This window comes from Oculina patagonica, chromosome 4 (genome assembly GCF_052425735.1).
Source record: "Oculina patagonica isolate OP01 chromosome 4, crgOcupat, whole genome shotgun sequence".
Classification (NCBI taxonomy): domain Eukaryota; kingdom Metazoa; phylum Cnidaria; class Anthozoa; order Scleractinia; family Oculinidae; genus Oculina; species Oculina patagonica.
In genome coordinates, this window is record NC_135761.1 from 21,434,084 (window position 1) to 21,577,839 (window position 143,756).

At 39.5% G+C, this 143,756-nt stretch overlaps 9 protein-coding genes, 1 long non-coding RNA gene and 2 pseudogenes across 13 annotated transcripts in view; 4 read left to right on the forward strand and 8 right to left on the reverse strand.

Annotated features, from left to right (window-relative positions):
• Positions 1-1,204: 1,204 nt before the first annotated feature.
• On the reverse strand, positions 1,205-2,179 carry LOC144651575 (cannabinoid receptor 2-like). The gene has a single exon (XM_078511527.1). The coding sequence runs from the start codon at positions 2,177-2,179 to the stop codon at positions 1,205-1,207; it is 975 nt and encodes a 324-aa protein (XP_078367653.1).
• Positions 2,180-6,747: 4,568 nt separating this feature from the next.
• On the forward strand, positions 6,748-7,722 carry LOC144651403 (cannabinoid receptor 2-like). The gene has a single exon (XM_078511332.1). It carries the CDS (start codon positions 6,748-6,750, stop codon positions 7,720-7,722), a length of 975 nt encoding a protein of 324 aa, XP_078367458.1.
• A 1,381-nt stretch (positions 7,723-9,103) lies between these two features.
• Positions 9,104-13,181, reverse strand: LOC144649836 (selenocysteine lyase-like). Its single transcript, XM_078509434.1, has 4 exons — positions 12,603-13,181; positions 11,428-11,611; positions 10,498-10,676; positions 9,104-9,788 (listed from the first exon to the last, which is right to left on the reverse strand). Exons 1-4 carry the CDS (start codon positions 13,146-13,148, stop codon positions 9,432-9,434), a joined length of 1,266 nt encoding a protein of 421 aa, XP_078365560.1. The 5' UTR covers positions 13,149-13,181; the 3' UTR covers positions 9,104-9,431.
• A 261-nt stretch (positions 13,182-13,442) lies between these two features.
• Positions 13,443-22,039, forward strand: LOC144652461 (DENN domain-containing protein 11-like). Its single transcript, XM_078512462.1, has 9 exons — positions 13,443-13,674; positions 14,708-14,807; positions 15,759-15,920; positions 16,881-17,022; positions 17,631-17,769; positions 18,116-18,241; positions 18,900-19,047; positions 20,873-20,929; positions 21,673-22,039. The coding sequence occupies exons 1-9, from the start codon at positions 13,455-13,457 to the stop codon at positions 21,875-21,877; spliced, it is 1,299 nt and encodes a 432-aa protein (XP_078368588.1). The 5' UTR covers positions 13,443-13,454; the 3' UTR covers positions 21,878-22,039.
• Positions 22,040-24,364: 2,325 nt separating this feature from the next.
• On the forward strand, positions 24,365-26,539 carry LOC144652462 (uncharacterized). The gene is made up of 2 exons (XM_078512463.1): positions 24,365-24,732; positions 25,397-26,539. The coding sequence occupies exons 1-2, from the start codon at positions 24,550-24,552 to the stop codon at positions 25,691-25,693; spliced, it is 480 nt and encodes a 159-aa protein (XP_078368589.1). The 5' UTR covers positions 24,365-24,549; the 3' UTR covers positions 25,694-26,539.
• Positions 26,540-28,946: 2,407 nt separating this feature from the next.
• On the forward strand, positions 28,947-46,331 carry LOC144651764 (uncharacterized). The gene is made up of 12 exons (XM_078511741.1): positions 28,947-29,136; positions 36,473-36,583; positions 36,786-36,871; positions 37,193-37,256; positions 38,221-38,359; positions 39,134-39,269; positions 39,592-39,705; positions 40,886-40,956; positions 42,551-42,633; positions 44,082-44,150; positions 44,861-44,953; positions 45,290-46,331. Exons 1-12 carry the CDS (start codon positions 29,065-29,067, stop codon positions 45,410-45,412), a joined length of 1,161 nt encoding a protein of 386 aa, XP_078367867.1. The 5' UTR covers positions 28,947-29,064; the 3' UTR covers positions 45,413-46,331.
• Positions 46,332-46,776: 445 nt separating this feature from the next.
• On the reverse strand, positions 46,777-58,167 carry LOC144651647 (uncharacterized; annotated as a pseudogene). Its single transcript, XR_013570355.1, has 2 exons — positions 57,211-58,167; positions 46,777-51,312 (listed from the first exon to the last, which is right to left on the reverse strand). The product of XR_013570355.1 is annotated as an uncharacterized LOC144651647 (transcript).
• Positions 53,712-54,456, reverse strand: LOC144652025 (uncharacterized). Its single transcript, XR_013570434.1, has 2 exons — positions 54,284-54,456; positions 53,712-54,187 (listed from the first exon to the last, which is right to left on the reverse strand). It is a non-coding gene; the product is annotated as an uncharacterized LOC144652025 (long non-coding RNA).
• Positions 58,168-67,633: 9,466 nt separating the features above from the next.
• LOC144651645 (uncharacterized) lies at positions 67,634-79,050 on the reverse strand. 2 transcript variants are annotated; one of them, XM_078511591.1, is made up of 3 exons: positions 78,995-79,050; positions 73,216-74,270; positions 67,634-72,127 (listed from the first exon to the last, which is right to left on the reverse strand). In XM_078511591.1, exons 2-3 carry the CDS (start codon positions 74,162-74,164, stop codon positions 68,847-68,849), a joined length of 4,230 nt encoding a protein of 1,409 aa, XP_078367717.1. In that variant the 5' UTR covers positions 74,165-74,270; positions 78,995-79,050; the 3' UTR covers positions 67,634-68,846. The 2 variants fall into 2 exon arrangements, with proteins under 2 accessions (XP_078367717.1, XP_078367716.1); XM_078511590.1 differs by having other exon boundaries at positions 67,634-72,136.
• A 3,549-nt stretch (positions 79,051-82,599) lies between these two features.
• On the reverse strand, positions 82,600-95,330 carry LOC144651644 (uncharacterized). The gene is made up of 3 exons (XM_078511589.1): positions 95,277-95,330; positions 87,098-88,272; positions 82,600-86,005 (listed from the first exon to the last, which is right to left on the reverse strand). Exons 2-3 carry the CDS (start codon positions 88,164-88,166, stop codon positions 82,734-82,736), a joined length of 4,341 nt encoding a protein of 1,446 aa, XP_078367715.1. The 5' UTR covers positions 88,167-88,272; positions 95,277-95,330; the 3' UTR covers positions 82,600-82,733.
• Positions 95,331-105,636: 10,306 nt separating this feature from the next.
• LOC144651643 (uncharacterized) lies at positions 105,637-120,011 on the reverse strand (annotated as a pseudogene).
• A 7,821-nt stretch (positions 120,012-127,832) lies between these two features.
• LOC144651641 (uncharacterized) overlaps positions 127,833-143,756 on the reverse strand; it is a 16,143-nt gene continuing 219 nt past the window's right edge. Inside the window, exons 2-3 of one of the 2 annotated variants that reach the window (XM_078511586.1) lie at positions 133,214-134,541; positions 127,833-132,225 (exon numbers count right to left, since the gene is read on the reverse strand). In XM_078511586.1, the coding sequence (XP_078367712.1) occupies positions 128,948-132,225; positions 133,214-134,435 (4,500 nt within the window). In that variant the 5' untranslated portion in view covers positions 134,436-134,541 and the 3' untranslated portion in view covers positions 127,833-128,947. Of the gene's footprint in view, positions 132,235-133,213; positions 134,542-143,756 lie in introns of both variants that reach the window. The other variant, XM_078511585.1, reaches the window with a different exon arrangement.

Here is a 143,756-nt window from a genome sequence, read left to right on the forward strand (position 1 = left end):
TTTATTTAAGACATCATCAACGTTGAAGGAAGTTATGCCATTCGGGGTTAAATAGATATGAGGCGTTTATAAGAGAGAGGCGTTTATTTCACTTTTACTCTAAAAACGTCAATAAAACAAATAGGATGCGTAGTTTGCTAGCGGAGTAAGATACAAAAAGAGTTGGTAAGTAGGAAACTAATCTAATCTGCTCTAATGCAAAGCCTAGAAATGCCGTTCATATTTGGATATCGACGTTTTCTTAATCATTTTTTTAGTCGTTTTCTTAGCCTCTTCGATGTCCGCGTCAAGCAAGAAAATAAATAAATTGCGTGATTTTACTCCATGGAGCATTTCCCTGTTTTTTTTTAGGTGATTTTTGGAGGGGGCCTCTTTCGTGTTTCGTACGGGATGGTAAATGGGGAGAGGAACGGGGAGAGGTGTAAAGTAAGCGCGCGGAGCCTGGAGAGAATCGAAACGAAAGCGCGCGGGGTAAGCCCGTCGTCCCCCGCGCTCTCCCTATTTTAATTTTTCGTGTTTTCGCCTTCCTCCCCCCGTGTTTTTCGCCTTCCCCCACTAAAGGAGCCTCTGCGGAGGAGAGAGGGAGGGGCGTTTATAAGATACGGGGCGTTTATTAGAGAGGGGCGTCTAATACAAACTTTACACTTCAGGGGAAGAGTTTATTTGAAAATGTTAGCATTATTCCTTTTAGTTAATTTTATATACTGATTTTACAATATTGTTGTTGATTTTGGGATGAGACAATTTTTCTCAAAGAATTGGTAAAATTTAGAGAAATAAGAAATATTGGAGATTTTATGTGATTTTAAAATTAGAATTTAAAGTTCAAAATTGCCTTGTAGACGGACACCAGACAGTCCCTGACAACCTGGAGTGCTCTTGCGTGGGGGTCAACTGTCTGGTGGTGTTTCAAAAACAATTTTCTTTCTCGTTTCACTCAAATGCACATTTACCCCCGCGTTAAGTAATAAAACTCACTTTGCAGTTCAACCCGGTATAGCGGGGTTTTGTTTGTCTGCAACGCAGGCTTTTTCAGTTATGAATTAAGTTTCAAAGTAAGCAAATGGAAAGCTGAAAAACATCCTATTCTTCAACAGGTTCGAGTTCACTGAGCGGACGCAACGTTGAACAGTCAGCTGTCATGAAGTACCTACTTGAACGAGCACTTAAACAGGGGTAACTGCCATCACTCGACATCTCGCATTCACTGCCATTTCACAAGTTTAGTGATTCCGTCCCTAATCTGGGCATTTCCTCTGTAATACAACACAGGGTTTATACCAGAGCAAAGAGTGGTGGTAGGATAGAATAAGGGCCTTACAAATAAATTGATTTTTGTACCAAGGATCTGCGATAAACCGATTAGAAACGTCAGGGGAATTATCAACAAAACAAGTAAACAGACAACATGGCGAGTAGTCGCTGCTAGCTGGCGCTCAATTGCGTTATTAGCGGTAGCAGGATTTACCCGAGCGCTTTCCTCCATTACCTGTGCGACTGCATTGTTATGCTTACGAAGGGTCACAAGAGTTAATATCTGGACAGCTACAACCAGACAAGAGAAGAGGATTATGAACCACGCTTGAAAGATCTCGAGCGCTTTGGGAGGAGGCACCTTAACATGCCGTAATATCACCATTGAAACTGATGACAGCCACACTCCGCTGCAAGCAAAAATAGCATGCTGCATCTTGACGGTCGTTTTGTACCACATTGGTTTAGCGACTGCTAAGTAGCGATCCACGCTTATCACTCCAAGATTACCCAGCGTAGAAAACAAACATAAAAAGAAAAATGAAGGCATAAGAGACGAGTCCCAATCGCTAGGAATGGTACACGCCTTACCAGAAAGCAACTCCTCGACACTGTGTCTAACATACATGGGCGTCACCAGCCCTCCCAACACGACATCAGTCAGAGTCAAACTACACAGCAACAGAAACCCTGGCCTGATTCGAAGGCCACCCCTGAGAATGGCAATCAGGACTAACCCGTTTGACAGGAAACACCACAGACCTAACAAAGAGGTGACCGGAACGAGAAAAACGCTGGAGTAATAAAAGAATTGAAGCTGGAAAGTTTGTGAGATTCCTGTGAAAAAACACGGTCGCTTCGCTTGCTCCATTTCCAGGTCTTCTAAAGCAATCTGCGTGCCATTTGTAGTCAAGTTCAGCTTCATGTTCACGCTGTGAAAAGAGATGAATAAGTTTTGTTTTACACAAACACAATAGGGCTCAGGCTTAGAATTTGGAGTCTTCTCACTGATTCAATACATTTTCTTTCATGCTTTCTTCTAGTGATAGATTAATACCACATCCCTCCCTGCTACTAGATTGGAATTGTGTTTGGTCATCCCGAATTCAACTTCTCCACTATGTGTAAATAACTAGCTGGTCAGCCTTCTGCCAGTTGGGGCTTCTAACAAGTTCATGTTTGATTTTCATTATTTATTTGTTTATTTTTTTATTTACAGTGTCCTCAATTAGCACAGCAGTGCTAAATAAATCGACGCTTATATAAAGTGATTTATTATTTATTATTTTGTTTATTTATCGACAACATTGAGAGGCTTTGCAAGAATATTCATATTTCATTTTTTTTTTTTGTTGCTATGCTTTTTTTCAGTTTTGGACTTGAGTCACATCAAGATAATCTGTTATCTTCGCTTAGCTCACATCCTTCCTCGGTAGAGAATTAAGTTACGAGACTCGCTTATATCATGTCGCACAGATGAATATAGGCTTTCTGTGCTCCAAGGCTTCTTATGTCTTCTTATTGCGCATCTGAATTCTACACTGGTTCGTTCGTACGTTCATTGGACAACTTTAGCAACTTACCTTTTACATATGTGAGCGCTAACGACAAAGAGGCTTTCCAAAAACGTTTACTTCGCTCCACTGCAAAATTCTTCGGTGATGCGGTCGAGCTTCAATACCTGATGAACATAAAGATTTAGACGATTTGTTTGACGTTTTTTTAAAAACCCATCTTTATATCAATTTTATGGAACATATTACGCTTAAATTTGCGTTGGGTTTTAAAGGAAGTTTCACATCACGGACCCCTCTTACAAGACAAGACCATGCCGCTATCGACCAAAAAGATTTAAATTTTTCAAGGCAGTTTGAACGCGCAAATTATCTATTTTTACCGCATTAAAAATCAATTCAACTTTTTTTCGCATTTTCAATATGAAAAAGACCAAATTCAAAATGTCTAAACCTTACCGGCTAAGCTGAAGTGTAATCACAATGATGAGACGAAATATTGGTTAACAATCTTTCAGAATCACACGAACGGACAGCCTGAGATTCCTCGCAGGATATCTTTATACGTAGGGCTCAGTTGCAGCTAAACGAATATTCTCAATTTCTCAAATAAAATCTGATTAAAGTTTTAGGATTGAAGGATTTGTCAATTTCGTGGCGGCATGGAGCAAATGTGTCATTTTCAACGGTTTGTTTTTGAAGATATCTTAAGGTTACTATTGTTAGCGGCTGCTAATTTTAGCGATTTTAGCGAGTTAGACGAAAATCGTTAAATTAATTATCGCTAAAATTTGTATCGGTCAACTTTAATACTCGTTAAAGATAATTTACACGCTAAGATTTAATGGACTAATATTATGAACGAAAACGCAACCTGCAAGAGTATTGACGCAAACAAATTATACCTCCAAAAGTACTGCAACTGAAAACAAACTTACTAATCTATTTTACCGACCATTTATTCCTCACGTTTTGTTAAAAACGTTTTGCTTATAAAACATTTACTTGCAATGCGTGCGCTAAAAAAAGGCTAATTTACACGCTCCTGTTTGTCGACTACGGTAGATCGGTTAATGTGCAGTGCAAACACTGCATATGTTTTCACAATATCATGTGTTGTGTTAGTCAAAGCCTTTTTTATAAAACGTTTCGAAAACTAAAATGGTGGGTTGCAGATGGCGTTTTTGTTTATCATATGAGGCCCGACACGCGAAAATTAATGAAGTGGTCACAGATTTTTATAGCCTGCGAGCAGGCTCTCTATTCGGGGGCAACGTGAATATTGAACTCTTCGAGCGCCGAAGGCGCGATCTCGTGCACGTTGCCCCCGAATAGAGAGCCTGCTCGCAGGCTAAGATTTTTAAAAATCGGCCGACTTGTCGGATAAGTGTCGCGCGATGCCGGAAGGCGCCTAAGGAGAAGACAGCGCCATTGCTCGTGTACGCGTTAACCCCAACCAACGAGGGATAACGACAAAAGCGCCAGGTACGAAGGCAGACCCAGGTTACATTTAAACGAGCTAGTCTGTGAACAGGTTCCCAAAGGCAACGCTCGGCTCGCTTCGCTCGCTAATTTCTTTCTTTTTTTCGCCCCGATTTATCCTGGCCGACAAATCGTAGCGTGCAAATTAGCCTTATTAACTGAGAAAGAAAATCCGGCGCAGAAACTTCTTACCATACACCGAACAATGGGGTTACGCTTGTGTGGTAATACACACTTGTTTGATTCAGAATTAATGGAACAAATTGCATTGGTCATTAACCTTACCAAGTAAAATTTGGGGCGTAATATTTTTTTTATTATTATTATGATAAAAAAGTCGATTTAAAGACTGCTTATAAAGTAAACCTTTTAGTGATCTTACAAATGTGTATTAAAAAATTTCATTTTATTTTATTTCCGTGTTGGCCAGGAATTAACAACTGCACGATCTAAATTTCGGTACAATTAAAATAGCTATAAAAATTAATAAATTTACTGATCGATGGTACACTTCTAGATACATGGATATAACCCAAAGTGTTTCCTTGAAATATTAGAAAACATCCTAAATATTTTGAACAAATTTTGGTCGTGCATGCGCGCCTTTTTCAATGTTTAATTCAGAAATTCATGTTTTACTAGATCTTCTAATTTCCTAACCAAAGACTCGTGGGGAATTTTATTTAAAGTCTCGTATGTTCAAGATTATGTAAAAAGGCCACATTAAAATCAAAATCAAAATACTACTTTTAGAATATTGCATTGTCTTCAAAAACAATCCGTTAAATTTACCGATCGATGGTATACCTCTAGCTACATGGATATAACCCAAAGAGTTTCCGTGAAATATTAGTAAACTTCCAAAATATTTTGAACAAATTTTGGTCGTGCATGCGCGCCTTTTTAATGTTTAATTCAGAAATTCATGTTTTACCAGATCTTCTACTTTTTTTGCCAAAGACTCGTGGGGAATTTTATTAAAAGTTTCTTCTGTTCAAGATTATGTAAAAAGGCCACATTAAAATCAAAATCAAAATATTACTTTTAGAATATTGCATTGTCTTCAAAAACAAACCGTTAAATTTACCGATCGATGGTATACCCCTAGCTACATGGATATAACCCAAAGAGTTTCCTTGAAATATTAGTAAACTTCCAAAATATTTTGAACAAATTTTGGTCGTGCATGCGCGCCTTTTTAATGTTTAATTCAGAAATTCATGTTTTACCAGATCTTCTACTTTTTTTGCCAAAGACTCGCGGGGAATTTTATTTAAAGTTTCTTCTGTTCAGGATTATGTAAGAAGGCCAGATTAAAAGCAAAAAATTACTTTTAGAATAAACCGTTGAAATGAACATGACACATTTGCTCCATGCCGCCACGAAATTGACAAATCTTTCAATCCTCAAACTTTAATCAGATTTTATTTGAGAAATTGAGAATATTCGTTTAGCTGCAGCTTAGCCCTACGTATAAAGATATCCAGCGAGGACTCCGAGGCTGTTCATTCGTGTGATTAATTGTGAAAGATTGTTAACCGATTTTTCGTCTCATCATTGTGATTACACTTCAGCTTAGCCGGTAAGGTTTAGACATTTTGAATTTAGTCTGTTTCATGTTGAAAATGCGAAAGAAAGTTGAATTGATTTTTGTTGTGGTGCATATAGAATATTTGCGCGTTCAAACTGTCTTGAAAAATTTAAATGACTTAAATCTTTTTGGTCGATAGCGGCATTTTCTTGTCTTGTAAGAATGTCCGTGATGTGAAACTTCTTTCAAAACCCAACGCAAATTTAAGCGTAATATGTCCCATAAAATTGATAGACATAGGTCAAACAAATAGTCTTAATCTTCATGTTCATCAGGTGTTGCAGCTCGACTGCATCACTGAAGAATTTTGCAGTGGAGCGAAGTAAACGTTTTTGGAAACCCTCGTTAGTGCTCACATAACCATTAATCATGTAAAAGGTAAGTTGCCGAAGTTGTCCAAAAACGTAAAAACGAACCAGTGTAGAATTGAGATGCGCAATAAGAAGACCTAAGAAGCCTTGGAGCACAGAAAGCCTATATTCATCTGTGCGACATGATATAAGCGAGTCTCGTAACTTTCTTCTCTGCTGAGGAAGGATGTGAGCTAAGCAGATTATATTGATGCGACTCAAATCCAAAGCAGAAAAGCATAGCAACAAAAATGAAATGTGAAAAAATAAAAAAAATAAATAAACAATGAAAATCAAACATGAACTTGTTAAAAGCCCCAACTGGCAGAAGGCTGACCAGCTAGCTATTTACACAGCGTGGAGGAGTTGAATTCGGGACGGCCAAACTCAGGACACAAATCCAATCTAGTAGCAGGGAGGGACGTGATATTAATCTATCACTAGAAAAAAGCATGAAATGAAATATATGGAATGCATTGATGTGACTCCAAATTCTAAGCCTGAGCCCTAGTGTGTTTGTGTAACAAAACTTTTTCACTCTTTTCACAGCGTGAACATGAAGCTGAACTTGACTACAAATGACACGCAGATTGCTTTCCCAGACCTGGCAACGGAGCAAGCGAAGCGACCGTGTTTTTCCTCTGGAATCTCACATACTCCCCAGCTTCACTTTCTTTATTACTCCAACTTTTTTCTCGTACCGGTCACCACATTGTTAGGTCTGTGGTGTTTCCTGTCAAACGGGTTAGTCCTGATTGCCATTCTCAGGGGTGGCCTTCGAATCAGGCCAGGGTTTCTGTTGCTGTGTAGTTTGACTCTGACTGATGTCGTGTGGGGAGGACTGGTGACGCCCATGTTTGTCAGAAACAGGGTCAATGACTTGCTTTCTGGTAAGGCGTGTACCAATCCTAGCGATTGGAAGTCGTCTTTTATGCCTGTTTTTTTCAATTTATGTTTGTTTTCTACGCTGGGTAATCTTGGAGTGATAAGCGTGGATCGCTACTTAGCAGTCGCTAAACCAATGTGGTACAAAGCGACCGTCACGATGCAGCATGCTATTTTTGCTTGCAGCGGAGTGTGGCTGGCATCCGTTTTAATGGTGATATTACGGAAAATGGAGGTGCTTCCTCCCATAGCGCTCGAGATCTTTCAAACGAGTCTAATCATCCTCTTCTCTTGTCTGGTTGTAGCTGTCCAGATATTAACTCTTGTGACCCTTCGTAAGCATAACAATGCAGTCGCACAGGTAATGGAGGAAAGTGCTCGGGTAAATCCTGCTACCGCTAATAACGCAATTGAGCGCCAGCTAGCAGCGACTACTCGCCATGTTGTCTGTTTACTTGTTTTGTTAATAATTCCCCTGGCGTTTGCAATGGGTTTATCGATGATTCTTGGTGTGAAAATCAGTCTATTTGTAAGGCCCATGTTCTATGTTTTCGCCACTCTTTGCTCTGGTATAAACCCCGTGTTGTATTACAGAGGAAATGCTCAGATTAGGGACGGAATCACTAAACTTGTGAAATGGCAGTGAACGCGAGATGTCGAGTGATGGCAGTTACTCCTGTTTATGGTCGTTCAAGTAGATACTTCATAACAAATGACTGATTTTTGCGTTCCTGAGTTACGCTGAACTCGAACCTTTTTAAGACTGCCTTATTAAAGGAAATTGCTTAAGTCGCGTTAATTTTTGTTAACGTTTTATTTTCGCGCCGTTAATTTCGTGTAGCGTTTACTTATAAATTGGTTGTCATTCATTTCTTTTGTTTGGTTAAGTTTCTGAAAATGCTGATTTGAAAATATATGAAATAAAATACTAAACGAGAAGTTTCAGTGTTTTTGGTTAGACGGCTGCAGATTTGTGACTCATTAAATGTTAAGAGATTTGTATGGGAAAAAAACACCCTGGCCTGCCTAGCCTCGTTTTCATGTTTTTGGTCATATAAATGTCCCTGTAACTTACCATTAGATAAAACTATAGCCTTGAAACTTCATTCATTGATTTACCTTGACTTGAACTTTAAGTTAAAGTGATTTCATTTTTTTACAAATGTTTCTTCTGGGAGCCGAAAATTAACGGCAGCCATATTTGAATTGGGTCTATTGATATAAACTGTGATGAACGCTCGAAGCGGTTATATTTCTTGTGTTAATAACCCTCTACGTTTTGGATTATTAGCTTAGTGTTGAAATAAACTTATCAGTTCCTGTTATCTTAACAAGCTTTTTCGTTGTGTACGTCGCGTTAATTTAATTCACTTTCTATTTTTACCCTCTCTTTCGCGTTGATTTTCTTGATTCAGTTGGAAAGTAATTTTTCCTTCAAATTCCATTTAAGACGCGTTAATTTCAAATGCCTTAACTAACACATACGTTAAAGGGACACTGTCACCAGCTTCACTTCATAACTCAAGAGCCTAACGACATTTATACCATAACCGAGAGAATTCTCGCGCGCTGATTGGTCCAAAGTTATGGTCGATGAGAGTATAGACCATGAAAGTGACGTCAGAGCACGCCACGCACACGCGCGGGCTAGAAATGTGTAAGTTTGGTCTCTATGAATGAAAGCGAATTTCATCTTGTTTTGTTTGAATCAAGGACGCATTTGCTTTTGGAATTCAGGATTGGAATTCTACTCAGGTGAAAAAAAGGAAGGCAAACCAAAGAAAAGGAATCGAAAAGCAAGGAAAGGAAAGGGAAAGGAGTGATGTAAAGAAACGGAGAAACGGAAAAAGAAACGGAAAGGGAAAGAATGAAACAGAAAAGAATAAAAAGGGAAAAAAATAAAATAAATAAAAAATAAAATAAATGGAAGAAAAGAAAAGGATAGGATAGGAAAGAAAAGGGATGGAGAGGCTTCCGGTAACTCATATATGCTGAAAACAATGTTAAGATCACTATATATTTTCAATTAAATTAGTGACACTCAACAATTTTCAGACCATGAAAGTAAAACAAAAAACAAAACAGAGAAGAAAGAACCACATTTCCGCTTATATGAAGTCTTTTTTCCAAAACACTAACTACCCTCTTAAAAGTTAGGCCACAAATGGATTTATTCTTTATTCTTATTTATTTCATTTGCAACTTCATTTAGAACCGTTGATTGAATTAAGATAATTTCTTCGCATACTGCACTTCATTTGTATTCCGAAAATTTTTGGATACTGAATGACATACATTTTCATAATAAAAAACTGGTTTTAATTTTTAGTATCTTGTTAAGTAACATCTGATCATTTATTCATGGCTAAGTGATTTTACAGCAGCCCAAAGATCTTCCACTACCAGATCAATGTCCTCTTTAGAAGTGTGCCGTCCCACACTAAGCCGCAGAGCATTCATTGCAATGTCGTGAGGAACACCAATGGCAGTTAAGATAGGTGAAGGGCGTGAAACGACATCTGAGTGGCATGCAGCTCCTACACTAGCTTGGAACTTTTTAACAGTTGCCAGGATTTTGCGTCCTTCTAATCCTGAGCCAATAAAGGACACATTGCAAGTATTGGGTATTCGGTCACTACTCTCAAATTTCCCATTGAATTGTATTTTGTCTTGAAAGGTCTCCTTCAATTTGAACTCCAGATGGTCCCTCGCCTAAAATGAAAAAGGAAAAATGTAAGATACCGGTATCTCCACTTGTTTAAATCTTTCATCATTAAATTCCACTAAATAAACTACATACACCTGACACATCAGAAAATGTCTTAACCACTGAAATGCATGCAGTCCAATAATAGTCTCTTTCCAGACTAATTCAACAGCAACTAAGGTCCTTTAGGTTAAGTGGATGGCCATGTTTATTGAGCAAAAAATCATAAGGTTTTAAGTTCCTTGTTTTCCTGAAATTCACATCCTTGGTCACACATGCATTTGCAGCTAGGGTTCTTAACATTAATTATCAGCTGCTTATTATTGATAATTGAGTTTCTCTAAATTATGCCAAATTATTTTTAAAAATAAAGGTTATTTCAACCTTTAAAAAAGTTCTCTATTGCCTGGGTCAGAGGTGGGGACTCCCATATGAAAAAGTTGTGGATGCTCACCTAGTGTTTTAAATTAAACACCTACAGAAGGCTAATCTAGGCATGGCACAAGTTTGTTGTATACCAATTTCTTCATGCGCAACCCTAGATAAGAGCATGATGGCTAAAAGAAATTTGTTTGTTTTGCTTATTTTGAACACCACTTTATAAGTGAAAACCAAAATCTGAAATTTACATCCATAAGCAAGATGACAAGCATCATTATCTGTTTAAGTACAGGAGTCCTTCTCCCCCCATTCCAAGACTCTAATGTTACTAACCATTTTCATGTTTTCACTATATTGTTCCAAGTTGTCCACCACTAACTGGGAGGCCTGTCCTAATCCAGCTATCATACCAGTGTTTTCTGTTCCTGGTCTGAAGTTTCTCTCTTGACCTCCTCCAAAAAACATGGGGTGAAGGGGAGTATCTGCTCTTGGATTTCTTACATACAGGGCTCCTGTTATGCAAAATATTCAGTAAAAATACTGTTAAAAGATTATTGAATGAATAGATGTTAAAATATTGTGGACGGGAGAGATCTAGAGGTATACTCTAATGGGGATATACACTCTTATGCCAGTGGAATAGATGGGGTATTTATTTGTCTTATTTGGACAACCCTCCAAGTTTATTTTTTTCCTTAGTGGCCATATGGCCACCGACTGCTCTTGTTTGGTCGCCAGTGAAAAATTTTAGTCGCTAAATTAAGCTCATGCTTTCAATCCTTCTTCTCAATTTTAGTCGCCAGGCTGGCGACTTTGGTTCCAATTTAGTCGCCAGCTCCAAAATTTTAGTCGCCATGGCGACTAAAATGGTCTTAACTTGGAGGGTTGTTGGAAATCCTAATTTTTTTTTTTTTTTTTTAATCTTAATATACAGGTAGGCCAGACGGTCTCATCCGTCTGAGGAGGAGATTTTCTGTAGTATGGCACGACCAGCACCCATTTATACAACTGATGACATTTTAATTAGGTTCTAATTTTTAATCTAAATTAACTTGATGCATAGGTATTTTAATTTTTTTAATTTTCCTTTTTAAATTATATACATACTTTGTTATATATTTTTAAGGTGTTTTACAACCCCCCCTACCCCCTGCATTTTATTTTTTATTTAACGTCTTGCAGTGATGGGAGCATGCCTCCCTTTCCAAGACATCCCAGGATGTAGATGTAGATTTTTCCATAGGTATCCCTCTGTTATCATACCAATTCGGGGTCCATAAAACTTGTGACCAACAACCGTGAGGTAATCCACTCCCAGCTCGTCCACGTCAACCTCGATTTTACCAATAGCTTGTGCTGCATCTGTATGGACAAGAATCCTGGGGAATTTCTGAGATGAGCGACTCTTGTTTAGGCTTCTTATGGCTTTAGCAATGTCTTCAATTGGCTGATTAAAAACCGAAAAACAGATTACAATTGATACATACACCGGAAATCAGATTTCTCGAACCCAGCAGGAAAATGAAAACTGATTTAAGAAAGCGAGGAATTAGAGAAATGTTTTTATACTGGGAGAAGTGAAATGATGTTTGGTTTGAGTTCTCAGGAGGTTCAATAAACTAAAGGGAATTATAAAATTGGAGTTCCATCTGTCCCAGGATCATGTTCCCATTTTGCAGCGTGGAATTTTGCTCTCGGGGCTAAATAATACCATGACATTGTTGGTACACACTGAGGAGCTTTGCTCCAGCAGTATGCCCCCAGGAACAAAACCCTTTCTGTGTATGGGCCCCAATAAGGGGTGGTGAATGGTCCTTCAAAAAATATGTCTCTTAAAATTTTAGCCAAATTTCAGAAGTCTTTTCATCTCCAATTTTTATTTGAGGCCTTCTCGGAGTCTTTATTTCTTTTGCGAGGCTAAAAAGGTCTTGGGCTTGCAGAAAGACATCAGTCTCGTCATCTCACAAAGTCACACATTTACCATTCGACATGCTTCTAATACCCCCGGGGGGGGGGGGTACTCCCATAAATTTCGGATAGGGGTGTGCCGCCAAGGTTCTTAAACCCTGACCCTATTTAAGGATAAAGAAAGCGAAAATTGATACCCTTTTAAGGCCCAAAACCGAAAAATGACACCCTATTCAAGGGGAGGAGAAGCATTCCATGACGACCCAAATAACGGTTAACCGCGCATGGCAAGACACAAATCTTTATAAAATAGATTTTTTTCTGGATTTTTTTTTAGCTGGGCGTTTATTTTAGCTAATAGAATTTAGGTACCCTATCTAAGGATCACACCGGGAACACATTGCCCCGGGCTAATACCGGTACCTAATAGAGGGTTGGGAAAGGTTATAAAAAAGAGCTTACTGGAGGTGGCTTAAACAAGTGGGGTGGGGTAGGGGGCTTGGGGGAATAGGGGAAAAACCTTCAGTTACCTGAATTACCCCTGTTTCATTGTTGGCCATCATGACGGTGACCAGACATGTACTGGGTCTAACTTCCTGCAATATTGCTTCTGCTGTTACTGCGCCAGAGTCCTGCGAGGCAGCAACAAATGTCACCTCAATCTTGCCTAGCTTTTCAAGGTTTAGGAGTGGAAGCTGAATAGAGTCATGTTCAAGATTTGATGTGATCACATGAGGTTTTAGATCAACATTACAACTTCCTCTTTCCTTGTGAAATTCACCGAAATATTCCAAAGCTGAATGAATGACCATGTTGTTTGCCTCAGTACCACCTGACGTGAAGATGATATCACTGTCCAATGCACCAATCATGTTAGCCACTGAGCTGCGAGCTTGCTTAATCACGTGACTTGCTTTCTTGCCCGCAGTGTAAGAACTACTGGGATTTCCCCAGGCATCGCGCAAAGCATCATGTATTGCTGTCAGTACTGATGGTTCTAGTGGAGTCGTGGCATTGTAGTCTAAATAAATTTTAGACTCATTTTCTTTTTTTTCATCTTCAAACTTTGGATCCATCGATCACAACATCAAAATTTAAATTTCTCAAATAAAGAGCAACGTTTTTAACAGTATCAAAAGTCAAGGTATTAGTCAAACTATGCACTTATTGGTTAGAAAGAAAAGAAATATTCGTCAGATCAATAGAATTTAGAATAAAAAGGTTTAAAGAAGATTAAAAAAAACAAAGAACGAAAAGATAGAAGTATTAGAAGCGAAATATTAGCCTGCCTCGCCCCAGGCTCTCGGACGGTAAGTCAAAGTGGCGAGTCATCGCTCCTCACCCTACCCTACCAAGGAACTTTTAGTCATGATCAGGAAGGAATGGCGGACGATTCATGTCTTGTCGATTTTGAAGAAATTCCTGATACATCGTACGATCCAAGACAAGGTCTTCCATCCCTACCACTAACAGATGACCATATTACGTCCGGTGAAAATTTTTCGTTTCTTCAGGACACCAGAGGGAACTCGTCTGAACAGGAAAGAGCTGTTCCTGATCTCATAATCGCTGTTTTTGTCGTGCAATTCGATACTAGGAGAGGTAAGACTTTTTAAGGTAACATATGATAGTTTTAATGAATCTCTGTTGTACCTAATTCTACATGGTCTTCAGTGGATTCAGTTCACAGTGATTGCAAGGGTCTTTATCTTCAATATGGGCAATTCTTCAGCTGCTTCGGTTATTCCCTTATCTTAATCTAACCTATATATTTTCTCCCTTTTGCTCAAAAGTTCAAACCTCAGATTACTTGGAAAACCCTTTTTTGGCTAAAATAAATTAATCAAACCCTTCTGAAAAGTTCGTGGAATTCTCACACTGATCTGAGTTTCAGACCTGAAACTTTTATACAAATATATGACCTACATGTATGTTAAATAAAGACCTGTTTTATTAAGAGGGCAGTGTTTTATTTGTTGTACACTTAATTAGTCATACAATGCCTTTGTGTGACCAGCCATAAAATTTCCCAGTAAAAGTGAACAACAGCTTCCAGAATAACCTGTCAGTCTACTTTTGGCCAGCTGTCGACAGACAGCCGGCCCACGTAAAACAGCCAACAGTCTGATGACAAATGGTCAATAGTCAGATGACAATCAGCCAACTGTCAGCTGATTGTCAGAATTTGCACCTATGAATGTAAACATGACATTGTTGGCCGACTGTCGGCCAACAGTTGGTAATATGTTGGCGATCTTTCAGTAGCTTGTGGGTTAGCTATTAATAAAATTTATCGTAAAGGAATGCATATTCAAAGTTTTTAGCAACTTGAATCAAAGCAAAATTTTGTTATGAAGGATACTTTTTCTCAGAACTATCTCTGGGTATACTTTGGTTTGTGAAACATCATTTCTCTGCATTTTCTCAACAATGATAGTGTTCAGCAAATAGTCCACCATTTGATTTTTGAGTTAGGTTCCAGCCCCCTGTCTAAGACCCTATTTCATCCAAACAACTTTTTTTTAAGCCAGGACGATCACTTAATGTCATGAGGCGGTTGGCCGAATCTGTACTTCTGTTGTGCTTGATCGACCGATTAATAGAACTGAATGTTGTTGTTGTTTTTTAATTAAAGGAAATGAAATAGAATGGAAGCATCCAAGATCTGTGGATTTGACTGGTGTGGAATTCAAAGCCTTGGCCAGTGGCTCACATACTATCACAAAAGACTTCATGTAAGTTTAAACTGTTCTTTACTCCTTTGTGGTATCTTTAAAATCTATAACGCTTTTGGTTTAGCCCATAAATTTACATTATAACTGTTTGACACTGGGTGGACTAGCATCCCATCCAGGGGGGAGAAGAAATACTCTTACATGTCAGGCGCGTAGGAGGGGGGGTTCGAAGGGTTCGAACGAACCCCCTTTGGAGGTCAATAACGGAGGGCTGAAAACACAAACTGTTGATTTTCAGCTTCTAGCAAATAGTGGGGGAATGGAAAACAAACTTTGCGTGTTGCAGCCTTTAAAAAAAGTATCGGGAAAGTATTAAATTGTTAGGAGAATGGATCCTTGTGACCTAGTATTATATGCAGTCAAAATAATCCCATCGTTGAAAAAATATTTCCTTAACAGGCGTTCGGGATTTGATAAATGGAGTATGAATAGACGAAAGGCGGGGATTACAATTTAGGGGGACCCAGGTGATACGTGTATTTAGTGCATATTGACGCTTTGACGCCGCTTTTAGTACATTGACGGTGGAGCCGGGGGGTGGGGGCTTAACCTTTTACCCTGAGATGCTTTTGCAGCACATGTCAAGATTTTGTAAAACGTTTCATGTACTAAGCCGCTATGTATGTATGAATGTATCAAGTTAACAAAACGCCAGAAATGTTGTTGTTATGACTAAAAAAACCTGTTATTTAACACTACATCGAGTTTGAAATATTGACGTAGACAATGCTGAAAATAGCATTTTCGGGCCTCTAGATTTCAAAATATTCTGGGGGGACATGCCCCCAGATCCCCCCCCCCCAAAGGCTGCCAATACGAACACCCTTCCAAAAACCTCAGCTACGCGCCTGCATGTACCTGCTTCATGCTACTGAAAACGGGATAAGCTCTAGCCTGATAGGCCACTTGGCTTGAATGCAGACTTGACCTAATCTTTTTTACCACTTTTAGATACTTCAAAACCAGAGATGGTCTCTATGGACTAAGTTGTTATGAAAGAATAGCTGTTGATAATGTGGCAGAGAGAGGTGCCAGAATGAAGTCTGTGGGGATTCTTTGTGCAAAGTACACATCTCTGCATGAACACATGTCATTTCTTGAAGAGGAAGTCAGGTAAGGTCACCCTTAAATTATAAATAAATTATTATATTTAGAGAGGAAGCCACAACAGCTCTTGTTGGTTTTCATGTGGGTCCTCCATACAGGTTGAATTGGAATTTGGAAATGTTGGGTTTTTAGGAGGGAGGAAAAGTGGAGAACCCAGAGAATTACCCTTTGAGCGAGGATGAGAACCAACAACAAACTCAACACACATGTGATGCTTACACAACCTGTATTTAGAGTCTGGGTGGCAGGAGAAAATGACAAAAGGCCCTCCAATTAAAGAAAGAGGTCTGTTTATTCTGGCTACAATGGAGGTCAAAAAGACTTGGGACACTTGTGAAAAGGTGCATTGAATAACGAAAGAGATACAGAAAAGGATTAAATTCCTGGAATCTGTAGGCTCCCAAGTCCCAAGTTCCCCTTTCCCAAGCCCCCCTCCCCCAAGCAATGTTGACAAACATATATGCTGTGATCTTGATTTGTGGTATGGTCAATTGTCAACATTGCTTGGGGAGAGGGGGAGGGCTAGCAGTCATTTCGCGCGCAATTTTGCCGAATGGCCCAACATTTTTGTCCTGCATTGTAGCTAAGTTTTCAATTTATTTAGGATAAACTTATTTCTTAGATCTGTGTATATGCAGCAATCAGATTGCTTATCAATCTTTTGGTAACATTAATAATAAAATTATTATAATGTGTGGTTCCAGAAAATATCCAGACTCCCCCCACAGAAAGGATTGGAAATTCCGGGGAGGAGGGGCTGGGGGGGTCACAAAGACCCAAAACTTTAAAGCAATGTATGAAGCTAAATTGGAATTTCCAGAGGGGTGGGGGGGGGGGGTCATAGGTCAAATCCCTTCCATGGGGGGTATGGACATTTTCTGGGACCACACAATTTGTGACACATCTACATGTACATGTAACTGAAACATTTTAAATGTTATTATAAGCACCTGTGTTTATTTCTAGGAGGCAGCTTGAAAACCCTGGACATTATGAGGACCTAGAAAATTATTACCACAGTTATAAAAACTGTGTTCTCAGAAATAATTATATTCCTTCACCAACTGACGAGAAGGCTCCAGGATTGGAGGAGATACCAGTGTTGAAGGTAAATATTACAATATGGACCCATTTGAACGGTAGCCGGTTACATCGCTCCATTGTTTGATCACTCCCAGTCTGATTGCTCCCAGCCGAAGTCAGATGGCTCCCAACCATAGTCAGATTGCTCCATCGAAAAAGTCAGATTGCTTCCAACAAAAGTCAGATCGCTCCATGTTAATAATAGTGTTAAGGTTAACGAATTTCAGTTTAACAGTGTTAAACAGATCGATCAAGATGATGGAGTTCTCAACTTCGCTTGTAACTTTCGATTATAGTGTATACTTACCGGTAACTTAGGTAACTACAGATCGATCAGATAATCGAGTACACATACTGGTCTGTATTGTGTTGTTGCGATGGAGCGATATGACTTTGCTTGGGAGCGATCTGACTTCGGTTGGGAGCGATATGACTGGCAGCGATCTAACCATGGAGGGATGTGAACGCAATTCATTTGAACAGCAGAAAGTATTGCAATTGAGTAACAAAATGATGTTTTGTTCTTGCACTTGACATGCTTCATTTTCACCTATACACATAAAAGCATAGAAAATTGGTATTTGTTTATTTATTTATTTATTTATTTATTTACAATGTATAATTTGTCAACAGATCACACATCCAGCTGGTTGTTTTCCTCAGTTTATCAAGTTCTTTGGAGAACACATCTTTGTTCTTTGGAAATTTGTGCTGTTACAAAAACGAATTTTATTCTTTTCTCCGCCTCCTGTGGGAGTGGCTTGTTATAGAGGTATGGCGATGGAAAATATATCTTTGACTTACTGGTAGTCAAAATAATTTTTGTATAAAATGTAGCAGGCTTCAGCATAATCGTTTCTTGCAAAATCCTTGAACCGCCTGTCAGGGTCTGTCTCTTGATTTTCCTTTGCATTTGGTCACTGTACATATACATTGTAAGCTGTGACTACATAACTTACTGTGAACTACTAACACTGAACACAAACATGAATTCCAAATGTGACACTCGTAACAATATTATAACAAACCTTACACATATGTACAACGACCTTGTAACATTATTTTATATTACAGCCACGCGTTAGCATTCAACTTAAGCAAGTTTTTTCCTTTTGCAGTTTACTGTGCTTGTTTGTTGGCAAGTCATGGAATTCCATTTGGTTTTGAAACTGGTAGCAACCCTTTGTTTTTTACCAATGTTTGTGATTTAAGTGCACTGCAAGAGGAACACAAGTATATTGCATGTAAGTTGTTATCATTTGAAGTCATGCTAGTGTTCAACCTACATTCCTTGATATGGTTCTATCTGGGTCTTCACAAAGTGCGAGGCAACAAGGCATGCAACCCATTCCGGTTAGCCTAAATAGCACTTTGCATGGTTAGCCTAAATGGCACTCTCAGGTTAGCATAAATAGAACTCCAGTTAGCCTACTGTTAGCTTATAGGTAGCTTGCAGGTAGCCTTTTCATTTGGCTGAGTAGGGATTTTTGCCTAGCATGCCTCGCTGCCTTGCCTCGCGTGTCTTGCTCAGCTGCCTCGCACATTTGTAAGACTCACACTATCTCCACACTATCAGCATAGTCATGTATTTCATTACCTAACATTAACAATGTGTCGTTAGAAGCTTTGAGTTTATCACAGTATTGTTACACTAAGTATAGTTGAATCCTGACTTCTCTATCCTCCAAATTGGGGGTAAAAAAATCCAGGTTAAAATAAATTATTTTAACCTGGATTTTTAACCTTAGTAAAGCAAATCAACGAGAAAAAAACTTTGATTAAGGAGAAATTAGGACTCCACTGAATTGTGTTTTGTTACCGTTGCAGCAATCACAGTTTAGTGGTGGTAGACTACACAAATTTTTTGTAAAATCAGTGTAAAAACTTTGCATTACTCTTTAGGTACCACAGAAAAGATATTTGAAAGCAAACTGGAAGTGTATGATGTTTATGTTGATAATCAGAATATCAAATGCAAACAACACTTGAGTTGGATAGCACATTTTAATAATGCTGACAGAGATCGGCTTGAGGACTTGGACACCTTCAGGTGAGAAAGGAACATTAAAATCAATATATAAAAAGCCAGTGCTACACTTCTTCTCTCCATTTGAAATGCAATCTACAGTACTAAGACTGCAAAACAGTCGTTTTTTCAATAAAAGTGTTAGAAAAAGTGCTTATCTAAGGCGCGAAGCACCGAACGTTGAGGCTTCCTGGTCTCACTCACAGTTTTGACATTGGCTCCAGACCTCTCGCTTTCATTCGAAGACCGAGTGTGTTCATAAAAGATACAACTTTTTTGCAGTCTACAATCTACTGAGTTGGGCGTGGTCTTTGCCAGACTCTTCAGTGGTCGTAATTTAGAAACAGGATGTGGAAGAGGACTTTTATTCTAAAGTGGAAATTGCCATTTAAGGCATTTCATTCTCATTGATGGAGTTGGAACGCAGTACTTAGCTTATTGGGACATTGGACTCCATTAGGGCCTTAAGTAAATTGTTGGAAGTTAAACCTGACAAAATGGTGGGGGCGGGGATGGGGAAAACTATTCCATTCCATTTCATTGTTCCATTCTATTCTATTCTCCTAGTTGCTTCAAGCGACAAAAGCCTAGGAAAAGCGTATTTAATTGTTTAGTTATCAGTACTGAGATAAACTTAAAAGTAAATAATGTTGTACATAGTAAGTAAGTCTTCTTATAGTTGAAGAAATTATTTCAGCCAAACTAAGCAAATAGTAGTCTGTAGTGCACACCACTTTAGCGGATTAACACTTGAACATTGAGGATCAAAGTCTGCTGTTTGCATTATTAGCAATGAAACTTTGGCTTTCAGCTAATAATACAAACATTGACTTTGGTTATTCTCACTATTGTGTTCAACCTTGCCAATTTTCCATGCTTATTACTAGTTTAAGAAAGGAAGGCATTGGAGGGATTTCTTAGTAAAAAAAAAAAATCCGTTTAGGAAACGGACCAAGTCACTGGAAGATCAGAAATAATTGGCTCCAATTGTCGGAAGAGTATATATATAATATATATAATCCTCTTCGCGCCTAGGAGGCACATTAGGCTGAGACCAGAGATTTCCATTGCTCCCTTTCCATGGCTGCCTTCTCAAGTTCTTTCCACGTCTTCCCTGCTGTTTTCATTTCTGCCTCGATCGTCCTCTTCCAAGTCTCCCGTGGACATCCTTTCTTCCTTCTTCCACTATCCGGTGTCCATCTTAATGCAGTTCGTGTTATGCTATCTCGACCTTTCCTGATAACATGCCCTAGCCACCTCCATCTTTGCTTTATTACCATGGCGATGTCCCGTTGTCCTGTCCTTTGATAGAGTTTCTTGTTTGTGATCTTCTGGGGCCAGTATATCCTGCATATCTTGAAAGAGTGGATCACCTTATTTGACAGATACCTTTCCTAAGAATGTCTGTCTGACCCGGAGGAGGGCGGGTGGTCAAAAAAGTTTTATAAAATACAGAGAGCTGTGATTTTCTCCGTATAACTACACTGTACATTGCCATAATGTCTTATTCCCTTGTATTCTTATTCCTATATTTTATTGCAGTTTTTTTAAACATAACGTTGTAATTTTCTCTGTCATTTCTTAAAGTAAAGGAATATCATTTGAAATAGAACAATTTTCACTTGAGTGTCGAAAGTAATCGGTGTTACTATATGATTACTGATTGGTTTAAAAAAACACGCGCCAATTTCCCAACCAATCGTGACTTGCACACACACACGTTTTCCTTGGCTTCGAACCGACAACTTCCTTTGTAATTGGCCAGAGCTACTACTTTGGTTTTGGTTTTACAACACTTAATCAAAAGTCTCTCTAATACAAATATGATTTTCACTCTTGTATTTTCAAGGAGAGAGCAACTTTACACAGGCGGTGAAGTAACAGATGATGAAAAGATGTACACCAAGTGAGTGCAAGCTAACGAAGAAATGCAATTATGTAATCTTACTTTGGCAGATAAAATGATTCCTTGTAAGCAGAATAACCAAAGGGCACTGGAAATTCTTTAGTTAAGCTTCTCGTTAGTTGACTTACACCTTTCTGAAATATTTTTGTCCAGTCATAAAAATATGCTTTTTCCATATTAGCTCATATTGTCCTCAGCTGTCCTTTAACTATAGAGAAAAATTAAACCTGTACGTCAAATGTTAACGTAGGGCAGAAAGACTAACATGCGAGAAAACCTTTCAGTTTAGTTTGTTGGCGAGCGTAACTTTTTCAGCGTATAATTTATATTGAAACTAAATTGTATTCAAATAGAATTTACGTCAAGATCAAGGAAACAAGTTACAAAAAGATTGGAGATAAAAAGCTATTCAGTGTTCAGCCAATAGCGAAGCGCGCAAGGTCTAAAAATAGAATGCAAATGAATATAACCTCCACGAGGCTCAGAAAAAAACAGCGTGTTCTGAGAGAAATAGAAGGAATCTAGGCGAAGTTTTCGTTTTATGGAAGTGTTTTAAGAACATCGGCTCTTTTAGAGAGTGTTTTAAGAAAATCGTCCGCCATTTCGGTTTGTTTGTCTGAGTCTAGTCTGAGTCGTGACGTCACTCGCACGCTTCGCTATAGGCCGGAGTACCTTTCCCCCCAGTGGTGCGATTTTCACTGCAATTGCTGATACCTTTTTTGTCTGCCTCTTTCGATTTATAGGTTCTTTGTGAATTTAAACAACACACTTTTCCAGATGCTCTTTGAAGTAGCTTCTACTGAAGACAGAATATTAACACCGGAAATGATACGAAGTATAGGACTTGATCCAAAGGGAGATTTGCATTTCCTATCAGACTTGGTGGATCTTTATGGCATTAACGTTCTTATTCCAGAACCGCAATGTTGTCCGTTTTACACTTCTTGAATACAGTCTTTTCCCAGATTTATCACTCCTTTGATAAGTTTGGCAAGAGAATATTAGAGTAGTCACCACCACGCGACGTCAAATTTGGCACTTGGACGAGAACGGATATATTTACTTTAAATGTGCTATAATTGCTCACAGTTTGCTGCATATTTGACAGTATCAAAATAATTTTATATGTATTAATTCAGTATCATTACAAACGTTTTGGAAACAAATGTACTGAACAAAGATGCTAGCTTCAATTTTAGTGGTCAAGCAGGGTGCTCTCCGAGGCTTAGGGGGATAAATCATCGATCTCGATGTGATATCTTTTGTTTTATTTCCCCAAACCTCGGAGCCAATGTAAAAGGAAAATTAAGAATTAAGATTTATTTACTTTTTCACAGAAGAATAACCTTAAAATGCTTCGTATGAATTTAACGTGTTGCAAGCCGCGATTGTCAGAGTTATAATAAGGGCGCGCAGAGCACGGTGGTTTAAGGTCACTGCACTCAAAGTTGACAACGTTGAAAGCGATTGAATTGAAAAAGACTTTGACTAGTGTATAGACTTATTGAAACCGCCAACGAGGGAAAAAGGACATATTTATGATTATGTACAGATAAAGATGCAAATAGATCTTTATAGAGAAGTTAAAATTAAGATAAGAAAGGTTTATATAAGTAATCTTGTCGTAGATAGCTAAAGAAAACTGTAAAGAGTGTCCATACACTGTGAAATTTAAGGTTAAATTTATTTTTGAAATGCTAGATCTGCGCCATATGAGTGAAAGCATTATTGGGGTTCAATACTTTAATAGGAGAAACCGATCCAACACAATACAGAAACTCAATCTAGGCTTCAGCCTTAATCTAATGGATACTGTAAGTTTACACGATAGAGCATCTAGTAAACTGCAACCTTGTACCCATGGCCATTGCCGCTTTCAAGATGGCGGGCAGAATGGAGAAGCCAATCAGAGATCGTGTTAGTTCACCATTAGCCAGGGTCTTCTCCGCCCGCCATCTTGAAAGCGGAGATAGCCCTGGGGATAATGTTGAGGAAACTGTACACTGTAGATTACAGCTAATTTCAGTCCATAGAAGTCAATAGTGGGGTAAGGGGCTGGGGGGAGAGAGAGAGAGGGAAAAGTTCAGAAAAGAAATCAAAGTTCAACTAAGGCTTTTCACGTTTATCGAACAGGGCCGTTAACTGGTTGTTTGTTATGTTTCTTGTAAATAGATGGAAAATGGAAATTAAAAAAGAAAATAATGACGAAGACCGTTGACGGCGTGTGTGGAGAAAATCAGTGGTAAATGACACTTCTAACGTGTTCATTTAACCCCGGGCCGGGAAAGGGAGGGTATAAACAGTAAATACATCAATTAATGCATTATATAAATAAAAAAAAATAGAGAACCAATTGCATGAAAAATAAACCGTAAACCGACAGATGAGGAGAAATTTTTTGCTTTCGAACCGGCAAAATGCTGTATTGGGATTGTCAGCTTTACGAAATAACAGAAGACAAATCACAGTATGCAATATTTTGAACGTCATTTGAATGATATTGATTGGTGTGAGTCACCAGTCTCGTATCTCCTGTGGTTGTTCTTCATTGGGTACCAGCCGGCGAGCCAAAATTAACGGCTCCTGCTTCTTCAGAAATAGCTTGAAAAAGGAACCCCGCAAAATCTGCCAATTTCATGACTTAGTCGGCTTTGTTTCCTTAAGTTGAAGGGCTAAACTAACCAAATAAATTTGGAGGTTTTGCTCGTTAACAAAAGAATTTTCTGAGGATCTAAAGAATCAAAGAAGTTGGACCGTGTTTCCTTTTTCCCGGTGAAAAACCTGTGGCACTTTTAACTAAAAAATAGGAAACGCGCGGGTATTTATTCCCGGTATTTACAAATGTTGTGCTAAAAGGTTTCATGTTGGCCACCCTTAAAACTGAATTTCAGGATTGTCAGTAGTAAAGTTAAAGCGATAATATACTCACTACGAAACTTAATGTTTGCCAAGAAAGTACTTCTATGGATTTAATCTTCAAAACCATAGCTTTTATGGTACAACCAAATCTGTCTCCCGGGCGTTATAATTTAAAGTTACAAGCAAACGAGATAAACTTTGAAGCCTGCATGCTCAGCCTAACAGTATTTCAAAAACCCATATCGCCATCCGTTTCAATCTTCTTCACTTTTGGCCATCCGTTCCTCAGTTTTGTATTTGCTGTGTTATTGAAATGTTTCTTTTATTTTCATATTTCACCGAACAGGCCTATGACTAAATTTGGCTAAAATCTGTGACACAGTTCTTTAAAGCGATCGGAACATGTTACCTTTATATTGTTTTTAGTTCATGTCCTGTTCGCTTCAGGCAATCAAGTCACCAGTAAAACCACCAGAACTCGTTGTTATAGCAACTGTAGCAGATCGGGAAACTATTTCAAAACGTACAGGTTGATGTCATAAACTATTTATACACACTCCAATTGACCAGTGACAAAACCGATCCGCTCGTTTTATTTTTCTACAAGAAAACTTCAGGAAAATTATAGTTGAATCGGATTTAGGCGGTGCTGAGCCGATGGCAGAGCCTTGAGCTTTTCTCCAGAAAAGCGAGTCTCAGTGAGATGGTAGCTTTACACGAAGTAAAGAACTCGATAGATCGACAGATCACTGTGATTATTCATGGCGCTCGTGGCTCCTGTGTTAACTCTTGGACTGTTCGTGGTGGGATTTTCGTTTGGCTCGTGCAGAGTTTGCGACGCTGATAGAAATACGAACGGCTGCAGTACCCCGATGGGAATGAACGCTCCGTTCAAGAGACAGTTTACAATGGCTTGCGATAAACACGACATATGCTATGGATGTGTAAGTATTGTACCACCGTATAGTGTTTCTAGTCGCCCGCGTGGGTGTCGAAGTTCGTTACGGTTTTATCGCGTTGCGTTATAATTAGCGCGAAATACGTTGCGCTCTACTAAATACGCTGTACTGGCGCACTGAAAGGGAGGATTAGCCTTTATTCTCTTTTGCGCACTGTTATTTGTCTTAAATACTAACTTGATGTTTTTACTGTAACTAAAATAATTATTGATTACTGCCACAATAATAATCCTAGATGGACCAACGGAAAATGCGTATCCTCTTTAAAAGTGCGGTTAATATATTTCTAGTCTGGCTCGTTTTATCAGAAGGAGATATTTTTCCTATTCATGTCCATTTGGTATTACTTATCAAGAGATTACACTTTTCTAAAGCCATGTTTCCTGGCTTAAAAACGGGAATTTCAAAACAACTGTCATTCTCTCTGCTACTGAAATTAGAAAAATAAATCAGTCAAATAATCAGCCTGATTTTATTTTAAACTGAGGTATTTGATTTCTTTAATGCCAGTTCAGGACATGTATTTTACTATATGTATATGATTTTCCGATTCGCCTTATGTGAAAGTAATTTTCTTAGCCTATGCTTTTCTTTTTTTAGCACTTCTCCTTTTTAAATACCTCAGTAACAAATCCTTCTTGTTCCTTAGGGTACTCATTACAACTGGACGCGCGAGGATTGCGACAAGTCATTGCTTCGCGACATGCTACGGTCCTGCCATACACATGCGCACAGCAGAAGACGACGTGGCATTATGGATGCGTTGTTGGACATTTGGTATTTTTTTCAAGGACTCACCAAGGAGGAAAGAAGATGCAAAATAGCTGCAGAAGCTTACTACAAGATTGTGCGCACTTTTGGAGGTTCACATTTTGAGACACGAGACCACCTTTACTGCATAAGTACATGTGCGGATGAACACGGCAGCCCGTTTGTAGACCTTTAGCAATTGCAAGTCTTTGTTCCGTTTCGATCCGTTTTACAGTTCACTATGCCATAAGGAAGACCAAACCACAAAAGACTTTTGAGCTGAGGTCATATCTGCCAGCAGAATTTTGTTTGTGCGTTACATAGTGCAGATTTCTGTGTAGCGTTTTCCGCAAGCCTTGGCTCATGTAGCCTTAAGTTTCCAGTTTACTCATTGTTTGGGGGATAAAAACTAAGTGCGGGGTTATTATCACTTTACCACGTGATAAGGTGCGTCAAGATGCTATTCTGCCGAAAAGCAACCAAGAAGTATCATTACGCAGCTCGATAAACCGCTGTATCGGGTAGACTACTGCAGAAAGAGTATTTCTCTTGCAGTTTGCGCAGCTAACTAGCTCATAGTTACAGTCTTACGTTGAGAACTATTAAAGAAAGGCTCAACAATGACAAACTAAACAGTTGTCTCTGCGCTTCGCTTGCAATAACCAACAAAAGTCGGTTAACGCGGTTTCTTAGATACACTTTCAGCCGAACTGTGATTGTCTTATGCTTATGATTAGGTCTACACAAGTGTTAATATGACATGTAAAGATAGAAAACGTTAAACCTTTCCTTACTATGAAATGCTAGCCTTATGCTATTGTTGCGCAAAAACTATTGGATAACATCAGTACAACCCTGTCAAAATTGTCACTGCCTCGCATCTTTAATTTGTGTACTATGTACGTACAATTATGTTAAACCCGAAAGGTAACTGAGTAAAAATATGGTGTTGCGTGATACGACTGATCGGTTATTCAGCTATCACTTTGAATAAGACTCGAACCATATTAGTACCTGGTACTTTCCATCCCTTCCCAAAGTCGATTTCTACTAAGCAGGGTCTCAAAGGGGTTAAGGGCTCCAGGGCTCCGGGCTAAAAAATGCAGGGCTCCAGAGCTCCATGTCATCTGCTTTCGGGCTCCGGGCTCCACTATGCATGCACTAAAAATTATTTTGCAACACAAAATTGAGTCCGCAAATTAAAACGTCCGCAATTCCGACCAGTTTTCATGAGTTTTTTTAAACCCAAGAAGCTGTTCTGCTTGATGCAACCGTCTGTTTATATAAACTAGGGGCAGACAAGGCCTGCCATTGTTGGAGTGTAATTTTAAAACGTGAGCGAACGGCTACATCAATCGCGGAATTCAAGAAGTATCTGACCTTAAATCATGGTTTCCAAAAGGTGGCTACAAGTTTTGGCGTAATGAAATTTAGTACTACGGTCGCAATTCATAGACACACAAAGGGACCACAGTTTCAGAATGGGGGAATCTTCTTGTGTAATACGCAGGACGAATGGCTCATTTACAAACAAACAAAATGCAAGAAACGCAATCTGGGATCGCGAATGATCAAATTTCAAAACGCTGGGCTCTGGGATCCGCAGAAAATTTCTTTGGGTTCCGGGCTCCACAGCCAAAAAAGGATCAGGGCTCCAGTCAGTAAAATGAGCGGGCTCCGGGCTCCAAAGCAGAAATTTCAGGGCTCCAGGGCTCCAGGGACCCCCCCTTTGAGACCCTGACTAAGAGAATAAAACTATTAGCTTATTCTTGCGCCAGCAAGTAAGTAAAGCATTCATTTAATTAACAACTGGAAGCTGAAAAGGTAGCCGAGCTGTCGTGGTTCGAAATTTAGGGGTTAACCCTTCGTTGCAGCGACAAAGGGTTATTGCTCGAAAAAATGGCTTGTCGAATTTTCCCAGCCGCTAACTGTTACTTCCGTGGCCACAGGTTGATAATTTTATAAAAAAAAACTAATTCACTCTCTTTACCGGCTTAAAACTTTATTCGGCTTCCATAACATGAGAAAACTTTCTGTGAAGAATGTGAACTTTTTTGTTGTACAATCATCACTTCTTTCACAAAATTTTTCTGTGCATAGCTTAAACTGGGGAAAAATAAATAGGAAACGAGAACCAATTATATTGCAGAACGAAAACAAGGCATTTCTAATTTCAGTTATTTTAGTGTGTTATTGTAAAGTACAATAGCTCACAATGCACTGAATAACACGAAATTATTCATCAATTGCAATGTCTCATGTCTGCTTAAAGTAGCGCTGCTCCTCAACTGGCTTTAAGTGAGGTTGAATAAATTAAATAAAATGTCTTATGCAGAGGAAAAAAAGGTTATTTTTTGTTTGAAAAACGACGTTTTATGTCTAAGGCGACCACCTGCTTCTATTTACTTAAATAAAGGAACTATTTGATATTTTATTACAACAATTAAATTACACCAGTACACTGTATATACTGTATATATTTTCATTCTGTCATTCATTTGCGGCAAGGACCCTCCACGCGTACTATATGACAATAACTAACACAAAATGGTACGTATTAAATTATTATATTGATATTCCTTCTCTGAAACCACGACAAACGTTTTTCTTCAATATACAACGAGAGGTTAATCTTTTCTCAGGCGATAACTTTTATTTTATAGTTTGAGAAATATTAATTGCGATAACAGACGGGCCCGCATGTCGATTTTAGAGGCTAAAAATTTGTTCAAGAAATTGAACTTCCTTTAAATTTAATTTCTGTTTAAATTTTGATGACTATTAACTGCAGACAGACCCTAATGTCTATTCTAGGACCGACAAAATGTGTCTCATAGACGGAAATTTCTCATATACTGAGTTCTTAGCGATTGCCTTTAATTTGTGTATTTCTGGATGATCTAATTAGTTATTTTATGTTTAAAACGAACTCATATAGGAATTTTTTTTTAAATTAAATATATTTCTTGATGTTACACTGCTAAAACTACCAAAACTGCTGAAGGCTTGTTTGTGGGTGCAAAGACTGAAAAAGGCGTCTAGCCCTTAATAAAATTATCCCAGCAGAATTATTAAAAAAGCAATCGATTTAAGGAGAAATCGCCTCGAGATTGACGTTTATATAAGGAAAATTCGAAATCTTTCGCGTTTATTTTTGTTTCATATCCTTCAGTCAAAATAAAAGTAAGAATCCGTGCGGAAAGAAAGGATGAAAATTTCCTCTTACGATTTGTGTATATGAAGGAAATAAGTAACAATGGAGAAGTAAGGTAATAAATTTGACGAGTGTTTACTTCAATATCAGGTATTGTAATCGTTGAAAACATAAAATTTGCATAAAGAAGAAATAATTTTGGCCATTTTGCTAGGCAATTTCCGGGGTAATTTACGAGTTGTTTGCTCGCCAACGCTCGCGCTCGTTTCCAAAGAAACTGGGTACCAATCGTCCCATACGCCTTTGCGAACCGACAAATCAAAATGGCGGGGGAGAGTTGTTGTCTTGGAGAATGTCAACATGAACTTATAAAACGCGAATAGAGATGAAATGTTTGTAATGTATATTTAAAAATGCCCAGTGAAGAAGATTCTGATAGTGAGGGACAGGCGGGAGCAACATGGGAACACCAGTCGCTAGCACAGGTACAAATTCATCATGATATATACGTATCTCGAAGAAAACACTTTCATAATTTGACGGCTATAATCTCTTAATTGTTGAGATGATTTAAGCCACTTGAACATGTTGAATAAAGTTGTATGGATAAAACGATAACCCCAGTAGGATATACGAACACTTTTAGGTCTGCTTCTGCAATTATGCCCTACATCTCCACAGGCTATAGGAAAATAAAATTTCTAAAAGTTTATTTAATAAAGCTTACATCTGTACATTATAAGCTTAATCAAATTATCTAAAAGTGAGTTTAAGCTACATTCCAAACAAAATACAATGTCTTATTAATTTCATTAAAACCAACATTTTTATTGCTGGTAAGCTCAGTAGCAATTATACAGTGGAATACCATGTCCAAAAATTAATAATTAGCTGCAATGTAAATACTACCGTCAAGCAAGGCTAGCATTGCCCATCTCCCTGTATTCTGCTTTGCAGGAGTTTTTAGCATTGTGTCACGCTTTGCTTCTCACCACTAACACTAATAACAGCTGATAAAAACAGAACTGCATTCTTTCCTTTTGTTTTGACCATGGCAACCTTGACACCTTATAATTACTGTTTGACAAAAATCTGCTAGATACAAATCTTGAACTTGAACGCCTGTTGTACTATAAAGTTTTATTTTGAAATTACAAGGTTTTACTGGTGTATATGGTGTGTTTTATTCAAGAAAATCTTAGTCTTCTGTCAATGTCTGGTGTGTGTTAAATACAAACGATAACATACTGATGTCTGTTTGATTCCATTAAGGTCACAATAAGAAACAAATTATTAACTTCTGATCAGTGTAGTTGGCAAACCATGACTGGTCATGGTTTAATAAGCAACCATTAACGATAAGTGGGGAGAATCTATGGAAACTAATCACCCTGGTCCACCCTGGGCTCGGTTGTTCAAAGGGCGGATAACACTATTCACCAGATAATTGCTATCCAGTGGATAACGTTTATACAAAACATACTTCGCTATCCACCAGATCTTGATTTTTCCGGTGGATAGCGTTATCCACCCTTTGAACAACTGGGCCCCGGTCTTTAACTGTTAATTAAGTATCCCTGGGATTGGTGCAGTAGTGCCCAAAGGTGTTTAAAATGCTTATGGGGCAGGAGAGAAAGGGGGGGGGGGGGTGGGCTGGGATAGGGGAGGCAAAGTGTGGTAAACTGGCGTGGTTCTCCAACATGGGAGGCGCGGTGGCCTAATGGTTAGTGCGCCGGACTCCGGATCGAGCGGTCCGAGTTCGAGCCCCGGCCAGGGTCACTTGTGTTGTGTTCTTGGGCAAGACACTTAACTCTCATAGTGCCTCTCTCCACCCAGGTGTATAAATGGGTACCGGCGACATAATGCTGGGGGGAACCCTGCAATGGACTAGCATCCCAGTCAGGGGGGAGTAGTAATATTCCTAGCCGCTTAATGCTACGGAAACCGGGATAGGCTCCGGCAGTGTGGGCTGCTTGGCTCGTGGCTTCTCCTTTTATGGTTCTCCAACAATTTGCTGATAAAACCTATTTCTACACTTGGGCAGCTACAGGGTCAGGGGGGATTGAAAGTTGCAAGTTGCAACAAGCAAACTGTCAATCAATATTGGAACGTTGCGCCGCAACATTGCAAAGTTCCCATCGAAAGAACATCTGGTTTGACTGAATGTTGCAAATTTCCCATCAAAAGAACATCTGGTCACGGTCACGTGATGCCGCGGTTCTGAACACACGCTTTATCAAGTGCTCCGCAAAATCAGCACTTTATTTCAAAATTAACTAAGGAACTACCAACTTTTTCGACCATTTTATTTGCTGGCTTGTTGCGTTAAAGCATGCCCGACCCAGTGGACCCAAAAACTGAGAAAAACAAGAGCGAGAAGAAAAGGCTCAGAGTGAGCTCAACTGAAGACAACGAAGACAGCGACGCCATTGTTGAACTGACGGTGTCGGAATTTCAACGCATCATCACCAGAGTTACAAAAATTGAGGAGGAGGCGAAACACCGCGAGGCACGTATCGCTCATCTGGAGAAAGAATTAATACTGGCCAAAGAAGAAATTAAGAATATTAAAACCACATCAACAGAGCTTGGAGAGTCTCTCCAATTCACACAGAGGGAACACGAAGAGGTTTTCGAACGCATTAACGAGTGCGAACGCGAACAAGCTGCACACGACAACGACATAATTAAGCAAGAAATCTATAGTCGCAGATGGAATTTGATATTCTACAAAATACCCGAGCGACAGGAGGAAAACTGCAAAGCGTTGGTTAAACAAGTTCTCATTAAAGATCTCAAAATGGATCCGTCAGAAGTACAGTCAGTTATGTTCTGCGGTGTTCACCGTTTAGGAAAACGCAGCAGAGGTCGAACAAGGCCCTTAATTGCCCGCTTCACATGCCGTGCCGACAGAGACAAAGTCTGGAAGCTACGACGAAACCTCAAAAACTCTCATGTAAATCTCGGAGAAGATCTTCCGAAGCGCGTCCAAGATTTGAGAAAAGATGTCCTAGTCCCGGCTATGAAGAGAGCGAGAAGAGATCCAAGAAACAAAGCGCATGTAAACGGGGACAAACTTATTGTCAACGGAAAAGCCTACTTTCATTTCAACATCCCTGCCCGCTGGCTAAACGCCGAACAAGAAGATCAAGACGCGGAACATGACGAAGAATCACCGGATATAAACGCTTCGGCGACAGACTTTACATACGAAACAACGGTCGAGTAAGTACTAACTTTCACGAAGCGAACCTTCGTAACACTTATCTACTTATTTATTTGTTTGGTTCCTATTTAAAAAGTAGACCTTTTTTTCCTGTGCGGAGCACCGCTAGATTTTGTCTATAAAATATTATTCCTTGATGACCAACACGCACACCGATTACCGAATTTGCGTTCAGGCCTTTAGAGCCTATTTTATTTTACTTAAAATTATTTCTCGTGGTAATAGTTGTTTCAATGTTTTTGTTCTTTGGCTTTTTAGTTTTGTTTGTATATCATATACTGCTTCCACCTTATGCAAATTCTACCAGATTCATCAAATACCATCTGAAAATGCTAATTTCTTTCTTACACCTTTGCAAATTTATAACCATTCAACAACTATGACGAATCAACCTACTTTTCCTATCTACAAATCCCCAAGAGGAATGTTGTCAAAGGTACATCATGTTTTCTGGTCTTCAAAAGATGCCATTGTTACTTTTTCTTTGGAATATTCACACTAAACCTGAAATGTCTCTCTCTTAATGTAAGAGGGCTAAATAAATCGATAAAAAGACGCTCCATCTTTAGGTGGCTTCACAAACAAAATAAGGATGTTATCTTTCTTCAGGAAACGTACAGCTCCAACGAAACCGCTAAAATCTGGGAAACAGAATGGGGCGGAAAAGTTCTTTTTAATCACGGAACATATCACAGCAGAGGAGTAATGATCCTATTTAACCCCAAATTAGATTGCCAAATTGACGAGGTAGTCCGAGATAAAAACGGAAGGTTTCTTAGCACAAAGATCACTCTTGATGATTGTCAAATCGTTTTAACCAATGTTTACGCTCCAAACGACACTAACCAACAAGTTCTCTTTTTTAAGGAGATTCAAAAATCTCTCAGCAAGTTCGCGCAAGAGAAATTTATTATTGGTGGTGATTTTAACTGCGCTCTTTCACCAAGTGACAAAGAAGGAGGGAATCCTACTTCAAAAAAACAATCCGTCATTAAAGAAATCGATAATTTATGTCACCTTTACAGTTTGTGTGACATTTGGCGCTCCTTAAATCCGACTGCAAAACAATTTACATGGAGAAACAAGTCTTTTAAGGTCCAGTGTCGCCTAGATTACTTTCTAATATCGAAAGAGCTTAGTAGCACTACAATCAAATGTGATATTTTGTACGCTCCAAATACAGACCATTCTGCGATACAATTACATCTATTAAGCGAAGAGTTGAAACAACAAAAGGGACCTGGCTTTTGGAAATTTAACTCTTCCCTTCTTGAAGATAAGCAATACGTTTCTGACTTGCGCAAAAACTTAACAAACTTCATAGAAAAGTACCGAGACGTTGAAGACTTAGGCCTAAAATGGGATCTTGTCAAAATGGAAATTAGAGGTTTTACTGTCAAATTTTCAAAAATCAAAGCAAGAAGAAGACGAGATGAAGAAGTTTTCCTCCAAAAGAAAATCAACGAATTATTTACAAAAGCCGAAAAGAATAGAAACAACAGGCCAATAATTTGTGAACTTAATTCTACTCGAGCTCGTCTAGAAAAAATAATGGCACTTAAAACTCGCGGCACCATCATCAGGAGTCGCGCAAGATGGCATGAACAAGGAGAACGCAACAACAAATATTTTTTAAACCTTGAAAAAAGAAACCACTCCAGAAAGTTAGTCTCTAAACTGAAGCTACCGAACGATTCTGTCATAACTAACCAGTTTGACATTTTAGAAGAACAAAGTAAATTTTATAAATCGCTATATACCTCGCAACACGCGGAAAATGTTAAGAAACCGGAAGAGGGCGTTTTCTTTAATCCCAGCAACATCTCAGCTTTATCGGACCATGAACAGGCTCTATGTGAAGGTTTGATTACAGAAAATGAGGCTTTCAAAGCACTCAAAGAATTTGCAGCAGCCAAAACTCCGGGTACCGATGGTCTGTCGACTGAATTTTTAAAATTTTTCTGGCCTGAGCTTAAATCTCTAATTGTTGAAAGTTTTAATTATGCTTTTCTTAACGGTTCCTTGTCGATATCCCAACGACGAGGTATAATTTCGCTTATTCCCAAAAAAAATAAAGACAAAACCATCCTTGAGAACCTAAGACCAATATCTCTTTTAAACGTTGATTACAAAATTCTCACTAAAGTTTTGGCTAATCGTTTAGAAAAGGTATTACCTAAAATAATAAATCCCGACCAAACCGGTTATGTGAAAGGGCGATACATTGGAGAAAATATCAGATTGATCCAAGATTTGATGTTCCATTTGGATAAAGAAAATTCGCCTGGCATCGCCGTTTTTGTCGATTTCCGGAAAGCCTTCGACACAATTGAGTGGAACTACCTGGAGAAGGCTCTCACACTCTTTAACTTTGGGCCCGATTTCCTACAATGGTTCAAGACTGTATATTCAAATATTTCTAGCTGTATTCTCAACAATGGTCACGCTTCTCACTTCTTTTCTTTAACTCGTGGAGTGAGACAAGGCTGTCCAATATCAGGCCTTCTTTTTGTTATTGGTCTTGATCTTCTCGCAAGAGCCATCAAAAATCACGATCTTATTAAAGGAATTACAATAAGAAACCATGAAATAAAAACCACCATGTATGCAGATGACACCACAGTCTTTCTTAGCGATACAGAATCTGTTCCCCATTTACTCGAACTGCTAAACCAATTTAAGGTTGTCTCCGGCCTAGAAGTCAATTCCACCAAAACCGAAGCTATGTGGCTCGGCAAATGGAAAAATAGATGTGATACACCTTTCAATTTTAAATGGCCCGTCGACCCGATCTGCGCTTTAGGCGTCTTCTTTTCCTACGACACCACAAAAGCGGATAAGCTTAACTTCGACGAAAAGTTGCGAAGTATGGAAAAAGTTTTGAATATTTGGAAAAATAGGAAACTGACTTTAATTGGCAGAATAAATATCGTTAAAACTCTAGCCTTATCCAAATTAATTTTCAACAGCTCTAACCTCAGTTTACCAAAGGACTTGCCTGACACGATCAACAACATGATTTTTAATTTTATTTGGGAAGGTAAACCTCCCAAAATAAAGAAAACTACAGTCATAGGACAAAAAAACAAAGGCGGCCTAAAAATGATTGACTTTAAGGTAATGGAAACCGCTTTAAAAATCTCATGGATTAACAGGATACACCAAAACTCTTCCTCCTCCTGGAAAATTCTCATTGAACATTTCTTTAGGCAACATGGCGGCCTTTCTTTCCTATTAAACTGCAGATACAATTCAAGGCAACTTGATCTAAACAATGCACCACCCTTTTACCAAGTGATATTAAAGCATTGGCAGGAAAACAAACATATTATCTCAGAAGACAATATTAAACGGCAAAATGAAATTATATGGAATAATAAAAACATCTTAATAAACAAACACATGATCTATTTAAAACAATGGCACCAAAGCGGCATTACCTTTATTAGCGACTTGCTTGATCATGATTTTGGTTTCTTATCGCATACCACATTTCAACAAACTTTTCAGCTGAAAATCCCGTTCACAACTTATTATGGTCTAATAAACGCAATTCCACCAAGCTGGAGATGCGAAATCAAAGCAGCAAAAGACCAATTTGAAAACGAAAATGCGTCGCAAGAATCCCCTTTACGCAATATTATTAACACCCGTTCTGTTTATGCAGCTATTACGGATCATTACTTCCAACCTCCAACTGCTGAACAAAGACTTCTACGGTATGGTTTCTCCCAAGAAAGCCTAAAAAATGTTTACAACTTCCCTTTTGCAATTACGATCGAAACAAAGCTTCAAATCTTTCAATATAAAATCATCCATAATATACTTCCTACCAGGTATTCGCTTTTTCGTATGAATTTATGCGACTCTGAAACTTGTCATTTATGTAAAACGCAGCCGCAAACATTGCCTCATCTACTCTACCGATGTCCAAAAATTTCTAATTTCTGGACTGCATTTCAAAAGTGGTGGTCCGAAAAACAACAAAATACAATTACTCTTTCAGAACGCGATATCCTTTACGGCTGGCATGACAACGCCATACAAACAAAAGATATTTTAAATTACATATCACTTGTAGCTAAGTATTATATCTTTTGTACGACCCAAGACTGCGATGATGTACCTTTTGACGGCTTTCCTCCTTTTCTAAAAAACAGATTGGATACTCTACAACATATTGCAGTTAGAAATAAAACTATTAACAATTTCGAATTAAAGTGGAAAGACTTTATGTAAGCTTATTTCCTTGTTTATTTATTTTATATTTTTTCATTTACTTTATTTTCCTATGTACCTGTACCTTTATTTTCATATGTAAATTGTAACAGTTTATAAACTACGTAACTTAATTGTAACTTACGTCTGCTCTTTTTTTTCTTACACTGTAACATTTGTACAATGTTAAAATGGCAATAAAGATATTAAAAAAAAAAAAAAAAAAAAAAAAAAAAAAAAAAGAACATCTGGTTTGACTGAATGTTGCAAAGTTCCCATCAAAAGAACATCTGGTTTGACTGAATGTTGCAAAGTTCCCATCAAAAGAACATCTGGTTTGACTGAATGTTTGTCTTCCAACTGCTTTGAATTCATAGGTGAAGATAAAAGTATTAAGAGGACATAAAGATGCTGTAAACAGCTGTTCATTTACCTTTGATGATTCCAAAATCGTCACTGCTTCACATGACAAGACTCTTAGGCTTTGGGTAGGTTCCTTTCTTTTTATTCACATTGGAAGAAGTATACTGTAGAAGCCCATCTTCAAATCCTACCTTGGAACCAATTCATGTGTTTTAAAATCCCTCAACATTATTTAAATTGGAGTTTCTTTTATATAAACGAACCATTAATAATTCACTATACATGAGTACCTTTGTTTAAAAAATGTCTTGTGCTTTTCTATATCAGGATGCCACATCTGGAGCACAAGTCAAGGTGTATAAAGGCCACAATTCCTATGTCACCTGTTGCCACACAGATCCTAACAATGCAAGGTTTGTTACAGGAGAAGTACATTTCTTTGAATACATGGGGTTACTGGTGAAAAAGAAATAATGCTGCTTGTCAATTTGACAGAAATTTCACAATAAATTATTATTTCGTACATTTTTGTGTCCTGCCTTTCTGTGGCTTTCAAGGCTTGTTGTATGTGTCCCACATCAAATTCATTTGTGAGGGAGGAGAGGGAGGGGATAGATAATCAGCAGTGTTGAAGATGGGTTTAGCTCTCTCAATTGCACAGTCTGTAAAGGACCTTACTTTATTCCATCTCAGACTAAACAGTCCATAACTTTTGCAATTTTTATGTTGTTTAGGATTGCATCTGGTGGATGGGATAAAAGGCTTCTTGTCTGGGATATTCAGACAGGCACAATTCTGGTATGACTGCCTATAACCTTGTCAAATTAAAATATTCTGTCATTAATTTCAAGATTAATTTCAGTTGACTTATACAAGAAGTTTGTAATGATTGTCTTACCTTAAGGTTACTTTTGTTAGTGGCTACTAATTATAGCAATTTTAGCGAGTTGGGTCAAAATCGCTAAATTAATTTTGGTACTCGCTAGGTCAAATTTAATATGCATTAAATTGATACCCCCACCCACCAGTGGAATACAAAATTAAATATAGTGGCCCTGTTTGACTATATGAAAACGTCAAAAGGTAGCCCTGGCCAAAATTAAGAAGCGTTGGGAGGGAGCTGGGATCGCTGGCATTGTGGAGAATATGACTGATTTCCCTGACGAAGACCCACTTTCTAACATTTGCAATTCTCTTTGTTCTTTCTGACATGATAATGTTCAATTTAAAGTGACTTTGTTCTATTACTGGACATTTATTTCCATCTTTGCTGTAATTTATATTAAAATTGTTTTTTTTTTAATTTTTGAAAAATCGCTAAATTTAATGGTCGCCAAATCTTGCTCAGAAAAAATCGCTAAAAATTAGTAGTCGCTAAAAATAGTAACCTTGAGGTAACTCTGGACGATCCTGAACCTCAGGTTGATATCAAAGTGAGGATAAATTATTCCAAGTCAGTCCCAATGTTTCACTTCCAAATTTGGGACACTTGGTGGATAAATTATCCTACAGAATTCACTTTTCAACATTTATGTTTCGCAAATCATGCATAGTTTTTGTTTGAACTTGTTTCTTTTTAGACTAAATAATATTTTGCGGTATTGGTAAACTTAAGCCAAGAACATTATTAATTTTATCAAATATTGCAAAATAATATTTGTGCCATACATGATTCTTGAAATAAAATATTTTTTAAACAAAACTGAATTAAAGCTGATGAGGAAATGCCTTATAACAGAAAACTTCACTTTTGTCTTTTCAGTGGGAAGCCATGAATGAGGGAATTGTGACATCATGCCACTTTTCTCATGATGGACGTTACCTTGTCAACAGCAGTGACCTGGATTTTGCTGTCAATGTGTGGGATGTCAGGGAGGGATCTCTTATAAAGAAACTCTTCAGTGAGTGGGCTACATCACATACAAGGGATTTTATAGCTGTCTTTTGAAGCTGTCTTTTCTATTCGGTGGAATGACGGAATGGAACAACGGAATGGCAGAATGGCGGAATATCCTAAAACGCGAAATGATAAAATATCCTAAAACGCGGAATGACTGAATATTCTAAAATGCGGAATTGTGAAACATTAAAAAAAAGAAGCAACAACAGCAACAAAAACAAACAAACAAAAGGAAAATTATAGTTGCTAACTTTCTCAGACGGCGATATTTTTAAGGCTAAGAATGTCGCTAAGAATGATTCAGGTACTTTAACTTGTGGACATTCGTTGCCGTGACAGAAAAGCCAACTTGTTTACAGCGGCTGTTGGCAGTAGAAAACCAGTAAACAGTAAATATACCCTATAAACGAAGGGTTCCTGAATCATTCTTAGTGACATTCTTAAAAATATCGCCGTCTGAGAAAGATAGCAATTATAATTTTCCTTTTGTTTGTTTGTTTTTGTTGCTGTTGTTGCTTCTTTTTTTAATGTTTCACAATTCCGCGTTTTAGAATATTCCGTCATTCCGCATTTTAGGATATTCCGTCATTCCGCGTTTTAGGATATTCCACCATTCCACTGTTCCGTCATTCCACCATTCCACCAAATAGGGTCACCCCTTTTGAAATTTTTATTGATATTCTTTAGAATATACACAAGGTCTATTTTATAGGTCCTTGTAATAACAGGAATATACAATTGGGTTGAAAATTTTGTTCCCTTCACCACAAAACAGATCACAAGAGTACAGTAACATGTTGTCGATTTGCTCCAATGCAAAACCGGATTTGTACAACATCCATGGACAGAACAACAAAGATCACTGACATGTCAACCTTTACAGAGGATTACAATGTCACACTTACTCTAGGGTGAGGCATTAGCATTGTACTCATTAGGCCTCCATAGTTATCAAATTTACATTTAGAGAAATTTAGTATAAATTTGCAGTTAAGTTTTGGTGGCAATTTGGCCAGGCCCAAAACCTGGCTTTTGCTACTTTCATTGTTTATTTTTAGTAATTTTAAGTATATTTTCTTGTTTTTAAAGAATATATAATTTTCACTCTTCATTGTTTAGTGGCAATATGAAAGGTACTTTGACAAGGGAAAGATAAAGCTGTTATGCTAATGTCAGGTCTCTCATCATGCAATAAACCCTATTAAAACATGTATTTTTCTTGTTTTCCTTTAGGGGCCATATAAATGTGATTTCCAGCTGTTGTTTCAGTAAGGATGAACACTTATTGGCCACAGCGTCATGGGATAAAAACATTCAAATATGGGATATTGCCACCGGTGTCTATAGGTAATCAAATGATAGGGGTGGTGAATGGACCTTCCAAAAATGTGTGTCGCGCAAAATTTTAGCCAAATTTCAGGGGTCTCGTTGTCTCGATTTTTTCTTTGACGCCTTCTCGGAGTCTCGATTTCTTTTGCAAGGCTAAAAATGTCTCGGGCTCACAGAAAAGATATCAGTCTCGCCGTCTCGCAAAGTCTCGCATTTACCATTCGACACCCCTAATGATTTTGTTGGTTAAATGGGATCTGCAACAGCCCAGAAACAGAACCAGAGCAGTATGCTTCACTGCTACTGTATATTCGAGAAGTGTTTTTTTTTGTTCTTTACTCTTTTGTTTGTATGGTTTGAGAAGGTGTGAGAAGAGGCAAGGCTTTTGTCTTTTAATAGATAGAACCTGGAGGGGGCTACTCAAAAAAAATTTGTACAGGGAGGTTCCGCCCGGAGGTCTAAGCCCTTACCCTTTTATATATCATTTTGACAGAAAAGGCACCCCTTTCTTATACCTTTTACTGAAAAAAGGTACCCCTTTCATATACCAAAAAGACATGACATATGTCCAAAACAGAAGGTCTTGATGCCATTTTTTATGTAGCGTTTAATTAATATAAATGATACTGCCATAAGGTGCATCTGTTCAAAGTATTTTGATTGAATGCCCTTTTAAATATCTAAATGACAAGTTTTCCTACCCTTTCATATACCTTTACTTGTAAAAGGCCTACCCATTTAATATCTGACGCATCTCAGGCGGAGCCTCCTGGTACAGGCCATGATAGGGAGTCCCCCCCCCCCCCGCCCCAGAAATAAAACTGCTTATGAAATGTTTCAGGTCATTTGAGCACCCAAAGGGTTTAGGGCTCCAGGCCCAAAATATCTGGGCTTCGGGCCTCTGGATCTCCTAAAAGTAAGGGCTCTGGGCTCTGTGGAAAACATTCTCAGGGCTTCACATTTTGCAGCAAAGGGCTCCAAGTAACAAAAAAAATGGGGCTGCAGGCACCACAGCAAGAATGTAAAGGCTCCTGGGCTTTGACCACCCCTCCCCCCCCCTCTGGGACCCTAATACAGACAGCGAGGGACTCTATACGAAATTGTGTTTTCAAGAAGTTTCAGAATTATTGAGAAAAATTGAAAAGAGGGTGAAGTATCAAATACTGTGCAGTAACCTTGTCATTACTTTTTGTTCTAGAAATCATGGACCACTTACCTTTTCCAAAGGACATGAAGGTTCCATTAGTGCTTGCAACTTCAGTGAAGATGGTTAGAACATAATGAAGTTACACAATATAATCCTGCATTTTTATTCATAAAATGATATTGCTTATGTGTAAAAATCACATTTGCATGGTTTAACCTCGCACTTTGCCCAAACAATATACACTGATTAACTGCGCTGCGCAGTTCTTGCTCTGCACGGGGTTTATTATTATTATTTTTCGTTTTGTCGGTGACCTGTACCAAACCTCCACCCTGTCAGGCTCATGTCATGCGATGTTTAGAAGCTACAAATCAGTAACAAATGGAAACATTTTCTTATTTTTTGTCTTTACAAAGAATGTTTAGTGTGAAATATTCGATATTGAAGCGTTTTATTCAAAGGAAATTCTAAATTTCATGCGTCGAAAGAAAAATATATTTCAGCGGGCCAGAATCTGCGAATAAATACCATTACGTTGGTGTAAAAAAATGTGCTGACATGACAAGTTTCACTTTCGATCAGCTAGACCTCGAGTCTAAGCTATTGTCATCTACCTTTCAAATCTTTGCGAATCCATTAATCTTTACTTACAAAATTCAGTGTGAAGTATTTTGAAGCGTTTGAATCGAAGAAAATACTAAAATTTCACGCTTTAAATAGCACATCCTGGAATGTGCTGGCGTTAACAAATTTTTACTTTCACAAGGCACTGATCGGGAAGAATCACGCAATGCTCAGAAAGGTTTAAATCTGCTACAAACTGAAAGTAAAGAAATCCTCTGGTCTAAAATGTTTTTTTTAGCGTTATTTATTTTTGGAGCTGTGTCATCTATAGGATTTCTGAAATCTGATGGAAAACCACTGAGACAAACATGCCCTGACTTGCAAGGGTTACGTCATTGGTAAATTAATTCCCCGGGGAATTCCCATTCAGAAAAACACAGGTCTAGTGTTCTTCTCAAATTTGATTTAATTATTTACTCCAATATTCCATTTTCGGAGCCGGTTATTCAATCTTAAAACGGTTATTCAAGACAATACTGGATGCTGATTTAAAAAATTTTTTTGTTTCACGGATCAGGATCGTGGGAATTAAATTTGGCCACCATTAGCATATAAGAAAAATGTTTAATTTCGGATGGAACTAGTCAACCATGAAATGTCACGCAAGGTGCTTTCTTACCATCTTGTTTGTCAGTCGCAACATTGTTCGAAGCAGGTAAAGGGATAAGGGGGGAGGGGTGCATTTTTTGTTCCCCCCACATGGCTCCCCTAAAGTGCTCACGAGACCAGCGCAGTTGTAAGCTCTAAGAGCTCTTGTTAATCAAAATCAACAGTTAAATGAGGCATTAAGAAGTGAAAAAAGGCCCAAGAATACCGGTATACTTTTCCTGCTTGTTCCGAGCCATTCCTTGATTTAGTGTGTCATTCAGTATTGCTTCGTGCATTTTACTCACCATCAAATAAAATAATAATTATTATTTCACGTGGTAGTGACCGCGTGATTTCAAAGCGAGCTTACTCAAGTAACCCTATCGACTCCAAACAAGCGACATGGAGCAAGTCTATGTAACGGATAACATTTGTATTTCTCTATTTGGTTTATCATAAATTGACAGTCTCCTTCATAATCATAAGTGGTTCTCTCTCTTCCAGGTAGTATGTTAGTATCATCTTCATATGATGAAACTTTAGTCATCTGGGATGTTGAAAACTGCTGTCAGAAGTTTGCTCTTAAGGTATCTTTGCATAGACTAGCTTTTACTCAATTACTATCCTGAAACAGGTAAAATCGTAAAATTTAACAACCTGAAGTAAAACAGTTTTTTCTTTACTTGGTTCTGTTTTTTGATTATCATTCTGTTAAAACCATAGCTTTTTTTTGTCGCAAGGAAAATGGAATGCCATAAAAGTTGTATTAGGCATCCAGGGGGTTTATTTCTTCTCAATACCTTTTGACTGGGGCTGATGTGGGGAGAGAGGGCTTAAATTGTTAACCGCCATCCAATAAGCTCAGTTGATAGAGCACCAGACTGCCGTGAGGAAGGTCTCAGGTTCGACTCCTAGACCGGACAAACACAATTCATACTCAGGGTCTTAAAATAATTGAGGAGAATGTGCTGCCTTTGCAATGACATCTGCAAATGGTTAGATGTTTTAGCTTTCTCGTATAAGGACAATAAACTGTAGGCCCCGTCTCCTGCATCTTCAGTCAGCAGGGGACATTAAAGAACCCACACACTCATTGCAAAGAGTAGGGCATGGAGTTCCCAGTGCTGTGGTCTGGCATCCATAGGTTAGGTGGTGGGACGAGATCATATACATGGACAGATAGCAGCTGCCAAAGGCGACTGATATGCTGATGTCCGGTCTCGTCCTGCAACTCTGATTGTGAAGCGCATTGAGCTTTGTAAATGAGCTATACAAGAACCATTTAAAAACCATTACTATTACCATTATGGCGAGGAGAAGAGGCCAATTTTAAAAAACTGTATCAGCTGGGCCACAAAATACATGTATAGGCCTTTTAAATGTTCATTTTGCTAATAATAATACAGAAATAAAACCATGAGTAAGAACCTAATTTTTACGAGCCTGTTAGTCTAAAATTTGCCAGTAAGACACCCTCTTTATAAGAACCTCTTTAGCCAAAAATTTTATTTTCTAAAATGGATTAAAAATGTTTACTTTTAGCGAAAATTAATAAGAGAAGTCGACATTCGGGATCCTCCTAGGAGACACCTTGGAGCCTTATCACTCTAGTTGCAATGTAAATGGCAATGTTGAAAACCATAAAATATTATTATTGGTTCGATCACAAAATATAAATAAAATGGCATGCAAATTTCCCAGAAGGAAAAGGCTGAATACCACTAAAAACTCTATTAACAACAATGTCAAGTTTTCTTCAGAAAATAAGAACCTGAATGGCTTAAGTTTGTGCTAATTACATGTACCATTAAGAACCTGTTTAGGCTAGCTTGGAAAAAGGCCCTACCATGTACCATTAAGAACCTGTTTAGGCTAGCTTGGAAAAAGGCAGGTTTTTACTCTTGGGTTTTTACTGTGCACCTACACAAAAAGTAACAACAACAAACAAATATGCTCAATGTACAAATTCATTAGTGATTACTGATTACATGTAAATAGCTATCTTCACGTCTTATTAACTGGTTTTTGTTTTTAGGGTCATACAGGCTGGGTAAATGACGCAAAATTTAGTGCTGACCAAAAATGGATAATCTCCTGCTCAAATGTAAGTGCACATTTTAAAGTATAACTACAATACTTTTCTCAAATGCATATTAAACAAGTGCTGTTTAATCCCGTTAACTAAAATTTTCAAGGAGAATGAAAAGGGGTTTCAATAAAATTTAAATGGCTTTGGAATGTGGAATAGGCGGATTTGACTACATAAGAGGCCATAAGGCCCCTTTTCCGCCGAGGGTCCGAGGGCATCAATGTATCCCCCTAGATAATTGAAATCTATGCGATTTCCAGCATTTTGGGCATCAAAAAGAGCGCTGATAGTGATTATATTTACTGTCCACAGAATAGTTTTTTTGAACAAACAATTCATTTTTAAGACACTAATGTTATATTTGAAATCCTGATGGTCGTAAGAGGCAACGGTAGACTGCCAGTAAGTGGCTTTTATTGAAACCCCTGGTTTGGAGCTACTGTATTTAATCAGTGGTAAAGAATTTACCTATGATTTTAAGAAGAGTTTTGGTTTTTGAGTTGATACATATATAGCTCGTTTATAAACCTTATCTAGCCAAAATTGTCTTCGTTTCCACTGAAAGCTCATTCATATTGGTAGGGATATGGAGACTTTCAGTTCGTTTCTCATGGCTTGTTCCATGTTAATGCTCTCCAACAGCTTTAAGTTGTAGGTACAGATCAATATTAAGGGTATAAATAATTTGCTTAAAATTCATTCAATGTTCTTTTAATTCATTTTAGGACAAAACTGTACGGATGTGGAATATAGAGTCAAGTGATGATATACCAGTAGTGTTAGAACACAGGAAAAACATAGGACTCAGAATTGTTCAGGTTTGTTCTAAACAGAGGTTTAGGACTGATTTATTGTATCCATGTTAAATCATAGAGCTTTTATTTTGGTTTTTCAAAAGTACTGTTAAAATCAGTGACGATTAAAGCCCCTTCAAAAGAGGAGGACTTGGCCCAATTTTCCTTGTTGTCCAGCAACTCAAACAAACAAGCAACAGCTGTGCCTCAGTGCATTTCCCTTTAAAAATCCTTAGCTCATGCTCTAATAAGTATGTTGTTTTTAAATGTGTAGAGAACTCTTCAGTACCACTTTAGGTGTAGGTCAGTGGATTTTGGTTGTAAGTGTAAAACTAATAACTAATGGTTTTGATATTTCAGTGTCAAAATTGCAGCAAGCCTTTCTCGATTGCTCAGTTGGATGATGAGATAAACCACAAGTACTGTGTGTTCTGTCGCCTGGAACATCCTTCAGAATTCTCACCCTCACCAATTGACTTTTGATGAATGGTTAACAAACACGAGTGAGAGACATGTGTGCTTGTACCTACATGTCAAACTACCGTACGTGAGACAAACCTTCGTTGGTCACAAGTCGCAAACGTCTCAATTGCAGGCTTTGCAACCGTGGAATGTTTGCTAGAAAGTCCTGAAAGTTCTGGAATGTCTCGTGAATCTTAAATGTTTGTCAGCAGGTCTGAAGAAGACTTAGGAAGTCCTTCAAGGAAAGTGGTTACTTCATTTTTTTTTGCTGGACCTGGTTGTTAAGAACAAGATTGAAGCTAATCCTTGATTTAGAATTCATTTTAGGAATCAAATCAGTTACGATTTCTGTTCGTTTTGAACTTTGTTTTCATTTATTTATTTTGAATTTTCTGCTTCTATCTCTGGGATCTTAATCACAGACTATGTGCCAGAGAAATGCTTTCTTATCCCAACACAAGCCAGCATTTGCTGTAAAAACATTGAACCACAAAACATCTTTTCACATAACGTGCTGATGGACAACGACATTCTCTGGTTACACAGGTATACTCCGCTTACATAACGAGAACTTTAGTCATACTCTGCTTTCGTACAACAACTGATCGTTTTCAGGCTGTTTGAATCAATCACTATTTACACCAACGGTCTGAAGAGGAAGAAAATGTTTAAATTTCCTATTGAACTCCGATAGCAAATCTCAATTTCAAACGACAATCTTTATTGCCGCATCTGTGGACTTGTCAGCAGCACTAAACTCAGCAGAACTCTTGCAAGAGACGAAAAGTGATATGTGAACAAAAAATCTTTCGAGAAACAAAGGAATCATTAGTTTTGCGACTACAGTTACTTTGTGTGTCTACTGAATAAGAACTCTCTGGATAAGTAAATAACCTCTGTGTATGTTACAGTGTTGCAGAATAAAGTAACTAAAGTCTGACTTCGATTCTATATGCTATATTATATTCTATGCTATAGAGTCGAACCTATTTTACACGGACACCTAAGGAAAGGGTGCATGTATGGAGGCGTTGGTTTGTTTAGCGTTTTGAAAATGGTAACAAGGAACTCAAGAAGGGGATCCGCAATAGCGTCATAGCTACATTTCGTTATTATCCTTGCAGAGCGGGTTTTGTAGTTTTTGCACTTTTCACTTAAAGTTTGGCTGAGACTACCGGGTATCCCATACGCTGCTGCAGTATATAAAGTGAGGCTCGATGAAGGCTTGATATTGTACTGCTTATACTATCACGAAAAACTGTCACTTCGTCACTGATATTTATTGGGCTAGTTTCAAAGCTTTGCCCTTCGAAATCTTAACTGTTAATCCTACTCTGAGCCATACTTTTAATAAATACTAGACATAAAAACACTAATCTCTATGCAAATTATGGCATCGATTCACTGTTTCGTTTCTAATTTGTGCTAACCCGAATGAACGCGTTTCTGAACGAGGGAACCTATCCAAACGTGACAATTATTTAATTAAAAGAAATCCAATAGGCTTTAGAGTGAAAAGTACCTTACTATAGGAAATTAACGATACATGTTATTAACGCGAATTGCAGAAATTCGCGTTAATTTTACGTATGTTAACGTTTTTACGATAAGCATTTGACCAGACCTTTTCCTAAATTCGCGTTAATTTTATTACGCGTAAATTCTGTTCGCGTTCTTAAAATGCCTCGTTATATTCCTATAATAAGGTAATTATATTGAAGGTAGAATCTACTTTATTTCTTGTATAATTTTATTGGTCTCACCAACATGACAACTGCATTATACAGATAATCAGATGATGTAATTTTATGAAAAATAATTTCATAATAACTAGGATTAACTGGGTGTTACTAATTTGAGGATCAGCCAGACCGCAGAACCTGCGGAACCCATAATTTTGTGTAAAAAATAAAACTAAAATAAAATCTAAAAAAAAATATCCCTAACATTACACATTACATTAAATTATGGGTTCTGCAGGTTTCGCGGTCTGCTGATCCTCAGTTTAGTAACACCCGGTCAACTTATGAAAAACGCTACAATTCAAATTAAAGTTACAATTTGAACAAAACGTTACTTTTTGCCCGCTTAACAAGATTAGTTAACGTTATGTTGTTCACGTAAACAAACAGATTTAGCTTGTGCAACCTGAAAACCAATCGGAGTAAACATGCTGTTTATTTTGGCGACCAATTAGAGGCAAAACCAATTATGCATGATTGGCTTACGCACGTTTGGCGCTTTAGTTACATTCCGTTTTAGACCACAGCAACAAACTTCTAAAAAACCTCCCTTTTTGACGATTGGGAAACGTTTCAGAGCCCAGAAAGCATTCAATAGCATATTTCTAGACTTCTGGCTGCCTCGGATAGATCATACTGATCAGTCAACGCAGTGTTCACACGATCTTTCTGCAGGTATTCTCACTGTGCGTTTTTGAACAGATCTCCGCTAGTTGCTTGTTTTCCCATTTCAGACCAAGTGATATTCTTAGTTTACAGAATTGTTCAGGTTTTGTCCATCCAAAAATCACTCTTGAAAATGTAAAAAACAAACAAACAAGGCTTCTCGACAATATCATTATAAATGGTCTGAAATGCAGCAACAAACCTCCCAAGCAAAAAAGGTCTATTTCTGAGACGCTAATTCGTATTTAACCAACTGGCCTTTATAGGATTAGTTAAGCAGCTCTGAAGTTACGGCGGCGTCTGAATGCTTTTCTTTTCCTTGGATACTCAAAGCTTTCCTCAAAGATTCCATGGCACCGCTGAAGTCACCCATGGACATCTGCGCTTCACCAAGGCAGTGATAGCTCAGTGCTGTGTCCAAGTGGTCACCAAGAAGTTTTGATCTCAACGCTGACGCCCTCCCAAGGGACCTTACAGCTCTTTTAAAATCACGCATCATAAAACATATGACTCCAAAATTGTGAAGGCTTTCAGCTGTATCCACGTGTTCACCTAATACCTTCGATCTTATGTTCCTAGCTTGACGACAAGCATCAAGAGCTCCCCTGTAGTTCCCTATTTGAAGATACGCTTCACTTAGATTGCGAAACGCAGAGGCAGTTTCTTCATGGTCGCCGAGAAACGTTTTTGCTAAATCGGCAGCGTTCTGAAAATGTTCTCTGGCAGCTTCATACTCGCCCATCCGATAATACCGTGACGCACATCCTGTTTCATTGAAGCTTTGAGATGCGAGGGCGTGATGACCTAGATGTTTCTTTCTAAGCTGCAAGCCCTGTCGATGTGCATTAAGAGCTTCACTCAACTCACCCTGTGTAAGGTGGTTCGCCCCAAGGGCATGGTAAATAGAAGCGGTATCCGCATGATCCTCAATCCCCAACGATTTTCTCAGATTCAAAGCACTTTGGAATGCCTTCCCAGCCTCAGCGTTCCGATTCATTCTGGAATACACAGCTCCTATATTCAGTAGACATGATACTTTGTCTTCGGAATCGCCCACGTACTCTTCCCTTATCTTTAGAGCCTGCTGATATGACTCAAGGGCTCCACTGCTGTCATCCATAAGCCAATAGCAATCACCAAGCTGGTTGTAATTTGTTGCGATTTCAGCGAGGTTCACGCCACAATACTTTTCCATGGCCTTTAGATCGCTTTTAATTTCTTCGCAGATGACTTTGAAATCGTTAGTGTGACCAAAAGTACTGCCATCGAGATTTTCTTGCATTTTCAAACATCGCTCAAGTAAGTCGATAGTCTCTCTGACCACGTTGTTGCCGTGCGTTGTGTCCTTGTTTTCTTGTAAAAGTCGCCTTCTAATGTCCAAAGATTTCTTTAAACAGTAGAAAGCTGCCTCATGGTCTTTCAGTTCCTTCAGAGTTAAGCCGCGAAATAAGAAATTCTGAGCCTTGAATTCGTCAGGCCAGTTTCCTGGTGTCTTTTCAAGTTTGTCAGTTATAATTTGAAAGCCTTCCGCTGCTTCCTTAAAACACCTCAAACTATATAGCACATTGCAACAAGCCTCTAGTATCACAAAATGGAGAATTCCTTTGCCAGATAATGGAAGAAAAACTTTGTACAGTCCAACAAAATAACGGGTCATCAAAGATAGTTCAGTCTTCGCCTGCTTTCCAAACTCCAACTTCCTGTAAAGCGCAGCTAATGTTTTAGCCAAAAATAGAAAAAAGGAAACATCTTGCTCGACAATACTGGCCAAATCTGTCGGTTCATCAGCTGAAGAGCTGTCTCGTAAGAAAACACTGCGAACCACAGGACTCAATGATGTAGAGTTACTCTCATTGCTACACAAAGTTTCAAACTAAGATGCGTTTTCCTTGTCACCTTTCTTTCTGTAACACACTGCAAGTACATGACAGGTAAGTACCTTAAGAAATTTTTCGTCGCAATTAGTACTATTCAGACGATTTACAGAACTTCTGAGAGACGATATGCCGTCGTCCATTTTTTCACATAGCAGCTGGTGAATGCCAAAATAGCATAAACGCTTCGCTGGACATCTATCAGTAGAATCACGAATACCAGCTATTAAGGACTCGTCCCAGCTTTGAGGTTTTACGCTACACCAATCCAAGGAGCCAAACGACTTGGCAGCAAGCAAGTTGCATTCATCGTCGTGACGTTGCCTTTCCTTTGCTTCTTTTACTGCGATGCAGTAAACCGTGTCGAATAACTCTTTTTCATTGGACAGTACAAAATCAAAAAAGGACTCGGCCTTCGACAATACTTCTGCAACTTTGGGGTAGAGGGCGTCGTCATTTGCTCCATTTAGAAGGGACAGCAGGATGCTTTCCCGCTGACCCAAAAAATCTTGAACTGCTCTATCAGAATAACCTGTTAGAAATTTTTCATTAGCCTCACCTAAACTAGTGATCTGATAGTCGTAGAAGCGAAGTTGTGCTGCATGAAACATGGTTTGAATTTTCTGGTTAGCTATTCTTCTTTCGTCAATGAAGGATCGCAAAAGTGAATGAATTGTGAAGGATTCACCATCTTCACTACAATCTATTAAAGATTTTCGTTTCAGTGATCCGATCACTTTCTTGGTCGGTCGGACTGTCTTCAAATCCAAAACAGCCGTAGCCTCCGGCACTCCAAAGCTGCTAGGAAAAACAGCCAGTGACACAAACGCATCTCTCTCCTGGGAATTAAGTCTTTCAAATGATTTGTTGATTATGGTTTTCAGTCGAGCATCATCGGAAAAATGTTCATTGTCCAAAACCTCAACAAGAGGCGAAACCTTCAATTCTTCTATGAGCTCAGTAATTGAAACATTTTCTTCCATCATGATACTACACATCAATCGCATTGCCAAAGGAACTTGTCCACATAACTTTACTATGGAACTGCAGTCATCGTCTGAGACAGCTGGCACTTGGGACTTTACTAAGCTGCCAGACGATACTCCATCCAGTACACCAACTCTTTCTTGATGGATGGAAAGCTTATGGCTGAGATAGTCTAGAGATTCACGAGTTGTGAGAAGAAGCTTGATTTGACTGCATTGGTCAAGAATCTCCTTCGTGAATCCGAGCACGTCTTCTTTCACTTTGGAATCTCCAGATTCCAGTAAGTCGTCAGCATTATCCAAAATTAGGACAAACGGATTCTTCAGTTGTTGTAAACTTTGGATGAGCCAATCAGAGGGTGAAACATAAGACGCCTGTTTAGCGTCTGTAAATATACTTAAAAGCTTTGACACTAGATCGTCTTTACTTTTCATTCCGCGAAGGGATGTAAAGTAGACTGGAATCTTCATCTCTTTCAAGTGATGGGCCACTTTAACAGCCACTGACGTCTTTCCAAATCCCGGTGGACCCCAGACATCAACCAGTCGAGTGTCTCCATTTGTTAAATGATTTAAGACTGCTGCACACTCTTCCTGGCGGCCAACAAAATGCGGTATTTTATCTGGTATGCACGAGACGGGAACTGATGGACCTTAAATAAAAGCAAATAGGTTAAATGATGCCTTATAACCGAGAGCTTTATGACAGTGAATACTTGTCGATCTTACAACTTGGCTGTCACCGAAGCGAAGGGTTGCAAGCTCAGTGCAAGAAATATTACCTTTTGTAACAGGAACAATCACCTCGGAATTAGATTGTCTTCTGACCTAACGATTCTTAAGGTGGCTGATAACGGTTTTAAGCATTTTCTAGTCCTTATACTTTGATAGGTCATTACTACAATTTTTTATTCGTTCCTATTTCACTTACGGTATGAAACAAATGCTCAATCATTGGTCGACAAGCTGTGATCATTTTCTTGACATTATCGGTTGCCATAGAGAAAGTATAACTTGTTTAAAACACCCTTAGTTTTAGCTTTCAGTGCTTATAACTTGAAAATGAGGTCAGTGAACCCACTTTTATTGTTGAATTATGATCAGCATGTCACGATACAACTTTTGGCAAAGTTTAAAGAAATTCTGTCAAAGCGGTTCAAAACCACCTTAAATTTTCAAAATATTAAGGAGGCTCGATGTAGTCTTTTAGCCAAAATACACTACAATGATCAAGTATGACCAAAGTTTAACTTATTACTGGCCACTTAGTCACAAAGGTTACCATAGCAACCATTGACATTTTCTTTTGTTTTCAAACAAGCCTAATTTTCTCTAAATCTAGATTAACTCTTAGTATTAATTTTTGATATGTTCAAGTTTAGTAGATTGACTAACTGTTGACGAAAATTTAGAAAAACCTGTAAGAGCATTTCCAAGTAAATCAAGAATGTAGTTTTCAGAAAAATCCCGTGTTAATGTGAAATAGGCACTTTTAAATTGTTTCGTAGTATTTGAACGCAGTCATTCAAAATAAAATATAAGTATTTACACCATCAAAGACCATTAACTAAAAGCGAGAGAGTTTTTGCTTTGCTTTTTTTAAAATATATCGACTGCCAAATTTAGGAAACTACGAAAAGTTACAAAAAACTTCATTCTTGATTTATTCTAAAACGCTCTTACAGATTTTTCTAAAATTTCGTCAAAAGTTAGTCAATCTACTAAACTTTAACATATCAAAAAATTAATACTAAGAGTCAATCTAGATTTCGAGAAAATCAAGCTTGTTTAAAAACAAAAGAAAACGTCAATCGTTGCTATGGTAACCTTTGTGACTTAATGACCAGCAAAAAATAAAACTTTGGTGATATTTGATCATTATGGTGTATTTTAGCAAAAATCGAACATTGGCTTCCTACATAATTTTTAAGTTCAAAACAACCACCCTAGGCCTCCTTAAGGTGGCTCTGAACCGCTCTGACAGAATTTCTTTAAGGTCGCGGGGGATATATACAGCATGAATAAATTCATGAAGCGAAATTTTGCTTGACCTGCATCTTTTAAAACGCTTATTCCTCGGCTGTTATGAATGCGATTAAGCTCAAATTTTACAGAGACATAAAGAAATGATTAAAAGATTATGTATGTCATCTTTTATTTGGTAGATTGTACCTACGGCGATGTTATAGCCACGATACTGCCAACTTGGGAAGAACATGATTTCGTGGCAGAGTTTGTAGAACGAGTAGGAGACAGCACACTGTGATCTTGTCAAACACCAATCAGTCAATATCTCTAGAGTGTCATAACAGAAGCGGATTTTTTAATTTAAAGTTTTCCAGCAAGTTATGGCGGTTTAAATGCGCAAATTTTAATTGAATGCCTTCTAACTCTTTCTAAAAGCGCTCTTTTAAAATTCCGCCTCTGTTATGACACACTACAGTATTCCTAGTTTACCTCTCTGAAGGGGCAGCTCATGAAGTTCTATATCCGCGCTGTATTCTCTGCCACAAAATTGTCGGAAAAGTCCAACTTTGAGATTTCCGAAGGTGTCCCGATCAAAAAACGGTTTCAAAATGGTAATTATGGTAATTATATTCCACGCTTTTATGATGAGACCAATGCGTTTTCAAAGAGACAAACAATTAGAGACGCAAACAAATCAAATCACGCCCGCGTGCTCATATTTTTTTATGCAAATATCTCGTCGTAAAGTTCTCGATGTCAGTCGTTGAACTTCGTGCATACGCTTTAAATAAATGCATAATGATAAGCCTAAGGTGTCCCCCGCGACCTTAAACCATGCCAAAAGTTATATCATGGCATGCTGATCATAACTCAACAACAAAAAATGGGCTAACGGACCTCATTTTCAAGTATTAGCCATGAAAGCAACATTTTTAAAGAGGCTGTATCTGTAATAGTGGTCTGCCCGATCTGGCTTGTTAAATAGATTTCGCTCTTTTCTAGTGTGTTGCAAGACTTTCATGTACTTATACTAAAAACACAATTCACTTGACCGGATCATTAATTTTTTTCGAGTTTTTAAGGATTTTCAGTTCACCCGAACGAGCACTTGTAACGACCACTGTCAAGGCTTAAATTTACCACAACTTTGAAAATTAATTAAAAAAGAACTAACAACTTCTGTACCAAACAAACACTACAGCCTGTTAAATTATGTCTTTTTAATTTATCACACCAACTTTCACGAACATTGAGCTCGAATCAAGCTAGCAGCAAAACATTAATGACACCCCTATCACACACCTTGATGAAACACTTGAAAACGGCTCAGATTCAAACTTTATTTTTGAAAAAGTGAGGCGGTCTACTTCAATCACACCAACGCAGCCGAAAAGTAGATGTAATAGAAAATGTTCCTATCGAAAAAAACCTTTTGGTATCGTCTTAATGAAATATTTACAGCTGTGTAAACTTGCCCAATTTCGAAGATCTTCATGTTTGCAGCCATTTTGAGGGACTCGTCAGGACGAGGAGTTTCATCAACTGGCCTCGCAGACATACCTAACACCATCAGAAATAAACAAAGATTAGATATAAATGCAGTGCAGTTCAACTGAAAGAGAATAAATCGTGTTTAAAAATGGAAGCTCGACTTACATTTTGACTGTTACGGACGTCTACGGACGTACGGTTGTTACTATTGGAATTATGCTCGATGATTCCACTAGAAATAACAATATTTGACATACAAACTTCGACTTAATGTAACCTATGAATCAGCTAAAGGTAGTAACTTTGTGCTTTTCCTTCCTTACTGGCGTACAGCAAAGATTTTCCATCGCAAAACGTTGAACGTCGAAGAAACAGCTGAATAAACGGCCTGTCGGTCACTACTTCATGTATGAGGCACTATACGGTACACATACGGTACACAACGGTACTCCATACATGAAGTATATAACCGACCAATCGATAAACATGTCAGTTTGGTCTTCTTTACCTGATGCTTGCTGTTTTGTCGTGAAAACAACTTCGCTGTACGCCGGTAAAGAAGGGAAAGCACGAGGTTACTAGCTTTAACTGATTCAAACGCTACATTCAGTCAAAGTCTGCGTGTCAAATATTGTTATTTGTTGTGGAATCATCAAGCGAAATTCGAACAAGAATGACCTTACGCCCTTAGAAATCGTTGAAATGTAAGTCGAGCTTCCATTTTTAAACACGATTTATTCTCTTTTAGCCTGAATTTCAGACATCCCTCCTTGGTCGCCTACTCCCAGAAGAGACGTCTGAACACATTTGGCTCTAATGCCGTCCGGTGACGTCACTACACTTTGGTTTTAATTCATGCGGAAAAGTTTCTGTCGAGGCCATGAAATTGTGAAAGAAAAATCGCTTCAATAAAGGATTACAGGGCAACAAATTGTTTTAATAGTAAACTATTGAAGACTTGCGACAAATGAATGAGGTTTTAATCGACTGCAGGCTATATTCTTTTACGGAACCGATTTAATCTGAACTGATTTGCTTTATCTCAGTTAATTATCTAGCGATCAAAATATAATATGTGACGCAGCGGACAAATACAACACACTCGTGAGTACTTAAATGAATCAATTTAGACGGTTACAGAGGCATCAAGAAACGGAATTCAATACAAAAATATCCTACTTGACCGTGGGAACTGAGTTCAGAAATCACTGGCTCATCGAGGCTGCAGGACATAAGCGTCGAGTGGCTTTGTTGTCAGACAAAACAAGAATACATGTACGTATAAATTTGGCAAAACACTGCATGTCGAAGCGACGAATGCCGCCAGCTTAAAACCTACCGGTTTCCATTACTATTCTTCATCCGTAGATAAACTAATAAAGTAATAAACTCAAGGTAAATGACTAGTAAATTCATTTCTGGGAAGGTGAAATCTTTCGAACTCTTTCCAAACGTTTTAAAATTACTATTCTCGCGCGGTAAAATTCAGTCATAATTTCACATAATTATGCAAATAATTTTTAAATCAACCAATCAAGATCACTACCCGGTTTTCGGGTAGTGACGTCACCGGACGGCATTAGAGCCAAATGTGTTCAGACGTCTCTTCTGGGAGTAGGCGACCAAGGAGGGATGTCTGAAATTCAGGCTAATTCTCTTTCAGTTGAACTGCACTGCATTTATATCTAATCTTTGTTTATTTCTGATGGTGTTAGGTATGTCTGCAAGGCCAGTTGATGAAACTCCTCGTCCTGACGAGTCCCTCAAAATGGCTGCAAACATGAAGATCTTCGAAATTGGGCAAGTTTACACAGCTGTAAATATTTCATTAAGACGATACCAAAAGGTTTTTTTCGATAGGAACATTTTCTATTACATCTACTTTTCGGCTGCGTTGGTTTGATTGAAGTAGACCGCCGCACTTTTTCAAAAATAAAGTTTGAATCTGAGCCGTTTTCAAGTGTTTCATCAAGGTGTGTGATAGGGGTGTCGTTAATGTTTTGCTGCTAGCTTGATTCGAGCTCAATGTTCGTGAAAGTTGGTGTGATAAATTAAAAAGACATAATTTAACAGGCTGTAGTGTTTGTTTGGTACAGAAGTTGTTAGTTCTTTTTTAATTAATTTTCAAAGTTGTGGTAAATTTAAGCCTTGACAGTGGTCGTTACAAGTGCTCGTTCGGGTGAACCGAAAATCCTAAAAAACTCGAAAAAAATTAATGATCCGGTCAAGTGAATTGTGTTTTTAGTATAAGTACATGAAAGTCTTGCAACACACTAGAAAAGAGCGAAATCTATTTAACAAGCCAGATCGGGCAGACCACTATTACAGATACAGCCTCTTAAGGGTGTTCTGAACAGGTTATATTGTTACTATGGTAAACACTTATGTCAAGAAAATGATCACAACTTATCGGCCAATGATTGAGCATTTGTTTCATACCATTTCTGTAAAAGTAGTTGATAAAGTGTTTGAGTACTGACCCATCAAAGTATAAGGTCTGTAAATTTTTGAAAACAGTTATCAGCCCCCGTCTCTTCACTGACAGCATTCTACACTTGACCGCGACGGGGCCCGTTGTTTCTATCTTCACCCGCATCAACTATCAAATTCGATAGAACCCAAGAGCAAGCAGTAATAATTGTTTTAACATAATCCATTGGCTGATTTATTTCACATGGAGCAGACATACACAAGACAACTAAAAATTAGAAGGTAAGGGCAAGGTAAAGTCTGCGTTCGAGCCTAGTGGCCCATTAGGCCAGAGCTTATCCTGGTTTCAGTAACATGAAGTGACTAGGAGTATTTCTACTCTCCTGTGGATGAGATTCTAGTCCTTCCACAGGTGACCAAAGCGCACTATAAGAGTTCATGGATTTAAAATTGAACATATTTAATGAGCGTTTGTATGGATTTAAAAATACATTGAAAATATCTCATCTTCCTTTGGAAAGCTTAAATAAAGCTTGAAACATTACCTGGTCTCCTTATTTCATTTTTCTAGCGCTTTGGGAAGCCATTCGCGCGATTTTTCTTTCACTCAAAATGAGGAGACCAGGTTAAGTCATCACTAATCACTGCAAATTAAAGCTTACCTTCCTCTTGGTTTGCTCTTTTCATGTCTGCCTTTAATTCCTTCAGTACTGACTTCACATCTTTCACGTCAGACACGACATCTTCCACTTTTTTCTTCAAATCTGTTACGTCACTTTTTACATCTTTCACGTCAGACCCGACATCGTCCACTTGTGTCTTCACATCTGCTACATCACTTTTTACATCTTTCACGTCAGACCCGACATCGTCCACTTGTGTCTTCACATCTGTTACGTCACTTTTCACATCTTTTACGTCAGATCCGACATCGTCCACTTGTGTCTTCACAACTGTCACGTCACTTTTTACATCTTTCACGTCAGAGCCGACATCCTCCACTTGTGACTCGATGTTAACAAGATGATCGTCGATCTGTTTAAATTTCACGGCAGCATCTTTTTCCCTCTTCAACTCGTCCTCAACTTGCTGAAGCCTTTCTGTGGGAAAGTCCTCTTCGCCCAGCTTTCCAATGTCATCAATCCTCGTGGTGTCTTGTCCAAGTGCATTAAAGGCATCCTTTGCCAACAATATATTATGATCAAAGGTAGCCTTGTCGATCTTTTGGGTGTTGATTTGGTGGCAAAGCGTATTTCGCAGCAAGCGAAGCTGATCCAACGCCAAGGCAAACGTCTCAGCTGTGTTGCCAGTGAGGCTGATAACCGAGTGGTGAAATCTCCCAGTTGATAAACCACGTGGTCTCACATAGAGCCTGTCCAACGTGCTAAAACCTCCAGTTCCGTCTGGCATAGAAAAGGTTTGAGCAAATAGAGTGGCTTTGAACAAAGCTGTACAGTCCCACTCCTTGAAAGACTTATTCAGAGTTGGTACTTTCTTCACACCACCCTCTTTTCCAAGAAAAAGGTTTAGAACCGTTACAGAGTCGTCCCATTTTGCTACACCAGGTGTAGTAGCGACACGGTTGTCCCACATAGGACAAAGACTTTACGCAGGACGTCTGGGAACTCATCTAGCACGACAGTAGAAAGCTTGAAAAAGTTCAGTTGCTCAGAAGAAAATGTCATTGTCAGGCATTCAAATGTCTGCAAGATCCTTCAATGATATTGGTAGCAGGGTAAAATCCAAGTAGTCCCTTTCTGAAACAGTCTAGTCGGACCAAACGTCAGACCATCTGCAAAGGACACGGTTTTTTTTGGAGATTAAGCACAGTAGCAAACTGCAAAGTAGTATATAAGTATAAGCAGTGTATTGTAAGAAAGTACTTCCTTAGTAAAGTAACATTTGTTTTTGTTTTTTGCGCTATAAAAAAATAAATTGAATGATCGAGAAAATTGTAACCAAATTAGCATAGATTTCTCCAATTTATTCCTCTGCTCTTTAGGTACCGGTCATAAAGTACGGGGAACATTGGCTTTTATATGAAACATTGGCTTACCACTTCAGTCAAAATCTCCAAAAAATCTTCGAGATCGAAAGTTTCAAACATGTTGGTGTCCGAATCCCTGAAATCCTATTTTAGGGCATTCGATTTTTATTAAGAAAAATACATCATATACTCGAAACAGTTTCAGACACCTTGAATTTGGTCAGACCATTCTCGTACCTCGAGTCTTCGTTCCTTGTCTGGTCAAAGGGAACGAAGACCCTGGGTACGAGGGTGTGGTCAGACATACTCTACTGCGCAGTGTGAGACCAACCAGTTTGCAGAAGGGCAAGGGATCGATTCCTGTTTAACGCTTGTGACAACAGAAATTACTTTTCTTTTCGGTGTTTGCAAATGTTGAAAAAACTGAATATCTCTTGTGTTTGATATACCTAATTCCATCGACACTTGAATTTACAATGAGTATGTATTTGTTTGTTAACCGCCCTGTGTGGTTCATGCTCATTCTTGTTCCCATAGCCCTTTCGTTTCTCTTAGCCTGCTTGGCAGGGGAAAACGGAAGGCTCTGGGGACGTGGGTTTTTTGAATTAATTCGATTTTTTTTGATTGGCTGTTTGGAACAAAGAATTCCTAAACGGAAGTTGAAAACGTTACGACTCTCTCATACATTCTCTTGAAACGTCATGGCTGCATACATGAAGACCGGAAGTCCCAGAATCTAGGACTGGAAATTCTGTGTCCCCAGAGCCCTTAGTTTCCTCGTGCCAAGGCACAGCCGGCTAAGAGAAACGAAAGGGCTATGGGGACGAGAATGGAGTCCCCAATGCTCTTCGTTTTCTCGTGCCAACGCTCAGCCGGCTAAGAGAAACAAAAGGGCTATGGGACGAGAATTATTCTAGCCTGCGAGAGCAGACGCATTTCCGGCCGTCGCTTCTCTCCGCCGAAAAATATTTTTCTATTTGTCGGCGGAGAGAAGCGACGGCCGGAAATGCGTCTGCTCTCGCAGGCTAGAATCATTCTTGCTCTGCTCGTAGTTTGGTCGTGTCGGTGAGCAGACTCACTCCACCAACTCTTAGGCTGTGCTTTGAATCACACATATGAATCATTGACCTACTGAAGTTTTTACAAACATTTTACTTTACAGGAGCTGTGCTACTAAATCACTCATTAACTGGTTTCTGCGCTCTATTTAGCAGAAAATGTACATTTTTGTGGCATTCAAGTGTTTGAATCAGCGAGTACAGAATATTCACATTGCAAAACGGTAATTCACCACTTCGGCTTTAGATTTCACGTGTAGTGTCACGCAGTGTCACGTGACTTTTGAGGTAGACAAAGTTCGAAATTTCGGACATCTGCCGCCCGGGTGTTTTTTTTTTTTTTTTTTTTTTTTTGGGGGGGGGGGGGGAGGGGTACTTGACCTATGTTTTGGTATAGGGGTGCCGCTGGAGGTTTGAAACCCTGACCCTGTTTAGGACAATAAAACCTTAAAATACCTACCCTGTGTAGGACAACACCCCATATTTTAAGACCCTATTTAGGACAAACGACAACATCGATAATCATTTACGTTTGACGTTCGACCAATTGAAATGCGAACACCGATCCCACCAAATAAAATAATGCTTTTCATTGGATCGAAAGCAAAAATATCGTAAATACTCGACTACAGTCTTGCAGCCATACCCTGTCTGGGACAGATTCAGGCCCTGTTTAGGACAAAGGAGCTTGAGATTATATACCCTGTTCAGGGGTGGAGGAGTCAAAAACCATACCCTATCCAGCGGCACGTCTCCATATAGGCCATAAAGGGGATCGGAGTGCGCCCCCGGGATCTGGCGAACATACTTGTATAATGGGTAGTGTACAAGCAGAATGGCCACGACTAAAAGATGTGCTTCTCGTGACTGTAAAAATGACTCCCAATATCCTGAACCCTGGGTAATAAACCTAAACGGCGATTAAGTAAAGTTCTTCCATTGTTTCTGGCGCAACTAGACAGAACGAGAGAAGGTAAAAGTGATACAATGGCATGTCATGGCGATTTGATACTTCTTCGTTAGTACAAAGGATAGTTACCGTATTTATTCGATTAAGCGCCCACCTCAAATAAGCGCCCACTCTGTAGGTAGGAAAAGTTAATAAGCGCCCAGCCTCAAACAAGAGCCCACCCCCACCCCCTAAAATGAGACCACAAGAGGAAATTTGATTATTGTTGTAGTTGAGATTAAATTGACTAAGAGACTATTCCGAAGACCGAGGGTTTTTTAGTGTTTTACTGAAACTTTCAATCAACATTTAATATTCAGCTTTCGTACACCTGCACGTTTTGTTATTACACATTGTTTTCTTAAAAACTAAACGTACTACTAGCTAAAAATGGTGAAAATTTAATAAGCGCCCAGCCTCGAATAAGCGCCCACCCTCAAGGTCCAAAAATTTAATAAGCGCCCAGGGCGCTTAATCGAATAAATACGGTAAATAAATTTGTAGTTTACATTTTGTCGGTGGAAATGGTCCAACAAAGAGTGATTCTGTTCCTTTATCTCTTGTTGCTTGTAAAGAAAGAGTAAGTTCGTCTATTTATGTTTTATGACATTGCGCCATGCCAAGGGTATGCCAAAGTGTCGGGACTCAATCGTAAACGACTGCGCTAGCATAATTTTTGGCATAATTGGAGCAAAAAAGCATAATATTTTAAACGAGCACTTCCACGACATAATTAGCAAATTTAAGCACTTTTTGGAGCATAAATTCATAGAATTTAGTAAATATGGTGTATTTTCTACAAAAATAAATTAAATTTATTTAGTATGTTCTTGCAATCCATGTTTTAGCTACGTTGTAACAGCAGTATTGACAGCTGACGGCCGAGACAAACTGCCATAAAACACAAAACACAAATAAACTTACAACAACAGTATTTTCACTGGGCCTACTAAATTTTCGTTGTCATTAGACGTAAGATAAACCAAAAATATATCTTTTTGCACATTTCCAGATTAAGGTTTTTTAAACAGAGCATTTTGAATATTTGCGTTCTCCGTCGTATGTGACATCAAGCTGAGTGCCGTGACAAAGCTGTTTTGTTTGAAAAAAGGCCTTTCCTTTCCATTTTCAGCAGATTGAACAGTTTAGATATAAAAAGTGGTGTTTATATGAAACTGTACTAGCTCATGAGCCAAAGATTGCCGCTGTTGTAAACAGAATTGAGTTCCAGTTGGTTTCTCTGACATCACGGCGGCCATATTTGTGTCCCTCGGAAGGACACAGTTATGGCATCTCCATACTAAGCTTTATAAATTTGCGTGGAAAGGTTCGGCAAATAACTCGCGAACGGTACACCGCACAGACCTGAAACTTGGAGAAATTGTTTATCTATTTATCGTCTATAATATTTGAAATTCATAGCTTCTGTAGTTGAATGGTTTCGAATTTATTTTTTGATTGCGTGACAGTGAAAACCAGCAATAGACATCTCCAAGCTATTTTTGTAAATACAAACCTTACGTCATTCACGCAACTATCTCTTCGCTCGGACAGACCATGGGTCACGCAATGTTGAAAAGCTATAAATCCCTTACCAATGGAAACTTTACGAACATTTCGGTCTTTGTTTAGCTTATTTAGAGTTAACTATACTTATTTTTATTATATTGAACTGTTGAAAGGACGACAGTCTTTGATTTATCAGAAATCTGAACGGCAACAACGTAAACCTCGGATTATGTGGCAATTGTGACAACTCGCGTGACAATTGAACAATTGTGATGCTAACAAATCGCGTAATGTTTTTGGTGATTTTTAAAATGAGCACAATTACGGTAATTTTTTTGTAAGCGCGTTTAAAACTTCTAAGAAGTTCTTGTTTTATTGCGATTTACTTTGCTCCTCTTGCTTTTCTTGGTTGCATTACGTTCTGGAAACTTCAAGCGTGGGAGGGATTTCCCCGAATGAAAGTGAAAGCGGAAGAGAAACTCGACATGTCGACGGAAGATTGCTGTGAGAAGTCTGTGAGTTTCAGGAACACAAGCCCTGCAAAATAAAGTTGCTTTACCTTCCTTCAGTGTTTCTTTAAAAATCGCAGAATGGGTAATAGTACTACAATTGAGTTTCACACCGAAACATAATTATGTAAACATTTGATATCTGGGAAATATTGAGCAATCGGATGCAAAGCGAAGAACAGGCGATTCGCAAAGATTCCTATAAAGCGCCTCGTTTAAAAAGCCGTTCTGTCTTCATTGTCTTTATTTTCTCATGTTAAATATGAGAACTCTTGTTCATCAAAGAATAAGCGAACAAAATAAACAGAAAAACGAAAATTATTCAGCGAAACCTAAATAGGTACCGGACATAAATTTAGTCTATTTTAACACGTACGTTCTGGCTCATCTAGCGTCTTTAACATAATAATGTTGTATAGATAGATAGATAGATAGATAGATAGATAGATATTTATAGATAGATAGATAGATAGATAGATAGATAGATAGATAGATAGATAGATAGATAGATAGATAGATAGATAGATAGATAGATAGATAGATAGATAGATAGATAGATAGATAGATAGATAGATAGATAGATAGATAGATAGATAGATAGATAGATAGATAGATAGATAGATAGATAGATAGATAGATAGATAGATAGATAGATAGATAGATAGATAGATAGATAGATAGATAGATAGATAGATAGATAGATAGATAGATAGATAGATAGATAGATAGATAGATAGATAGATAGATAGATAGATAGATAGATAGATAGATAGATAGATAGATAGATAGATAGATAGATAGATAGATAGATAGATAGATAGATAGATAGATAGATAGATAGATAGATAGATAGATAGATAGATAGATAGATAGATAGATAGATAGATAGATAGATAGATAGATAGATAGATAGATAGATAGATAGATAGATAGATAGATAGATAGATAGATAGATAGATAGATAGATAGATAGATAGATAGATAGATAGATAGATAGATAGATAGATAGATAGATAGATAGATAGATAGATAGATAGATAGATAGATAGATAGATAGATAGATAGATAGATAGATAGATAGATAGATAGATACTTTATTAGCGTGAAATAATCTTAGCTTTACGGCTAGTTTACAGTTATTTCACGAAATTAAAAACTAAAATCTAAATTAATTAAAATATATACAATATTAAAATGCTAGCTACTATAGATAATATAATTAACATGATTAAAAATATAAAATGAATAAGCTTTGAATTCGGAAGCAGCATTCCAAAGAAAAAAGACTACAAAATAGACTTATCGTGCTTCACTTACCAATGTATTTTGGAGCTTCCTCCTTCAGCAAATTTTGTTGCTGTATGCCGTGCGTGATCTTGATCATCGCGTGACTAGAATCCTCTGAAGTCCTCCCCAGGCCCCTCACCACCATCGGGGGCGGGCGAAGAAGGAATTTCTGTTCTCTTCTTTATAGGGCCTATTTACATGGAAAGAAGATGATCCTTGCATTAGGATCATCCTTCTTTCATGTTAATTGAAATGATCCTAATTCAAGTAGTGCAAGTTCAAGTAGTTGCAACTTGAACTTGCGTACAAACTTACGTTGGGTGGCCAAACGGGCTCGAAAGTGCCCGCAAGTTGTCAAAAAAGCCATTAAAATGCAACTACACGCGCTGCAATTCAGTATTTGAAGTAATTTAAGCAGCAAAACTTGCGTTGACGCGTTGGGTGGCCAAACTGTAAAAAACTTGCGTGCAAATTTTATCTCGACCTAAGTGAACGCAAGTCAACGCAAGTACACGCAAGTCAAGGCCAAAAGGAGACGCAAGTAAACACCACTTTTTAACTTGCGTCTTCTTGAGTTTCCGTTTGGCCAAGCCTTTAGGGCTAAATGCAACCCTTCACATGTGAACTGAAAGCTGAAAACACATGGCGCTCGGATGATCCTAGCACTGGGATCATTCCATTTGACATGAAAGGAGGATAATCCCAGTGCTAGGATCGTCCTCTTTCCATGTAAATGAGCCCTGGCCACTGACAAAAACTCGCATCGCCAGGTAAATATCCTTATGGCACAAACAGCACATGCAAGAGAAAATGTCCGCGCGAATTTGCTGTAATGGGCGCGCGAGGGAGGAGGAAGGGAGTAGGCGTGATGGGAAAATAGGAGTTTCTGCCAGGAAGGCCTCCTGAGACGTCCCATTTCGTTCTTTGTGGTGGGGAGAGAAAATTCAGAATGGCTGGGGACGCTTCGAGAGAACATATATCTGTCTATCCGAGGGAATAATCTGTCCATCTGGTATTAGACGTCAGAAGTTGTAGGTAAATTACATGGGAATCCTGGCATTTGTTTGGGAGTTATACAATCGAAAGGTAAGCATGCTCCGTTAGCAAACAGACGGTGGCTCTACGATAGCCCTTTTCACGGTAACCTTTTCTAATTTATTTTGCTTTAAAATTCATCGTCGTTGCGAAGCAATTTGAATTGCCCGAAATTGCCTTACATACAAGTTGCGGATCATTTAGTAATTACTACTAATGCAAATGAAGAAAAAATTAACCGTGAAATGGGCTACCGTTTATTTAGTGCCCTTCATTAGCATAGCAATGCTAAACATGGGAATTTCTTTTAATACTGTGATATAATCTAGATCACGTAAAATTATATTTTACTGATTAAGGTTGTCATGGCAATATTGATTTCATTAATAAGCAAGAACGGGTGTACAAATCTTACGTCGATCCGACTAAAGTAAGTCTATTAAAGACCAAATCCGATTGAACCTGTCCCCACCTTAGTGCGGGTTACTATGAACCGCTCTTTCAACAGGTGCACTTGGAAGCATGCTTATTGTGCACCTCAATTACAGTCCCCGACATATCGATGGGTAGCAAGTTTGACTAACACCATTATTAGAAGTTGGTGGGTACAATTATGATAAAACACAGTCGACAAGGTATGTGATATTTCATTTCATAAGGTCTTCTTCAGTAATTTAATTTTGTTTTGAGAGCCTAACTATGCTGGTATGGAGAGTCATCTCAACCCTGATCATATAAGTCCCACACCAAAGAAAATTTGGTAAAATAATCGAGCCGAAAAAATTGCTTATCACATGCCTGCCCGACCCTATGTACGTACGCACTGCAAAGACCTGGGGACGAGTTGCCGGTGATTCGGAGTCTAACACGAGTATTTGCGCCAGGGGGGGGGGGGGGGGAGCAACTTCCCATACATTCTCTTATATGAAATCTGAGCGATGCTCTCACAACTTGCAAAGCAATCATCGGGGCGGTAGTCAGCGGATGTCTCTAAGGCGCATGAGCAGCTCCTTTCTTTGTGAACTTGCCAAAACAAAAACAACATGGGACCAGTGAGAGAGTTCGATTTTTTTATATAATGTAGTAATAAAAAAGAATTTCTAAGTTTTGTCTTTAAAGCAGCGAAAATTTCTCCGGAAAGGTTCTTGGTGTCAATATGTGGTGTTTGTTATGAAATAAAACCATCACGGGAATGGTAATGAAAACGTGTCGATCGAATATTCCCGCGCTGGTCGGAGCTATTGTTCTTGCTCTATTGTTTGAGGTTGTTTGTTGACTTGGTCTTTCTTTGTTTTCCTTCATTTACAATCCCCATGTGGGCCAGTTGAAAATCGTGGTACAAACATGTCAAACATTTGCATTTCAGCACTGAAAAGTAGCACGGCATCACAAAATTCTGCGTTCTTAAAACTACACGACGATGACGAAATTTTTGGATTTAAACACGCTGCTTTTAGATTTTTAGTTAAGAGAATTGAACCCCTTTATAATAAGTGATTCCACGACAGCAGCTTCCATTTCGCGGGAAAAGATTGCCTGTTGCATCATCGTCCAAAAACCGCTGACTACATCGTGAATTGATCGCTTTGCAAGTTGTGAGAGCATCGCTACTCGGTCCCAGACCTCGTTTCTTCCCTCCCCCCTGATTTGCGCAATTTAGTTTAGTTACTTGTCGTAGCAATTTTTGAGAACACTGAATTCATATTTCTTTTATTGTTAAAAATGATCTGAACATTTCAATTCGCCCTAAACAAAACGATAGTAATGAAAGAAAATAAATATTATATATCGTAAATATTCCTCGCTCTACTAATCTTAAGTTTTCTTCATCATGAAAAGTTATGACAAATTATTTAGACTATCCGAAATAGTTGAAAAGTTGAAAATATTACAGCGAGGGTTCAACCCATAGGATCCTAAGGGGGTTACATTAAAAAAAAAATGTTCCTGCGGCTGACCAAGACCACAACGTTAATTATTTTAAAGTAACAGTGGAGCGAAAGTAACAGTGGAGCGAAGGATAAAAAAAACTGTCAAAAGCTAAACGGATGGAAAAAAAAAGAAATTGATGATCTTTGCGAATAATTCATGTCCGTGGTGTTGGAACAAGTTTATGCAATCGCAAAAAAAACTGCACCTTCGAAATCTAAACTGTTAATCCTACTCTGAGCCAACACGACAACTGCATTAAAGAAGAAGAAAAAATTCTTTATTTAATCAAAACTATAACAAAATTTTCGATCGGTAATTGGTTATCAGCAGCCCGATTTGAGCACTAATAGGACAGTGTACGCGTCGAACGCGTCATGCTTGTAATTGGACAGTGTAATAGGACAGTTTACGCGTCATGCCTGTGTAATTGGACAGTACGCGTCATTTTGCGCGCGCTGTTGTTGTGCATTTCGTGGAGTAGACTGTTATGTTTTTCAATATTTATAAAGGAGTTTAACGATTAACCGAAGATTAGTTTAATTTGTTTCTCAAATTTTGTCATAGTTTTGATTTATTGGTAACTGGACTTCGTGTCGTCCAATTCTGTCTGTAACCATACTCGTGATTAAACAAATCGGACTCCCGTTTCGCGGTCGTCCGATTTTGTTAATCACTCGTATGATTACAGACCGAATTGGACTCCACTCAGTCCTATTACCATTATTAATAAAGACCCAATGCAAATATGGCTGCCGTTTATTCTCGGCTCCTAGAAGAATTATTTGTCAACAAAATTACGTTTCTTTAATTTAAAGATCAAGTCAAAGTAAATCAGTGTATGAAGTTTCAAGGCTATAGTTTTATCTAATGGGAAGTTACAGGGACGATTATACGACCAAAAACATGATAACGAGGCTAGGCAGGCCATGGTGGCTTTTTCCATACAAATCTCTTAAAATTGAACGCGTCACAAATCTGCAGCCTTTTAACTAAAAACACTAAAACTTCTCAGTTTAGCATATTATTCCATATATTTTCAAGTGTCGCCATCAGCATTTTCAGAAACTTGACCAAACAAAAGAAATGAATGACAATCAATTTTGTATAAGGTCAAATAACCAACTGGCTAACTGATATGTGATTTTATCAAAAGTAATTCCATTATAACTAAGTTTAACTTATCAAAAACGCACAATTCAAATTAAAGCTATAATTTAAACAAAACTTTTCTTTTTGCCAGCAAATTTTCTGATGTTGTTTTCATAAACAAGCAGTATTTTTTACCAAGTTCGTGTAACTTGTCAAGCAATCAGAGTAATCATGCTGGTAGTTTGTCGCCCAGTTAGAGGCAAAACCATTCACACTTGACAGGGCTTACGCACGTTTAGCGCTTTAGTTGTATTCAGTTTGAGACATCAGAACCACAGGTTTCCAAGAAACACCCCTTTAAACAGTTTAATATAAAAACGGTTCAAGGCCCAGAAGCACTCAGTAGCATATTTCAGGGTCGTAACCAGATATATGGGATCAGGGATCACAGCCTCGGGATCGGGATCAAGTCATGGTATGTCATGGGATCTAGATCAGCCAATCAGATGGGATCAGAATGGAATCGGGGATCAAATGTTGCCACATTTTGGAGATCAGGAATCAAAATTTAGAGCTAAAATTTGGGATCAGCGATGAAAAAATATACCTGGTTACGACCCTGATATTTCTAGACTCGTGGCTGCCTCGGATTCATCATACTCAAGTAGTCTTCCGAGTAACAGTTGAGAAACAGATAACTGTTAAGTTAAAGCAGTGTTCACGATATTTCTGCAGGTATTCTCTCTGGGCTTTTTTTAACAGACCTCCGTTTAGTTGCTTGTTTTCCCATTTCAGACCAAGTGACATTCTTAGTTTACAGAATTGATCCGGTTTTGTCCATCCAAAAATCACTCTTGAAAATTAAAAAAAAAAACAAGAGTTCTCAACAATATCATTGTAAATGGTCTGAAATGCAGCAACAAACCTCACAAGCAAATGAGGTCTATTGCTGAGACGCTGATTCGTATTTAATCAAGTAGCCTAAATAGGCGCGATCAAGCAGCTCTGAAGTTGCAGCGGCGTCTGAATGCTTTTCTTTTTCTCGGATACTCAAAGCTTTCCTCAAAGATTCCATGGCACCGCTAAAGTCACCCATGGACATCTGCGCTTTACCAAGACAGTGGTAGCTCAGTGCTGTGTTAAGGTGGTCACCAAGAAGTTTTGATCTCATCGCTGACGCCCTCCCAAGGGACCTGACAGCTCTTTTAAAATCACGCATCTTAAAACATATGAATCCAAAACATTGAAGGCTTTCAGCTGTATCCACGTGTTCACCTAATAGCTTCAATCTTATGTTCCTAGCTTCACGACAAGCATCAAGAGCTCCCTTGTAATTCCCCATTTTAAGGTACACTACAGCTAGGCCATAGAACGAAGAGGCGGTTTCTTCATCGTCACTAAGCAATGTGCTTGATAAATCGGCAGCTTTCTGACAATGTTCTCTAGCAGCCTGATACTCGCCCATCCTAAGATACACACATCCTGTTTCAGTAAGGCTTTGAACTGTACGGGGGTGATCACCTAAATGTTTCTTTCTAAGCTGTAAGCTCTGTCGATGTGCATTGAGAGCTTCACTGAACTCACCCAGCTCAAGATGGTTCTTCCCAAGGTTATGGTAAATTGAAGCGGAATCTGCGTGATCCTCAATCCCCAACGATTTCCTCAGATTCAAAGCACTTTGGAATGCCTTCCCAGCCTCACTGTTTCGATTCATTCTGGAATACACAGCTCCTATATTCAGTAGACATGATGCTTTGTCTTTGGAATCGCCCACGTGCTCTTCTATTATCTTTAGAGCCTGCTGATATGACTCAAGGGCTCCAATGTTGTCATCCATAAGCCAATAGCAATTACCAAGCTGGTTGTAATTTGTTGCGATTTCAGCGAGGTTGACGCCACAATTCTTTTCCATGGCCTTTAGAACGCTTTTAATTTCTTCGCAGATGACTTTGAAATCGTTAGTGTGACCAAAAGTACTGCCATCGAGATTTTCTTGCATTTTCAAACATTGCTCAAGTGAGACAATACTCTCTCTGACCACGTTGTTGCCGTGCGTTCCGTCCTTGTTTTCTTGTAAAAGTCGCCTTGTGATGTTTAAAGCTTTCTTTAAACAATAGAAAGCTGCATCATGGTCTTTCAGTCCTTTCAGAGCTAAGCCGCGAAGTAAGTAGGCATAAGCTGTGATTTCGTCAGGCCAGTTTCCTGGTGTCTTTTCAAGTTTGTCTGTTATTATTTGAAGGCCTTCCGCTACTTCCTTAAAACAGCTCAAACTATATAGCACAGCGCAACAAGCCTCTAGTATCGAAACATGGAGCATTCCTTTGCCAAATAATGAAAGAAAAACTTTGTACAGTCCAACAAAATGACGGGTCATAACAGGTAGATCTGTTTTCGCCTGCTTTCCAAACTCCAGCGCAGTGTAAAGCGCAGTTAATATTTTAGCCATAACAAGAAAAAAGACATCATCTTGCTCGACAATACTGGCCAAATCTGTCGGTTCATCAGCTGAAGAGCTGTCTCGTAAGAAAACGTTGCGAACAAATGGACTCAATGATGTAGACTTACACTCGTTGCAACACAAAGTCTCAAACTTAGATGCGTTTTCCTTGTCACGTTTCTTTCTGTAACAGACTGCAAGTGCATGACAGGTAAGTACCTTAAGAACTTTTTCGTCGCAATTAACACCATTCAGACGATCTACAGAAGTTCTAAGAGACGATATCCCGCAATCCAGTTTTCCACACTGCAGCTGGTGGATGCCAAGATAGCATAAACGCTTCGCTGAACAGCTATCAGTAGAATCACGAATACCAGCTATCAAGGACTCGTCCCAGCTTGGACGGTTTACCTCAAACCTTCCGCCCAAGGAGCCAAACGACTTGGCAGCAAGCAAACTGCATTCATCGTCGCGACGCTGCCTTTTCTTTGCTTCTTCTACTGCGGTGCAGTAAAGACTGTCGATTAACTCCTTTTCATCGAAAAGTACAAAATCAAAAAATAACTCGGCCTTCGACAATACTTCTATAACTTTGGGGTAGAGTGCGTCCACCTTTGCTCCATTTACAAGGGACAACAGAATGCTCTCCCGCTGACCAAGGAAAACTTGAAATGCGTCATTAGAATGACCTGTTAGAAATTTTTCATTAGCCTTACCAAAACTAGTGATCTGATAGTCGTAGAAACGAAGTTGTGCTGCATGAAACACAGTTTGAATTGTCTGGTTGGCTATTCTTCTTTCGTCAATGAAGGATCGCAAAAGTGAATGAATTGTGAAGGATTCGACATCTTCACTGCAATCTATTAAAGATTTTCGTTTCAGCGATCCGATCACTTTCTTGGTCGGTCGCACTGTCTTCAAATCCAAAACAGCCGTAGCCTCATCCACTCCAAAGCTGCTAGGAGAAACAGCCAGTGACACAAACGCATCTCTCTCCTGAGAATTAAGTCTTTCAAATGATTTGTTGATTATGGTCTTCAGTCGAGCATCATCGGAAAAATTTTCATTGTCCAAAACCTCAACAAGAGGCGAAACCTTCAATTCTTCTATGAGCTCAGTAATTGAAACATTTTCTTCCATCATGATACTACACATCAATCGCATTGCCAAAGGAACTTGTCCACATAACTTTACTATGGAACTGCAGTCATCGTCTGAGACATCTGGCACTTGGGACTTTACTAAGCTGCCAGAGGATACTCCATCCAGTACACCAACTCTTTCTTGATGGATGGATAGCTTAAGGCTGAGATAGTCTAGAGATTCACGAGTCGTGAGAAGAAGCTTGATTTGACTGCATTGGTCAAGAATCTCCTTTGTGAATCCAAGCACGTCTTCTTTCAGTTTGGAATCTCCAGATTCTAGTAAGTCGTCAGCATTATCCAAAATTAGGACAAACGGATTCTTCAGTTGTTGTAAACTTTGGATGAGCCAATGAGAGGGTGAAACATAAAACGCCTGTTTAGCATCTGTAAATATACTTAAAAGCTTTGACACAAGATCATCTTTACTTTTCATTCCGCGAAGGGATGTAAAGTAGACTGGAATCTTCATCTCTTTCAAGTGATGGGCCACTTTAACAGCCACTGACGTCTTTCCAAATCCCGGTGGACCCCAGACATCAACCAGTCGAGTGTCTCCATTTGTTAAATAATTTAAGACTGCTGCACACTCTTCCTGGCGGCCAACAAAGTGCGGTATTTTCTGTGGTATGCACGAGACGGGAACTGATGGACCTTAAGTAAAAGCAAATAGGTTAAATGATGCCATATGACCGACAGCTCTATGACTCTACTAATCGATCTTACAACTTGCCTGTCACCAAAGCGTTGGGTTGCAAGCTCAGTGCAAGAAATATTACCTATTGTAACAGGAACAATCACCACGGAATTAGATTGTCTTCCGACCTAACGATTCTTTAACAGTTAGCCTTTGAACAGACTCCCGAGTGGGGTAAAAAAAAAATATGCAAGCGAAGCGAGCGGAGCGGAGGCTGTGGGGGAGAACGGGTCGCGGCGAGGCCACGCTCATCTCGCTTCGCTCGGCAATCTCGGAATTATTTCACACCCAGCTCTACTCAGGAGCCTGTTCGCAGGCTATAAACACTTTGATAACAACACAACACAATAACAGCATTCTACGCTTGACTGCGACGCGGCCCGTGGTTTCTAGCTATCTTCACCTCTCACCAACCATCAAATTCGATAGAACCAGAGAGCGAGCAGTGTAATTGTTACAGCATAATCCATTGGCTGATTTATGAGACACGGAGCACACATACACAAGACTACTTTACCCAGACTACAAATTAAAAGGCAAGGACAAGTGAAGTCGATCCCGGTTTAAGCAGCATGAAGTGACTAGGAGTATTTCTACTCTCCTGTGGATGGGATTTTAGTCCATCCACTGATGATCAAAGCGTACTATAAGAGTTTGTATGGATTTAAAATTGAACATACTTAATAAGCGTTTGTATGGATTCGAAAATACATTAAAAATATCTCATCTTTCCTTTTGTCTTTCTAGCGCTTCGGAAAGCCATCCACACTCAAAATAAGGAGACCAGATTAGGTTTCATGCTTTATTGAAGCTTTTCAAAGGAACAAGGAGATAGTTTCAAATTATTTGTTTAAATCCATACAAATGCTCATTACATATAAGAACGCTCAATTTTAAATCCATACAAACTCTTATAGTACGCTCAGTTGGTCACCTGTGGTCCATCACAGGGTTACAATCAGGGCTCAATCCAGAGTCCAGCGCACTAACCGTTAGGCCACTGCGCCTCCCACCCACACTACAAATCTAAGCATACCTTTTAAGTTTTCCTCTTGCATTGCTCTCTTTATGTCTTCCTTTAATTCCTTCACTACTGACCCGACATCTTCCATTTGTGTCTTCACATCTGTTACATCACTTTTCACATCTTTCACGTCAGACCCGACATCTTCCACTTGAGTCTTCACATCTGTTACATCACTTTTCACATCTTTCACGTCAGACCCAACATCTTCCACTTGAGTCTTTACAACTGTCACGTCTCCTTTCACATCTTTCACGGCAGACCCGACATCTTCCACTTGTAACTCGACGTTGATAAGATGATCGTCGATCTGTTTAAATTTTATGGCAGCATCTTTTTCCTTCTTCAACTCGTCCTCCACTTGCTGAAGCCTTGCTGTGGGAAAGTCTTCTTCGCCCAGCTTTCCAATGTCATCAATCCTCGTGGTGGCTTGTCCAAGTGCAGTGAATGCATCTTTTGCCAACAATATATAATGATCAAAGGCAGCCTTGTCAATCTTTTGGGTGCTGCTTTGGTGGCAAAGCGTATTTCGCAGCAAGCGAAGCTGATCCAATGTTAAGGCATACGTCTCAGCTGTGTTGCCAGTGGGGCTGATAACTGAGTGGTGAAATGTCCCAGCTGATACACCACGTGGTCTCACGTACAGCTTGTCCAACGTGTTAACACCTCCAGTCCCGTCTGGCATGGCAAAGGTTTGAGCAAAGAGAGTGGCTTTGAACAAAGCTGTACAGTCCCATTCCTTATAAGATTTATTCAGAGTTGGTACTTTCTTGACACCACCCTCTTTTCCAAGGAACAAGTTTAGAACGGTTACAGAGTCGTCCCATTTTGGGACGCCAGGTGGGGAAGCGACACGGTTGTCCCACATGTAGACAAAGGCTTCACGCATGACGTCTGGGAAATCATCTATAACAACAGTAGAAAACTTGAAAAAGTTCAGTTGTTCAGAAGAAAATGTCATTGTCAGGCATTCAAATGTCTGCAAGATCCTTCAATGATATTAGTAGCACGGTAAAATCCGAGAAGTCCTTTTTGAAACAGTCTAGTTGGACCAAACGTCAGACCATCTGCAAAGGAAACAGTGTTTTTCAAAATTTACTACAGTGGCAAACTACAAGGTGATGCTGAAATAGGGTGACCTTTGCTGAATTTAAGGAGCCTTCATTAATTATTGGGGGGAGGGGCGGCAAATTTGAGGGGAGGGCTAAGATTTGGGCAGGGCCAAATGCTACTTGAATCCACCATCCATCTCCTTCTTGGTAATGCCCTCAACCAGCAAACAGCGCGTGTTTTTATCAAGCTGAATGTTTTATATCTTGAAATTGACTCATTGTGGAGATTTCTGGAGTGAGCCACGCGCTTCAAAATATGACTAGAATGGTTGACTTTCAACACACAGTTTCTGTAATGTGACTCCACAGAACAACTTTTTAACCATTCGATATTCATGCTGCAAGTTCCCTGCGCAGGGGCGTAGCTAGGATTTTTCTAAGGGGGGAGGGGGGGTCACACTCACTATGTTACACCCAGGGTACTTAACAGATTGTCTGTCACGTCGACATCCAGAAGCGACATCTTTTGTATGAGCAGTCAGAGTCAGGGTTTTCAATAACATTTCAAAGAACAGTCCTCACATGTTTAACTGGTGGACAACATGAGTGTTGGAGGCATAAACTTCTAGGGGGGTCCAGGGAGCATGCCCCCCTCGGAAATGTTTTAGATTGGAATCTCAAAAGTGCCATTTTCTGCGCTTCCTGGACCGTAATTGGCTTATACGGCATTAAAAAAATGCTCACAGCAGTTGTCCGGTTTTTAGCATAATAAAGTAGATTCCAAAACAGACTCCAATCGGAAAGAGAGTGCATGGGTTAATCCCAGATATGAAAGATGCTTTTCTTAAGTCCATTCCAAGTGAGGTTTACTCTATCGTTGATCAACAAATGCAAAACACGCCGGGCCAGGAGAGCGCTCGAAGCTGCATCCACGGAATAACTTTTTGCTGTTTTATCCGATAGAGCTCAAACTTTGCACAATGATAGAACTTTTTATTCCAAACAATCGTATGATTTTTGTTTTTTTTAATTTAACGGTTTTTGGCGGGAAAATGACGTCACAGTGCCTAAGCCAAAAATTTTTTTTTCTGTTATGGCACAAAAAGTACATGATTCTGAAAGAACTCATTGTGATAAAGTGAAATGCGAAACAATTATTGAAAAAGCTCAATCCGCCTTGAAGATATAAGGTTTGGAAATTTGAATTTTCCGCCATTTTGTTACTATTTTTAGAACATTTACAAAATTCAGATCTTTATATCTTCAAGACGATTGTTTGGAATAAAAAGTTCTATCATTGTGCAAAGTTTGAGCTCTATCGGATAAAACAGCAAAATGTTATTCCGAGGGTGCAGCTTCGAGCGCTCTCCTGGCCCGGCGTGAAATCGACCAATTTTCACACTTCTGAAAATAACATTTTGTGTATGAACTACCGTCCGTCACATGTCAAACAGCCAGACGGCGGCAAGGGCAAAACGAAACCTCAAAGTAGTGAGAATGGAAAGGTGAAGGGGGACAAGCCTGCAAAATAGTTGCATAAATTAAGTATCTAGAACTGGTAAAGAAAGATTTAATACATTGATGCCATGTTTGATCTTAAGGACACAAACAGGGGGGTCATGGGCACCCCAGGACCCCACCTTTGCTACGACCCTGCTGCGAGGAACATTTCTTTACTTATTTTACTAGCAAGCTAGCTACTGTGGCCATTTTTTTAGTAAGCTAGCAATAGGCAATACAAGCTTAATAATTTCGGGTCTATCCGTTAGAGTAGTGACTTGTTAAATTGTCAAAGAGGCTTTGCCATTTGATCAGGGTTGTTTTTCACTTCTATAAATTGATTTCTTTTAAGCATGTTTGACATTCGTAGATGCTTTTCTAGTCATTTCAGAAGACCTAAAATAAAAATTTTCCCGGGGATTTAGATTAACAGTGGCCTACCCCCCAATTATTTGACAAAATTGTTGCAACCCACCCCATGAGTGGCACTGAAAAACCTAGTGGCCCACCCCCCTCCCCTACCAAAATCAGTAATGTACATAGGTACATAGGGTACATAGGCCTATAGAATTTCGAAATCAAAAGTTTCAAGCATGTCGGTGTTAGAATCCCTGAAATGCTTTTTTAGGGAATTCTGGTAGAATTTTTGTACTGTTTCAGTTGTAGTCTCTACATATTAAAGGGATACTAATAGTTGGCGGTTTTGAGTTGATGTTAGGTGTATAGCACAGTAGGGGGTTCTGGGGAAATGCATATAGCAAAGTAGGGGTTTTGAACCTCAGAAATGCTGATTTAGGCATTCTGAAATAATTTTTGCACTATTATAGATGCCGTTTAATGAACAATTTTACCATGACCCACCCCTACTGTAGTGCATTTTCCCCCTACCCACCCTTTTTGACATGTTAAAAAACAGTGACCCACCCCAAATTATTATAGCCCCCCCCCCCACCCTCACCCCACCTGTACTTTATGACCAGTCCCTTAGAAACTCACTACTTTGCAATTTTTTTTCTGTTTAACCTGCTTTGAATAGCTTGAACAGCTAAAAAAGTTAAAACAGGAATCTAAGTAGCTTTTCTGAACGTGCCATCATATTTGCTACTCAGAATATAAAATTGAAATTTTCTTGGGTAGCATGCCCCCAGATCCCTCCTGAGTTAATTATGTTTCAATGCAAAGTCAGAAGCCCATGGCAATGTAGAGGGGTTCCGGAGATGTTCCCCTATCAAAATTTTCCCCCAGGAAAATTTAGATTTTTAGAAACTAAGAAATACTATTTTAGGAAATTTGGAAAAATATTTGTACCATAAGATGTAGTCTCTGCAGTTAAAAGAGATAACAATAGTTGGTGGTTTTTGAGTTTGAATATGTTTGGTACATGGAAGTTAGGGGGTCTGATGGAGTCTTCCCCCGAAAAAATTAAGATTTTTAGCATATCAGAAACAGTGTTTTAGGCATCCTAATAAAATGTTTGCACTTTATATGAGTTGCTGTTTCATCAATATTTACTATAACCCACCCCTGATGCAGTGAATCATTTTTCCTGACCCACCCTTTCTGACATGTTGAAAAATAGTGGCCCCCTCGGCCGGCCCTCCTCCCTCAGGAGCCCATTACCCAGAGCGTGCAACTTTGTGCAACAGCGTTTTCACAAGTCAAGTTATTTTTAGCTAAGCCTTTCCCGCAAAAATCACTGCTTCTGATGAAGTCAGCCTCTACTTTGCAAGAAAATACTGAAATTATCGCTTGAAATGCTGCCAAGACACTCCGAAAAAGTTTCCTCGCATGTATCTACTATGTTATGAGGTACTGTAGTTACGTATCAACAGTCTATTATAAAATCGCTTGTGATTGGCTATCTGAGACCAATTCGCGGGAAAATCTTATCTAAAAATAACTTTACTTGTTAAAATGCGGTTTCACAGACTCAGTATGGAAGTTGCACGCTCCGGGTAATAGGCTCCTGCCCACCTTGAATTTTTCATAGCTATACTCCCAATCCACCAATTCCTAGGCCGTGCTTTGAATCACGCATATGAATCAATGACCTACTAAAGTTTTTACAAACATTTTACTTGCCAGGAGCTGTGCTACCAAATCATTCACTATTTCACATTTCTGAGCTCTATTTTATAGCAGGAAATGTACATTTATGTGGCATTCAAGTGTTTGAATAAGAGCAAGTACAGAATATTCACATTGCAAAACCGTAATTGTTTTGACACCTTCAAGCTATTTTTGTAAATACAAATCTTACGTCATTTACGAAACTATCTCTTCGCTCGGCCAGACCATTGGTCACGCAATCTATAAATCTCTTCCCAATGGAAACTTTACGAACACATTTTGGTCTTTTCTTAGCTTGTTTAGAGTTAACTATACTATTTGTAATAATCTTGAACTGTTGAAAAGACGTCATCTTTGATTTATCAAAAATCTGAACGGCAACAACGTAAGCCTCGGATTATGTGACTCGCGTGACATTTGAACAATATTATTGCGGTGCTTAGAAATCGCGTAACGTTTTTGGTGAATTTTTATATTAGCAAAATTGCGGTAATTTGTTTGGAAGCGCGTTTAAAATACTAAGAAGTTCTTGTTTTATTGCGATTTATTTTGTTCTTCGTGATTGATGGTTCCATTACGTTCTGGAAACTTCGAGCGTGAGAGGGACTTTCCCCGAATGAAGTGAAAGCGGAAGAGAAACTTAAAATGTTGACGAAAGATTACTGTAAGAAATCTGTTCTGTAAGTTTCAGGAACACAAACCCTGCAAAATAAAGTCGCTTTACCTTTCTTCAGTGTTTCTTTAAAAATCGCAGAATGGGTAATAGTACTACAATTGAGTTTCACACTGAAACATAATTATGTAAACATTTGATATCTGGGAAATATTGAGCAGTCGGATGCAATTAAAGCGAAGAACAGGCGATTCGCAAAGATTCCCAAGCGCCTGGTTTAAAAAGCCGTTCTGTCTTCATTTTCTTTATTTTCTTATGTTTAATATGATAACTCTTGTTCATCAAAGAATAAGCGAACAAAATAAACAGAACAACGAAAATTATTCAGCGAAACCTTAATAGGTCCGGACATAAATTTAACCTATTTCAACACGTACGTTCTGGCTCATCTAGAGTCTTTAATAATGTTGTATAATTGTAAATGAATAAGCTTTAATTAGGAAGCAACATTTCAAAGAAAAAAGACTACAAAATAGACTTATCGTGCTTTACTTACCAATGCATTTGGGAGCTTCCTTCTTCAGCACATTTTGTTGCTGTATGCCGTGCGTGATCGTAATCATCGCGTGACTAAAATCCTCTGAAGTCATCCCCAGACCCCTCACCACCATCGGGGGCGGACGAAAAAGGAACTTCTGTTCTCTTCTTTATAGGACTCATTTACATGGAAAGAGGAGGATCCTAGCACTAAAATCATCCTCCTTTCATGTACAATGGAATGATCCTAGCTCTAGGTTCATCCTCTCTCAGGTGAGGAATGATCCTAGCGTTGAGGCTAAATGCAACCCGCCAACCCTTCACATGTAAAGTAAAAACTGAAAACATATGGCGCTCGGATGATCCTAGCACAAGGATCATTCCATTTGACATGAACAGAGAATGACCTTAGTGCTAGCTAGGATCATCCTCTTTCCATGAGCCCTTAAGGCCACTGACAACAACTCGCATCCCCAGGCTAATATCCTTATGACACGAACAGACTCGAACAAGAGTATAAAATGTCCGCGCGAGTTTGCTGCAATGGGCGCGTGAGGGAGGAAGAAAGGAGTAGGGGTGGTGGGAAGATAGGAGTTTCTGCCAGGAAGTTCCCCTTGAGTCGTCCCATTCCGTTGTCTGTGGTGGGAAGAGAAAATTCAGAATGGCTGAGGACACTTCTAGAGAACATTTATCTGTCTTTCCGAGGGAATAATCTGTCCATCTGGTAGTAGACGTTAGAAGTTGTAGATAAATTACATGGGAATCCTGGCATTTGTTTGGGAGTTAGAGAATGCAAAAGTACCGTACTGTATTTTCTCGATCTAACGCCGTGCCCCGACTAAACGTCGGGTCTCCAAGCTGTATTTTAAAATAAACCCCTTAAACATTTATTCATGGTGTGAAATGCTTTGGAAATAATGTCTACATATATGACTATCAAAAATAATGATTGAAAATTATTTGATAGAAACATTGGGCTTGAATAAACTGCTGGAATCAAATAAACACCGGCTTTTTCGGGCCAAGTTTGAAATAAACGCCGGGGGCGTTTAATCGAGAAAATACGGTAAGCATGCTCCGTTAGCAAACAGACGGTGGCTCTACAATAGACCTTTTCACGGTAACCTTTTCTTAATTTCTATTACATTAAAATTAAACGTGGTTGCGAGGCAATTTGAATTGCCTAAAATTGCCTTACATACAAGTTGCGGATCATTTAGTAATAGCCTACTAATAATGCAAATGGAAAAAAAATAATAAACCGTGAAATGGCCTACCGTTTATTTAGTGTCCTTCATTAGCACAGCAATGCTAAACACGGGCATTTCTTTTAATACTGTGATGTAATCTAGATCACTTCAAATTATATTTTACTGATTAAGGTTGTCATGGCAATATTGATTTCATTAATAAGCAAGAACTGGTGTAAATCTTACGTCGATCCCACTAAGGCGAGTCTACTTAAGACCGAATCCGATTGAACCTGTCCCCACCCTAGTGTGGGTTACTATGAACCGGTCTTTTAACAGGTGTACTTGGAAGCATGCTTATTGCACACTCTCAATTAGAGTCCCCGACATATCAATGGTAGCAAGTTCGTCTAATACCATTATTAAAAGTTGGTGGGTACAATTCTGATAAAACACAGTCGACAAGGTCAATGCGATATTTCATTTTATAAGGTCTTCTTCCGTAATTTAATTTTGTTTTGAGAGCCTAACTATGCTGGTATGGAGAGTCATCTCAACCCTCTCCATATTAGCCCCACACCTAAGAAAATATGGTAAAATAATCGAGCCGAAAAATTTGCTTATCGCGTGACTGCCCGACCCTACGTAGGTACGTACTGCAAAGACCTGGGGACAAGTTGCCCGTGATTCGGAGGCTAAAGCCCGGGCCAAACGACGATGAGAGTTGATGAGAGTTGGCTTTCATGAGAGTTTTCCTCAACTCTCATGCGCTCTTTCATCAACTCGTACCAAACGAGAACGAGAGTTCGTCTGACTAACTCTCATAAACTCTCGTGAACATTTGAGCACGTTCAAAGTCGATGAGAGCAAACGAGAGTCGATGGGAGTGCATGAGAGATCCATGCCAAACGAGAGTAGGAGTTTGAACTCTCATCAACTCTCATCCTCGTTGGGCCCGGGCTAAACACGAGTATTTACGCAATTTTGTTAAGTTACTTGTCGTAGAAATTTTTAAGAACACTACATTCATATTTTTTTCATGTTAAAAATGATCTGAACATTTCAATTCGCCCTAAACAAAACGATAGTAATGAAAGAAAATAAATATTATACCTTTATCGTAATATTCCTCGCTGTATCTCATATTAAGTTTTCTTCATCATGAAAAGTTATGAGAAATTATTTAAGCTAACCGGAAGATCCAAAATAATTGCGCTGCTGAACGTAATACATTGTATACAAGTTAAAAAGAGCGAGGGTTTAACCCTTAGGATCCAAAGGGGGTCACTTTTTTAAAAAAAAAAACTGTTCCTGCGGCTGACCAAGACTACAACGTTAATTGAGCTAAAGTGACAGTGTAGCGGAGAATAAAAAAACTGTCAAAAGCTTAACGGATGGAAAGAGAGAGATTGATGATCTTTGCGAATAATTCATGTCGGTGGTGTTGGAACAAGTTTATACAATCGCGAAAAACTGCTCCTTCGAAATCTAAACTGTTAATCTTACTCTGAGCCAACACGACAACTGCATTAAAGAAGAAGAAAAAATTCTTTATTTAAAAAAGGTAACACATAAAAGTGAACATTCACTTAGAAACTTGTGACCCTCACATTTAAAATCTAAAAATACAATACAGTTGAACCCCGGAAACTCGAACTCGAATAACTCGAACAACTCCGCTACCTGGAACTAACTTCTATTTCCCTTGGACCCACTTTTCAGTCATTTTTACTCCTTTAACTCGAACTGTTTTTCGTTTCCCTACAGAGTTCGAGTTACCGGGGTCCAACTGTATTATAATTCGTTAACAAAATCAATTTTAAACCAGAATAAAATTACAATATAAAACTATGCAAATAGCTAAGTTAACCAACTGACTAACTCTTATGTAATTTTATCAAAGTAAATTCCGTAATAACTAAGTTTAACTTATCAAAACGCACAATTCAAATGAAAGCTATAATTGGAACAAAACGTTTCTTTTTGCCAGCAAAGTTTCTGATGTTGTTTTCATAAACAATCAGATTTTTACCAAGTTTGTGTAACTTTTCGACCAATCAGAGTAATCATGCTGGTAGTTTTTCGCCCAATTAGAGGCAAAACCATTCACACTTGACGGGGCTTACGCAAGTTTAGCGCTTTAGTTATATTCAGTTTGTGACATCAGAACCACAGGTTTCAAAGAAACACTCCTTTTAACAGTTTAATATAAAAACGGTTCAGAGCCCAGAAGCACTCAGTAGCATATTTCTAGAATCGTGGCTGCCTCGGATACATCATACCGAATTGAGTACTCTTCCGAGTAACAGTTGAGAAAAAGATTACTGGGATCAGTCAACGCAGTGTTCACACGATCTTTCTGCAGGTATTCTCTCTGTGCATTTTTGAACAGACCTCCGTTAGTTGCTTGTTTTCCCATTTCAGACCAAGTGATGTTCTAAGTTAACAGAATTGTTCCGGTTTTGTCCATCCAAAATCACTCTTGAAAATTTAAAAAAAAACGAGTTCTCAACAATATCATTATAAATGGTCTGAAATGCAGCAACAAACCTCCCAAGCAAATGAGGTCTATTGCTGGGACGCTGATTCGTATTTAATCAACTGGCCTAAATAGGCGCGATCTAGGACCTCTGAAGTTACAGCGGCGTCTGAATGCTTTTCTTTTTCTCGGATACTCAAAGCTTTCCTCAAAGATTCCATGGCACCGCTGAAGTCACCCATAGACATCTGCGCTTCACCAAGGCAGTGGTAGCTCAGTGCTGTGTCTAAGTGGTCACCAAGAAGTTTTGATCTCAACGCTGACGCCCTCCCAAGGGACCTGACAGCTCTTTTAAAATCACGCATCTTAAAACATATGACTCCAAAACAGTGAAGGCTTTCAGCTGTATCCACGTGTTCACCTAATAGCTTCAATCTTATGGTCCTGGCTTCACGACAAGCATCAAGAGCTTCCTTGTAGTTCCCCATTTCAAGGTACACTGTACTTAGGAGTTGGAACGCAGAGGCGGTGTCTTCATGGTCACCGAGAAACGTTTTTGCTAAATCGGCAGCGTTCTGAGAATGTTCTCTCGCAGCTTCATACTCGCCCATCCGATAATACGCATATCCTGTTGAAGTGAGGCTTTCGGATGTGAGGGCGTGATCATCTAAATGTCTTTTTCTAAGCTGTAAGCCCCGTCGATGCGCATTAAGAGCTTCACTCAACTCACCCTGTGCAAGATGGTTCGCCCCAAGTCCGTGGTAAATAACAGCGGTATCCGCGTGATCCTCAATCCCGAACAATTTCCTCAGATTCAAAGCACTTTGGAATGCCTTCGCAGCCTCACTGTTTCGATTCATTCTGAAATACACGTTTCCTATATTCTGTAGACAGTTCGCTTTGTCAACGGAATCGCCCACGTGCTCTTCCCTTATCTTTAGAGCCTGCTGATATGACTCAAGTGCTCCACTGTTGTCACACATCAGCCAATAGCAACAACCAAGATGGTTGTAATTTGTTGCGATTTCAGCGAGGTTCACGCCACAAATCTTTTCCATTGCCTTAAGAGCACTTTTGATTTCTTCGCAGATGACTTTGAAATCGTTTGTGTGTCCAAAAGTACCGCCATCGAGATTTTTGGGCATTTCCAAACAGAGCGCAAGTGAGTCGATAGTCTCTCCGACCATGTTGTTGCCGTACGTTCCGTCCTTGTTTTCTTGTAAAAGTCGTCTTCTGATGTTTAAAGCTTTCTTTAAACAATAGAAAGCTGCATCGTGGTCGTTTAGTCCTTTCAGAGCTAAGCCGCGAACTAAGTAAGCCTGAGCTGTGCGTTTGTCAGGCAAGTTTCCTGGTGTCTTTTCAAGTTTGTCTGTTATTATTTGAAAGCCTTCCGCTGCTTCCTTAAAACAGTTCAAACTATATAGCACCTTGAGACAAGCCTGTAGTATCGAAACATGGAGCATTCCTTTGCCAGATAATGGAAGAAAAACTTTGTACAGTCCAACAAAATGACGGGTCATTAAAGATAGTTCAGTTTTCGCCTGCTTTCCAAACTCCAGCTTCCTGTAAAGCGCAGATAATTTTTTAGCCATAAGTAGAAAAAAGAACAAATCTTGCTCGACAATACTGACCAAATCTGTTGGTTCATCAGCTGAAGAGCTGTCTCGTAAGAAGACATAGCGAACCACAGGGCTCAACGATGTAGACTTACACTCGTTGCTACACAAAGTGTCAAACTTAGATGCGTTTTCCTTGTCACCTTTCTTTCTGTAACAAACTGCAAGTGCATGATAGGTAAGTACCTTAACAACTTTTTCGTCGCTATTACTACCATTCAGACGATCTACAGAAGTTCTTAGAGACGATATGCCGTCGTCAATTTTTCCACATAGCAGCTGGTGGACGCCAAGATAGCATAAATGCTTCGCTAGACAGCTATGACGAATGCTAGCTATCAAGGACTCGTCCCAGCCTTGACGGCTTACGTTTAACCCTTCCAAGAAGCCAAACGACTTGGCAGCAAGCAAGTTGCATTCATCATCGCGACGTTGCCTTTTCTTTGCTTCTTCTACTGCGGTGCAGTAAACCCTGTCGAAAAACTCATGGGACAGTACAAAATAAAAAAATAACTCGGCCTTCGACAATACTTCTACAACTTTGGGATAGATGGCGTCATCCTTTGCTCCATTTAAAAGAGACAGCAGGATGCTCTCCCGCTGACCAAGGAAAACAAGACATGCGTCATTAGAATGACCTGTTAGAAATTTTTCATTAGCCTCACCAAAACTAGTGATCTGATAGTCGTAGAAACGAAGTTGTGCTGCATGAAACGTGGTTTGAATTGTCTGGTTAGCTATTCTTCTTTCGTCAATGAAGGATCGCAAAAGTGAATGAATTGTGAAGGATTCGACATCTTCACTACAATCTATTAAAGATTTTCGTTTCAGCGATCCGATCACTTTCTTAGTTAGTCGGGCTGTCTTCAAATCCAAAACAGCCATGGCCTCCTCTACTCCAAAGCTGTTAGGAAAAACTGCCAGTGACACAAACGCATCTCTCTCGTGGAAAGTAAGTCTTTCAAATGATTTGTTGATTATGGTTTTCAGTCGAGCATCATCGGAAAAATGTTCATTGTCCAAAACCTCAACAAGAGGCGAAATATTTAATTCTTCTAAGAGCTCAGTGATTGAAACATTTTCTTCCATCATGATACTACACATCAGTCGCATTGCCAAAGGAACGTGTCCACATACCTTTATTATGGAACTGCAGTCATCGTCTGAGACATCTGGCAATTGGGACTTTACTAAGCTGACAGAGGATACTCCATCCAGTACACCAACTCTTTCTTGATGGATGGAAATCTTAAGGCTCAGATAGTCTAGAGATTCACGAGTCGTGAGAAGAAGCTTGATTTGACTGCATTGGGCAAGAATCTCCTTCGTAAATCCGAGCACGTCTTCATTCACTTTGGAATCTCCAGATTCCAGTAAGTCGTCAGCATTATCCAAAATTAGGACAAACGGATTCTTCAGTTGTTGTAAACTTTGGATGAGCCAATCAGAGGGTGAAACATAAAACGCCTGTTGAGCGTCTGTAAATATACTTAAAAGCTTTGACACTAGATCGTCTTTACTTTTCATTCCGCGAAGGGATGTAAAGTAGACTGGAATCTTCATCTCTTTCAAGTGATGGGCTACTTTAACAGCCACTGACGTCTTTCCAAATCCCGGTGGACCCCAGACGTCAACCAGTCGAGTGTCCCCATTTGTTAAATGATTTAAGACTGCTAGGCACTCTTCCTGGCGGCCAACAAAGTGTGGTATTTTCTGTGGTAGGCAGGAGACGGGAACTGATGGACCTTAAGTAAAACCAAATGGGTTAAACGATGCCGTATGACCGACAGCTCTATGACAGAATACTTGTCGATCTTACAATTTGCCTGTCACGGAAGCGTTGGGTTGCAAGCTCAGTCCAAGAAATATTACCTATTGTAACAGGAACAATCGCCACGGAATTAGATTGTCTTCCGACCTAACGATTATTAAACACTTAGCTTGGGAACAGACTCCCAAGTGGGGTGAAAAAAAAAACAAATTTACAAAGCGAAGCTTGCCGAGCGGGGCCTATGGGGGAGAACAGGGCGCGGCGAGGCCACGCTCAGCTCGCTTCACTCAGCAATCACACTCTGCAGCTCCACTCAGGAGCCTGTTCGCAGGCTATAAACACTTTGATAACAACACAACACAATGACAGCATTCTACGCTGGACTTCGATGCAGCCCGTGGTTTCTAGCTAACTACATCCCTCAACAAACATCAAATTCAATAGAACCCGAGAGCGAGCAGTGTAATTGTGAAAGCATATTCCATTGGCTTATTTACGAGACATGGAGAACACATACACAAGACTACTTCACCCAGACTACAAATTAAAAGGCAAGTCTGCGTTTGATCCTAGTGGCCCATGATGAGGCCGGAGCTTATCCCTGTTTTAGTAGCATGAAGTGACTGGGAGTATTTCTACTTTCCCATGGATGGGCTTTTGGTCCATCCACAGATGATCAAAGCGTACTTTATGAGTTTGTATGGATTTTAAATTGAACATCTTAATAAGCGTTTGTATGGATTCGAAAATACATAAAAATACCTCATCTTTCCTTTGGAAAGCATCAATAAGGCTTAACCGACTTTTAAACAATTTTAAACAATTTTAAATCCATACAAACTCTTATAGTACGCTCAGTTGGTCACCTGTGGTCCATCACAGGGTTACTCTTGGCATTCAACTCAACACCTGGGTGGAGAGAGGCACTATGAGAGTAAAGTGTCTTGCCCAAGAACACAATACAGAAACCCAGCCAGGGCTTGAACCCAGACTGCTCGATCCAGAGTCCAGCACACTAACCGTTGAGCCACTGGGCCTCCCACCCACACCACAAATTAAAGCTTACCTTTTAAGTTTTCCTCTTGCATTGCTCTCTTTATGTCTTCCTTTAATTCCTTCACTACTGACCCGACATCTTCCACTTGTGTCTTCACATCTTTCACGTCAGACCCGACATCTTCCACTTGTGTCTTCACATCTGTTACGTCACTTTTCACATCTTTCACGTCAGACCCGACATCTTTCACTTGTGTCTTCACATCTGTCACATCACTTTTCACATCTTTCACGTCAGACCCGACATCTTTCACGTCTGACCCGACATCTTCCACTTGAGACTTCACATCTGTCACATCACTTTTCACATCTTTCACGTCAGACCCGACATCTTTCACGTCAGACCCGACATCTTTCACTTGAGACTTCACATCTGTCACATCACTTTTCACATCTTTCACGTCAGACCCAACATCTTCCACTCGTGACTCGATGTTGATAAGATGATCATCGATCTGTTTAAATTTCACGGCAGCATCTTTTTCCCTCTTTAACTCGTCCTCCACTTGTTGAAGCCTTGCTGTGGGAAAGTCTTCTTCGCCCAGCTTTCCGATGTCATCAATCCTCGTGCTGTCTTGTCCTAGTGCAGAAAAGGCATCCTTTGACAACATTATGTTATGATCAAAGGTAGCCTTGTCGATCTTTTGGGTGCTGATTTGATGGCAAAGCGTGTTTCGTAGCAAGCAAAGCTGTTCCAACGCCAAGGCAAACGTCTCAGCTGTGTTGCCAGTGGGGCTGATCACTGAGTGGTGAAATGTCCCAGTTGATAAACCACGTGGTCTCACATACAGTTTGCCTAACGTGCCAAAGGTTTGAGCAAAGAGAGTTGCTTGGAATAAAGCTGTACAGTCCCACTCCTTACGGGATTTGTTAAGATTTGGCACTTTCTTCGCACCACCTTCTTTTCCAAGGAACATGTTTAGAACCGTTACAGAATCGTCCCATTTTGGTACGTGAGGTGGAGAAGCGACCTTTGTGTCCCACATGCAGGCAAAGACTTCACGCAGGGCGACTGGAAACTCATCTATAACAACAGTAGAAAACTTGAAAAAGTTCAGTTGATCAGGAGAAAATGTCATTGTCGGGCATTCAAATGTCTGCAAGATCCTTCAATGATATTGGTAGCACGGTAAAAGTCAAGTAGTCCTTTTTGAAAAAGTCTAGTTAAACCAAACGTCAGACCATCTGCAAAGGAAACAGTGTTTTTCAAAATTTACTTCAGTGGCAAACTACAAAGTGATGCTGGAGTAGGCTGACCTTTGCTATTGGATGTGGCGATGACGTGATTTTGAGTGTAATTTGGAAGGACAAGTATAAGTAGTGTATTGTAAGAAAATATTTTTTAGTAAAGAAACATTTGTTTTTTACGCTAAACGAAGAAAATTGTAACCACGATGAATTTAGGGAGCGGTCGTTAATTATTGGGGAGGGGGGGGGGCGGCGGCAAATTTGAGGGGAGGGCTAAGATATGGGGAGGGCCAAATGTTTTAATGGACCCACGATATGGGGAGGGTCACAAATTTTTGTCACCTGTTTTAACAAATAAACTTTTTAAATATTTTAGGCTACTTCAATTCACCATCCATCTCCTTCTTGGTAATGCCCCTTAACCAGCAAACAGCGCGTGTTTATCAAGCTAAATCTTATATATCTTGAACGTGACTCATTGTGAAGATTTCTGGAGTGAGCCACGCGCTTCACAATATGACTAGAATGGTTGACTCTTTCAACGCACAGTTTCTGCAATGAGAACCACTTTTTAACCATTCATGCTGCAAGTTCCCTGCGAGGAACATTTCTTTACTTATTTTACTAGCAAGTTAGCTGCTTTGACTATTTTACTAGCAAGCTAGCAATAGGCAATAAAAGCTTAATAATTCTGATCTATCCGTTGGCGCTCAATTGGCTTTTAACGTTTGATCACGGTTGTTTTTCATTGGTATTAATTGATTACTTCTTAGCATGTTAGACATCCATAGATGCATTTGTAGTCTTTTCAGAAGACTTTGAATAAAAATTTTCCTCAGGAACCCCTAGCCTTGTTTATGTTAAGGATCAACAGCTGTTTGGTTCAGGCTTCTCAACTAAATCTCGAGCCTCATGCATTGAGCGTGAGACTCGCGCAATCAGTTGCAACCTACATACATAAACTCACACTGTAATGATTATTTCTTGCATGATATTATTTTGATTCAAACAAACTATTTTGATCATATCTATTTATATCATGATACATTATTATTATTATTCGCCTTAAGGCCTGGCTAAACAAGGAAACATTGTTGTGGAAACATTGTTCCTTGTCATGTTTCCTAGGTGGCTTAATTAGCGGGGAGCAAGGAAAATGTTTTGCTGCCCGGGTGGCTAAACTAGGAAACAGTGTTCCGGGAACAAACTGCCATGCATGCGCATGAACTAGTCAACATTGTTTCCTGGGTGGCTAAACTGGGCAACATATCGGGAGCACAATTTGTGTCCGGGAAGCAAAAATGTTTTTGACTTGGAGCAAACATTTTTTGTTTTTGCAACATATGTTTCACGCGTGGCTAAACTAGGAAACATTTGCGACCGCAACAACACTGTTTCCTAGTTTAGCCAGGCCTTTATGGACCGGTCATAAAGTACATGGGGGTGGGCTATGATTTTTTTCTTTTTAAGTACTGATTTTCAGTGGCCCGCCCCCCAATTATTTGACAAAATTGAAGCGGCCCACCCCATGATGAGTGGCACAGAAAGACCTAGTCGCCCCCCTCCCTCAACCAACTACTACTACTACTACTACTACTACTACTAATAATAATAATAATAATAATAATAATAATAATAATAATAATAATAATAATAATAAAAATAATGATAATAATAATAATAACATCTTTTATTAAGACACGATAAATTTAAAAGCATATATGTGGTCGTGTTAATAGTTGGTGGTTTTGAGTCAATAAAGTTTGGTACAAAGCAAAGTAGGGGGGATCTGGGGGATGCCCCCCCCCCAGGAAAATTGAGATTTTTAGAAACTTAGAAATACTACTTTAGGCATTCTGGCAGAATATTTGTACCATTGTAGATGAAGCACAGTCACTTTAAAGGGATACTAATAGTTGGTGGTTTTGAGTTAATGATGTTAGGTATATAACAAAGTAGGGGGTTCTGGGGGAATGCTCCCCCAGGAAAATGTATATTTTTGGAACCTCAGAAACGCTGTTTTAGGCATTCTGATAGAATTTTTGCAATATTATAGTTGCTGTTTAATAAACAATTTTACCATGACCCACCCCTACTGCAGTGCATTTTTTTTCCTGACCCACCCGTTTTGACATGTTGAAAAACAGTGACCCACCCTCATTTTTTCTTAGCCCCCCCCCCCCCACCCCACCTGTACTTTATGACCGATCCCTTAGAAACACACTATTTTGCTACTTTTTTTCTCTTTTACCTGCTTCGAATAGCTTGGACAGCTGAAAAAGTTAAAACAGGAATCTAATTAAGAAGCTTTTCTGAAAGGGGCATCATATTGCTACTCAGAATCGTAGAAAAGTGATTTAAGAGGATAAAAAACTGAAAATTTTTGGGGGGAACATACCCCCAGACCCCTCCTGAAAGCAGACAACTTCCCTAAGAACTAGTGAACTACTTTCAATGGTTTTCACCTTACTGTGTTTATTCTTTTATGTGCTCATTCAAAGGACAGAGGTGGGTGGGGGGGGGATTTTTTGGTCTGATTTGGGGTGTGTTGCAATTTCTGGGCTCCAGTTTGGGAGAGGGTCACAATTTTTGAGCCCACTTTTTCAAAAATTTGCCAGCCCTCCCCCCAAGTAATTAATGACTGCTCCCTTAATTAGCATAGATTAATTTATCCAATTTTATTCCTCTGCTCTTTAGGGACCGGTCATAAAGTAAGGGGGGACATTGGCTTACATAGGGAACATTGGCTTACCACTTCAGTCAGAAACTCCAAACAATTTTCGAGATCGAAAGTTTGAGTCAGTGTCCAAATCCCTGAAATGCTCTTTTAAGGCACTCAATTTTGATTATGAAAAATACGTCATACACTCGAAACATTTTCAGACACCTTGAATTTGGTCAGACCATTCTCGTACCTCGAGTCTTCATTCCTTCTCTGGTCAAAGGGAACAAAGACCCTGGGTAGGAGGATGTGGTCAGACATACTCCACTGCACATTGTAAGACCATGGAGATGGAGGGTTCGATTTCTGTCGGGGTCTCTGCTACTTTCTCTTTAGGGACTGGTCATCATAAAGTACACTGGGGGTGGGCTATGAATTTTTTTGTTTTAAGTACTGATTTTCAGTGGCCCACCCCCAAATTATTTGACAAACTTGGGGCAGCCCACCCCTGGAGTGGCACAGAAAAACCTACTGCTCCCCCCTCCCCCGAGATCAAAAGTTTGAATCACATCAGTGTTAGAATCCTGAAGTGCTATTTTTAGAAATTCTGGTAGAATTTTTGTACTGTTGTAGATGTACATAGTCTCTGCAGTTTAAAGGGATGTACTAATAGTTGGTGGTTTTGAGTTAATTATGTTTGTACAAAGCAAAGTCAGGAGCCCCCCTTGCATCAGGAGCACGGTCAAAAGCCCGGTAAGCCTGGCAAAGCCCGGCCTGGCCGGGCTTTCCGGCCTTTATGCCACGCTTGCCAGGAAAAAATTTAAAGTTAGATTTTTTGAAACTCAGAATACTATTTTTGGCATTTTGTTAGAATATTTGTACCACTGAAGATGTAGTCTCTGCAGTTTAAAGAGATAACAATAGTTGGTGTTTTTTTTGAGTTTATGATGTTTGATACATGGAAAGTAGGGGGTCTGGGGGAATGTTCCCCGGGAAAATTAAGATTTTTAGCACCTCAGAAATGCTGTTTTAGGCATCCTCATTAAATGTTTGCATTTTATAGTTGCAGTTTCATGAATATTTTACTATGACCCACCCCTTATGCAGTGCATTATTTCTCCTGAGCCACCCTATTTGACATGTTGAAAAATAGTGGCCCACCTCCAATTTTTCATAGCCCACCCTCTCCCCCCCCCTTGTACTTTTATGACCGGTCCCCTAACACTTGTGACAACAGAAATTATGTTTTTTCTCAGTGTTTGCAAATGTTGAAAATCTGAATATCTCTTGTGTTTGATATACCTCATTCCATCAATACTTGAATTTACAATGAGTTGTATGTATTTGTTAATTAACCGCAATGCGCGGTTCTTGCTCTACTCGTGGTTTCGTCGTGTTGGTATCCAGACCCACTCGGCCAACTCTAAGGCCATGCTTGGAATCACGCATATGAATCATTGACCTACTAAAGTTTTTACAAACATTTTACTTGACAGGAGCTGTGCTACTAAATCATTCATTAACATTTCTGCGCTCTATTTAGCGGGAAATGTACATTTTTGTGGCATTCAAGTGTTTGAATCAGAGCAAGTACAGAATATTCACATTTGATTCTTACATGCTAATGAGAATCGTTTTAACGATTCTCATAAAGATTCTCATAAAGTATATTGTTTTAACGATTCTCATTAAATTAGCATTTAAAGTGCTACTGTGATGAAATTCGTATCTTTCCTTTTGTGGCCGTTTTAACATATTAACAAGTACTCTTTATAAGAAGAAAAATGCTTTTTATTTTTTTCAAATATCTCTTTTCTTTCCAGAGATATTCAAGGTTTTAGAATATGCAAATTAGCAAAATGATGACGTCATAGACTCAACCAAATTTTCATCCAATATGAAGAAAGTGATATCTCAGCCAATTTTTATCACAAGTCTCTGATTTTTTGCAGTAGCCTTCTGGTAGTTGTGTTTCACAATTTGAAATTAACAGTTTGGTTACCATGGTGACATACTAGGTTCCAGATCCCCTGGATGCTAAAAGCTTTTCTGGCAGATTCTAGCATTCCTTTTTGATATTTGCCAATGATGCTTTACATGGGTGATTTGGCAAGCATATGAATGAATTTGGTAGTCGTCTTGGCTGGGTTACATTTTTTGGAACTAAAAAAAATAAAATATTAAAAATAAATCGCAGGGGACTGGAAAAGAGTGGGTTGCCATGGTAACGTAATTTTATGCCAACTAAAAGTGTGTTCTCTGTAGAACTATTAGACTGCCAAGTTTCATTGGTCTCTGCAAAAAAATGACTGAGATAATTCAATTTTTGTACTTAACATAAAATTGGGTTGAGAAGATGACGTCATCGGTCCTCTAATTTGCATATTTTGCGACTTTTTTAAGCTTGAATATCTCTGGAACTAAAATAGATATTTGAAAACGGAAAACGCCATTTTGAATCTTTCGTTAAAAACTCCATAAAACGACTAAAATATCAAGAGGTGAAAATTTGATCACAGTAGCACTTTAAAAATGCTAATTTAACGATTAAATTAAATGTTAATGAGGATGAACAAAAAAGAGAATGCACGGGTGGCTTGCTGATCAACTAATAATTTTCTGGTATTGTTGTACTATCTATTGCATTTTAATATTGAAAACAAGTTTAAACCGCTAGGTATATAGATTGGGCTGTCAAAGGATCAGATTGCACCCTCACCCTGTTCAGTAAAAAAAGTTGTTGAATGGTACATTCGCAACTTTGCAAGATGGCAAAACTGATATCTTTTCTGCCAGCCCGAGACATTTTTAGCCTTGTAAAAAGAGATGAAGACTTTGAGAAAGCGTCCCAGAAATATTTGAGACAATGGGACGGATGAAATATGGCTTGAAAATTATGCGAAACATGGTTTTTGAGGGACTGTTCACCACCACTTAAAAATAAATCAACAAAGTTCAAGTTCTGTTTGCTGTCGGCATGTGAGACATAGGTAGTATGAATTGAGGTTTGTGAAATCGCTCTATTGTAAAACTGTAATTGCTTTGACATCTTCAAGCCATTTTTGTAAGTACACTCGGCTTACGTCATTCACAAAACTATCTCTTCGCTTGGCCAGACCATGTGTCAGGCAATGTTGAAAATCTATAAATCTCTTACCAATGAAAACTTTATGAACATACTTTGGTCTTTATTTAGCTTGTTTAGAGTTAACTATACTATTTCTAATAATCTTAACTGCTGAAATGACGCCAGTCTTTGATTTAGCAGAAATCTGAACGGCAACAACGTAAGCTTCGGATTATGAGACTATATCGCGTGACAATTGAACAATTGCGATGCTAACAATTGAACAAATCGCGTGACGTTTTTAGTGAATTTTTATATGGGCACAATTGCGGTAATTTGTTTGAAAGCGCGTTTAAAACGTTCAGGAAGTTCTTGTTTTATTGCCATTTAATTTGCTCTTCGTGATTGATGGTTCCTTTACGTTCTGGAAACTTCGAGCGTGAAAGGGATTTCCCCGAATGAAAGTGAAAGCGGAAGAGAAACTCGACATGTTGACGGGAGATTAGGGCCATTCCAAAAAAATTCACACCCCCCCGTTAACGAATTTTTCTTAAGAGGTCTAAAATTTGTCGGCACTTTTGATTCTTTCTGAGGGGGTAAGTAAAAAATGAGCAAAAAGTGGTCTTTTTTCTGATGGGGTTAAGAAAAAATCGGGTGTTTCTGAGGGGGGCATCATGTCGGCACTTTGATCTTTTTTTCTTAGGGGGTAAATGTTGACTTACCTCGTCAACAGGGGGGGTGTGGATATAAAATGGAATGGCCCTTACTGTGAGAAATCTGTGAGTTTCAGGAACACAAGCCCTGCAAAATAAAGTTGCTTTAACTTCCTTTAGTGTTTCTTTCAAAATCGCAGAATGGGTTATGGTACTACAATTGAATTTCACACTGAAACTTATGTAAGAATTTGATATTTAGGAAATATTGAGCAATCGGATGCAAAGCGAAGAACAGGCGATTCGTAAAGATTCCGAAGCGCCTGGTTTAAAAAGCCGTCCTGTTTTCATTGTCTTTATTTTCTTATGTTCAATATATTAGAACTTTTGTTCATCAAAGAATAAGCGAACAAAATAAACAGAACAACGGAAATTATTCAGCGACACCTAAATAGGTACCGGACATAAATTTAGTCTATTTCAACACGTACGTTTTGGCTCATCCAGCGTCTTTAATAACGTTGTTTAATTGTAAATAAATAAGCTTTAATTAGGAAGCAGCATTCCAAAGAAAAACAGGAAAAAAGGCTACGAAATAGAATTATCGTGCTTTACTTACCAATTCATTTTGTAGCTTCCTCCTTCAGCAAATTTTGTTGCTGCATGCCGTGCGTGATCGTGATCATCGCGTGACTAGAATCCTCTGAAGTCATCCCCAGACCCCTCACCACCATCGGGGCGAAGAAGGTAGGCCTTGGCGGATTGTGCATGATTTTTGGCATAATTGGAGCAAAAACGCATAATTTGTTAACCAAGCAATACCACGGCATAATTAGCAAATTTATGCACTATTTGGAGCAAAGATTCGTAAAATTTAGTAAATATCGTGTATTTTATACAGAAAAAAAAATTAGGTACTGTAGTATGTTCTTGCAATGCGTGTTTTAGCTACGCTAAAAGTAGTACTGACAGCTGACGGCCGAGACAAACTGCCATAAACACACAAATAAATTAACCACAACAGTATATTTGAAAAGCATCATAATTTTTTGTTTAAGTACAGGAAATCGTATGAACGCGAGTGCATTACGTGATCTATGGGCACGAGTGATGTTTTAAAAGTTCTCAAAATTGCCCGAGCCGTAGGCGAGTGCAATTTGAGAACTTTTAAAACATCATGAGTGACCATAAATCACGTAATGCACGAGCAAGTTCATACGATTTTTTATTTATTATGTACTCAAAATTACTGCGTCGCGCTATTTGCACGCCATGCGTACCACATGAAACGCTTCAATGGTTTCCCAAATGCTCACATGTTTTATTTGAACCAATCAAAAAATATCATGTTGTGACAAGGCAAATCAAGCGTGAAGTTTTGAAAAGTTTCTGAGAAAATATACGCTTACAAGCTGAACTCAAAAAGCTAAATTTCAGTTGTTAAAAGCGACAAGAATACTGGTTCACTTATCTCTTTTCAAATGTTCCTGAATGTTTTTAATCTCAATCGGACTCACTAAATAGCATTCGGATTCACAGACTTAGGTGAAGTGCACTGTCCTTGAATCACATTAAATGTGACTTGGCAGTTGTGAAAATTGTTCACGGTGTAAGCATGGCTGCTTGTGTTCACCTGTTCACCTCTTGAAGTTGTAGCGGGAAAAGACGGCATTGCGGGTACACCTGCGAAACTGCTCGAAGCTGCTGACTGTGGAGGCATGCTGATAATGTTGGAGAGTTGTTGCTGTTCCTTCTCGCTACCTTCATCGTAGTCGTTAAGAGATTTCTCGCTTACGTGTCCAGTCACCTGGATTATCGACTGCCTCTCGACGCTTGCTGCCCTCAGTTTCTTTACAACCGTCTTCCTTGCGCTGTGGTTAGTCAATCTCTTCTTGCTTTTCTCTAGAGGTGTATTCTTTACAACGCTCTTCATCATGTTGTCGATACTGTTTACGCCGAGGCGCTGCTTTTTGTACCAAACATTTGTTTTGGGGTTTTCAATTATGGCAAGGTAAAAAGGACCTTTTTCTCGCAGCTCTTGAGGACGTCTACTGAGGTATTGCTTCAGCAACTCAACGGGACATCTCTGACCGCCAGTAGCGAACATTTTTGGCAGAACACTACGATGTTTTGTGTTAAGTCCTCCCTGCCTCGTTTTTGTAGGATTCTCTTTAAATGTGACGTACTCTGTGCCGCTGTCGTCCACACAAAAACTAAAGTCCTCGACTTCCATTGAGTGGTGTTCCTGTCTTCCCCTCAGGCCAAAATGTTGAGTCAAGAGCCACCACATCGTCTGGGAAAGAACTCTTGGGCTGCAGTCACCGAGACTTTGTTCACTCCATAGCATTTCTTCTTCCTCGGTTGTCAGTGCGTTCGCGGCGTTGGGTCTTTTGCCTTTTCCTTGCTGTCGGAGACACTTCACTTTTCCTTCAAGTACCAATTTGGACTGATGGAACTCTCGGTCTCTAATTATCGAGTACTTGTAGCTGTGTTCTTTTAAATAGCGGTCAAGGGCTGCCAGCATGGATTTTAAACTCTCAGGTTCGTATTCAAACCCGTCTGTTGTGCGTATTTCTGTGTAGAAGGTTTGCAACATCTCATCGAGTTGTTCGTGCTCGTATTCTTCCATTTTTGGGTTTACTTTTCTCTCTGTTGTCCATGTTTGCCAAACATTCAACCAGGTCTGTGTAGCTTTCAACGTGTTTTTGTTTCTCGCATTTTCCTTAAGTTGCTCGACGATATTTTGGTTTGACAAAGCAAACCGGCTGTCCGCCATTTTTTAATTTGGTTTTCAAATTTGGCGCTTCCCCGGTGTTTCCATAGCAACTTCTGTATTGCACTCTATAACCCCAATTTGCACTCTATAACCTATTTATGCATTCGTCATTGACCAATCAAAAACGCGGTATTTTGTTGAGTATATAATACTTATCATATGACCCGTACGGACCCGCGCGCAATTTCCTTGGAAAACCATATGAAAAAAAAGTCCAAGTTCCAACTCTCTCCGAAAACGAAGAAAAAAAGTCAAAACTTCTCACCAATGAAGAAGTTCACAATTTTATTAGAGGCCAACAACAAGCAAGCACTGTCAAAAAAACGAGCTATGACATGAACGTTTTTCAAAGATTTATCAGTGAATGTGGCGAGAGACGGAAGGTCTTCGAAATTCCGCCGGATGAGCTGGACAGCCTCCTATGCAATTTCTATATCAACGCAAAGAAAAAAGACAACACAGAGTACGAACCTGACACGATGTCCTCCTTCTCGCGAAGTATCCAGCGATACTTGGATGACAACAACGCAAAGATAAACATCCTGAAGGACCGGTCGGTATAGAACGCAGACCATGCAGACTGCAGACCGTGCAGACGGTGCAGACGGTGCAGACCGTGCAGACTGAGTAATTTTTTTTTTCTTCCTTTTTTTACATTGTGTTTCACAAAACTTTTCACGAACGGTTTCCGAAGTTCGTTTGAAATTCGCGAAGTTCGCTACGAACTTTAGGGGGAATTTCATTATGTAGTTGTCAATCAAATTACGAACTTCGCAACGAAATTGTGAATTTCACGTGCAGCGAAGTTGAAAGGTTGAGGAGTTCGCAAGTTGAGAAGAAGTTCGTCCAGTTTGTTTAATTTGGTGAAATGAATCCGTTCACGGTACAAGGAAAGGCAATTTCAAGTCCAGGAAGGCAGGACATCAACGGACTAAAAAGCAAGGCTGCCCTGAAAATGGTTTGTGAATGTTACAACTGAGTTTTCCCAATGTCACCCGACACCCGACTAAAAATAGATTACAAGTTCTGCCGTGTGCAGTTTCGAAGGAAAAAATTTCAACAGATGAACCGGTTTACATATAAAAAAAACTGTTTGTGTGTGCCGTAAAAATCTTCTAAAGAGAAAAAAACGTTTTCCTTCTTGAATAAACATCAGTTTGGAAAATCTGCGGAAAACCAGAACTTTTCAATTCCGTGTTGTTATACTTCTGTGTTTACACAACACGCAAGTCACGCCATCTGTCTGTTCGTGATAAACTCTGTTCCTCTGAAATAATTTATACAGTCGAAGCTCTCATAAGCGGACACCCTCGGGACGCGAAAAAAGTGTCCGCAACTGGAGCTGGCCGCTTACGAGAATGGTTCTTGTAAGCGGCCACTAGAGGTGTAGGGGATAGATGGCCGCTTACGGGAGCTTGCCCAGCTAACATAATGGTAATATGCATGTTGGTGGTGTTTCGAAATGTAACCGGACGTGGATGACGACAAAACAAACACTGAAATATGGTACTGTAATTACAGTAAAATCATTGTGACGAACGGCGATGTGAAGTTGATTGATTAATATAAGATACAGAGGTTTTTTATATGATTTTTTTTGCGGTGTCCGCTTACGGGAGCTTAAAAACAAAGAAAAAGTCTAAGTCGTAATCTCGGAAAGTGTCCGCGGCCGCTTACGGGAATGTCCGCTTACGAGAATGTAAAAATACAGAGTTTGTATGGGAGTAAAAACGGGGTTTCTAACAGGGTGGCCGTAAGTAGAGCTGTCCGCTTACGAGAGTGTCCGTTAAGAGAGCTTCGACTGTATTTGCAAAAAAAAATAAGCTTTGGTTAAATTTTTTTTACTAATAAACAACACTTGCTTTGGAACAATTGAAATGTGTATTTATTTACGAATTACTTATATTTTATTATTAAGGACTTTTTAAAAAATTTTGGGGGATTTCTCAAGAAAACCCTGTATTCCCAAAGCATAACTACCAACCGAAGCATTTGTTTACGTTATGAAATTGAACTAGAAACCTGACTTAACAAATAAACTGCTATATCCGACCAGTTCGTTTTACCTATAACTTAAAATGTTCCAATGTTTACAGTGTAACGCGCTCTCTGACAGTAGAAGAAAACTCAACAAGCTGGAAGCTAAATAAAATAATCCTTGACCTTGAAGCCAACTTTAGATGATTTCCTGCCTTCCTGGACTTGAAATTGCCTTTCCTTGTACTGTGAACGGATTCATTTCACCAAATTAAACAAACTGGACGAACTTCTTCTCAACTTGCGAACTCCTCAACCTTTCAACTTCGCTGCACGTGAAATTCACAATTTCGTTGCGAAGTTCGTAATTTGATTGACAACTACATAGTGAAATTCCCCCTAAAGTTCGTAGCGAACTTCGCGAATTTCAAACGAACTTCGGAAACCGTTCGTGAAAAGTTTTGTGAAACACAATGTAAAAAAAGGAAGAAAAAAAAATTACTCAGTCTGCACGGTCTGCACCGTCTGCACGGTCTGCAGTCTGCAGTCTGCATGGTCTGCGTTTTATACCGACCGTTGAAGGACGAAGATTTCAAGGTCTCAAGAGAAGTCCTAAAATCGAAGCGTCGTGAACTCAGGAAGCAGGGAAAAGGGAACAAGCCAAACGCCACAGTTGCCCTGACAAACGATGATGTTGAGCGGATCTTTGACGAAAATCAGTTTGGCATCCACGATCCAGAAGTACGTTCACGAACGATGTGGTTTTTGCTGACGCTCCACTTCGGGCACCGGGCGAGACACGAAGCAAGACAGATGAAATTTGGCGACATCGCTTTGAAAAAAGATGAAGCTAGTGGTGAAGAATACCTGGAGTGGACAACGGAGAGAGAAAGCAAGACCCGCCACGGCGACGAAAACGAACACCAAAGATCTTTCCGCCCGAAGGCATACGAAACAGGCGACAGAAAATGTCCAGTGTCTTGCTTCAAAGAGTTTGTTTACCGGAGACCAGAGGAAGCCAAATCACCAGAGAGCCCATTATTCCTAGCTGTTCGTCACCGACGAAAACCAGAAGATCAAATTTGGTTTATTAACAGCCCCATGGGAAAGAACAGGATTGGAAAGTTCCTCACCAGCGCTACGAAAAATTTACCGATGTCGACGAGCGGTGAATTTACCAACCATTCGGTACGCAAAACATGCATCAAGACCCTTCTGGATTCTGGTGTAAGTCACAACAATGTGGCCCAACTGAGTGGCCACAAGAGCCTGAAGAGTTTGGATAGCTATGCCGTGGCATCGAGAGAGCAGCAACGCCAGATGTCCAAAATACTCAGTGGCAAGGAAAACAACAACGCCAAGCCGAAACCGAACCCAAACACACCGAAGGAAAATCATGAAGCTCAGCCAAGTTGCAGCAACGTCCAAGGTTCCATGCCAGCAAGCAGCTTATTTTCGGGAGCAAGCATTGGCGTCCTGAACATACAAAATCTTGTGCTTCCCGAAGCCTCCAGCCATCAAGCTCTCAGCAATTCAGCTTCGAAGAAACGTCGCCGCCACGTTATCCAGTCGTCAGACGAAGAAGATTAGCAAAGTCCTGCGCAAAATTTCTTTAAAATGGCTCTTTGTACATTTCAAACATTTCTTTCGATGAACAGTTAAGAATTTCGATTTAAAATTCCTATGTATTGAGCGAAAAACAGAGCTTTTGATTGTAAAATTTTTATGAATCTTTGTACTTTGCAGTTGTGAACTTGTTCAAATACACTTCACTGGCTTTCCAAACTAATGGCGTGAAATCATTGGCTCCTGGAAAATGCGCGCGAAACGAGGCAAATGCTGTCATGGACACGTTTTTGCTCCGTCGGAAAAATAATAAAAAAAAGGTCATATGATAAAATGCTTATTGACTGAGTAAGGTCGGGCCGGACGGGAAAATATTTGGCTCTCGGTCAGGACGCACGGACCTCGCTGCGCTCGGTCCGTACGTCCTGACCTCGAGCCAAATATTTTCCCGTCCGGCCCTCCCACTCAGTCAATAAGTACATAAAATGAACAACATCTCTAGGTTTTGACGCCCCGGGCGTTTAGAAATTGTAATTTCTTTTAAAAAAAGGGCCACAGGTTTCTCAGAATTTCTGTTACGTGCTACCCTGTTTAAATAAAGTTGTCTATCTATTTATATTGTCTGTCTATCTTTGCATTAGCGCAGATTACGCCTCTCTTTAATAAACGCCTCATATCTATTTAACGCCTCCCCTAGGACCTCAAAAGTTTAATAGACGCCCCGGGCGTTTATTAGATCATTTACGGTAAATGAGCCCTGGCCACTGACAGCAACTCGCATCCCCAGGTAAATATCCTTATGGCACGAACAGCACGTGCAAGAGTAAATTTCCGCGCGAGTTTTCTGTAATGGGCGCGCGAGGGAGGAGAAAAGGAGTAGGGGTGGTTGGAAGATAGGAGTTTCTGCCATGAAGCACCCCCGCCCCCGAGTCGTCCCATTTTGTTCTCTGTGGTGGGAAGAGAAAATTCAGAATGGCTGGGGACTCTTCTCGAGAACATTTATCTGTCTATCCGAGGGAATAATCTGTCCATCTGGTATTAAACTTCAGAAGTTGTAGGTAATTAATAAATTACATGGGAATCCTGGCATTTGTTTGGGAGTTATACAATGCAAAGGTAAGCATGCTCCGTTAGCAAGCAGACGGTGGCTCTACAATAGCCCTTTTCACGGTAACCTTTTCTGATTTCTCTTACAATAAAACTCAACGTGGTTGCGAGGCAATTAAAGTTGCCTAAAATTGCCTTACATGCAAGTTGCGGATCATTTAGTACTTACTACTAATGCAAATGGAAAAAAAAAATAATAAACCGTGAAATGGCCTACCGTTTATTTAGTGTCCTTCATTAGCACAGCATTGCTAAACACGGGCATTTCTTTTAATACTGTGATTTAATCTAGATCACGTCAAATTATATTTTACTGATTAACCCTATTCAGACCTATGTAACTTCCAGAATATTTAAGCAATCACCATGAAACTTATAGGATGTATTGTACGTCCGAAACTCTTTCTTTTGGGATACGTCACGTGGGATGGTGATGTCACATCACGTGACAATTACATCATGATGTCAAAACAGCCGCCATCTTGGATTTCAAAATTTTTCCAAAATGCCAGAAAACCACCCAAAATCATTGCAAAGTACTCAATATCAACAACAACAACAAGCTTTATTTGCATGACTGTAAATTTGTTACAATATTGCAAAAGCGTAAACTTATTTAGTAATAATAATAATAAAAATAATAAAATAATAATATATAGTAAAAAACAAAAATGATTCATATAAAATTAATTACATTGATAGTATTTTGTTACGTAAATCAAAACAAGATGATATAAATTTAATCAATTGCATGGTCACAAAACGATCGGGAGAATTCATTAATTCTAAAATCAAGTCAGGCACTGGTAGTTGGCTGACATTTAAGATGATAGGCTGTATTGTCTTGTAAAAGTTATCTCTTATTGTTGCATATTTGGAACAATAAAAGAGAAAATGAATTTCATCTTCGGTTTTATTACAATCACAGACCGGGCAGAGCCTATTATGTCTGGGCGTATTGTTATATCTGCCTAGTTCGATCATTAACTTATGATTGCTAATTCGTAATTTAGCTAATGTTCTCCTACCAGAAACTCTCCTAGTTAACTCTAGATAATTGGAGGTAGCATATTCGTTCTTAAAAGATCTATAAAATTCTAGTTTTTGAGAATGCTGTAGAGTATGCTGCCAATACGAAATATATTTCTGTTTCATTAACTGCAGAAACATTGTCACTTTTGCGGTGTCTACTAAATCAGGATTAAAATTACCAAAATTAAAATATTCGGATATCTTCATAAGATTAGAGTAAAAACTATTTTTACCAGCGGTGTGAAGTTCTAATGAAATTAAAAAAGACTGTCTAACAAAAGAATCCGGTTGCTTTTCTTGGAGATATATCAAATAGTTGAGGATTCTTTGATTAATGGTGATAAGGAGAGGAAATCGACCAAGCTCAGCTCTACATGCAACATTAGAAGCCTTATTACTGACTTCAAGATAGCGTTTACAAAACTGTAGATGTGTTCTTTCAATTTGTGAACCATCCCAGGCCTTAAAATCAGATTTTACATAACCACCCCAAATTTGAATAAAAATGTGCTTCAAACCCGTAAAAATGTAAAAATAATGCTATTTAAGTTGATTTTTATTAAGAGAAACACGCAAAATTACAAATTTGAAAATTCCGTTGCCATGGTGATGTCAAGTTCCTGACACATCATCCAACCCTACCAATTTGTTGCCAGATAAATTTTGGGAAAAATCAGAAAGTTTGGCAGCGTTTGGTTAAATCTTAGAAAAGTTATAAAAGTTCAAAGTCGGCGCGGGCCTCAAAACCCCCACCCCCCCCCCCCCTCCCGGTCTGAATAGGGTTAAGGTTGTCATGGCAATATTGATTTCATTAATAAGCAAGAACTGGTGTAAATCTTACGTCGATCCGACTAAGGTGAGTCTACTTAAGACCGAATCCGTTTGAACCTGTCCCCACCTTAGTGGGGCTTACTAGGAGCTAGCCGTTTTAAAGGTGCACTTGGAAGCATGCTTATTGCGCACTCTCAATTAGAGTCCCTGACATACCGATGGTAGCAAGTTTGACTAACACCATTATTAGAAGTTGGTGGGTACAATTATAATAAAACACAGTCGACAAGGTATACCATATTTCATTTCAGAAGGTCTTCTTCCGTAATTTAATTTTGTTTTGAGTGCCTAACTATGCTGGTATGGAGAGTCTTCTCAACCCTCTCCATATTAGTCCCACACCAAAGAAAATTTGGTAAAATAATCGAGCCGAAAAAATTGCTTATCACATGACTGCCCGACCCTATGTACGTACGCACTGCAAAGACCTGGGGACGAGTTGCCGGTGATTCGGAGTCTAACACGAGTATTTGCGCAATTTTGTTTAGTTACTTGTCGCAGCAATTTTTAAGAACACTGAATTCATATTTCTTTTATTGTTAAAAATGATCTGAATATTTCAATTCGCCCTTAACAAAGCGATAGTAAAAAAAGAAAATAAATATTACATATCGTAAATATTCCTCGCTCTATCTCATCTTAAGTTTTCTTCATCATGAAAAGTTATGACAAATTATTTTGACTAACCGTATGATCCGAAATAGTTGAGAAGTTGAATATATTACAGCGAGTGTTCAACCCATAGGATCCTAAGGGGATTACATTTTTTTTAAATGTTCCTGCGGCTAACCAAGACTACAACGTTAATTATTTTAAAGTAACAGTGGAGCGAAGGATAAAAAACTGTCAAAAGCTAAACGGATGGAAAAAAAAAAGAAATTGATGATCTTTGCGAATAATTTATGTCGGTGGTATTGAAACAAGTTTATACAATCGCGAAAAACTGATGCTTCGAAATCTAAACTGTTAATCCTACTCTGAGCCAACACGACAACTGCATTAAAGAAGAAGAAAAAATTCTTTATTTAAAAAGGGTAGCACATAAAAGTGACATTCACTTATAAACTTGATACAATACAGTAGAACCCCGGTAACACGAACTCGGATAACTCGAACAACCCCGCTAACTTGAACTAACTTCTATTTCAATTGGACCCAATTTTCAATCATTTTTACTCGGTTAAATCAAAAACCCCGTTAACTCCAGCTGTTTTTTGTTTCCCTTCAGAGTTCGAGTTACCAGGGTTCAACTGTATTATAATACGTTAACTAAATCAATTTTTAAACCAAAAAAAAGACCCAATGCAAATATGGCTGCCGTTAATTCTCGGCTCCTAGAAGGATTATTTGTCAACAAATTTAAATTTCTTTAACTTAAAGATCAATTCAAAGTAAATCAGTGTATGAAGTTTCGAGGCTATAGTTTTATCTAATGGGAAGTAATGGGAAGTTACAGGGACGATTATACGGCCAAAAACATGAAAACGAGGCTAGGCAGGCCATGGTGGCTTTTTCCATACAAATCTCTTAAAATTGAACGCGTCACAAATCTGCAGCCTTTTAACTAAAAACACTGAAACTTCTCAGTTTAGCATATTATTCCATATATTTTCAAGTGTCGCCATCAGCATTTTCAGAAACTTGACCAAACAAAAGAAATGAATGACAACCAATTTTGCATAAGGTCTAATAACCAACTCACTAACTGATATGTAATTTTATCAAAAGTAATTCCGTTATAACTAACTTTAACTTATCAAAAACGCACAATTCAAGTTAAAGCTATAATTTGAACAAAACGTTTCTTTTTGCCAGCAAATTTTCTGATTTTGTTTTCATAAACAATCAGTTTTTTTAACCAAGTTTGTTTAACTTGTCAACCAATCAGAGTTATCATGCTGGTAGTTTGTCGCCCAATTAGAGGCAAAACCATTCACACTTGACAGGGCTTACGCACGTTTAGCGCTTTAGTTGTATTCAGTTTGTGACATCAGAACCAGAGGTTTCCAAGAAACACCCCTTTTAACAGTTTAATATAAAAGCGGTTTAAGGCCCAGAAGCACTCAGTAGCATATTTCAGGGTCGTAACCAGATATATGGGATCAGGGATCACAGCCTCGGGATCGGGATTAAGTCATAGTATGTCATGGGATCTAGATCAGCCAATCAGATGGGATCAGAATGGAATCGGGGATCAAATGTTGCCACATTTTGGAGATCAGGAATCAAAATTTAGAGCTAAAATTTGGGATCAGCGATGAAAAAATATACCTGGTTACGACCCTGATATTTTTAGACTCGTGGCTGCCTCGGATACATCATACTAACTTAAGTAGTCTTCCGAGTAACAGTTGAGAAACAGATAACTGTTAAGTTAAAGCAGTGTTCACACGATCTTTCTGCAGGTATTCTCTCTGTGCGTTTTTGAACAGACCTCCGTTTGGTTGCTTGTTTTCCCATTTCAGACCAAGTGACATTCTTAGTTTACAGAATTGATCCGGTTTTGTCCATCCAAAATCACTCTTGAAAATTAAAAAAAAAACAAGAGTTCTCAACAATATCATTGTAAATGGTCTGAAATGCAGCAAAAAACCTCACAAGCAAATGAGGTCTATTGCTGAGACGACGCTGATTCGTATTTAATCAAGTAGCCTAAATAGGCGCGATCTAGCAGCTCTGAAGTTTCGGCGGCGTCTGAATGCTTTTCTTTTTCTCGGATACTCAAAGCTTTCCTCAAAGATTCCATGGCACCACTGAAGTCACCCATAGACATCTGCGCTTTACCAAGGCAGTGGTAGCTCATTGCTGTGTCCAGGTGGTCACCAAGAAGTTTTGATCTCATCGCTGACGCTCTCCCAAGGGACCTAACAGCTCTTTTAAAATCACGCATCTTAAAACATATGTTTCCAAAATTGTGAAGGCTTTTAGCTGTATCCACGTGTTCGACTAATACCTTCAATCTTATGTTCCTAGCTTCTTGACAAGCATCAAGAGCTTCCTTGTAGTTCCCCATTTTAAAGTTCACTCCACTTAGGAGTTGGAACGTAGAGGCGGTATCTTTATGGTCACCAAGAAATGTTTTAAATATATCGGCAGCGTTCTGAACATGTTCTCTTCCAGCCTGATACTCGCCCATCATAAGATACGCACATCCTGTTTGAGTGAAGCTTTCGGCTGTAAGGGTGTGATGACCTAAATGTTTCTTTCTAAGCTGTAAGCCCTGGAGATGTGCGTTAAGAGCTTCGCTCAACTCACCCTGCGCAAAATGGTTTAACCCAAGTCCTTCGTAAACAACAGCAGTGTCAGCGTGATCCTCAATCCCCAACAATTTCCTCAGCTTCAACGCACGTTGGAATGCCTTCTCAGACTCATTGTTCCGGTTCAATTTCAAATTCACAACTCCTAAATCAGATAGACATGATGCTTTGTCAACGGAATCGCCCACGTGCTCCTCTCTTAACTTTAGGGCCTGCTGACATAATTCCGCAATATCGGCTCGAGCTCCCATATCGCTATCAATATACCAATAGCAACAACCAAGTTGGCTGTAATTTGCTGCGATTTCGGCGAGGTCGACACCACAAATCCTTTCCATCGACTTAAGAGTAATTTTAATTTCTTCACAGATGACTCTGAAATCGTTAGTTTGACCAAAAGTACCGCCATTGAGATTTTCTTGAATTTCCAAACAGTGCTTAACGGAGTCGATAGTCTCTCTGATCATCTTGTTGTCGTGTGTTGCGTCCTTGTTTTCCTGTAAAAGTCGCCTTCTGATGTCTAAAGCTTTCTTTAAACAATAGAAAGCTGCCTCGTGATCGTTTAGTCCTTTCAGAGCTAAGCCGCGAAATAAGAAATTCTGAGCCTTGAATTCGTCAGTCCAGTTTCCTGGTGTCTTTTCAAATTTGTCAGTTATTATTTGATAGCCTTCCGCTGCTTCCTTGAAACAGCTCAAACCATATAGCACATAGCAACAAGCCTCTAGTATCAAAACATGGAGCATTCCTTTGCCAGATAATGGAAGAAAAACTTTGTACAGTCCAACAAAATGACGGGTCGTTAAAGATAGTTCAGTTTTCGCCTGCTTTCCAAACTGCAGCTCCCTGTAAAGCAAATAATATTTTAGCCATAACTACAAAAAAGGGAACATCTTTCTCGACAATACGGACTAAATCTGTCGGTTCATCAGCTAAAGAGCTGTCTTGTAAGAAGACATAGCGAACCACAGGACTCAACGATGTAGACTTACTCTCGTTGCAACACAAAGTGTCAAACTTAGATGCGTTTTCCTTGTCACGTTTATTTCTGTAACAGACTGCAAGTGCATGACAGGTAAGTACCTTAAGAACTTTTTCGTCGCAATTACTACCATTCAGACGATCTGCAGAAGTTCTAAGAGACGATATGCCGCCGTCCAGTTTTCCACATTGCAGCTGGTGGATGCCAAGATAGCATAAACGCTTCGCTGAAAAGTTATCAGTAGAATCACGAATACCAGCTATCAAGGACTCGTCCCAGCTTTGACGGTTTTCCTCAAACCATCCCAAGAAGCCAAACGACTTGGCGGCAAGCAAATTACATTCATCGTCGTGACGTTGCCTTTTCTTTGCTTCTTCTACTGCGGTGCAGTAAACCCTGTCGAATAACTCCTTTTCATCGGACAGTACAAAATCAAAAAATAACTCGGCCTTTGACAATACTTCTACAACTTTGGGGTAAAGTGCGTCCACCTTTGCTCCATTTAAAAGGGACAACAGAATGCTCTCCCGCTGACCATAAAAATCTTGAACTGCTCTATCAGAATAACCTGTTAGAAATTTTTCATTAGCCTCACCAAAACTAGTGATCTGATAGTCGTAGAAACGAAGTTGTGCTGCATGAAACATGGCTTGAATTGTCTGGTTAGCTATTCTTCTTTCGTCAATGAAGGATCGCAAAAGTGAATGAATTGTGAAGGATTCAACGTCTTCACTACAATCTATTAAAGATTTTCGTTTCAGCGATCTGATAACTTTCTTGGTCGGTCGAACTGTCTTCAAATCCAAAACAGCCGTAGCCTCCTCCACTCCAAAGCTGCTAGGAAAAACAGCCAGTGACACAAACGCATCTCTCTCCTGGGAAGTAAGTCTTTCAAATGATTTGTTGATTATGGTCTTCAGTCGAGCATCATCGGAAAAATGTTCATTGTCCAAAACTTCAACAAGAGGTGAAACCTCTAGTTCTTCAAAGAGCTCAGTAAGTGAAACATTTTCTTCCATCATGAAGCTACACATCAATCGCATTGCTAAAGGAACTTGTCCACATAACTTTACTATGGAACTGCAGTCATCGTCTGAGACATCTGGCAATTGGGACTTTACTAAGCTGCCAGAGGATACTCCATCCAGTACACCAACTCTTTCTTGATGGATGGAAAGCTTATGGCTCAGATAGTCTAGAGATTCACGAGTTGTGAGAAGAAGCTTGATTTGACTGCATTGGTCAAGAATCTCCTTCGTGAATCCGAGCACGTCTTCTTTTAGTTTGGAATCTCCAGATTCCAGTAAGTCGTCAGCATTATCCAAAATGAGGACAAACGGATTCTTCAGTTGTTGTAAACTTTGGATGAGCCAATCAGAGGGTGAAACATAAAACGCCTGTTTAGCGTCTGTAAATATACTTAAAAGCTTTGACACTAGATCGTCTTTACTTTTCATTCCGCGAAGGGAGGTAAAGTAGACTGGAATCTTCATCTCTTTCAAGTGATGGGCTACTTTAACAGCCACTGACGTCTTTCCAAATCCCGGTGGACCCCAGACATCAACCAGTCGAGTGTCTCCATTTGTTAAATGATTAAAGACTGCTAGGCACTCTTCCTGGCGGCCAACAAAGTGCGGTATTTTCTGTGGTATGCACGAGACGGGAACTGATGGACCTTAAGTAAAAGCAAATAGGTTAAATGATGCCGTATGACCGACAGCTCTATGACAGAATACTTGTCGATCTTGCAACTTGCCTGTCACGGAAGCGTTGGGTTCCAAGCTCTGTTCAAGAAATATTACCTATTGTAATCACCACGGAATTAGATTGTCTTCCGACCTAACGATTCTTAAACACTTAGCTTGGGAACAGACTCCCAAGTGGGGTGAAAAAAACAAAAACAAATATGCAAGTGAAGCTTGCCGAGCGGGAGCTATGGGGGAGAACAGGGCGTGGCGAGGCCACGCTCAGCTCGCTTCGCTCAGCAATCACACCCTGCAGCTCCAATCAGGAGCCTGTTCGCAGGCTATAAACACTTTGATAACAACACAACACAATGACAGCATTCTACGCTGGACTGCGATGCGGCCCGTGGTTTCTAGCTAACTTCACCCCTCAACAAACATCAAATTCTATAGAACCCGAGAGCGAGCAGTGTAATTGTGAAAGCATATTCCATTGGCTTATTTATGAGACATGGAGCACACATACACAAGACTACTTCACCCAGACTACAAATTAAAAGGTAAGGGCAAGGTAAAGTCTGCGTTTGAGCCTAGTGGCCCATGATCAGGCCGGAGCTTATCCTGGTTTCAATAGCATGAAGTGACTAGGAGTATTTCTACTCTCCTGTGGATGGGATTTTAGTCCATCCACAGATGATCAAAGCATACTATAAGAGTTTGTATGGATTTTAAATTGAACATCTTAATAAGCGTTTGTATGGATTCGAAAATACATTAAAAATATCTCATCTTTCCTTTGGAAAGCATCAATAAGGCTTAAAACTTTTAAACAATTTTAAACAATTTTAAATCCATACAAACTCTTATAGTACGCTCAGTTGGTCACCTGTGGTCCATCACAGGGTTACTCTTGGGATTCAACTCAACACCTGGGTGGAGAGAGGCACTATGAGAGTAAAGTGTCTTGCCCAAGAACACAACACAGAAACCCAGCCAGGGCTTGAACCCAGACTGCCCGATCCGGAGTCCAGCACACTAACCGTTAGGCCACTGCGCCTCCCACCCACACCACAAATTTAAGCTTACCTTTTAAGTTTTCCTCTTGTATTGCTCTCTTTATGTCTTCCTTTAATTCCTGCACTACTGACCCGACATCTTCCACTTGTTTCTTTACATCTGTTACGTCACTTTTCACATCTTTCACGTCAGACCCGACATCTTTCACTTGTGTCTTCACATCTGTTACATCACTTTTCACATCTTTCACGCCAGCCCCGACATCTTCCACTTGTGTCTTCACAACTGTCACGTCACTTTTCACATCTTTCACGTCAGACCCGATATCTTCCACTTGAGTCTTCACAACTGTAACGTCACTTTTCACATCTTTCACGTCAGACCCGACATCTTCCACTTGTGTCTTCACAACTGTCACGTCACTTTTTACATCTTTCACGTCAGACCCAACATCTTCCACTCGTGACTCGATATTAATAAGATGATCATCGATCTGTTTAAATTTCACGGCAGCATCTTTTTCCCTCTTTAACTCGTCCTCCACTTGTTGAAGCCTTGCTGTGGGAAAGTCTTCTTCGCCCAGCTTTCCAATGTCATCAATCCTTGTGGTGTCTTGTCCAAGTGCAATGAAGGCATCCTTTGCCAACAATATATAACGATCAAAGGTAGCCTTGTCGATCTTTTGGGTGCTGATTTGGTGGCAAAGCGTATTTCGCAGCAAGCGAAGCTGATCAAACGCTAAGGCAAACGTCTCAGCTGTGTTGCCAGTGGGGCTGACAACAGTGGGGTGAAATGTCCCAGTTGATAAACCATGTGGTCTCACATAGAGCCTGTCCAACGTGCTAAAACCTCCAGTCCCATCTGGCATGGCAAAAGTTTGAGCAAAGAGAGTGGCTTTGAACAAAGCTGTACAGTCCCACTCCTTATAAGATTTGTTCAGAGTTGGTACTTTCTTGACACCACCTTCTTTTGCAAGGAACATGTTTAGAACTGTTTCAGAGTTGTCCCATTTTGGGACGCCAGGTGGGGTAGCGACACGGGTGTCCCACATGAAGACAAAGGCTTCACGCAAGACGTCTGGGAACTCATCTATAACAACAGTAGAAAACTTGAAAAAGTTCAGTTGTTCAGGAGAAAATGTCATTGTCGGGCATTCAAATGTCTGCAAGATCCTTCAATAACATTGGTAGCACGGTAAAATCCGAGTAGTCCTTTTTGAAAAAGTCTAGCTGGACCAAACGTCAGACCATCTGCAAAGAAAATAGTGTTTTTCAAAATTTACTACAGCGGCAAACTACAAAGTGATGCTCGAATAGGGTGACCCTTGCTATTGGATGTGGTGATCACGTGATTTTGAGTGTAATTTGGGAGGATTGTTGTTGTAAGTAGTATATAAGTATAAGTCGTGTATTGTAAGAAAGCGTTTCTTTAGTAAAGTAACATTTGTTTTTGTGCGCTATAAAATAAAATTATTTTTAAATGATTAAGGAAAACGATTAAACAAAGAAAATTGTAACCACGATGAATTTAGGGAGCAGTCATTAATTATTTGGGGGAGGGGCGGCAAATTTGAGGGGAGGGCTAAGAATTTTTGTGCTCCACTTTGGGGAGGGCCAAATGTTTTTGGACCCACGATAATATTTTAGGCTACTTCAATCCACCATCCATCTCCTTCTTGGTAATGCCCTTAACCAGCAAACAGCGCGTGTATTTATCAAGCTGAATCTTTTCTATCTTGAAATTGACTCATTGTGGAAATTTCTGGAGTGAGCCATGCGCTTCAAAATATGACTAGAATGGTTGACTTTCAACGTACAGTTTTTGTAATCAGACTCCACAGAACAACTTTTTAACCATTCATGCTGCAAGTTCCCTGCGCAGGGGCGTAGCTAGGATGTTTCAAAGGGGGGGGGGGGTTCACATTCACTATGTTACACCCAGGGTACTTAACAGATTGTCTGTCACATCGACATCCAGAAGCGACATCTTTTGTATGAGCAGTCAGAGTCAGGGTTTTCGATAACATTTTAAAGAACAGTCCTCACATGTTTAACTGGTGGACAACATGAGTGCTGGAGGCACAAACTTCTAGGGGGGGCATGCTCCTCCGGAAATTTTTTTGGTTGGAATCTCAAATATGAAAGATGCGTTTCTTAAGTCCAGTCCAAGTGGGATTAACTCCATCTTTGATCAACAAATGCGAAATCGGGCAATTTTTACGCTTCCGAAAATAATTATTTTGTGTATGAACTACCGGACGTTACATGTCAAACAGCCAGACGGCGGCATGGGCAAAACGAAACCTGGAAGTAGTGAAAATGGGAAGGGGGGGGGGCAAGCCTGCAAAATAGCTGCATAAATTAAGTATCTAGAACTGGTAAAGAAAGATTTAATACATTGATGCCATGTCTGATCTTAAGATTCGCGCGTTTTTGGCCAACGTTTGTATATATTTCCAAAATAAATATTCCACAAAGGGGGGGGAAGGGTTCACGGGCACCCCAGGACCCCCCTTGGCTACCCCCCCCCCCCGAGGAACATTTCTTAACCTTGCTGCTTTGACTATTTTACCAGCAAGCTATCAATAGGCAATACAATACAATACCATACAATACAATACAATGTTTAATGTGGTCATTACACTTATAAGCTATGGTTTCGATGCATCCTGCAGATATGGTTAGCAAAATCTGCGGGAACACACCAGCCAGTTTACAGGTAAGCCACAATGAAAATAAAACAGAAATAAAATAAAATAAAATTCTTCAAAGCTTTAAATATATGCGACGCATTTCTTGATTAAAAATTTCTAGATTAAAAATTTGTTTAAAAAAGAGTGAGCGAAAAGTTAAAGGCAATAAAAGCTTAATAATTTCTAGCTATCCGTTGGTGCTCAATTGGCTTATAGAGTAGTGACTTGTTAAATGGTCAAAGAGGCTTTACACGTTTCATCACGGTTCTTTTTCATTGGTATAAATTGATTAATGAAAAAAAATGTTTAACATTCGTAGATGCATTTCTAGTCATTTCAGAAGACTTAAAATAAAAATTTTCCTTGGGACCCCCTAGCCTTGTTTGTGTTAAGCATCAACAGCTGTTTGGTTCAGGCTTCTCAAGCCTCGTGCATTGAGCATGAGACTCGCGCAATCAGTTGCAAACTCACACTGAAACGATTATTTATTGTATGATATTATTTTGATTCAAACACCCATTTTGAGCATATCTATTTATTTCATGGCAAGTTATCAATAATCGCCTTAATAGAGCCGGTCATAAAGTACACGGGGTGGGCTATGATTTTTTTCTTTTCAAGTACTGATTATCAGTGGCCCACCCCCCAATTATTTGACAAAATTGTGGCGCAGAAAAACCTAGTGGCCCATCCCCACCCCCCCAACCAAAATCAGTAATGTAGATAGGAACATAGGGAAAAAAAATTAAATTTTTCGAGATCAAAAGTTTGAAACATTTCGGTGTTACAATCCCAAATAGCCAATCCCAATCCCAAATAGCTCGATCGGACAGCTGAAAAAGTTAAATCAAAGGCTCTATGAGCAAAGTCGTGAATGTGGCATATTATAAACTGATAGCCCAGAATTAGCCAAAATAAATTTTAAATGTCTGCTGACAAACGACAATTTTTGTAATTGTCTATGAAATCTGTTAAACGTACGTCATAGTTGAGTCATGTTTAAAATTCTAGCTGGTAAGTGATAAATAACCCCTGAGAGAGACACGTATAGTGGTAACAAGATATGAGGTACCTTAAGATGCTGCGAAGCTGGTAATGGAAAGAAGCTAGGGAATTTTTTTTCACCAAGCTGTTTCACATTTGCTAAAGGGTTCTTTAATTAATAACCAGGTAACTCAGCCATTTTATACAGGACAGTGGTATTATTCGACACACATTAAAGAATGGCAGACATTAAAGAATGGCAGACACTGTGACAGAAGGCAAATAATTAAAAGAAACTAACAGATGCCTCATACATGTGACTTCTAATAATTGAAATTGGCAGGAAACAGTAAAGTCAACATAATTTATTATCAATTTAGAGGCCTGATACATGTAACAAATGAAAACTGCTGCTTATTTCCTTTTCTGGTATCTTTACTTGCAACCAAAAAGTCTTTACCCCTTTACATTCCACAAAAATCATCAATGCATTTTAATCAGCCTTATTAATTCGTTTTTAAATAATCTCTATACATTGCCAGCCATCCTGCATAGATTTGGTTGCCATGTTGGATTAAAGGATCTGAACCTTAAAGCTTGTTTATCTTTTACTCTTTGTTTTTCAGCAGTCAATAACAATAACTTCCAAATATTTTATTTTTCAAGCTGTACAACTGGTCTGCTAAAAGTCAATTTATAGAGAGCAATATTCACTGTTTGTGAAATGAGAGTAAATTTGAAATAAAATTCTTTTTCTGATCATGTGTTTCATACAAGTTACTGCAGGATGTTCATTCCAGCCCACACCTCTTGACAGCCTAGCCTCATGCAGAGTTCAGTGATGTGCTGTATTGCAGGATATTGTTTTGGCGAATCTGTAAATTAATTCAAAATTCTATGTGCCTTGTTAAAATAAATCTGTAGCACAACACATACAGAAATCGACCTTAAGGTTACTATTGTTATATTAGTGGCTATTACATTTTAGCGATTTTAGTGAGTTGGGCGAAAATCGCTAAATTTAGTACTTGCTAAAACTTGTCTTGGTCAAATTTCAAGTACCTCCCCGGTACCCACTTCCTACCCTAATGGAACACAAAAATGGATACTGGTAACTTTGTTCTTTTAGGCAATGCAATTTATGTTCATTCAATGTCAAGATACGGTAGTTTTTTTCTTTTACTGAACATCTATTTTCATCTTAGCCATATGTTCATCACCGGCCAGTAAAAGCTGGTTTACACGATATAACTATTTTTTGAATTTTTTGGAAAATCCCTATATTAAATAGTCGCTAAATCTTGCTCAGAAAAAATCGCTAAAATTAATAGCCGCTAACAATAGTACTCTCACCCTTTGAATTAAATTTCTTTGAATGTCTACCCCATAGCACTCAGTGGATGTTGACAAAGCAAAAAATTACCTGAGTGCAATGATACACCCCTGGAGAACTACAATTACCACAGTTGAACTAATATGTCCCTTTTTTGACAGACCATGTGTATGAAGAAAAAATAATTGTAAGGGACTGATGCATAATACTGTGTTTACAAATGTAGTTTTGCCTTTCAAAAACAGAGCAAATTTATCATTCACATAAGGCTTGCTACCTAAATTATGAGCTACGAATGCCAGAGGAAATTTTGATTTAAGTTTAAGTCACGAGATAGATGTACTTGGGAACTTCGTTAAGGAAAGTGTGACAACGAATAGAAAATATTACTAGATACAAAAACTTGACGAACGTGCAAATGAATGATCGACCGAAAGACAAAGCAAGCCAACTATAGATGTCTCTAATTGTTTCGAAACGCATCAGTTTAATCTTGCTGAGTGAGACTAATTTGTAGCGGAAAATACAGCCTTATTTAGGGTGATTTATTACTTACCAACTATTTGATTGCATTTCAATGAAAGATAATTTCATATCCGCGGACTTTCAAAATAAGCTACTGATCGGCGTGCAAGTTTCTTGCTTCCTTGGCCATCCTTTCCGTTGCATTGTGTGTAAATGTGGATTCGAACACTGGCCTCGCTAGAAAAATTCCTTCCAGAAAGGAAAAAAATATTCGTATTCTCCTGATGTACATCCACAAGTTCGCTTTACAACTCGGGAAACCAGCCCTTGTGCACGTTCATCCGCCATTTTGAACTTAATTTAAACTTAATATAAAGTTGCCAGGTTACCAAGGGAGTTTACACAAATTTAATTGAATTTCTCCAGCAGACCGCAATAAGTCGTTCTTTGCATTCACGACTTAAAAAGGAATATAAATAGCTTTTCTGAAAGCGCCATCATATTGCTACTCAGAATCGCAGAAAAGTGATCAAAGTGCATTTTTTTCCTTACCCACCCTTTTTGACATGTTGAAAAACAGTGACCCACACCCAATTATTCATAGCCCCCCCCCCCACCCAACCTGTACTTTATGACCAGTCCCTTAGCAACACACTATTTTGCAATTTTTTTTCTATTTTACCTGCTTCGAATAGCTCGGACAGCTGAAAAAGTTAAAACAGGAATGCAAGTAGCTTTTCTGAATGTGCCATCATATTGCTACTCAGAATGGCAGCAAAGTGATCTAAGAGGATAAAAAATTGAAAATTTTCTGGGGGAGAATGCCCCCAGACCCCTCCTGAGGGCACACAACTTCCCTAAGAACAAGTGAACTACTTTCAATGGTTTTCACCTTACTGTGTTTATTATTTTATGTGCTCATTCAAAGGACAGAGGTTTGGGGGGGGGAGGGGGGATTTTTTGGTCTGATTTGGGGTGGGTTGTAAATTTCTGGGCACCAATTTGGGAGAGGGTTGCAATTTTTGAGACCACTTTTTCAACAACTTAACAGCCCTCCCCCTCCCCCCAAGTAATTAATGAGCACTCCCTTAATTAACATAGATTTCTCCAATTTTATTCCTCTGCTTTTTATGGACCAATCATAAAGTACAGGGGAACATTGGCTTACATAGGGAACATTGGCTTACCACTTCAGTCAGAATCTCCAAAAAATCTTCGAGATCGAAAGTTTGAAACATGTCGGTGTCCGAATCCCTGAAATGCTATTTTAGGGCATTCGATTTTGATTAAAAAAAATACATCATACACTCGAAACATTTTCAGACAGCTTGAATTTGGTCAGACCATTCTCGTACCTTGAGTCTTCGTTCCTTCTCTGGTCAAAGGGAACGAAGACCCCAGGTACAAAGATGTGGTCACTCCACTGCGTAGTGTAAGACCATGGAGATGAATGGTTCGATTCCTGTCGGGGACTCTGATATTCTCTTTTTGGGGACTGATATCATCATAAAGTACAAGGGGGTGGGCTATGATTTTTTTCATTTTAAATACTGATTTTCAGTGGCTCACCCCCGAATTATTTGACAAAATTGGGGCAGCCCACCTCTGGAGTGGCACAGAAAAACCTATTGCTTCCCCCTCCCCCGAGATCAAAAGTTTGAATCACGTCAGTGTTAGAATCCTGAAGTGCTATTTTAGAAATTCTGGTAGAATTTTTGTACTTTTTTAGATGTACATAGTCTCTGCAGTTTAAAGGGATTTACTAATAGTTGGTGGTTTTGAGTTAATTATGTTTGTACAAGGCAAAGTCAGGAGCCCATAACAACGTAGAGGGGTCCGGGGGATGTTCCCCCAGGAAAATTTAGATTTTTAGAAACCCAAAAATACTATTTTAGGCATTTTGGTAGAATATTTGTACCATTGAAGATGTAGTCTCTGCAGCTAAGAGAGATAACAATAGTTGGTGGTTTTTGAGTTTATGATGTTTGGAACATGGAAATTAGGGGGTCTGGAGGAATGTTCCCCCGGGAAAATTAATATTTTTAGCACATCCGAAACGCTGTTTAAGGCATCCTTATAAAATGTTTGCACTTTATTGTTGCTGTTTCATGAATATTTTACAATGACCCACCCCTTATGCAGTGCATTATTTTTCCTGACCCACCCTTTTTGACATGTTGAAAAATAGTGGTCCACCTCTTATTATTCATAGACCCATACTCCCACTCGGCCAACTCTTAGGCCATGCTTTGAATCACACATATGATTCTACTAAAGCTTTTACAAAAATTTTACTTTCCAGGTCGCCCACTACCTCTTGGAAGGAGTTAATTCATTGGTTCTTAAAACAATAGATAACAGGTAACAACAATGCCCCTAGCCCTGAATAACAATAGAGGTAGTGTTTACAGCGGGTGAATGAAAATAGATGTTCCAGAGAGGTAGTGTCTTACTGTACTTTCCACGAGCTGTGCTACTTAATCATTCACCTATTTAACATTTCTGCGCTCTATTTTATAGCAGGAAATGTACATTTTTGTGGCATTCAAGTGTTTGAATTAGAGCGTCTGTACAGAATATTCACATTGTAAAACCGTAATTGTTTTGACATCTTCAAGCTATTTTTGTTAATACAAAGCTTACGTCATTCACACAACTATCTCTTCGCTGGGCCGGCCAGACCATGGGTCACGCAATGTTCATAATCTATAAATCTCTTACCAATAGAAACTTTACGAACATTTTGATCTTTACTTAGCTTGATTAGAGTTAGCTATACTATTTTTAATAATCTTGAACTGTTGAAACGACGTCAGTCTTTGATTTATCAGAAATCTAAACGGCAACAACGTAAGCTGCGGATTATGTGACTCGCGTGACAATTGAACAATTGCGGTGCTAACAAATCGCGTGACGTTTTTGGTGAATTTTTATATGAGCACAATTGCGGTAATTTGTTTGGAAGCGCGTTTAAAACTTCTAAGAAGTTCTTGTTTTATTGCGATTTACTTTGCTCTTCGTGATTGATGGTTCCATTACGTTCTGGAAACTTCGAGCTTGAGAGGGATTTCCCCGAATGAAAGCGAAAGCGGAAGAGAAACTTAACATTTTGACGTGAAATTGCTGAGAAATCTGTGAGTTTTAGGAACACAAGCCCTGCAAAATAAAGTTGCTTTACCTTCCTTCAGTATTTCTTTAAAAATCGCAGAATGGGTAATAGTACTACAATTGAGTTTCACACTGAAACATAATTATGTAAACATTTGATATCTGGGAAATATTGAGCAATCGGATGCAAAGCGAAGAACAGGCGATTCGCAAAGATTCCGGAGCGCCTGGTTTAAAAAGCCGTTCTGTCTTCATTGTCTGCATTTTCTTATGTTTAATAATTATGATAACTCTTGTTCATCAAAGAATAAGCGAACAAAATAAACAGAACGAAGAAAATTATTCAGCGAAACCTAAACCTGCTCAACAGGTACCGGACATTAGTCTATTTCAACACGTACGTTCTGGCTCATCTAGCGTCTTTTATAATGTTGTATAATTGTAAATGAATAAGCTTTAATTCGGAAGCAGCATTCCAAAGAAGAGAGACTACAAAATAGACTAATCGTGCTTTACTTACCAATGTATTTTGTAGCTTCCTCCTTCAGTTAATTTTGTCGCTGCTGCCTCGTCCCCAGGCGCCGATTGGCCGGACGTTGAGGCGGTAAGGCGGGAAGACAGGGAGCGCGGGGGTTGGTGGTTAGGGAGCGAGCCGCGGAGCGCCTGGCAGATCTTGCATTCAATATGGCGGACCAAAATATCATCAACCCTTAAAAGTGTATTCAAAACAGCGAAAGAGCCGTCTATTTAGCATTTTTACAGCACAGAGTGCCTTGGGCACATTTTTCCTGAAAAATATTATTTTATTAAGAAGACGGACCTGACCACCATTTTCGCACGCTACATCACGTCCCAGCTCAGCTTGAGAAGAGCCAGGAAGAGCATAGGAGGCAGTCTGTGAAGTTAAAAAAGCTTTAAATCCTTTACGGCAAAAAGACGTTGAAATGTCTAATGACATTTTCCGATCTCCAAGACAGACAGGTACTCAATTCCGTTTATCGAAGTTGTCTTGTAAATCCGAGTGTAAATGACAAGAAAATCAGTTATCCTTTCCATGCATTATTGTTTCGTGTAGAATTTTTTTCGTAGAACCTGAGAGTTAGTTACCTTTTATTTATTAAATGTACGCACATTTAAAAACTCCTCAGCCATAGGCGACAAAGACAGTGCAACAACAGTATGAATACATCAATACAATTCATCTGTCTAAAATGTAAATTATCTGCTTATCAGTAATCAAGCACAACCTTTGATAGTTGTTTTTTTTTTAATTGAAAATAAAAATTACATTAAAAATGTTTGATATATATAACTGTATTTTTTCAATGCATTTTTTTTTTGATTGCCATTAGGTGACTTTTTTCCCATTAAACCACAATTTATTAAGGATAAATACACATTTTTTTTTTTGTCAAGCACTGTGGCAGTGAGTCTTATTTAGGGGCAGGTGCAGAGAGCATTTCTGTTGACTGTGACACTTTTCATGGAGTTTTGAGAATGGTTCATGTGCAGTATATGATTTAAGATCATCTTGAAATCTTGCTTTGTAAAAATGGGAAGATAATTTACATATATACATATGTCCAAGGCCCACCATCATTCTATTATAACCCCTCTGAATTATTTATCACTCTCCTATACTTCTTTAAAAATTTAAAATAGTACATGAATTTGTAAAATTCTTAATTTTTTCAGCCACTGAAAAAAATGTTCACTTTGTGCTTGCAAATTTGGTGTCTAAAGGCCTTTGTTATGCTCCCACTGACTTAATACTAATTACTGTGATTGATATGGTGAATAATTTTATTATTATTTATCAACAAATGTTTCAAAAGGAGCTGAGGTGAACTGTACACCGAGAGTTGGAGAAGGAAGAGGGCTAGTAAATCACTTTCGAAATTCAATCAAGCTAATTTTCAGGAGAAGGTTCACTATTATGTCTAGATCATAATCAGATGAATGGCACCACCAAGAAATTGTCGTACAAACAGTAATCCTCAGATTATCCCATGCACAACTTATTTGAATTCATGTTCTGTTAAGGCCATGCAGGTAAAACCCTCCTGGCTAGGGAACTTTTGCAAGTTGAAGGGAAATGTCTGAATGGTTTTGCAAAATCAGTACTACTAGAATCGATACTAGAAATATTTTTAAAAACAATTTATTAAAGACATTTGACAATCAAATGTATCTTAAATGTAAAAAGTAATTCTTCTCTCTTTAGACAGCTGTTGTCATGGGTATAAAGCAGCACGGTAGGCAAAGTATACAACATTTAAAATGCTTTAATTGTATTTCAAGACTGCTAGAGGCAGTGGGCTTTTAGCAAACTGGGGAAAAATTGGCAACTCCAGGTTTGTAGAGGTGTGGTGATTGCTTCTTCAAATACAAATGTTGCACATTATTTTATAATTAATCAAATTGAATATGGTTAGCCAGGAGTTGCCATGTTCACATGAAATGCATTAAAGAGTCAGTAACAAATCCTTTGATGTGAAATTGCATGCCATCTCAATTTATTTTCCTACACTGTCTCACCCATAAACTCTTGGGCTCACAAAAATGACTTAAGTTTTGCTGTCTGTCATACCAGTGTTTTGTTACCCTTAGGAATAAAGATTTGCCACACATTCTCTAAAAACACCTACTGAAAAACACTCCCTATAACACTACAACTAGAAAAAATTATTTTGTTATTTTTGTTACTTAGCTGCACAAGTTTGTCAAAGTCTTATCCTGCTTAAATCCTCTACAAGAGTGACCAAAACCTTGTTTCTCCTTACAGTATCAATGCATTATCAAGCAGTTCAGTGATGAGAAACACACAAATTAATCAGCGGGGAGTAATTTCGATACACAGTAGGATCTGCCTCCTCTGGTCATTAACACATTAAGTGCTGAAATTAACAGAACTACACAAAGTTGAAAGTTCAAGAATTGTACTTTATGTCGAGAAAGGTAAATTATGAGGTTAACCTAGCTAAAATAAAATATTAGCACACATTATAATTGTTTACGTGCCATGTTCTCATAAGATCTCCTTAGTTGGACAGCATTAATTTGATAAAACACTTGTGAGCACTTGAACGGTTCTCTCTGGAGTGCTGCTTATAGACTTTATAGTTAAAGTTTAACGGCCAAGAGGTACAAATAAAAGTATTCCGAAATGTAAGGAAGCTAAGCACTACTCAGAAACGAAACAAACCTCTGGCATCGATTGAAGCGAAACTTACCGTCAGTTCGAAGCTTAAGAAATTTAATTTTTTTAACGACGGCAGAGGTTCTTTACCCTCCGCCATTGCACGATCTTTTCGCAATCAAAGTGGGATTTTCTCTGTTCAATCTTCTGCTCAGATTTCATGCCATTTCTCCGGATAAATCGCTGATTTTGAGCTAGATTTCCCGCCAACATTAGATTAAAGCGAGGGGACCCCCGCTTCGCTAAAACCAGCCTCAGTGAACGCTGAAAAGAATCGGCTCGATAGAGCAACTAAAACGATCCGAAAGGCCGCCAAAATCCACATGTTGACAGCACTAACTTCCACGTAGCTTCCAGTGTCGATTTCTTGACCTTTAAACTTCACAAAAACGCTAAAATGCCTTTTGACGAGAAACCGAACAGTTTTGCCAAGAAACTGAACAGGATCTGCCAGGCGTCCGCTTTCCCGTCCGCATCAGGCCCAGAACGCCAAGCGAACCGTGCACGTCAGTCCCACAACGCCAAGCGAACCGTGCACGACCAAGGACGAGGACGCCTGGGGACGAGGCAGTTGTCGCTGCATGCCGTGCGTGATCGGGATCGTCGCGTGACTACTGACTAGAATCCTCTGCGGGTCCTCTGCGGTCATCCCCAGACCCCTCACCACCATCGGGGCTAAGAAGGAATTTCTGTTCTCATTTTTATAGGGCCTATTTATATGGAAAGAGGATGATCCTTGCACTAGGATCATCCTCCTTTCATGTAAAATGGAATGATCCTAGTGCTAGTATAAGCCTTTCTGATATGATTGATGATTCTAGCGTTGGGGCTAATAAATTCTTCACATGTAAACTGAAAGCTGAAAACATATGGCGCTCGGATGATCCTAGCAAAAGGATCATTCCATTTGACATGAAAGGAGAATGATCTTAGTGCAAGGATCATCCTCTTTCCATATAAATGAGCCCTGGCCACTGACAAATACTCGCATCCCCAGGTAAATATCTTTATGGCACAAACAGCACGTGCAAGAGTAAATTTCCGCGCGAGTTTGCTGTAATGGGCGCGCGAGGGAGGAGGAAAGGAGTAGGGGTGGTGGGAAAATAGGAGTTTCTGCCAGGAAGCCTCCCCCCCCCCCCTGAGTCTTTCTATTTTGTTCTCTTTGGTGGGAAGAGAAAATTCAGAATGGCTGAGGAAGCTTCTGGAGAACATTTCTCTGTCCCTCCAAGGCAATAATCTGTCCATCTGGTAGTAGACATCAGAAGTTGTAGGTAATCACATGGGAATCCTGGCATTTGTTTGGGAATTTATTATAAATGTGAAAGTAAGCATGCTCCGTTAGCAAACAGACGGTGGCTCTACGATAGCCCTTTTCACGGTAACCTTTTTCTAATTTCTATTACATTAAAATTCAACGTGGTTGCCAGGCAATTTAAATTGCCCAAAATTGCCTTACATACAAGTTGCGGATCATTTAGTAATCACCACTAATCCCGGGGGGGGTACTCCCTATAATGGCCTATACGGGGAGGCTCCGCCCGAAAGGGGTACCTTTTTCAGGCTTCAGGTATATAAAAGGGTAGCCTGAATTTCAGACATCCCTCTGTGCTCGCCTGCTTGCCAGAAGGAACGTCTGAACACATTTGGGCCTAATGCCGTCCGGTGACGTCACTACACTTTGGTGTTAATTCATGCGGAAAAGTTTCTGTCGAGGCCATGAAATTGTGAAAGAAAAATCGCTTCAATAAAGGATTACAGGGTATAAAATTGTTTTAATAGTAAACTATTGAAAACTTGAGACAAATGAATGATATTTTAATCGACTGCAGGCTATATTCTTTTACGGAACCGATTTAATCTGAACTGATTTGCTTTATCTAGCGATCAAAATATAATATGTAACGCAACGGACAAATACAACACACTCGTGAGTATTTAAATGAATCAATTTAGACGGTTACCGAGGCATCAAGAAACGGAATTCAATACAAAAATATCCTACTTAACCATGGGCACTGACTTCAGAAATCACTGGCTCATCGAGGCTGCAGGACATAAGCGTCGAGCGGCTTTGTTGACAAAACAAGATGACATATAAATTTGGCAAAACACTGCATGTCGAAGCGACGAATGCCGCCAACTTAAAACCTACCGATTGCCATTACTATTCTTCATCCGTAGGTAGAACTAATAAAGTAATAAACTCAAGGTAAATGACTAATAAATTCATTTCTGGGAAGGTGAACTCCTTCGAACTCTTTCCAAACGTTTTCAAATTACAATCCTCGCGCGGTAAAATTTAGTCATAATTTCACATAATTATGCAAATAATTTTCAAATCAACCAATCAAAATCACTACCCGGTTTTCGGGTAGTGACGTCACCGGACGGCATTAGGCTCAAATGTGTTCAGACGTCCTTTCTGGCAAGCAGGCGAGCACAGAGGGATGTCTGAAATTCAGGCTAATAAAAGGGTAGGGATTTCACGAGTTTAAGTATATGAAAGGGTATGGAAATCTGTCATTTGGCTATTTAAAAGGGCCTTTTATTAAAATATTTCGAACAGACGCAATTTATGGCTGTATTATTTTAATTTATTAAGCGCTACATAAAAATGACAAGAAAACGTCATATTTTAAGTACACGCCATCTCTCTTAGGTATATGAAAGGGGTACCTTTTTCAGTTAAAGGTATACGAAAGGGGTACAATTTCTGTCAAAAATGGTATATAAAAGGGAAAGGGGTTAGAACTTGGGGCGGAGCCTCCCCGTATAAAACTTTTTAGAGTACCCCCCCCGGGCCACTAATGCAAATGGATAAAAAAATAAACCGTGAAATGGGCTACCGTTTATTTAGTGTCCTTTATTAGCACAACAATGCTTAACACGGGAATTTCTTTTAATACTGTGATGCAATCTGGATCGCGTAAAAATTATATTTTACTGATTTCGGTTGTCATGGCAATATTGATTTCATTAATAAGCAAGAACTGGTGTAAATCTTACGTCGATCCGACTAAAGTAAGTCTATTAAAGACCAAATCCGATTGAACCTGTCCCCGCCTTAGTGTGGGTTACTATGAACCGCCCTTTTTACAGGTGCACTTGGAAGCATGCTTATTGCACACTCTCAATTAAAGTCCCCGACATATTAATGGGTAGCTAGTTTGACTAACACCATTATTAAAAGTTGGTGGGTACAATTCTGATAAAACACAGTCGACAAGGTATGCCATATTTCATTTTATAAGGTTTTCTTCCGTAATTTAATTTTGTTTTGAGTGCCTAACTATGCTGGTATGGAAAGTCATCTCAACCCTCTCCATATTAATCCCACACCAAAGAGATTCTGGGAAAATAATCGAGCCGAAAAAAATTGCTTATCACATGACTGCCCGACCCTACATACGTACGCATTGCAAAGACCTGGGGACGAGTTGCCGGTGATTCGGAGTCTAACACGAGTATTTGCGCAATTTAGTTTATTTACTTGTCGTAGCAATTTTTAAGAACACTGAATTCATATTTCTTTTATTGTTAAAAATGATCTGAACAATTCAATTCGCCCTAAACAAAACGATAGTAAAAAAAGAAAATAAATATTACATATCGTAAATATTCCTCGCTCTATCTCATCTTAAGTTTTCTTCATCATGAAAAGTTATGACAAATTATTTTGACTAACCGTATGATCCGAAATAGTTGAGAAGTTGAATATATTACAGCGAGGGTTCAACCCATAGGATCCTAAGGGGATTACATTTTTTTTTTTAATGTTCCTGCGGCTGACCAAGACTACAACGTTAATTATTTTAAAGTAACAGGGGAGCGAAGGATAAAAAAACTGTCAAAGCGAAACGGATGGAAAAAAAGAAATTGATGATTTTTGCGAATAATTCATGTCCGTGGTGATTGGAACAAGTTTATACAATCGCAAAAAACTGCTCCTTCAAAATTTAAACTGTTAATTCTACTCTGAGCCAACACGACAACTGCACTAAAGAAGAAGAAGAAAATTCTTTATTTAAAGAGGGTAGCACATAAAAGTGAAAATTCACTTATAAACTTGATACAATACAGTAGAACCCTGGAAACTTGAACTCGGATAACTCGAACAACCCCGCTAACTCGAACTAACTTCTATTTCAATTGGACCCACTTTTCAGTCATTTTTACTCGGTTAACTCGAAAACCCCATTAACTCGAGCTGTTTTTTGTTTCCCTTCAGAGTTCGTGTTACCGCGTACCGGGGTTCAACTGTATTTTATTATATAGAATGCAGTGCTTTAGCGAGTGGTAGCAAATCGAGAAAAATGGAATCTACACATGTGTGGATATCAATGATATCCACACATGTGTGGATATCATTTTTGACCAATCATCTCGCAGTTTGCCACGTTTCATAGCTCAATGAGCCAAAGTTTATCGATATTAAGTCGGAACATCTTCGGATCTTCCTCGGCAATCTTCGGTTAGCTTCGGAAATCTTCGGAAATTTTCGGAAAATGTTCGGAAACATTCGTACGACCTTCAGACAACATTTTGAAAATCTTCGGAAATCTTCGGAAAATCCTCGGAAATCTTCGGAAAATCGCCAAAAACATCGTAATTAGTTGGTCTATATAATAAACAGAATATTACATGGTTGCTTGGAGATATGAAATTTATCTTCTCGTGTTCAAAACCGATATTTGAACACTCGAAGATAAATTTCATATCTCCGCGCAGCCATGTAATATCCTCTATATACGTTAACAAAACCAATTTTTAAACCAGAATAAAACCCCAATGCAAATATGGCTGCCGTTAATTCTCGGCTCCTAGAAGAATTATTTGTCAACAAAATTACATTTCTTTAACTTAAAGATCAAGTCAAAGTAAATCAGTGTATGAAGTTTCGAGGCTATAGTTTTATCTAATGGGAAGTTACAGGGACGATTATACGGCCAAAAACATGAAAATGAGGCTAGGCAGGCCATGGTGGTTTTTTCCATACAAATCTCTTAAAATTAAACGAGTCACAAATCTGCAGCCTTTTGAACTAAAGACACTGAAACCTCTCAGTTTAGCATATTATTCCCTATATTTTCAAGTGTCGCCATCAGCATTTTCAGAAACTTGACCAAACAAAAGAAATGAATGACAACCAATTTTGCATAAGGTCAAATAACCAACTGACTAACTGATATGTAATTTTATCAAAAGTAATTCCGTAATAACTAAGTTTAACTTATCAAAAACGCACAATTCAAATTAAAATTATAATTTGAACAAAACTTTTCTTTTTGCCAGAAAATTTTCTGATGTTGTTTTCATAAACAAACAGTATTTTTTACCAAGTTCGTGTAACTTGTCAAGCAGAGTAATCATGCTGGTCGTTTGTCGCCCAATTAGAGGCAAAACCATTCACACTTGACAGGGCTTACGCACGTTTAGCGCTTTAGTTGTATTCGGTTTGAGACATCAGAACCACAGGTTTCAAAGAAACACCCCTTTAAACAGTTTAATATAAAAGCGGTTCAAGGCCCAGAAGCACTCAGATACATAATTTAGGGTCGTAACCAGATATATGGGATCAGGGATCACAGCCTCGGGATCGGGATCAAGTCATAGTATGTCATGGGATCTAGATCAGCCAATCAGATGGGATCAGAGTGGAATCGGGGATCAAATGTTGCCACATTTTGGAGATCAGGAATTAAAATTTAGAGCTAAAATTTGGTAACAGCGATGAAAAAATATACCTGGTTGCGACCCTGGGGTCGTAACCAGGTATATGGGATCAGGGATCACAGCCTTCGGGAGCGGGATCAAGTCATGGTATGTCACGGGATCTGGATCAGCCAATCAGATGAGATCAGAATGGAATCAGTGATCAAATATTGCCACATTTTGGGGATCAGGAATCACAATTTAGAGCTAAAATTTGGTATCAGCGATGAAAAAATATACCTGCATGGTTACGACCCTAGACTCGTGGCTGCCTCGGATACATCATACTCAAGTAGTCTTCCGAGTAACAGTTGAGAAATAGATAACTGTTAAGTTAAAGCAGTGTTCACACGATCTTTCTGCAGGTATTCTCACTGTGCGTTTTTGAACAGACGTCCGTTAGTTACTTGTTTTGCTATTTCAAGCCAAGTGATATTCTTAGTTACAGAATTGTTCCGGTTTTGTCTATCCAGAAATCACTCTTGAAAGTTTAAAAAAAACAAGAGTTCTCAACAATATCATTATAAATGGTCTAAAAATGCAGCAACAAACCTCCTAAGCAAATGAGGTCTATTTCTGAGACGCTAATTCGGATTTAACCAACTGGCCTATATAGGCTTGCTCAAGCAGCTCTAAAGTTACAGCGGCGTCTGAATGCTTTTCTTTTTCTCGGATACTCAAAGCTTTCCTCAAAGATTCCATGGCACCGCTGAACTCACCCATAGACATCTGCGCTTCACCAAGGCAGTGGTAGCTCAGTGCTGTGTTTAAGTGGTCACCAAGAAGTTTTGAACTCACCGCTGACGCCCTTCGAAAGGATCTGACAGCTCTTTTAAAATTACGCATCTTAAAACATATGACTCCAAAATTGTGAAGGCTTGCAGCTGTTTTCACATGTTCTCCTAATACCTTCGATCTTATGTTCCTAGCTTGACGACAAGCATCAAGAGCTTCCTTGTGGTTCCCCATTTCAAGGTTCACTGTACTTAGGAGTTGGAACGCAGAGGCGGTATCTTTATGGTCACCGAGCAATGTTGTCAATATATCGGCAGCGTTCTGAACATCGTTCCTAGCAGCCTGATACTCGCCCATCATAAGATACACATTTCCTGTGTGTTTGAAGCTTTGGGCTGTAAGGGGGTGATCACCTAAATGTTTCTTTGTAAGCTGTAAGCCCTGTCGATGTGCATTAAGAGCTTCACTCAACTCACCCTGCGCAAGATGGTTCTTCCCAAGGCTATGGTAAATAAAAGCGGTATCCGCGTGATCTTCAATCTCCAACGATTTCCTCCGATTCAAAGCACTTTGGAATGCCTTCCCAGCCTCACTGTTTCGATTCATTTTTAAATACACAGCTCCTATATTCAGTAGACATGTTGCTTTGTCTTCGGAATCGACCACGTGCTCTTCCAGTATCTTTAGAGCCTGGTGATATGACTCAAGCGCTCCACTGGTGTCATCCAGAAGCGAATAGCAACAACCAAGCTGGTTGTAATTTGTTGCAATTTTAGCGAGGTTCACGCCACAAATCTTTTCCATTGCCTTTAGATCGCTTCTAATTTCTTCGCAGATGACTTTGAAATCGTTAGTGTGACCAAAAGTACCGCCATTGAGATTTTCTTGCATTTCCAAACAGTGCTTAAGTGAGTCGATAGTCTCTCCGATCATCTTGTTGCCGTGTGTTGCGTCCTTGTTTTCTTGTAAAAGTCGCCTTCTAATGTTTAAAGCTTTCTTTAAACAATAGAAAGCTACCTCATGGTCCTTCAGTTCTTTCAGAGCTAAGCCGCGAAATAAGTAAGCCAGAGCTGTGGATTTGCCAGGCCAGTTTCCTGGTGTATTTTCAAGTTTGTCTGTTATTATTTGAAAGCCTTCCGCTGCTTCCTTGAAACAGCTCAAACTATATAGCACAAAGGAACAAGCCTGTAGTATCGAAACATGGAGCATTCCTTTGCCCGATAATGGCAGAAAAACTTTGTACAGCCCAACAAAATGACGGGTCATTAAAGATAGTTCAGTTTTCGCCTCCTTTCCAAACTCCAGCGCAGTGTAAAGCGCAGTTAATGTTTTAGCCATAACTAGAAAAAAGAAAACATCTTGCTCGACAATACTGGCCAAATCTGTCGGTTCATCAGCTGAAGAGCTGTCTTGTAAGAAAACGCTGCGAACCACAGGACTCAATGATGTAGACTTACACTCGTTGCCGCAGAAAGTTTCAAACTTAGATGCGTTTTCCTTGTCACCTTTCTTTCTGTAACAGACTGCAAGTGCATGACAGGTAAGTACCTTAAGAACTTTTTCGTCGCAATTAATACCATTCAGACGATCTACAGAAGTTCTTAGAGACGATATGCCGCAGTCCAGTTTTCCACATTGCAGCTGGTGAATGCCGAAATAGCATAAACGCTTCGCTAGACAGCTATCAGTAGAATCACGAATACCAGCTATCAAGGACTCGTCCCAACTTGGACGGTTTACGTTTAACCAACTCAAGGAGCCAAACGACTTAGCGGCAAGCAAGTTGCATTCATCGTGACGACGTTGCCTTTTCTTTGCTTCTTGTACTGCGGTACAGTAAACCCTGTCGAATAACTCCTTTTCATCGGATAGTACAGAATAAAAGAATAACTCGGCTCTCGACAATACTTCTGCAACTTTGGGGTAGAGGGCGTCATCCTTTGCTCCATTTACAAGGGACAGCAGGATACTCTCCCGCTGACCAATAAAAACTTGTAATGCATCACTAGAATAACCTGTTAGAAATTTTTCATTAGCCTCACCAAAACTAGTGATCTGATAGTCGTAGAAACGAAGTTGTGCTGCATGAAACGTGGTTTGAATTGTCTGGTTAGCCATTCTTCTTTCGTCAATGAAGGATCGCAAAAGTGAATGAATTGTGAAGGATTCAACATCTTCACTACAATCTATTAAAGATTTTCGTTTCAGCGATCCGATCACTTTCTTAGTTAGTCGGGCTGTCTTCAAATCCAAAACAGCCGTAGCCTCCTCCACTCCGAAGCTGCTAGGAAAAACAGCCAGTGACACAAACGCATCTCTCTCGTGGGAAGTAAGTCTTTCAAATGATTTGTTGATTATGGTCTTCAGTCGAGCATCATCGGAAAAACTTTCATTGTCCAAAACCTCAACAAGAGGTGAAATCTCTAGTTCTTCAAAGAGCTCAGTAAGTGAAACATTTTCTTCCATCATGATGCTACACATCAATCGCATTGCTAAAGGAACTTGTCCACATACCATTGCTATGGATCTGCAGTCATCGGCTGAGACATCTGGCAATTGGGACTTCACTAAGCTGACAGAGGATACTCCATCCAACAAACCAACTCTTTCTTGATGGATGGAAAGCCTATGGCTGAGATAGTCTAGAGATTCACGAGTTGTGAGAAGAAGCTTGATTTGACTGCATTGGTCAAGAATCTCTTTCGTAAATCCGAGCACGTCTTCTTTCACTTTGGAATCTCCAGATTCCAGTAAGTCGTCAGCATTATCCAAAATTAGGACAAACGAATTCTTCAGTTGTTGTAAACTTTGGATGAGCCAATGAGAGGGTGAGACATAAAACGCCTGTTTAGCGTCTGTAAATATACTTAAAAGCTTTGACACTAGATCTTCTTTACTTTTCATTCCGCGAAGGGATGTGAAGTAGACTGGAATCTTCATCTCTTTCAAGTGATGGGCCACTTTAACAGCCACTGACGTCTTTCCAAATCCCGGTGGACCCCAGACATCAACCAGTCGAGTATCTCCTCTTGTTAAATGATTTAAGACTGCTAGGCACTCTTCCTGGCGACCGACAAAGTGCGGTATTTTCTCTGGTATGCAGGAGATGGGAACTGTCGGACCTTAAGTAAAAGCAAATAGGTTAAATGATGCCATATGACCGACAGTTCTCTTCCGACCTAACGATTCTTAAACACTTAGCCTGTGAACACGCTCCCGAGTGGGGTGAAAAAACAAAAACTTTTTTTAAGCGAAGCGAGCCGAGCGGGGCCTGTGGGGGAGAACGGGGCGTGGCGAGGCCACGTTCAGCTCGCTTCGCTCGGCAATCTTGGCTCGCTTCGCTGGCCGATTTATTTCACACCCAGCTCCACTCGGGAGCCTTGATCGCAGGCTATAAACACTTTGATAACGACACATCACACTGACAGCATTCTACACTGGACTGCGACGCTCCCTCACCAACCATCAAATTCGATAGAATCAGAGAGCGAGCATTGTATTTGTGATAGCATAATCCATTGGCTGATTTATGAGACATGGAGCACACATACACAAGACAACTTCTCTCAGACTACAAATTAAAAGGTAAGGGCAAAGTAAGGTCTGCGTTTGAGCCTAGTGGCCCATGATCAGGCTGGAGCTTATCCCGGTTTCAGTAGCATGAAGTAACAAGGAGTATTTTTACTACCCTGTGGATGGGATTTTAGTCCATCCACAGATGATCAAAGCGTACTATAAGAGTTTGTATGGATTTGAAATTGAACATCTTAATAAGCGTTTATATGGATTCGAAAATACATTAAAAATATCTTATCTTTCCTTTGGAAAGCATCAATAAGGCTTGAAACTTTTAAACAATTTTAAATCCATACAAACTCTTATAGTACGCTCAGTTGGTCACCTGCGGTCCATCACAGGGTTACTCTTGGCATTCAACTCAACAACTGGGTGGAGAGATGCACTATGAGAGTAAAGTGTCTTGCCCAAGAACACAACACAGAGCCCCAGCCAGGGCTTGAACCCAGACCGCTCTATCCGGAGTCCAGCACACTAACCATTAGGCCACTGCGCCTCCCACCCACACTACAAGTTAAAGCTTACCTTTTAAGTTTTCCTCTTGCATTGCTCTCTTTATGTCTTCCTTTAATTCCTTCACTACTGACCCGAAATCTTTCATTTGTGTCTTCACATCTGTTACGTCACTTTTCACATCTTTCACGTCTGACCCGACATCTTCCACTTGTGTCTTCACATCTGTTACGTCACTTTTCACATCTTTCACGTCTGACCCGACATCTTCCACTTGTGTCTTCACATCTGTTACGTCACTTTTCACATCTTTCACGTCTGACCCGACATCTTTCACGTCAGACCCGACATCTTCCACTTGTGTCTTCACATCTGTTACGTCACTTTTCACATCTTTCACGTCTGACCCGACATCTTCCACTTGTGTCTTCATATCTGTTACGTCACTTTTCACATCTTTCACGTCAGACCCGACATCTTCTACTTGTGTCTTCACATCTGTTACATCACTTTTCACATCTTTCACGTCAGACCCGACTTCTTCCACTTGTGTCTTTACACCTGTTACGTCACTTTTGACATCTTTCACGTCAGACCCGACATCTTCCACTTGTGAGTCGATGTTAACAAGATGATCGTCGATCTGTTTAAATTTTATGGCAGCATATTTTTCCCTCTTCAACTCGTCCTCCACTTGCTGTAGCCTTGCTGTGGGAAAGTCTTCTTCGCCCAGCTTTCCAATGTCATCAATCCTCGTGGTGTCTTGTCCAAGTGCAGTAAAGGCATCCTTTGACAACACTATGTAATGATCAAAGGTAACCCTGTCGATCTTTTGGGTGCTGCTTTGGTGGCAAAGCGTATTTCGTAGCAAGCGAAGCTGATCCAACGCCAAGGCATACGTCTCAGCTGTGTTGCCAGTGGGGCTGATAACTGAGTGGTGAAATGTCCCGGTTGATAAACCACGTGGTCTCACATACAGCTTGTCCAACGTGCTAACACCTCCAGTCCCGTCTGGCATGGCAAAGGTTTGAGCAAAGAGGGTGGCTTTGAATAAAGCTGTACAGTCCCATTCCTTAAAAGATTTATTCAGAGTTGGTACTTTCTTGACACCACCCTCTTTTGTAAGGAACATGTTTAGAACTGTTACAGAGTCGTCCCATTTTGGGACGCCAGGTGTGGTAGCGACACGGGTGTCCCACATGAAGACAAAGGCTTTACGCAAGACGTCTGGGAACTCATCTATAACAACAGTAGAAAACTTGAAAAAGTTCAGTTGTTCAAGAGAAAATTTCATTGTCAGGCATTCAAATGTCTGCAGGATCCTTCAATGATATTAGTAGCACGTTAAAATCCATGTAGTCGTTTTCAAAATAGTCTAGTGGGACCAAACGTCACACCATCTGCAAAGGAAACAGTGTTTTTCAAAATTTACTACAGTGGCAAACTACAAAGTGATGCTGGAATAGGGTGACCTTTGATATTGGATTTGGCGATCACGTGATTTTGAGTGTAATTTGGAAGGATTGTTGTAAGTAGTATAAGTAGTGTGTTAGAAATATTTCTGTAGTAAAGTTATATTTGTTATTTGCGCTATAAAATAAAATAAATTTAAATGATTAAGGAAAACGATTAAACAAAGAAAATTGTAACCACGATGAATTTATGGAGAGGTCATTAATTATGTAAGTATACCGAAATCATTTAATAAACGCCTACCCTAAGTAAATGCCTCGTATCTAATAAACGCTACCCCTGAGGTGAAAAGTTTGTATTAGGGACCATTAATTATTTATGCCAGGGGGTGGGCTGGCAAGATCCATCATCAAGCAAAACGAAAGTCGTTGACCCCCTTCAAGGAAAAGAAGAAAGGTCATGACCCCTCTACTTGTAATGTGAAAAATAGATAGCCCCACCTGCAAAAAAACACAGAAACACATTTATTCCTGTCAACGATTACAATTTTCCCGTGCAAGTTGCTCGGAGGTGAATAGCAAAGGATATCCCGAGTTTGAGTAGCCAATCAGAGGGTGCCAACAACGCTATCCACTGTTTTAGTTTATACTAAAAATATTTATTTACCAATCACTTGCAATCAATGAGAACAAAAATATATTTATTGTTTTTTAAAAAATTCATCATGGAAAAAGAATGCTTCATCTTAATTACTGCAGAGGACAAAGAATCTTCACAAAAAGGACAGATTGAAAAATGGCAGCAGAGACAACAGAAAAGTTTCGAAAAATACAACTGTGACACTCCTTGTCGCACTGGTGAATTCCAGAAACTAAAAATCCAAGAGCTGTAAAAGTATCTAACTCACTTTTAATTAATCTTCTGTTGAAAGGCAAGGGAGATGATAAAGTCTGACGGGCCATTGCACATGTCTAACAAACAAAAAGAAGCACTCTACACACAGTCCCTAGGCAAGACCCAGAAATGTTATCAGACAATGAATCTAGTGATTCTGGTGAAGATAGCAAAGGAAAACGTTTTTGCGCATTACAGTAGTGCAGAGTACTCAGAGAGCGAAAACTAGGCTGAGGAAAACAATGCAAAGGAAAATCTGGTACTAGCTAAACCATTACCTCGCCGAACTCGATCTGGATGTCATATTGAGACATCATTTTCATGATACCTTGACTATTTTCTGCATTAGCTTTAAACTGTAAAGTATGAACTATCAGAAAGCAACAATCCGAGTGTCCTGTATTTATCATGACCCACCCCCTATTCTAGCCGGCCCACCCCTTGGCATAAATAATGAATGGTCCCTTACACCCCCCCCCCCCCCCGCTAATAAACGCCCCGTGTCTAATAGACGCCCCCTCCAAGGATCGCTTCAAAAACCAAGGTAACGCTCCATAGAGTAAAATCACGCAATTTATTTAGTTTCTAACATCGAAGAGGCCAACGATGAACATGGTTGACCGCGATGTCGATGAAAACATCAATATCCAACTGTCAACAACATCTCCAGGCTTTGCATTAGCGTAGATTAGATTAGACTCCTAGTCACAAACTCTGTTTTCTGTTTACTCCTGGAGCAAACTTCGTGTCTTATTTGTTTTGTTGACGTTGTTTCAGTTAAAGTGCATTAAACGCCTCTCTCTAATAGACGCATCATATTTATTGCCCCCGCAGGGTTTTGGCCCAGAGGCCAAAACCCGAGGAGGCATCCTTGTAATCCGCGCGAATATAGAGTATATATATAGTATATACTGGCAAAAATCTCGATTTCATCAATTTTTGCCCGCAAATAGTCTCGGAAGTTGTAAAATGCCGACAAGCTGAAAGCCCGCAAGTAGGTATCGGGAGTTGTAAAATGCCGACGTACGGTGATTGGTCAATGATGACGCAAGTAAACGACGATTGGGTAATGATGACAGCCCAAGCAGGAGCACGTGCACGGATGACAACAAGCAAACAAACGACGCTTGTAAACGTTGATTGCAGTTGGGCAGAATTTTGAAAAAGATAATTTGAGGTTTTATTCGAGGTTTTTATTCGAAAAACCTCTTGGCAAACCCCCCCCCCCCCTTTCTCCCCCCCCCCCCCAAAACCAAAATCAGTAATGTAGATAGGTACAAGGTACATAGGGGAAATATACCAATAAATTTTCCGGCGAGGTCAAAAGTTTGAAACATTTCGGTGTTAGATTCCCTGAAATGTTATTTAAGGGAATTCTGGTAAAATTTTTGTACTGTTGCAGATGTAGTCTCTACATTTTAAAGGGACACTAATAGTTGGTGGTTTTGAGTTAATGAAGTTTAGTACGAAGCAAAGTAAATAAGGAGTGGATTATTTTAACCGGTGATTTGTTTTTGTTGCCTAGTAACGGGCATGGCCGCGACACCCTCGTTCCCAGGGTCTACTCCGCTTTGAAGATGGCGGCTCTTTCTGGTTCGTAAAGAGGTATAAAGCGTTGGGAATCGCAGGCTATTTTCAAAATCATCGACAAATTATTGGATAGTCGCATTTCGGACATTTATTTGACTGCATTAAAAGAAGAAGAACGAACGGCAGGAGGATTCGAACCCTCCGTCCGCGCGCCCCTGATGGCGATGAAAGGTTTATAGCCTGAATAGGCGGAATGAGGGAGTATTATGTGGAAATCAGTGTTATTTTAATCCGAAAAGAAAAACGATAAAAATGAAAGGCTCAGTATTCGAACCCACAAAAAAAAAGAAAAAAAGAAAAAGAAAAAAAAACCCTAGCCGGATTCGAACCCCCGCCCTCAGTCCAGAAGATCTGATTTCAAGTTCGACGCCTCACACCATTAGGCCACCAGCGCGCGGCCGCGTGACGTCATTTCCGCCAGACACCAAGCTCACAAATATATATATATATATATATATATATGATCGTAAACTCCACACGAGATTTCATCCCGCCTAAGCCCTTTGAGGGATAAAATTATACACCCCGCTACGCTCGGCCTTCGGCCTCGCTTCGCGAGGAATGACTCACCCCTGATGCAGTGCATTATATTTTCCTGACCCACCCTTTTTGACATGTTGAAAAATAGTGGCCTGGGCACCTCTAATTATTCATAGCCCACCCCCTACCCCTCCCCTGTACTTTGTGACCGGTCCCTTAACATTATCGCTTGTTACAACAGAAATTACATTTCCTCTCTGTGTTTGTAAATGTTGAAAAAACTGAATATCTTTTGTGTTTGATATACCTCGTCAACACTTGAAAATGAGTTGTATGTATTTGTTTAAATTAACCGCACTGCCTGGTTCTTGCTCTGCTGTCGTGTCAGTGACCAGACCCATATTCCCACTCGGCCAACTCTTAGGCCGTGCTTCGGAATCACACATATCAATCATTGACCTACTGAAGTTTTTACAAACATTTTACTTGACAGGAGCTGTGCTACTAAATCATTGTCATATCGAACTGTTATTGTTATTGAACTGTCAAATCATGAATGAACAATGAACTCTTAGTCCTAAAGTAGAACACGATGATTGATTCAATTAGGTTGGAATGTTAAGTTGTAATTTCGACATTTAAGATTTTAGTCCTAAGTATATATTCATTAGCGTGTACCCATCAGCTAGGGACGAGAGCAATAAAGCGTCATTGAAACCAATACGAAAGTGGCGACGAGGAAAACCTGGAAACCTTTTCAAGCGTAGAGCAAGCAACTCTCCTCTCAAAACCCTAAGCTTACAAAACAGCAATGAGCGATAACGAAGAAACCCCGCCAACTCCGGGAACACAGCCTTCACAAGCCGCAACTGGAACACAGCCTTCACAAGGCGCAACTTCAAGTACCGCAAGCACGAGTACCAACGCAAATGTTCCTCGCAGCGGCCTACCGCCATTTGCCCCGTTCGATCCACACAGCGACCGAGCAAGCATAGGTCTTCGCTGGCGAAAATGGACAAGGCGCTTCGAAAACCTGCTCATCAGTTTGCGTGAGTTCGATCCTACAGTCCGCAGGGGACTACTCCTCACGTATGTCGGCGAGGCCACAAACGACATCTTTGACACGCTATCCGAAACAGGCACCGACTATGCAACAGCCATTGCCCGCCTCACCGCTCATTTTGACCCAGTCCGAAACAAAGACATGGATATTTACGACTTTCGGCAAATAAAGCAAGAACCAGGAGAATCACTGCAAAACTTCCACCGCCGTCTAAAAGAGAAAGCCATTCTTTGCGAATTTCCCAACCAAGACGCGGAGATCAAAACACAGATTATCCATCATACCTCGGATTCCAGAATTCGTCGAAAAGCTCTTCGCGAATCCATGGATCTTAAAGCTCTTTTGGATTATGGATATTCCTTGGAAAAATCAGACCTCGACTCCAAACGCATCGAAAACAGTCGTGAAAATGAAACAGTAAATTACACCGATCGCCAACAAAGAGACAAGCAGCGCAGGAAACCACGTCAACGCCAAAAACAACAGCGTAAGCCGGACCAGACCCAGATAAAGAAAGAAAACAAACAACAACCTCGGAAATGCATGTATTGCGGAGGACCATTTCCACACGATGGAGGAAGAGATTCATGCCCAGCCAGCAGAATGAAATGCAGTGCATGTTCCAAAACTGGTCACTTTGCCAAATGCTGCCTATCAAATCCAACACAACCTCCAAGACGCCAGAATGTTCGTGAAATCAGCCAAGCGGAGAAACCTGATTATCTCAGCGACACAGATGATGAATTCGTTTATTCAATTAACGCGTCAAGCAAACAACCGGAAACAGTCACACGAATCGCGAATATTCCCGTCAAAGTAATTCTCGATACAGGATCATCTGTTAACCTGCTAAACAACTCGATTTTCAACAAAATCCAGCAGCAAAATCCAGACATCAAGTTGGAAACTTCTCCATACCGTGTTTTCCCATATGGAGCAGACAAGCCGATTGAACTGTTAGGACAATTCACCGCCGAGATTAAATCAGACACCATTACAAAAACCGACAAGTTTCTCGTGACAAAGACAAACAGCACGTGTTTATTGAGCTACAAAACATGTACAGCCTTGGAGTTATTGGATGTCAAAATCAACGCCAACACCCTCGAACACGCAAATCCGGAGATAACGCAAATTCTTTACAAACACAAACAAATGTTCGAAGGAATGGGCAACATCAAGAATATACAAGTAACACTAGACATTGACCCATCCATCAAACCAGTAGCCCAACGACCCTATCGAATCCCTCACAGCATGAAAACAGCGGTAAACAGCAAACTAGAAGAAATGCGAAAACAAGGCATTATTGAGAAGGTCGAAGGATCAACGCCTTGGCTTTCACCGCTTATCGCCATACCCAAGAAAGGTGGAGATGTTCGTCTTGTACTCGACATGCGCGTCCCAAATCAAGCACTCACACGACGCCGAGTACAAATACCAACAGTGGATGAGATTCTGCAGAAAATGGAGGGCGCGACAATTTTCTCTGAAGTCGATTTATCGCAGGGATATTTACAAGTCACGCTGTCTGAAGAGTCACGCTACATTACAGCCTTCCAGACCCCAGATGACGGGCCACATCGCTTCACACGTCTAATCATGGGAGCCTGCCCTTCGGGAGAGTACTTCCACGAAGTCATAAACCAAATTATTAGAGATGTTCCGAACTGTGAGAATATATCCGACAACATATGGCTATGGTCCAAAAACATGGACGAGCACATCAAACAACTAGACCAGCTCCTTGGAACTCTCCAAAACAACGGCATCACGCTGAAACTCCCCAAATGTTCCTTTGGAGTGCGTGAAATCAACGTCTTTGGCCACATTGTTTCTGGTCAAGGAATCCGACCGGACAACAACAAGATTGAAGCAGTAAACAACGCCCCCAGGCCAAAATGTGCATCAGAAGTACGTTCGTTCCTCGGGCTGACAAATTATTGTTCCAGATATGTACCCGATTACAGCACTGTCACGTACCCTCTACGCCAATTGACCAAGACCACAAGTTCCTTTCATTGGGGAAAAGAACAAGACGAAAGCTTCACAAAGCTCAAGCAAGCTCTAGCAAGTCCACAGGTATTGGCACACTACAGCCTCACCGCACCTACTCGACTTGTAGTGGATGCATCACCTTGGGCGTTAGGAGCAGTATTGCTACAGCAGCAAGCAGATTCCACATACCGTCCAATCGCCTATGGCAGCCGCTCACTCACAGAAGTTGAGATGAAATACGCACAACTCGAGAAAGAATCTCTCGCAATTGTATTTGGCTGCGAACACTTCCACCAATATCTGTATGGAAGAAGCTTCGAGTTAGAAACCGACCATCGCCCACTTGAACACATCTTCAAGCCAAAGATCAGTTTTCAAGGCAAATCCAACCCCGCCAGAGTAGAAAGATGGGTTCTGCGACTTCAAGAGTATGATTTCAAGGTAGTCTACCGTCCAGGAAAAGACAACCTGGCTGACCCATTGTCCCGCTTACCCACAAAGTTACCACGGAGCAACACGGAAGCATGCGCCGATAGATATGTTCACTATCTAGCCGAGCAGCTAACACCACGAGCCATGACAGTTGAAGAAATCCAGCAAGCATCCATGGAAGATGAAGAACTGACGCAGATCAGAGACAACCTTCAGAAGAACGAGCCTCACAAACTCCCTTCACAATACAAACACATATCAGAAGAACTCTGCATCACCGACCAGAATATTCTTCTTCGGGGAACCCGCATTGTACTTCCAAGCAAACTCAGGCAAAAAGCAATCACCTTGGCTCATGAAGATCATGCAGGCATGACAAAATGTAAACAACGCATCCGTTCAAAACTGTGGTGGCCCCAGATGGACCTTCAAATCGAACAGCACGTCAAGTCATGTCACCCTTGTCAAGTTACCAGCCGGCCTGAACGACCAGAACCAGTTTGTCCGACTGAGCTTCCTGAAAAGCCCTGGACACACCTGGCTATTGATGTGTGTGGACCATTTCCCACAGGAGAATTGGTAGTAGTCCTCACTGATTATTACTCAAGATGGCCAGAGGTGAAAATCCTAAAGTCAGTAACATCCGCCAACATCTTAGCCTGGCTCGATGAAGTGTTTGCCACACATGGTTATCCATATCAAATCAAGTCCGACAACGCTTCATACTTCACCTCACACGAGTTCCGCTCTACACTGAAGACATGGGGTGTAGAACTGAAAACCGTAACCGAATATTGGCCACAAGCCAATGGCCAAGTCGAACGTTTCAACCAAGGCCTCCTGAAGCACATCTTAACCGCAAATGCTTCTAACAAAGATTGGAGGAAAACACTGCCAACCATGTTACGAAATTACAGGTCAACACCTCACCAGACAACTAAAGCAACACCAGCACAACTCCTCATGCACCGCGAGCTGCGAACCAAACTACCAAGGATAGGTCAGGACCAAGAGGATGACAGCAAGGTCAGAGAAACAGACCACAATGCTAAACAACGTGCAAAAGAGTATGCTGATTCCAAAAGAAGAGCAATGACCAGAGATCTCAAACCTGGAGATCTAGTACTACTACAACAGAAACACAAAAATAAGTATACTAGCACCTACAACCCAGAGCCCTTGAAGATAATCCAAGTCAACGGATGTCAAATCGTAATGCGAGATGTTAAGGGGAACACTTATCGTCGCAACTCCTCTCACGTTAAGCGATACCGAGAAGATCCAAACCTATCATCAGCACCACAGCCTGATGAAGAAGAGTTTGAAACAACGCGTGGAACACCAAACACAGGGAACCCAGTCAATGCAGACACCCCACCGGTTGCGAGGCCAGTTCCAGACAATCCACCTCCTGAACCACCCAACATCCCCGTGCGAACATCAGGACGAGACAGAAGACCCCCAAGCTACTTGGAAGACTACATCCGAAAGTAATATGTATGATATACCTTTATGATATTCGCATACTGATGATCACTTTATTATATAATCCGAACGACTATACTAAAGAAAGGGAGGATTGTCATATCGAACTGTTATTGTTATTGAACTGTCAAATCATGAATGAACAATGAACTCTTAGTCCTAAAGTAGAACACGATGATTGGTTCAATTAGTTTGCAATGTTAAGTTGTAATTTCGACATTTAAGATTTTAGTCCTAAGTATATATTCATTAGCGTGTACCCATCAGCTAGGGACGAGAGCAATAAAGCGTCATTGAAACCAATACGAAAATCATTCACCTATTTCATATTTCTGCGCTCTATTTTATAGCGTGAAATGTACATTTTTGTGGCATTCACGTGTTTGAATCAGGGCGAGTAAAGAATATTCACATTGTAAAACCGTAATTGTTTTGACATCTTCAAGCTATGTTTGTAAATACAAACCTTACGTCATTCACGAAACTATCTCTGGGTCACGCAATCAATAAATCTCTTACCAATGGAAACTTTACGAACATATTTTGGTCTTTATTTAGCTTGTTTAGAGTTAACTATACAATTTCTAATAATCTTGAACTGTTGAAACGACGCCAGTCTTTGATTTATCAGAAATCTGAACGGCAACAACGTAAGCCTCGGATTATGTGACTCGCGTGAAAATTTATATTGAACAATATTATTGCGGTGCTATGAAATCGCGTAACGTTTTTTATTGTGTTTAAATGAGCACAATTGCGGTAATTTTTTCGGAAGCGCGTTTAAAACGTTCAAGAAGTTCTTGTTTTATTGCGATTTACTTTGCTCTTCGTGATTGATGGTTCCATTACGTTCTGGAAACTTCGAGCGTGAGAGGGATTTCCCCGAATGAAAGTGAAAGCGGAAGAGAAACTCGACATATTGACGGGAAATTACTGTGAGAAATCTGTGAGTTTCAGGAACACAAGCCCTGCAAAATAAAGTTGCTTGAACTTCCTTTAGTGTTTTTTAAAAATCGCAGAATGGGTAATAGTACTACAATTGACTTTCACACTGAAACATATGTAAACATTTGATATTTGGGAAATATTATTGAGCAGTCGGATGCAAAGCGAAGAACAGGCGATTCGTAAAGATTCCGGAGTGCCTGGTTTAAAAAGCCGTTCTGTATTGAATGTATTTATTTTCTCATGTTTAATATGATAACTCTTGTTCATCAAAGAATAAGCGAACAAAATAAACAGAACAACGGAAATTATTCA

Coding starts and splice junctions, on each gene's coding strand:
- LOC144651645 (XM_078511590.1), bottom strand. CDS start 74,164: ATGACATTTTCTTCTGAACAACTGAACTTTTTCAAGTTTTCTACTGTT. Junction 72,137..73,215: donor GCAAGAGGAAAACTTAAAAG/GTATGCTTAGAT, acceptor CTTTTACTTAAG/GTCCATCAGTTCCCGTCTCG.
- LOC144649836 (XM_078509434.1), bottom strand. CDS start 13,148: ATGGATCCAAAGTTTGAAGATGAAAAAAAAGAAAATGAGTCTAAAATT. Junction 11,612..12,602: donor ATGAAACAGGGGTAATTCAG/GTAACTGAAGGT, acceptor GTTTTTAATCAG/CCAATTGAAGACATTGCTAA. Junction 10,677..11,427: donor GTTTTATGGACCCCGAATTG/GTATGATAACAG, acceptor TTTGCATAACAG/GAGCCCTGTATGTAAGAAAT.
- LOC144651644 (XM_078511589.1), bottom strand. CDS start 88,166: ATGACATTTTCTCCTGATCAACTGAACTTTTTCAAGTTTTCTACTGTT. Junction 86,006..87,097: donor GCAAGAGGAAAACTTAAAAG/GTAAGCTTTAAT, acceptor GTTTTACTTAAG/GTCCATCAGTTCCCGTCTCC.
- LOC144651764 (XM_078511741.1), top strand. CDS start 29,065: ATGCCCAGTGAAGAAGATTCTGATAGTGAGGGACAGGCGGGAGCAACA. Junction 44,151..44,860: donor GGATAATCTCCTGCTCAAAT/GTAAGTGCACAT, acceptor AATTCATTTTAG/GACAAAACTGTACGGATGTG. Junction 44,954..45,289: donor TAGGACTCAGAATTGTTCAG/GTTTGTTCTAAA, acceptor TTGATATTTCAG/TGTCAAAATTGCAGCAAGCC.
- LOC144652461 (XM_078512462.1), top strand. CDS start 13,455: ATGGCGGACGATTCATGTCTTGTCGATTTTGAAGAAATTCCTGATACA. Junction 19,048..20,872: donor GAGGACTTGGACACCTTCAG/GTGAGAAAGGAA, acceptor TGTATTTTCAAG/GAGAGAGCAACTTTACACAG. Junction 20,930..21,672: donor GATGAAAAGATGTACACCAA/GTGAGTGCAAGC, acceptor TTCGATTTATAG/GTTCTTTGTGAATTTAAACA.
- LOC144652462 (XM_078512463.1), top strand. CDS start 24,550: ATGGCGCTCGTGGCTCCTGTGTTAACTCTTGGACTGTTCGTGGTGGGA. Junction 24,733..25,396: donor ACGACATATGCTATGGATGT/GTAAGTATTGTA, acceptor CTTGTTCCTTAG/GGTACTCATTACAACTGGAC.
- LOC144651403 (XM_078511332.1), top strand. CDS start 6,748: ATGAAGCTGAACTTGACTACAAATGACACGCAGATTGCTTTCCCAGAC.
- LOC144651575 (XM_078511527.1), bottom strand. CDS start 2,179: ATGAAGCTGAACTTGACTACAAATGGCACGCAGATTGCTTTAGAAGAC.